At 40.4% G+C, this 114,097-nt stretch overlaps 3 protein-coding genes and 1 pseudogene across 3 annotated transcripts; all 4 read left to right on the top strand.

Moving 5' to 3' along the window:
* Positions 1-13,235: 13,235 nt before the first annotated feature.
* LOC116047762 lies at positions 13,236-14,748 on the top strand (annotated as a pseudogene).
* A 25,276-nt stretch (positions 14,749-40,024) lies between these two features.
* On the top strand, positions 40,025-79,137 carry si:ch211-195m9.3. Its single transcript, XM_031296686.2, has 21 exons — positions 40,025-40,144; positions 40,241-40,273; positions 47,415-47,451; positions 48,553-48,701; positions 49,427-49,558; positions 50,347-50,535; positions 56,810-56,908; positions 57,029-57,217; positions 64,564-64,662; positions 64,783-64,968; positions 65,892-65,990; positions 66,112-66,300; positions 69,143-69,156; positions 69,500-69,522; positions 71,184-71,284; positions 73,960-74,051; positions 74,845-74,924; positions 76,234-76,393; positions 76,753-76,915; positions 77,040-77,093; positions 77,201-79,137. The coding sequence occupies exons 1-21, from the start codon at positions 40,096-40,098 to the stop codon at positions 77,455-77,457; spliced, it is 2,394 nt and encodes a 797-aa protein (XP_031152546.1). The 5' UTR covers positions 40,025-40,095; the 3' UTR covers positions 77,458-79,137.
* An 8,022-nt stretch (positions 79,138-87,159) lies between these two features.
* On the top strand, positions 87,160-89,724 carry si:ch211-261a10.5 (potassium channel subfamily K member 13). The gene is made up of 2 exons (XM_036001530.1): positions 87,160-87,208; positions 88,865-89,724. The coding sequence occupies exons 1-2, from the start codon at positions 87,160-87,162 to the stop codon at positions 89,722-89,724; spliced, it is 909 nt and encodes a 302-aa protein (XP_035857423.1).
* Positions 89,725-100,325: 10,601 nt separating this feature from the next.
* calm3a (calmodulin 3a (phosphorylase kinase, delta)) lies at positions 100,326-107,703 on the top strand. Its single transcript, XM_031296687.2, has 6 exons — positions 100,326-100,585; positions 103,912-103,942; positions 104,987-105,130; positions 105,618-105,724; positions 107,216-107,351; positions 107,607-107,703. Exons 1-6 carry the CDS (start codon positions 100,583-100,585, stop codon positions 107,633-107,635), a joined length of 450 nt encoding a protein of 149 aa, XP_031152547.1. The 5' UTR covers positions 100,326-100,582; the 3' UTR covers positions 107,636-107,703.
* The last annotated feature ends 6,394 nt before the right edge of the window (positions 107,704-114,097 follow it).

The raw sequence follows: 114,097 nt of genomic DNA, 5'->3' as shown, positions 1-114,097 counted from the left end.
TGCAGTCTCATGGCTTTCTGTAGCAAAGACCAACAGACTCAAATATTTGGCAAACCTGATCTTACCCATTTCTTTCTCAATTACTTTCGTTAGTTTCAGCGGGTGAAAATGCCCCCCCCCCCCTCTTTTTTGAACGTTATCATCACTTTCCATTCAGTGTGTTCGTCCTCCTTTCTCACATTCATCATTGCAGACTTCACTTTTTTGGACATGTCGCCCACCTCCACATCACAGTTTGAACTTCCAGAACTATTGCACCTACCCTTCCTCTTATTATTTACATCCTGCCATGGCATACTATCACTATCTCCATCCGTACTTTTACCCATGATAATTACAGTCACGGTACAGTTGTTGCTAGTTCGCCAAAATCGACAAAAAAACTTGTGTGTCTGTTACTGCTAGTTAGTAAATAACAGCTTCTTCCTTCATTCCTCACCGCCATGTTCATAGCTTCTTCTTTCCAGTAGCCTCTGTTTAAAGGCCCTGAACACCCACGCAGGTGTTTTGAGTTAATCTGGCTGATTAGACCTTCCCAGGTCCAGGGGCCTGTTTCACAAAACCAAGATAAGGGATTAAGCCGGGATATATCAGCAGAAGACTGCTGTTCATATTGTTGTTAGAAGTATGATTAATATATTATGGCAGTTGTTGAGATAATTAGAAAAGGCTGATAACATTTCAAATGTGTTTTAAATGAAGTCTGTTACTAAGGGCAATACATACAATGCTGTACATTTCTATAGTTGACCAATGCACCTTGAATTATTTTAGTTGATTCATTTTTTTTTTATTCTTTAACAATAAGGATCACGTTTGTTCCGCTTCCATGTGCATGGTATTTGGCATTCTTAGCACACAAATTGTGTTGTCCAGTAAACTGGGACTATAATTTGGGAGGATTGTACAATTTAAAGAACATATCCTAATTGTACAATCCTCCTAAATTATAGTCTTAGTTCACTGGACCAGTAACTATCTAGTGATGTAGGCTACTGTACATGCATGTAACAACAGGGGGAGGACACCTCGTTGGTTTTTGACCTTATATTTTGCTGGGGATAACTGATGAATATGCTCTGTTCCATTCATCTTTACAGTGTGCATGGAATTTATCACTTAATTATCTTTATAGTTAGATTTTAGAGTCCAATTTCTTCAGTGTCTTTATTTTCTATGTCCATATATAAAAGGGAGCAAGGCATATAATATGTAGAGAAGGAAACTCGTCCTCTATAAAAAATAAAAAAAACACGAGAAAAAGCATGGCAGATGATAGCGGACCGACTGAATGATGGTCTAAAAATATACATTTATGAACTACTGCTCTTAACTGAAACCATTCAATGAGTCACTGTCATTTGCAAAAACGAACAGTTGTACACTTTGCATTAAAAGCGAGCAGTGGAAGTTAATATGACTTAGGAAATTTATATTTTAGCCCATGAGAGAGAGGGAGGAACAGAGTGAAAAAGACATTTACGCATCATACTTTAGATGAGCGTTGTAGAAAATTGATCTTCATGGTAAATTTCCTGAGTAACATTATCTTCTGCTTACTTTTAAGGCAAAGAGTACAACTGTTAATTTGTGCAAATGATTAGTAGCCTAATCCTTGAATGGAATGATTATGACGGTTTCAATTCAGAGCAGTGGTCAGTTAATGTATATATTTAGGCTGCTTACACATTCAGTCGGTCCGCGATCGTCTGCTACGCTTTCTCTCGCTGTTTCATTACAGCGCCGTGTTTCTTTTCTTTTTATACAAATAATGTGTTTCACGTCATCATACTTCCACAAGAAGCTGCTGCTCACTCTGTATAAAGTATGTACAATGCGTATTCTCCATTTTAGCATCAGTAAATCTGTGATCGACCTCGCGGTCTTTTGAGGAAAGCTGTGGACGCGCATCTATCTGAATTACTTCAGCCTGGCTCAACCTAGTCTCTCCTCCTCAGCCTGGCTTGGCCTTCGTGAAACGCAGCAAGCCAGGATGCACAGATTAGACTAGGTCAAGCCTCGCTTTATCAGTTATCCTGGATTTATATATTCTGCTTTTGTGAAACAGGCCCCAGGACTGTGTGTGTGTGTGTGTGTGTGTGTGTGTGAGAGAGAGAGAGTGAGTGTGTGTGTGTGTGTGTGTGTGTGAGAGAGAGAGAGAGTGAGTGTGTATGTGTGTGTGTGTGTGTGTGTGTGTGTGTGTGTGAGAGAGAGAGAGAGAGAGAGAGAGAGAGAGTGTGTGTGTGTGTGTGTGTGAGAGAGAGAGAGAGAGAGAGAGAGAGAGAGAGTGTGTGTGTGTGTGTGTGTGTGTGTGTGTGTGTGTGTGTGTCTAAAATCTACAAATTAAAAGCAATAAAACAGAATTTCTGTTTTAGTTTCACTCAGGATGTTCCCAGCTACAGAGGATTTTCCCAGCTACAGCCTTACTTGGTCAGGTGTACTGTACCAATACCTTATTGTGGCTAAGTTAAACTTTAGATAGATGAGTGTGTTAATTCACTCTTTCTACTTGGGTTTCTGTTACAATGTTAAGCATGTTGTTGATGATGTCTTTAAAGTACCTGATTCCAGAGGATCTTGGGAAATAAAGCAGATATCTGTATCTAGATGCACACCTGATGATTACATCTGGCGAAGCGCAATTTCCCTTGTTTCTAAAAATAGTAACAACTGCATTCCTTTTACAAAAAGTCCCTATTGCAGTATGTGTGCACAGGAGCCTATGTGTACTTTCCCAATCTGTTGATGTAACAACCCTGCCATGTCATCATCATTATGTAATCAAGGCTGTGATGTGACTATTAGATAAAGTAGCTATTGTGAGTCATTTCATTTTTCTACTACTTTGAGACTGCATATTATGAAAAATCACTTGAGATAGCTAAGGAGGGTTACACTTCACAGATTTTTTCCTTTGTTGAAAAAGACATACTGTATTGGTTCTAACCATTAACTTGTTGTCACCTGCTGGCTGGGTTGTTCTTTGTTGTTGTTGATACTACCACAAAAAATCAATTATTTTCTAATCGTTCACAACTGAGATTTAAACTGTTGTGCAAATGTATAACTTTGCTGTCACTGTAGCAAGTGTGTGTGTGTGTGTGTGTGTGTGTGTGTGTGTGTGTGTGTCTGTGTGTGTAGACTGATTGATTGGCAGTCTCTTGTTAGCTGTAAGGCCAGGACAAATGACAGTTTTACCATTCTCATTGGTAGAAAAGATTTGTGACCTATAAAATTCCCATCTAAGCTCCAGCCCACTTCAACCTGAGCAGAGGTCTAATCAGCCACAATAACTGGGTGTTCAGAGGCTTTGTGTGCATAATACAGTTTACATATTATTTTCATGATCCTGAGTTTGTTATATTTATGTGTTATGTCTTTGTTTTTACTTTCTTCCTTGTGTGTTTTCCTTTGCAATTGCCTGCCCTGCCTTGGCTTGTTCCTGTGCTTGATTTTTAAGTTTCATACAGTCTTAAGCACCCTATTCATACTCTTGTTTTGTCAATCAACCACTGAATTCATCCTGCTGCCTCTTCTAGGCCAAGCTGCATTTAGGTCCTTCCCCTGCTGCCTGCTCTCCTTACCATGACAATTCTAAAGATCTCTTCTTAAATCAATGGCTCAGTATTCTTCCCAAACTGTTTGAAGATGGCTTTTTCAGTCTGAGAATTATATGAAAGACTTCAAACAGAATATTTTGTCTACATGATGATTTCCCAGACTTCACACTTAAAAGTGCTGTAGACCACTATCACAGTGTTTTTCAACAAGTTTCAACAACTCCACCATGTTTGCTACAGTGACAGCATGCAGAAAGTTAAAACATTTGCACAACAGTTTAAAACTCAGTTGTGAACGATTAGAAAATAATTGACTTTTTGTGGTAGTATCAACAACAATTAAAAAGAACAACCCAACCAGCAGGTGACAACAAGTTAATGGTTAGAACCAATACAGTATGTACTGTATTTTTCAACAAAGGAAAAAATCTGTGTAACTCACAATAGCTACTTTATCTAATAGTCACAGCCTTGATTACATAATGATGATGACATGGCAGGGTTGTTACATCAACAGATTGGGAAAGTACACATAGGCTCCTGTGCACACATACTGCAATAGGGACTTTTTGTAAAAGGAATGCAGTTGTTAATATTTTTAGAAACAAGGGAAATTGTGCTTCGTCAGATGTAATCATCAGGTGTGCATCTAGATACAGATATCTTAGATATCTGCTTTATTTCCCAAGATCCTCTGGAATCAGGTGCTTTAAAGACATCATCAACAACATGCTTAACATTGTAACAGAAACACAAGTAGAAAGAGTGAATTAACACACTCATCTATCTAAAGTTTAACTTAGCCACAATAAGGTATTGGTACAGTACACCTGACCAAGTAAGGCTGTAGCTGGGAAAATCCTCTGTAGCTGGGAACATCCTGAGTGAAACTAAAACAGAAATTCTGTGTTTTATAGGGGTGTCATGATACCAAAAATTCAGTAGTCGGTGCCAATACCAGTAAAATAACACGATTCTCAATGCCAATTTCGATACCACGGTAAAAAAAGAAAAAGGCTTTCTAAGATTCCATGTACTTTAACTTGAAACATGAACTTCTTTATTAAAATATTTTAAAAATATCAAAATGTCATAACAAGACATACAAAACATGTGCAATAGAGCATAGAACAACATAATGAAGTGCAATTAATGGTCATAGTGTTGTAGTTATGGACATTTCTGTTGGGGTTGTTTATATTTCTGTTTCCTGTTTTATTTTGATAGTCTAGTTTTCTGTCTTTTCTTGTCTAGTTTTACTTCCTGTGTTTTCCCGCCCTGTTTTGATTACTCTGCCTCTCCTAATGTGTTTCACCTGTTGTATCACCTGTCCCTTATTTGCTCATCACCTCTTGTATTTAGCCTCTGTGTTCCCCTTGTCTCTTGTCAGGTCGTTTTGTGTCCTTGCCCGGTTAGTTTGTGTCTCCCAGTGTCAGCTTTCATCAGTTTCTGTGCTCCCTGGATGTCCTTTGTTCACAAGTTCCTGGTTTTTTGTTCTTCTCTGGCTTTTTGGAATTGTTTTTTTGCCTGCTTTCCCCAGGACTCCCTTGGTTCTTTTTTGTGTTTTGATTAATAAATCCTCAAGCTCAAACCTTCTCCTGCCTGCCTGCCTCTCCCTGCATTTGGGTCCTTTAATTCCCTACATCGTAACAGAACGATCTGACCAACATGGACCCAGCAGTGGTGAGGTTCGAACCGCGTTTCCATCCTTTGGACACTGATGGTGAGCTGGGTTTTTTTCGTGGGTTGCATGAGAAGAACCCCATTTTTGCCAAGCACCTCATGGAGGTTCGCTGGCAGGTGACTGCAAGAGAGTTTGGCCTTCCATACTCCGAGCCTGTCAATCCGCTAGAGCCTGTGCTGCCCAGCGTCCCCAAGCTCCCCAGTGTCCCCAGGCTCCCAGCATCCCCGTGCTGCCCAACATCCCGAGCTGCCCAGTGTCCCCGAGCTGACCAGTGTCCCCAGGCTCCCCAGTGTCCCCGAGCTGTCCAGTGTCCCCAAGCTGTCCAGTGTCCCTGAGCTTTCTAGTGTCCCCGAGCCTTCTAGTGTGTCCCAAGCAGGCAAGTGGGCCATGGCTGCAACGTGTAGCCTGTACAGCGGCCCTAGCCAACAACGGTGGGTTATTTGAAGCCAAGAGAGGGGGGCTGTAAATCAGGAAGAGAAGACCGTGAGTTTGCAGTGAACATGCCGTTTTTTAGGTCTGGTAGAGTTGACTCTCGGCCACTTCTTCATGACCTCCTTCTTCTGAATGTATCGACTGGAACACTCTTGAAGCGTATACCGCCCATAGACAGTATATAAAATGGACCAACAGATCCCGTTGCTCTGGGCGGAGACCAGTGCAGGATATTAGAAGCACTTTTCCGGTGAACGCTGAGCGTTATTACGCAGCCTCCAACTGAGAGAGACGACGTAAATGTGACGTGAGCAAGTTGTAAGTCTTCTGGTAGCTGTGCCAAGAGAAATCTCAATCATTCCCAATCTTGCAGAGACGGAGAGCGTAGGTATATGTAAGGAGATAACATAGGCACAGGCTAATTATTGCTAACTAAAATGCTAGTTAACATTAGTAATTAAACTTAAACAGCTAATGTAAGTCGAAACTGCCAGCAAGCTTCTCCTTTATCTATCTACTCTACGGTAAATCCTCTACTATGCGACAGTAAGTCGCGTGGTTATGACACAATCGTTAGTCTATTTTTATAAAAAACGTCTGCTACGTAGCCATAACGTGAGATACAAGGTAATGGAGCCTTTTATACATTGTCGTGTTTCTTGAAAAATAAACAATGGACAAAAAAAGTCTTTAAACGCTTCAGATGTAAAGTTATTCGCTGTCAAAGTGACGTCAAAATGAATGGCAGTCAATGGAATGCTAACATCGGGTGATCGTTTGGTAGCATCAAAATGGCGCCCTACGAGGTTTGAGTTCTGAAGCGAAGCTTACCCCCTTGATACTGCACCCATCAGTTCCGGAAGAGGCGCAGCACCGATGCTGCTAACACTGGCATCGTCGCTAACGGTGCCTACGGTGCTTCAAAAAATGGTCATCGTCGGAGTTTTGTCATTTTAGAACCGGAAGGTGTTGGTAGTATCAGTTCTCGTGACATCCCTAGTGTTTTATTGCTTTTAACTTTTAATTTGTAGATTTGTAGACACACACTTTTCTAATTTGTAGATTTGTAGACACACACACACACACACACACACACACACACACACACACACAATGAACAAATGGCTCGTAGCTTAACTGATTCATAGTCATGGGGCATAGCATATTACGTATTGCGTAATCATAGAGATGTAACAGGCCCAGGCACAAACAAAATCATATCGCAATTCTACAATGTAGAAGAGCATAGTTAAGATTTGATCAGATCAGGGGTTTGCTATAATGAGTCATACCAAGAGATTGTTTGCACAAAACAATACCATAACATCCTCCTCAGACCTTAATGGTGTTAAGATGAGGGCGGAAGACAATGTTTAGTTTGTGTGCCCCTGAAGGCGTTATTCTCAGCAGTGACTGCACATCCTGCAGGGCTGTGTCCAGGAAGTGGCCTAAAATCAGATTGGCAACCTCATGTCTAACTATCTGTCAGCTGGCAGGACCTTATTTTGTATTTTTTTGTTTACCGTAGATATGAAGTTTTGCACAATTTTCTCAAAAGCTTATTTATTTAAACGTTGTTGGTACTTTATACTCTGACTCTATATTTGAATGTGCATTGTTTTTTTTGTATGCAGCCTACTTTTGGAGAGTATGGAAGCTTTATGTTAAATTTGTATGGTACCACTCTGGTAGGGCTGGGCGTATCTATCTAAATATCGATAGTATCGATACCAAGATGAGTATTGGTATCGGATTGATACTGACGTGATGAGATCGATACTTTTGTTGCAGTTTTTCTCCGAGTTCTTGCGAGCACAGCGTCTCTCCAAGTCTGTGTGCTGTGTGCAAACAGCGCATCTCTCTCTCTCTCTCTCTCTCTCTCTCTCTCTCTCTGCCCCCTCCCCCTCCCTGCTCTGCCGGGAATGTGGCTTTTGTTTACTTATTGACTTTGTTTTTCACAGATATCTGCGTGTAATGGAAGGTATTTTTGGTTGTGTTGTTGACTTTGTTATATTTTGTTATATTATTTTATTTTTATATTGTTCTAGTTAGTAAATAAAAACATTTAGATTTGCCTAAAATCTTTGTCCTGTGTTAATCAACTAACTAAAGGCAAAATCACAAAATTAGTCAATGATCGTGACGTTACAAGTAAAAAGTATCAGTAATGGTATCGGTATCGGCGATACTAGCCCTGTATTTACTTGGTATCGGATCGATACCAAAATTCCCAGTATCGCCCACCCCTACACTCTGATACTGTTAGTATTTAAAGTACAAATGAGTCATCGAGACAGAATTAGTAAACTCATGTTATTTCGACATGTGTGCATACATGTATTTCATGCCACCCCCTGATAAGTCATTGCCACCCCAGTCAAAAAAGTCTGACATCCTGAGGAATATGGACTGTGTTGGGATAAACCAGCCTCAGAGTCGCTAGTGTGGCTGTAACAGTACAGATCCATTTGACCGTGCGACGCTTCTGTCGCGCTGCGCTCCACTCTATTCCTATGGGTGACGTCAAGCGACTTCAACGTGCACGCAAAGCATTCTGGGAAGGCGGCGCTGCATTTGAAAAAATGCTGCACGTCAAAAAGCTGGCCGATGCCCATCTTTATGCAAATTAATCCGTTGAACGCGACGCGACTATCCAGTAGAAGTAGACGAAAATCTTTTAAACTGACCTTTGTCGATCTGAAGTGAAGACAGATTCAGCAACTGCATGGCCTATTTCTCTCTTAAAATGTTTTCAGAAACACGTTTCGGTGAACAATTTTTGTAAAATACTAGATCGTATTCTCAACGAGCCGCCATGACACTCTGTTGAAATTCTGCAGAAGCCTAACCCACGTCAGGCGTTCGTCCAATCAGCTGCTGGTCAAGGGCGTGGAGCATCAACCATGGATGTATGACACGCGACACCACGCTTCAGTCGTGTCGGACAAATGGATCTGTACTGTAAGCCATCACCCCCCCCCGTTAACATTCCATTGACTGCCATTCATTTTGACGTCACTTTGACAGTGAATAACTTTATATCTGAAGCGTTTAAAGACTTTATTTGTCCATTGTTTATTTCTAAAGAAACATGACAATGTATAAAAAGCTCCATTACCTTGTACCTCACGTTATGGCTCCATAGCAGAGGTTTTTATAAAAATAGGCTAACGATTGGATCATAACCACGAGACTTACTGTCTCATAGTAGAGGAATTATCGTATAGTACAGGAGAAGCTCGCAGGCAGTTCCGACTTCCATTAGCTGTTTTAAGTTTAATTACTAATGTTAACTAGCATTTTAGTTAGCAATAATTAGCCTGTGCCTATGTTATCTCCTTACATATACCTACGCTCTCCGTCTCTGCAAGATTCGGAATGATTGAGATTTCTATTGGAACAACTACCAGAAGACTTCCAACTTTCAGACAGGTTGCTCACGTCACATCTGCGTCTTCAAGCTCAGTTTGCAGCTGCGCAGTAACGCTCAGCGCTCACCGGAAAAGTGCTTCTAATATACTTCACTGGTCTCCGTCCAGAGCAACGGGATCTGTTGGTCCATTTCTTTAACTGTATGACTTACATAGACACCCATTTGTCTGGCGTCCCTGCCCACGAAACCGCAGGAAACATATTGAAACATAGAACATAGTTAACTGATTAAAGCCAGTTTTTATTAAATGCTGAGGCTCTTACTACCAGCCGGCACATCGTAATTTATTTTTATTTCATTTTTATTTCATTTTTGTATACATATATATATCTGGAATTTTGATGGGGGCGCCGCCCCAGCACCCTCTATTGACAAGCCACCACTGGTATCAACTCAAACATCAACAGTGTCACCACCCTCAAACGGATTACCGCTTTCCCTAATCAGAAGCCATGGATGAACAGTGAGGTCAGACTCCTGCTGACCGTGGTAAAGTTGGTTTTATATTAGACATTGGATATTCGACACATTCGAAAAATCTATTACGCGGCTTGCCATTTTGACCTATTCATGTCAAAATACTTCTGATGACCTCAGCTAACCCCCCTACACATAACACAAAGCTTCTTTTTTCAAAAAAAAATCCTTTGATTTTTAAAATGTTTTAATATTAAAAAATGCTATAAATATATTATGCAGCTTTACCTTTTGACCTATTCATGTCAAACCACTTTTGGTGAACTCAGCTAATCCCCCTACACATAACACAAAGCTTCTTTTCTCAAAAAACCCATCCTTCAATTTTATAGAATTTTTTATTAGACAAAAATTACGCACAAACAATTTTTTTTGTAGGTAACTATGATAACGCCAACTTTGTCATATCTCAACCAAAATAAATACTACCAACATGAAACTTTAGGTCCTAGTTTTCCATGACCCTCTGGGGGTCCCCCACACATTTTAAGAAGATCGGCCATTAAGGGGCGCTGTAGCCAACGTAGACCATTTTCGCCCCTTCTACTCAATCAATGTTAATGGGATATTTGCAACGTACCAAAGACCTTGCGGCTCACACATGTCGATATTTACTGACGTTTGCCTCCTCACCGTTACTGCTTGCAGTTCTAGTTATTTATTGTTTTGCACACAGTGTACATTGAAACAATTCTTCTGGAACATGTACCATTCCGGTTGCTGGAGTGCAGAGATCTTCTGCATGAGTCAAATTGGGTCTACAAAGATAAAATAAAATAATAAAAATAATGAAAAAATATTTTAAAAAATCAAAGGATGTTTTTTTGAGAAAAGAAGCTTTGTGTTATGTGTAGGGGAGTTAGCTGAGTTCACCAAAAGTGGTTTGACATGAATAGGTCAAAAGGTCAAGCTGCATAATAGATTTATAGCATTTATTTACATTAAAAGTTTTTTTTAAAAATTAACGGATGGATTTTTTGAGAAAAGAAGCTTTGTGTTATGTGTAGGGGGGTTAGCTGAGTTCATCAGAAGTATTTTGACATGAATAGGTCAAAATGGCAAGCCGCATAATAGATTTTTCGAATGTGTCGAATAGCCAATGTCCAATATAAAACCAACTTTACCACGGTCTCCTGCTGAAAGCACGAGACACTGCATTCAGATCGGGTGACGCTCAAGCCTATCCAGGGCTAACCTGAATAGGGGCATCAAAAAGCCCAAGCACAACCACAAGCTAAGGATTGAGGATCACTTCAAGAACAACTCTGACCCCCAACGCATGTGGCAAGGCATCCAGGCCATCACAGACTACAAAGCTACTAACTCCCCCCCCGCCGTCACCGCCACCTCCTTGCCTAATGAGCTGAACCACTTCTATGGCCGCTTCGATAGAGACAACAAGGAAGTGGCCATCAAGGCTGTGGTCTCTGCAGATCACCAGCCCCTCACACTCTTCACCACCGATGTGTGTGTGTGTGGCACTGAGCAGGATTAATGCACGCAAGGCTGCTGGTCCTGATGGTATCCGCGGGCGTGTACTCAGGGCCTGTGCTGTGCAGCTGACTGAGGTTTGGACTGACATATTTAATCAGTGACTAATCATTTAGTCACTAGCCCAAGCAGCTGTTCCTGCATGCTTTAAAACCACCTCCATCGTGCCGGTGTCAAAACACTCCACTGCAACAAGCCTTAATGACTCCTGTCCAGTTGCACTTACCCCCATCATTGTGAAGTGCTTCGTGAGGCTGGTCCTGGCCCAACTCAAGACCTGTTTTAAACAGTGAGGGGCCCCAGATTTCTCCAAAGGCTGCATGCTTCCCTCTCACATTATATAATATATTTTCAGGTGTGCAGTAAGACACAAGCTCATTAATCCAATGTCTTACTGATTTTCAGATTTCCAGTTGATCAGAATACATTTTTTTACTGCAGTGTTCGCAAGTAAGATACAGTTTTTCTTGTAGTAGTTCACATTAATAGAGCTTGTGTCCACCAGGATCCATAGTTTTGGGTCCTGTTCAATTTGACTTCCTATTACCCTTGAGGTTAATTCAATGACACGTTTCCAAAATTCTTCTATCATTGGGCAACTCCATAGCATGTGTATAAGATCACCATCGGTCACTTTACATCTCTGACATTTGGAGGAAATGTTGCTGTCAATTTTATGTAACCTGTAAGGAGTGTAGTATGTCCTATGGAATATATTAAATTGAATTTGCCTGTGTTTTGTGGAGGTTAGTACAGTCTGTGCTTGTTCCAATAGATGACGCCAATCTGCCTCCTCATAAATACAGCCTAGGTCTTTTTCCCATTCCCCTTTTGTAGATGTTTTATCAGAAACAGGTAACTTTCCATTGATGATACCATATATAGAAGATATTAGTCCTTTTGTTGATCCGTGTAATTTGTTACATAGCTGGGTTTCAAGAGGAGTTTCTTTTGGGATATATGGGAATGTTTCTTTGGATTTCTCCTTAACCCAGTCTCTGATTTGTAGGAATTTGAAGAAACTATCTTTGGGAAGGTTGAATTTTTCATTTAGTTGTTGGAAGTTAGCAAATGTATCATTAATGTATAAGTCAGCAACTGTTTGGATTTCTCTTTCCCTCCACCCCCGCAACACTGAGTCAGCTATCTGGTGTGAGAGGTTGGGATTGCCTCACAAAGGTGCCCTTCTAGGAAAAGAAATATTTGTGTTGAGAAGTGAGTGAGATTCTTGCCAAGCAGCAAATGTGTTCAGTATTATTGAGTTGTTTGTGAGTATGACTAAACATTTTTTTGTGCCTATAAATGGAATATCCTTTAAAAGCATAGACTTCATCTCATGTTGTTCTATTGGGACCCATCTAACCTCACTGTCCTCTGCATGCAGCCAGCAAACATTTACAGAGCCGCATATTTTACATAAGAAGAGGAAACTAAAACTCCTAAAACAGGAAGGAAAGCTGGCAAAAAAATAGCCGACTCTGTTATGTGTATCACAACGCTTATCAATTTCACTTCCCCATCATTCAGGACCAAGATCTGACCATAATTACACTTGCGCTTTCCATAAACTGTCGTTGCTTTAGCCTATTATTTCAGTTGCAACCCTGGCAGTGGTAAGCGATCGTGAGAGAAAATAAAATATATAAAAACATAATTCAAACCAATGTGCGCATTGGCAACACACGGCTCAAGATGCTGATAGCCAATATGTAATTCACTCCCTAATTAAAATCTATATATTTCATAAAAATGCCCATCAGAGAATGTTAACGGGGTTGCCGGGGTATGAGCGCGTCCCTCTCTTCCCCTCTCTGTCTCCCTCTCTGTCTCCCTCTCTCTCTGTCTCTCCCCCTCTCCCTCCCTCTCTCCCTCCGCACCGAGCTCCACCTGATCTTCTAAGTACGGTGACGCCGTTATCAATCGAGTATTGATTGGTCAGTAGGCAGTGCTTTTACACCAGTTGATCTCTAATCTCTAACTTAACCTGCTCCCGACCAGGGGCCTATACCATGAAGCTGGTTTAGGTGGCTAGACAGCTATGTTTCAGTTTAGTTTCCACCAACCCTGGGTTTTAGGTACTATGAAAGTAGCTCGGCTTTAATCGGTGTTCGTTGCCATGGTATCTTACGCTGCACGGCTAACCTGCTCCGGGGAAGGTTATGTTCTGGATTCGAGATCTCAGTCAGAAGTTTGACCAATCAGCAGTGAGCAAAGAAACATATAGGTGACATAATTAATTCCCAGCTTCTGTTCTCTGTTGCAATCATTGCAATGGCTTCACCTTTTCTTCCAAATCTTGTGGACATCTCAGCGCAAATTGTTAGACGAGCACTTCGTAGAGAAAGAGTTTTTAGGGACAGACAAAATCCCCTGGACTTTCCTGATACTTACTTGTATGAAAGATAGATATTCCGCGGAACGAATAACTTATTTTTGCGAACTTCTTGAGCCGCACATAACAAATGTGACTCGTCGAAGCCATGCACTTACTGTACCGCAAATGGTATGTATTTCATTGCGTTTCTTCGCAAGTGGTACATACTTGTATGCGGTCGGTGATGCGGAGAACCTAGGGAAAAACACGGTTTGTCGAACCATTCGCAAGGTGGTCCTCGCACTGCAGGGGTACATAAATAGCTTCATTGTGTTCCCTGGACATTTATCGATCATGTCCATAAAAGAGGGATTTTATAAAATTGCCGGTAAGATATATTGATAGGGTGACATGAACAAATTTAACCCTTCACAATCATTTTTTTTTTTCCTTCAAAAAGCAGCTTGCACTTAGAGCACTTAAGTATTATACAATAGTCTACAGTAGCTACATGTTAAGAATGGTTTTTTATATATATATATATATATATATATATTTTTTTTTTCCCTATATGAAAGGATTCCCTAGAGTCATTGCACACATGTTGCAATCTCCACAGCTCTAGGAGAACATGAGGCAGATTATGTGAACAGAAAGTCCTTTCACAGCCTTAATGTTCAGGTAGGGCTACTATATATATGTGATGATTTTTATTTGCAATTTAAATAAATCTTTAAATGAATAGTAACTAACAGATTTCATCTGTAGATGACTTGTGATCATGAATGCATGATCACAAGCTTGGATTCCAAATGGCCTGGCTCAGTGCATGACTCACAAATTTTCCATAAGTCTATGTTGTGTCAGCACTTTGAGGAAGGCGAGTTAAATTTGGTACAGTACAAAACATGTTAAAGTGTTTATTTTAATTAATTAACAGCAAAACTTTTTTTTTTTTTTTCCCATTTTCTGTTCTATGACAGGGCTTTTTGATGGCCTGTTGGTAGGAGACAGGGGTTATGCATGCCAGAGGTTTTTGCTAACCCCCTATCCTGACCCTCAGACAGGGCCACAAAACCGCTTCAATGTGGCCCTCAGTAAAACCAGGGTCAAGATCGAGATGACCTTTGGCATCCTAAAGGCACGTTTCAACTGCCTTAGGCGCTTAAGAGTGTCACTAGAGCGGGCATCACAGATAGTGGCTGCATGTGCCATTCTGCACAATATAGCCACTATCAGAAAGGAGCGAGTACCACCACAAAACCAGCTTCTCCCAGATGAAATTGACCCTATCATACTTGACCACCCAGCTGGTGCAGCTGTCAGAGATGCAATCACAACACAATATTTTACTTAATAAAAACACATTCACACTGCAGATAGGTCTCAAACTGTTTTATTGGTCATGTGGCTATAGGGAGGAAAAAAAGAGCAAGAGAAAGTTATATTAATAAATATTCATGGTGTTCACACTAAAGGGTTACTTGATTAAATAAGTTAACATACTGAGATCTGTTTTTTTTCCAGCTGATTGATCTCCAATTTAATTTTTTTTATTTGGAGCCTCCTCAGCTCACAGTCCAGCTCCTTTAGTGAACAGTCTAGTTCGAGACTACTTGACTGAGTCTGTTTCCACCTGAAACAATTCCATCACAAACAATCATTACAAGTTTTCTGGAGGTTAATCAAATCACATAAAGTGGCATGACTTTTTACAAACATAGATCATTTTTGTCAAGGGTGTAAAGTATTACCTTGTTCACATTCCTTCTGTAGCCCATTGAGGTAGAGGCCTCAGTTTCTGGGTCAGGTTGTGAAAAATCCTACAATAAAAGAGATGTGTAAGGGCCAGTCACTTAATTATGTTAATTATGAAACATTCAAGTGTGTGCCATAATAAACCTCACCTCAGCAACTGTCTCAGAACACACAGACAGAGTGTCTTCATTTGCTTCACCCTAATAAGTAAAAGTAGGCCAATGTAAACCATAACTGTTATAAAGGTTATGTTCATGGTGTTCTGTCTGCTGCATACTGACCTCTGTGTGGGAGACTGTGTGCATGTGTGCTGGCTTCAACAGGGACACTGTAGAGTCAGCCATATTTAACCCTTTTTTAAAAATTACTAGTAATGCATTGAACACACATACCCAGTGTCACTTGCGTCGAGGAGCCAGCACCAGGGTCAGATTGCACAGCACCTGAAACCCCATCCATAATTGGCCTCCCCTTATTATTACTCAAAGCCAACTCCTCCGCCACAGTGTATTCTGCAGGAGGTGGCCCTCCCCCAGTTTCCCGGATTTCACATTTTTTTCTGTTTGCTGCAAAGAAGTGTTTGTGATAAAATGTTCACAAAAATAATAAAAGGTTGTGGTAAATACTCACCACTTTGAATTATATTTTTATATTTTGTCTTGATCTGCTGCCAAGAACGTTTGGAGTTGGGGCCCCCAGGAAGAGCGCCGAGTCTAAAAGCCACCATGGGCTTAGCGGATAACGGTGGTACTGCACCCCATGGCCCAGAAAGACTTTTCACATAGACTTTGCATGGCGAAAGAAACGTCTATATTTCAGCGGATAATTTGTTTCTGGGTATATCAACTTACCAGCCCGAACACTGAAAGGGTCCTTGTTTAAAACGTTAAGTTTTTAACATTTTTAACATTCACTAAAAGCAAATCCAGAATTATTAAATTTGGCATGATGAACGCACATAGTGGACGCGAGCAGAGCCGCGGGACTGCGCCCGCCCGCTCACATGACTGTTCTCCCGAGCTCATGTAGCTAGCTGTAATAGTGGATATAGCTAATGGTTGTAATTCACCATGTGTTCTATGAATACGTCCATGGTATTATCTTATGAAGTTATGATACATCCGAGGGATGTATGTAGCTATGCTGTAAAGCTTGTTAGCTACGTGGATGTAACGTCATTAGCGTTTCCCAAACTGGCGGGCTATCGGCTAGCTAGCTAGTTGCTAACATCAGGGGTAGCTAGCATGGCTGTATTAAGATCTATACATAGCTAGCTATATGCCTACATAACATTACTACAGACATAGTGATTACATTGCCATGGTTCTCTCTTATGATACATCCGAGGGCCGTATGCTATAAAGCTTGTAACGTGGATGAGAGCTGAAGCCATGGATGAGCTCTGTTCACGAAACTGCAGGCTAACTGCTAGCTAGTAGCACAACATAATTATTAAATCTCCTTGGTTGTCTAGCTAAATACATCTATCGTTTATTTAGCTAAGCATGTAAACGATAGGGAACAATGAAAACACAATGTTGTTTGTTTTTTTTTGTTTGTTTTTTGTTGGTACATATGGTTAGATTTTTTTTTTTTTATATATATATTTTTTATTTCAGGGACAAATGCTATTGTTTGTACAGAGATTGTATTTTTTACATTTTCAATCCCTCCCCGACCAACCCAGAACAGTCTGCCTTACATAATATTCATTAATAGTACAAAATATGAGAATAATAATAATAATAATACAATATTAAAATAAAGGTTGGACACCACAATCAAAAGTGTAACAATGATACAACAATAAACACAAGCCCTACATATGTACAAATGTAAACACCTGGAGAGACACCTGGAACACTGGTGCCGAAGCATCAAAGACCACGAGTTTGTCATATAGAGAGGTGTGTGTAAAAGGTACCAATGTAGATCCCACTGCTCCCCAGGAAGTACATTTATGGCAGAGAAATAGGATAATAAGGGTTGCCAGACATATGAAAATTTATGGGAGCGTCTAATTGAATATTTAATCTTTTATAAATGTAGGTATAACATCAGATCCTGAAGCCAATGCGATGCTTTAGGTGGGTTTGTAGATTTCCATTGTAGTAACACCCGTCTACGAGCCAAATATAGCAAATTCAGCACTTGGTTTCAGTTGTACGTTACATACTTGAGAGAGTGTATCAAATATAGTTGACCAGTAAACAGTAAGTGTAGGGCACGTCCAAAACATGTGAGTCAGATCAGCTTCTCCAGTGTGACATCTTATACAGGTCTTATCAAAAGTAGGATTAAAAGAAGCAATCCTTGTTCTGCTTAGGTGCACATGGTGCAAAACCTTAAACTGTATAAGACTCAATCGGGCACAAGAGGTACTACCATTCACTCTATGGAGGGCATTGCTCCAGAACTCCTCTGAAAATACTGTTCCAAGCTCTTTCTCCCATCTACTTTTAACTTTGTCTGTTCCTACGCTTTTTAAAGACATGAAAATTGTATATATCCTTGAGATAAAACCTTGTAGATGGAGGGGAGCTTCAAACAGAGAGTCTGCAGGAGACTTAGATGTAATATGCGGAAATGATGGGCTTTGGGCGTTCACAAAATGTCGTATTTGAAAATAACGAAAAAGGTCAGCTTGATTAAGATTGAATTTAGAACGCAAATCATTAAAACTAGCAAAAAGACCATCAATATAAAGATCACCAAATTGAGCGATGCCCTTATCTTGCCATTGTTTAAATGCAGAGTCTAGTTGGGCAGGGAGGAATACATGATTGGTGCATATTCGGCTCTGTAGCAAAAGCGCTTGTCTTAACTGCAAATGTTGGCGTAGCTGAGTCCAAATTTTAAGAGTAGAATGAACAACCGGATTTAGTGTATATTGTGCTATTTTAATAGGTAGGCTAGATGTTAATAGGGCTTGTAGAGAGGTTGCTGTGCAGGATTTAGATTCTGTTTCACACCAATCAGTGGTACCTGGTGAGTGCATCCAGTAGACTATCTTCTGAACTTGGGCTGCCCAATAATAATATAAAAAATTAGGGAGGGCTAAACCCCCATCACTCCTGTGCTTCTGGAGAAACTCTTTCCGAATCCTAGGGGTTTTTCCATCCCATATAAAACTGGAAATAAGTTTGTCTAATCTGTTGAAAAAAGCTTTGGATAGGAAGATGGGTAGGCATTGAAATAAATATAAGAATCTCGGGAGAACTGTCATTTTAACACAGTTCACCCTACCAGCCAGGGTTAGATGAAGAATCCTCCATTTTTGAAGATCGGATTTAAGTTTAATCAAAAGAGGAGTAAAATTATTTTCAAAAAGGCCTCCAAAGTTATGTGCAATATTGATGCCCAGATATTTAAACCCAGATCTTGCCAAGCGAAAGGGGAACGCAGAGTCAGGCATATGCCTGGCAAGTATGTTAACAGGCATGCATTCACTTTTAGAGATATTCAATTTATAGCCTGAGAAAGCCCCAAAATTGTGCAAGATTTATTATATATATATATAAGATATAAGATATATATATATAAATCCAGGATAACTGATAAAGCGAGGCTTGACCTAGTCTAATCTGTGCATCCTGGCTTGCTGCGTTTCACGAAGGCCAAGCCAGGCTGAGGAGGAGAGACTAGGTTGAGCCAGGCTGAAGTAATTCAGATAGATGCGCGTCCACAGCTTTCCTCAAAAGACCGCGAGGTCGATCACAGATTTACTGATGCCAAAATGGAGAATACGCATTGTACATACTTTATACAGAGTGAGCAGCAGCTTCTTGTGGAAGTATGATGACGTGAAACACATTATTTGTATAAAAAGAAAAGAAACACGGCCGCTGTAATGAAACAGCGAGAGAAAGCGTAGCAGACGATCACGGACCGACTGAATGTGTAAGCAGCCTAAATATATACATTAACTGACCACTGCTCTGAATTGAAACCGTCATAATCATTCCATTCAAGGATTAGGCTACTAATCATTTGCACAAATTAACAGTTGTACTCTTTGCCTTAAAAGTAAGCAGAAGATAATGTTACTCAGGAAATTTACCATGAAGATCAATTTTCTACAACGCTCATCTAAAGTATGATGCGTAAATGTCTTTTTCACTCTGTTCCTCCCTCTCTCTCATGGGCTAAAATATAAATGTCCTAAGTCATATTAACTTCCACTGCTCGCTTTTAATGCAAAGTGTACAACTGTTCGTTTTTGCAAATGACAGTGACTCATTGAATGGTTTCAGTTAAGAGCAGTAGTTCATAAATGTATATTTTTAGACTATCATTCAGTCGGTCCGCTATTATCTGCCACGCTTTTTCTCGTGTTTTTTTATTTTTTTATAGAGGACGAGTTTCCTTCTCTACATATTATATGCCTTGCTCCCTTTTATATATGGACATAGAAAATAAAGACACTGAAGAAATTGGACTCTAAAATCTAAAAACTATAGACTAAACTATCTAGAAACTATAAAGATAATTAAGTGATAAATTCCATGCACACTGTAAAGATGAATGGAACAGAGCATATTCATCAGTTATCAGCAAAATATAAGGTCAAAAACCAACGAGGTGTCCTCCCCCTGTTGTTACATGCATGTACAGTAGCCTACATCACTAGATAGTTACTGGTCCAGTGAACTAAGACTATAATTTAGGAGGATTGTACAATTAAGATATGTTCTTTAAATTGTACAATCCTCCCAAATTATAGTCCCAGTTTACTGGACAACACAAATTGTGTGCTAAGAATGCCAAATACCATGCACATGGAAGCGGAACAAACATTATCCTTATTGTTAAAGAATTAAAAAAAAAATGAATCAACTAAAATAATTCAAGGTGCATTGGTCAACTATAGAAATGTACAGCATTGTATGTATTGCCCTTAGTAACAGATTTAATTTAAAACACATTTGAAATGTTATCAGCCTTTTCTAATTATCTCAACAACTGCCATAATATATTAATCATACTTCTAACAACAATATGAACAGCAGTATTCATACAGCAATACAACAGTAACAATGACATCATGTCACATGAATAATTATTAAAAAAAAATAATGGTCACAACTTGAAAAAATAACAGTACTTAAAGGAACAGCAATATGCACCTGTTGTATTTTAATCCAGGCTGATAACAATAAGGTAAAACCACTGCTGGGTGAACAGAAAAGGATCCAGGATTAAATAAATCCTGGCTGTTAGCCTGGTCGGGAGCAGGCTAGCTGCACAGAATAAATCTCCATGGTGATTTATGTGTTCATCCAGGATAATGGGGAAATCACAACTTAATCTCTTATCTTGGTTCTGTGAAACAGGCCCCCGTTGTGTGCTTGGTGTGTTTTTGGTCTGCCTGTGTTTTTGTTTCCACCTGCATGTTTCACAGAGTGTGGACACGCTCCCCCTGCTGACTCTCCCCACACCTGGCACCAATCCCAATCAGCGCAGCTACAAAATTCTGCTCCGTCATCTGCCTTCAAATACCAGTCTGACTTTCCTCTCCTTGCCGGATTGTTGCTTAGGCCTACCACTGAGTATGCACATTCACCAGCCTTCGATATTTGTACTGTAGTTTCTTGTCTCTGTACTTACCTGTCTGTCCTGTTTCCTGACGTGACTAACTGGAAGATCTCTGTCCTCAGAAATAACCCACCTTCGGAATCATCAATCAATCAACATGTATTTATATAGCACTTTACAGCAACCAGCAGGTATCCAAAGTGCTTTACATCAGCAACCAAAATAAAACAACATATCATACAAAAAAAAAAGAATGAAACATAGAAAACAGTCAAATCAGAAAAGGTTACATAGAAACAGGAGGAGGAAAGGGAAATTGTCACACCACTACTACATGTTAAAAGCCATTCTAAACAAATAGGTGTTGAGTTTGGATCTAAAAAGAGCTACATCTGTAATAGTATGAATATCAGGAGGTAACTTGTTCCAGAGTCCGGGGCAACAACTGCAAAAGCCTGATCACGCCACCGTTTATACCTTGACCTTGGGACTTCTAATCATCAGCTACCAATAAGCCACGCCACGCACTGGATCCTCGAGTCTGCAGCCGCACTGAGGAACACAGCCCAGACCCCAAGTCATCTTTGGACCCAGCACCCCCAGTGCCAGCTCACTCTCACTGTTTCAATAAAATAAGATTCTTTACCACCGACTCCAGTCTGCGCCTGAGTTCTGGTCCTGAACCTGCAGAGACTTGAACGTCAGAATATAAATTTCTCCATATACTGAAACAAGCAGCTGCTTGGATCTTATGTGTCACCAGACCTCTCTTTTTTCATTCAACCTTTAGCCTATATAGCCTAGGCTATGTATGGTGGTTAAGAAATCAGGGGAGTGGAGAAAAGGCAACGCCTCGTAGATGTTTATGCTATACTTTTGGGGTAGCCTGCTTCCAATCGGTTCATTTAGGAAAATCAAATCTACATTGCACATATTACTGTTCCCTGTACACATTGATTACTTTATGAACATATAAGGCAACGTTTCTATAAAGCCTATAGCCTAATAACATTTCTTTGGAGGTTTTACATTTGTATGGCGGTCTATAGGCTAGTGTGTCACAGTGGCGGATCTAGAACATTTTACATAGGGTGGCAAAGGGGGAGCAAGAGGTCTTGGCAGGGTGGCATGGGTAGACGGTACGTGGTAATCCCTATATGTAAATGGCTTTAACAAAACAAACACAAAAATACTTTTAAACTAGGGTAGTTATTCTTTAATCATGCCCTTACACACTACAAGCATTTTTAATTCACAACAGGAATAAGCCCAGTGTTCAAACAAAACAAAACTGTGCATCTTTTAAAAAGTAAAAGTATAAAAAGCAAAATGAAAATATAAAATAAAAAGTACAATAATTGTGTCCAATATGCAGTGGACTACAAGTATAAAACAGCAGATAATACTCAAGTACTTATTATAATTAAAAACTTATAATTACAGTCCACAAATGACCCACGATCACCCATCTTTTTTAGGAAAGCTTAAGGCGAAGGTTGTTGTGCTTTGCAGCAAAACGTTTCACAAACTTATGTAAATATATTGCTTTTGCACGCTGTTTCACAATACTGAGAACAGCCAGATTTCTCAGACGGTCATCTGCCATGGTTGCGCACGTGTGGTTTTTTACAAGCTTCAAAGTTGAAAAGCTTCGCTCACACCCAGCAGTATTCACAAGTAAAACGATAGAGATCTTGCACAGGAAAAAAAGCTCAAAGGAAACCTCCTTAAAAAGTGCCAAGAATGTCACAAACTCATTCAGACTGGACGGGTTTACTTTGCCATTTGCTCTGTTTCTTTCAAGAAGTTTTTTTTGCCTGGTGTATCTCAGTTTCAGAGCCATATTCCTAAGCCACTAACAAAACCAATTCTTCCTTTTTAGAAGTCATTGTTTGATGGGTTTAACCCTTGTGTTGTCTCCCCGTCGACCATGCAACTTTGTGTTTTTCTGGGTCGAAATTTCAAACGTTTTGTTGTTCTTTTTTCTACACTTTTCTCGACGTTTTTGTCGAGTTTATTCCAATATTTTTGTCACTTTTTTCCAATTTTTTTGTCACTTTTTTTGGAAAAAAGATTCTTGCTTTTTTCAATGTTTTTTCCACTTTTTTGTAAAGTTTTTAACACTTTTTTGTCACTTTTTCCAATGTTTTTTCCACTTATTCCCAATTTTTTTTGTCACTTTTTTTTAACAAGTTTTTGTCACCTTTGGCGATGTTTTTGATATCACTTTTTCCCAATTTTTTGGTCACTTTTTTTCAGCGTTTAAAAAAAACGTTTTTGTCGATTTTTTTCCTGCATTTTTGTAGCTTTTTCCAGCATTTGTCACTTTTTTCAACGTTCTTTTGTCATAGTTCTGATATAGAACGTTTTTGTAAACGGGTCAAATTTGACCCGAGGACAACAGGGTGGTTAAAGCTTGTATACCCCTCATCTTGCTGCTAGAGTTTGAAAAGCACCTGTCCACCTCACTGATCATTGAGTCTATGATGGGAATGAATATACCTATTCTAAAGGCATCTTTGCTGTCAACATGTATTTGCTGTCCAAACGTAGATGTTACAAGAGTATCATGTAGTCTCTTAGATGTGTGTTTGGTTCTTTTTGATTTGACAATGGTAGAAATGTTGCAACCATTGCATGTCTCAATTGCTGTACTCCACAGCTCATTAAAGCTCACCTCTTTGCGATAATCTTCCAATGTCTGTCTGGGGTTGCAATTTTACACTACATGGACATAGCCAATGCATAAGTGACATTACATATTATCCTACTGTACAGCAATTTATATGGAAGAATAATTAAACATACCATGTGGTCCAGGGGGAATTGAAGGTCTACCCTCTTCCTCTCTGTCATCTTACTCATCCTGATCACTCCCTGCCTCTGTCCCTCTCTCTGAATCTGGACCCTCCTCTTCATCCCTCACTGATTCTTCTTTTTCCTCGTCTCCTTCACTTATTTCCTCTTCTCCGTCACTTATTTCCTCATCTCAATCTGTGGTCTTCTTCTGCTCTGACCCTCCTGGTTTCTCCAGTTTACTGCTTTCTCCTTCATATCCATCATTCTCTTCCTCCTGTGTACTTCTTTGAATTTTCTTAGCAAAAAACGCTGGCAATATCCCCACATTTAGCCTTCCTTTTCATGTTTAGGCTCCAGCTAATTTCTTCAGCTACTCTGGCCTGCAAAAGTCGATTTGTGAAAAGCTCTGGTTATTCTTGTATTACATTACACTGTAGGGCCCTGTAGCTAATACGTAGCCTATAACAAATTTAAAATCAGAAAAGATTTCTCACATGCATTAAATTGTTTGTGTTGAATTAAAAACCCAAAAGTGCAGCGGGTCCACCAGACCCAACGAACACTGGCTGAATAACAAAAATATGAACACCACACAAGGGTTTTAAAGAAATGCCAATAAACCAGAGCACGTTTTTCTCCCATCCCTAATTGCGTGGACTAGCCAGGCCCTCCTCAGCAGCGCTGTGGAGGAAGGTCTGACAATGCGAGACTACTGATACTTGAACTCAACTGCCAAAATAAATACAACCCCTCCCCTTCATATGCTCCGGCTCCCATAGTCACGGACCGATAACCATGATGCTGAAGCGCTGCGGAGGAGTAGTGTTGTTTTTGGCAGCCGTTTTTAGTTTTAGTTTTAGTCTAGTCTTTGTGTCAAGCTGTCATTTTAGTTTGTATTAGTTTTAGTCACGTTCATACTCTTTTTAGTCTAGTTAAGTTTCAGTCGACTAAAAGTCTGAGCATTTTAGTCTTATTTTAGTCAGAATTATCCATGACTATTTTTGTCTAGTTTTAGTCGACGAAAACTGATGACATTTTAGTCTAGTTTTAGTCGACGAAAACTACGACATTTAGTCTAGTTTTAGTCAATGAAAATTGTATTTTAGTCTCTTTTTAGTAATGCAATTCTATTTAACCCAGTCAACATAGTATATGAACCTAGTAGTATAGACAACACCAAGATTTTCTTTTAGCCAAACCCATTTCAATTAGGTTATCTTATTATATTATTGTTACCACTGTTATGTATGATGTATGATTCTGCTTTCCTGTTTTGTTTGTGTAGTATTCTGATGATGGTGTATGTTTCTGTTTCCTGTTTTATTTTGGTAGTCTGTTTTCTGTCTTGTCATGTCTTGTTTTACTTCCTGTCTTTTAGTTTTCCCGCCCGATTGTCTAATGTGTTCCACCTGTTCCCCAGCCCCAGTGTCACCTGTCTCGTGTTTGTTCATTACCTGAGGCCTGTACTACGAATCAAGATCAACATGTCCTGGATTTCTTTCAGTTATCCAGCTTCACCAAACCTAACAACCGCGGTCCCGCATAATCTGTATCACGACGCTGGTTAACAACTAGTTCAATCAACCCAGGGCTTCCCAATCCAGCGGCGTGCGCAGCATGACCAATCGCAAACATCTACCAGAGCCGCATATTTTACATAAGAAGAGCAAACTATAATTCTACATAAATATGAAGAACACAGACACGGTTTTACAGGCAAAATGCAGGAAGGAAAGATGGCATAAAAAGCCGACGCTGTTTTGCGTAAATCACAACGCTATCACTTCCAGTGGTGTAGTCTACGTGATAGCTCCACGATGTCTATATACCCACTTAAAAATGCCCAATGACACGTAACATACTTTCGATTATATTTTTGATAGATTTTGAATTGTTATCTGTGCTTTTTTCTAAGGTAGCCTATTTTTTATTTATTTTTTTTACCGTAAATTGGTGCATAAAAGTGTATCGGAATGCAGGAAATGAAGTCGTTGATGCTTAAAACTTCCCTGGGGGAGGACACCCAGACCCCCCACTATGATATGCCCCCCTCCTCCCCAAAGGCAGATTCTGGCCAATATACAGTACAGTACACCCACTATAATAGCCTACATTAGACTACACTGGTCACTTTCCCATCAGTCAGGCACAAGATCTGACCATAATTACACTTCTGCTTTCCATAAACTGTCGTTGCTTTAGCCTTTTATTTCAGTTGCAACCCCAGCAGTGGTAAGCTGTGAGAGAAAATAAAAAAATATCAAAACATAATTCTAACCGATGTGCGTATTGGCAACACACGGCTGAAGAAGCCGACAAATAGCCTATATGTAATTCCCTCCGCTTCAAATCTATATCTTTCATAAATATACCGAGTCGAGTATTGATTGGTCAGTAGGCGGTGCTTTTACACCGGTTGATCTCTAATCTCAAACATAACCTGCTCCCGACCAGGTTAGGCGTTCAGCATAAGTTACCACGGCAATTGAACCCGATAACAACTAATCCACCTTCGTAGTACAGAAAACCCTGGGTTGAACCTGAAGTTAGCTCGTTAACGCCAAATCTCGCTTCGTAGTACAGGCCTCAGGTGTATTTAGTCTTTGTGTTACCCTTGTCTTGTGTCAGATTATTCTTGTCTGTTGAACTTTGTTTTTTGTTAATAAATCCTCAACCTTAACCTACGCCTGCCTGCTCTCTGCTTTTGGGTTAAGGACCCAAAATTCCCTGAGTCGTAACAACCTTATAGACTCAAGAATACATCCATTCCAGACACGGAAGATGCTCTGATTTGAATTTACAACATATTTATTTTACCAACCAAACATGTTAGAAGTACACACATAAATTTAAATAAAATAAATAAAATAGCATCACATGACAATGCCAGAAAAAAAAAAATACATTCAAGTTGTACCTCCTTGTGGCAAAGAAATTCTGAGCACTAGTTGGCTTGTCCATCTTCTTGGGTGGGACTTGCTTCACTGGTGCCATTTCTGGAACCTAGCACAGGAATAGATACAATGTCAGGACAGATGCAGCCAAGAAAAAGAAAAAAGTCTACATAATCAAAACAGAAGTATTCTAAGCAGTAGTCTCGGGAGGCATGTTAATGCCAATAGGCTACTATTTGTTTAAATGTATGTATTGGTCTAGAATAAATGTTGTTGATGCCAAATTCAGTTCAGTGTGATTGCTATGTGAATGACAAAACTAGCTACAGTATTTGGCCAACAAGGGATGCTTTGTACACATGGAGTCAGTCAGTCAGGTAGGAACTAAGAACCCACTTTACACTCTCACGCTCAGGTGCCTTTCCATGGGCAGCTCCCTCACTCTGACGTCTCTCCATTAGTGCATGTATACCTCATTAAAAAATCGTCCACTCCCCCAATTGTTTTTTTTTTGGCTGAGATGATTTGATCATTTTGTGTCAAACTGGTGTTTAACACATTCCTTCCTAACCGATTTGCCTGGACTAAAAACAAGCAACTCTTTTTCTATCCACTCTTTGGTTACTCATCCTCCTCAGCCCACTTCCTTGAGGTCACACACACTTGTTTGGTCTTAGGCAGACCTGAAAGCTCCGAGGTTTTGTAGAGCAGACCTGGCGTGCCTGTAATGCCTCCACCGGGAAACATCCAGGAGAGAGCAGCTCAGTTCAAATGTCCACCCGATGCTCCTCGCACTGAACCCACACAAACTCTAAAAGTCTCATGTGATCAGGGTAAATGAGTGGAAAAGGGTGCAAGTCCCCAAATCCTGTTAAAAGCATTTTTCGCATCAGACATTTTGACTTGTCTTTTGAATGTAGGAACAAGTGTTACTGTTGTGGCAGTTTTGTAATCCCACTCTGACAATGAGGAACGAAACAAAAATCTCTTACAGTGATACATACAGTGTACAGTACTTACCCTGTAAAATCTGGGGCGCAGACTGGATTATGAATTTTTCACTGCTCTCTTGTACTTACTCACTTATTTACACATAAACAACAAGCTATGTGTTCTCCCATTCTTACGTGTACTTACAGTACATAAACAACAAGGCATTTGGTGTGGAATATAAAAAAGTTTCTATTATATTATTTACATTAAACTGTTATTTCTAAATGACTATTATTTATTTCCATTACAAATAACGACAAATGACTCTAAGACACATAAATTGTATCTAAGCAATTAAAAAGTGAAACTAATGTTACTTTGTTGCTTACCAAGCCAACTCCCTACAGACTGAGCTACTGCCACTCCCATTACTGTATGTGAAAATACAAAATATACACAAAAAAACCACAGACGAATAAAAAAAGAAAGAAAATTAAGTAATCTTATCTGCCCGGTCTTCTGTATTTGGCCACATGTACTCATTCACATCACACCTCATATCTTTTCTGGCAAGGCATTTTAGGAAGAATCTTTTGGCATGCCTTATCCACCCCTGGTAGCCTGTTCAGCCATGAAGTCTAGGCATCCATTGTTTGTCCTCATCCGGGCATTCCTCTCCCCAGTCCTGGTACTCATCTTCCTTTCCCTCCTGCTGGCATTTTCCATTTTACCTTCTTTGTGTTCATCTATATTGTTCCTTTTCCACACAAGATCCTATGAAGGTAAATATGGTGCAAAATGGGAGAGCTTGTAGAATACGATGTGAGAACTTGCAGAACAAAAAATCTGAACTTGTATGTTAAAATTTGCACTTGTAAAAATAAAATTTGCACTTGTAAAAAATATTCACACACATGTGATCTGAATTTGAAGTCATACAAAGAAATAAACATGAGAGTTTGTAAAAAAAATCTGAACTTGTAAATTGAAATTTGCACTTGTAGAAAATGTTCACACACCTGTATTCTGAATGTGAAGTTACAGAAAAAATATTCACAAATGTGTAGATTGATATTTACATGAACACAATGACAGCTGCAAACTTATAATGCAACATTTACTTGTATAGTTTTTTTTTTATTCTGGTTCATTTTACATCACAACCACAACTCAGTGATTACAACCTCTGGAATCTGTCACTGCAACTTCACATATGTGCTCTCTCGCATCACAAAGTGGCCAATCTGCGCACCTCGACTTTCACAACACTCTTGACGATACATTTGGTGCAAAACTAATTTGTACCTGTGGACTTAGGCTGTGGAGCTCTGAGCTAACAGAACGGGAAAAGCAGGGTTTCTATCGCCAGATGAGGGACAACTCTGTCTGGCTTATTTATGTAGCATGGAAACTTGGTGGAATAGCATGCTAGCGTTAGCTAACTAGCAGCCAGCCCGCTTCTAAATAAATACCTTTTAATTATCTAAACACTTTTTAACAGTCAAACTAAAACACTGGCGGTGAGCTCCACGCCTGCAGCCGCAGACGGACCGTCATCAGTGGGGATCGACCAGCGTAGTAACACTGCTTTTGCCAGAAAGCTTCGCTGCCGACCTCGACCTGCAGTCGGAGCTCCAGCGGGACACGGAGAGCCCCACATCCGGTAGCAGCGGCCCATCCCCCGGCCATGACCAGAGCTTGCTTTGCTGATGTTGTGCATCCCTGCTAAGAATTGCACCCGCTTGGGCAGAAACAATCATTTCTGCAGAATTCATTGCTGCCGAAAATTGCATCTAGGTAGCAAGGAAATGCTACTACAGAGTCTGATAAAACATTGATGTCTATAAACCTTCTAAAATCCTAATCATTATTGATGAACATGACAAAGAGATTTACTATTGCCTAGTTTTTAAACAGTACTTTGCCTTATAAAATCATTATTTTCCCTAGTGGATGCAATTCTCGGCAGGGATGCGAAACTTGGCACCTGTTACCCACTGATGACGGTCCGTCTGCGGCTGCAGGCCGTGGAGCTCACCGCCAGTGTTTTAGTTTGACTGTTAAAAAGTGTTTAGATAATTAAAAGGTATTTATTTAGAAGCGGGCTGGCTGCTAGTTAGCTAATGCTAGCATGCTATTCCACCAAGTTTCCATGCTACATAAATAAGCCAGACAGAGTTGTCCCTCATCTGGCGATAGAAACCCTGCTTTTCCCGTTCTGTTAGCTCAGAGCTCCACAGCCTAAGTCCACAGGTACAAATTAGTTTTGCACCAAATGTATCGTCAAGAGTGTTGTGAAAGTCGAGGTGCGCAGATTGGCCACTTTGTGATGCGAGAGAGCTCATATGTGAAGTTGCAGTGACAGATTCGAGAGGTTGTAATCACTGAGTTGTGGTTGTGATGGAAAATGAAGCAGAGTAAAAAAAAAAGTATACGAGTAAATGTTGCATTATAAGTTTGCAGCTGTCATTGTGTTCATGTAAATATCAATCTACACATTTGTGAATATTTTTTTCTGTAACTTCACATTTAGAATACAGGTGTGTGAACATTTTCTACAAGTGCAAATTTCAACTTACAAGTTCAGATTTTTTTTTACAAGCTCTCATGTTTTTTTTTCTTTGTATGACTTTAAATTCAGATCACATGTGTGTGAATATTTTTTACAAGTGCAAATTTTAACATACAAGTTCAGATTTTTTGTTCTGCAAGTTCTCACATTGTATTCTACAAGCTCTCCCGTTTTGCACCATATTTACCTTCATAAAGATCAGGCCAAATAGGTCCTCTTTTATGTAGCCTACTACCATATGGTCATGCGATTGACAGAATGAAAGAATGAGTTAGGTTTAGAAGATGATGTTATTTGTTCTGACATAGTGTGAACGCATTTGTAAATTTGGCAGTAAACATCCATTGTTTTGGCTTGTGTGTAAAAGAAGTTCAAGCTTTTTAAATTTGTGTTAACTGTATGCATTTTGTGTCAAAGCATGCAACAAGAAATGTGTTAATCGTATAGCCTACACAGACCAGGGCTCCAAACTAACTTTTTTCACTAGGAGCACAGTGGCCCCCAACTGAAAATTTTAGGGGCGCAACCAGAAAATTCAGGGGCACACACCGTAAAACAACATGCTAACCAAATATTCACATTTCTACTAATTTCCACTGTATTACTAATACTTTGATAATAGATGCAGAAATTACAATGTGCTGTTTCAAATCCAGTGTCACTTTTGAAGATGCAACATAGAAGGTTAACCAACAGCACCATCGTTGTCATGAAAAACAAAAAATATATATATATACCAGCTCTAGTCTACAATTACAATTAATTCAACTTAAAATTAAACATGCATTGTTTAGGCTACAACTGAACCAATATTGGTACAGATACCTGAAATTCGGTTCCATTACCCAACGGTACCTTTTTTTGGCACTTTCCCTCTATAATTACAAAATAGTTATTTCAGTTGTAAAAATGATTGTCAAACCTATTTATCCTATGTACTTAGAACATTATGTTATTTTATTAATTAAACAAAATCCTCCTCCTCCCAAACCCGTCCCTACAACCTATTAAATTGAATAATTATTCATTTCTTACTCACTGTAACTTTTATTCTTGTATTTGTATATTATTTTTTAGCCTGTTTTATTTTCATGACCGTTTTGAATATTTCTTTAATGTTTCATGTAAAGCACTTTGAATTGCCTTGTTGCTGAAAGCTGCTGTAGAAATAAAGTCACCTTGCCTTACAACCTCAGCCTGTCAGTCAGTCACCAGGGCACAGAACCACTGTTGTTCCCGCGACCGCTTTCGGCTCTCCATTACTATCATATCGCAGCAAACGCTGTCTGCGTGAAGTTTTGAAAAACTGTAACCACACTTGAAACCACTTTATCGGCATTTCCGTGACTCACTGTGACTTCAACAAAACTGCAGAGCCGACGTAGTTTGCGCTGTCCGCAGCTATGCGTTTATGTGCGAGTGTGTGTGTGTGTTTGTGTCAGAGCTCCGCTCTCTGTCAATTTTCAGAGAGGACAGATAAGCTTGAGCTTACGCATTCTCAGGTACCGAAATTTCGACGTTTAACGTGTAAAAAAGGGGGCAAATTTACTAGTCGCACATGTGCGACTGGATGTAAACTTCAGTCGCACACTCTCAAATTTTGGTCGCAAAATGCGACCATTTGGTCGCAGTCTGGAGCCCTGCAGACGGATGTTGTGCTAAGAGTTTAGGAAAGTTGTTAAAAGTATTGAAAAAAATGTCATTGCAGTCGTAGGCCTACTGTTTTAAACTGTGTTTCAAAATGGAATTTTTTTTTGTTTTGTTTGTTTTTTTATAGTTTCTGTTAGAAAGGCCGTGCCCGTGTGCATGAGTCACTGTGAACATTTCCAGCCGCAAGATAGATGTGCAGCCGAGCGAGACACCAGCTGTGTGTGATGTATGCATCATTGCTGAAAAAATGCGCTATCTCCTCTGCACTGGCGGGTTGGCCCTCCCTCAGCCTGATGCAAACACACAGGCCTGAGCTCCTTTTCCTTCCAGGGAAAGGCTCTCCTACCCAGGACCTGACTATAACAATTGACAACTCTGTGGTGGTCCCCACCCAGACTGCTAGAAACCTGGGTGTGACACTTGACGACCAACTAACCTTCACTGCCAACATTGCTGCAACTACCTGATCGTGTAGATACATGCATAACATCAGAAGGATACGTCCCCTTCTAAATCATCCTCTAGTCATCTCACGTCTAGACTACTGCAACTCCCTCCTGATTGGTCTGCCTGCCTACAAGTTCTCTCACACTACACCGCTCCTCCGCTCTCTTCACTGGTTACCAGTTGCTGTCTGCATCCGCTTCAAGACACTAGTACTTGCATAGAGGAGAAGGAGAAGTCATCAGTTGATCACTTATCAGCAATGGCAAATCTGGCTCTTTTAGAAGGCCTCTATTCGCCGGTACAACAGTGCACACATACGCGCACGGGCCACGGTGGAGCGCTCCATCGGATTGATTAAGGGCAGATGGCTCTGTTTTGCATCAGTGGGGGGGACCCTACTATACATCCACATACATACATACATACATCCACACCCCACCTCTGGCTCCTCATGCCACTGTACCTACTCTGCTGTAGCGTCCCTTTTCACTACACTGTAAAAAAAAAAATCGTAAAAAAACGGTAAAAAGTCTGGCAGCAAAGTTGCCAAACACTTACCGTCAAATTACAGTAAAAAACCTTACATTATTTTACAGAAAAATTCTTTTTTTAAATACAGAAATTTCCTGTAAATATTTTCTGTATTTTTACAGTCTAACTATTGTAGAATTAAAACAAATTCTTGTTATAAAACATTTCTAGAATGTTAAACAACTGTATAAATCTTTATCAAAACTAAGAAATATTGCAGAAATACCTTAAAATTACATAATTTAAATGAAAACTGCTGTTTTCATACGGTTTTCTTTGGTAAATTCACAAGATTATTCAATCCACAAGAACTCCCTGTTAAAGTACAGATTCTGGATGTAAAACACATAAAAATTATGTAAATGACTTTCAAATACCCTCCTTTAGGCGTTTATTTTATGATTATCCAATCTATTTACGGTAAATTCCTGTTTAATACTGTGTTTTTACTGTACAAAAAAGAGAAGATAATGGGATAATACCTTCCAGAAACATTGTAATAATAGTCATTACTTTATATAAACAATATTTGAGAGTATTTACAAGCAACTCTCCAATATATCTACATACTTTTACCATTAATGTATGTTGTTTACTTTAAAAAACATTCATTTATAGTTATAAAAGGCAACTCTCCAATATTTACATACCTTTACCATTAATATACGAGGTTTACTTTATATATACAAGCAATATCCAATATATACACATAGTTTTACCATTATTGTATGGGTGTTCACTTATATAAACATTATTTGCCCGTAATAACAAGCAACTATCCAGTATATCTACAGACTGTACCTCATTATTGTATGGGGGCTTACTTTATATAAACTGTTCTTTATAGTAATTACAAACAACTATCCAATATATATATACTTTTACCATTATTGTACGGGGTTTACTTTATATAAACATAGTTTTATAGTAATTTAGAAGCAACTCTCCAATATATCTACATACCTTTACTATTAATTATGAGGTATATAAACATGGTTTTATAGTAACTTAAAAGCAACTGTCTGGTATATCTACAGACCTTTCCTCATTGAAGTAGGGGGTTTACTTTATATAAACATTATTTGACAGTAATAACAAGCAACTCTCCATTATATGTACATACATGTTTATTTTATATAAACTTCATTTGACAGTAATAACAAGCAACACCAATATCTACAGACTTTTCTTATAAGTGCATGGGATTTACTTCATAAACATTATTTGACAGTAATTACTATTACTAACCAATATATGTTCACAACTTCCTCATTAGTAAATGGGGTTTTGAATGTACAAAAACCAAAAGGGCTATGTAAAAGTGCAATTGCATCAACTACTTTTACACGCAATAAATATATAATTTTTTCTGCTGACATTTTACAGCATTGTCCAATCCATTCACTGAAGATCCCTATTTGAGATGTATGATTTTAAGATGTATCATAACCAGAAAGTATTATAGAATGACCATTACTGCATGCTTTACAAAGAAATGCACTATTTAAACAGTGCTATCCTTAAAGTGCCCATATGAAAAGTCACTTTTTCTGGGATTTGGGGTGTTCTTTTGTGTCTTTGGTGCTTCCACACGCATACAAACTTTGAAAAAAATCCACCCATGCTGTTTAGAGTGAGCTACGGTTTCTGAATGTGTCCTGTCTTCATTCTCTGGGTGAGCTGTTCAAAATTGGCACGGCTTGTGACGTCACAAGCCGAAACGAGCAGGCTAACCGCAACCATTAGCTCGTAGCGTTAGCATGCTAACGCTAATGCTAACATGCTAACGCTAGCATGCTACCTCGTTTCAATAGCAAAGCTACACACACACAAGTTCACCCATAATCTACAAAAGAACTACTTACATGTGCGCCCTCATTTAGAAGTCTCCCAGCTAATCCTGCCTTGTAACTGACCAAAGTTGTAGAAACAGCCTTTCTTTTACTGTCTATGGAGCTAGCTAGCTGAATGATCTACATCTGAGCTACTGGGCATGTGCAAGTGCAATCAAAGATAGTACAGAAGAAGAAGAAGAAAAGAGGTCACTCTGTAGCTAAAACAGAGACCAAAAAGAGGGTCTGCAGCAGTGAGAGAGCGCAGCATACAACAATATGGTGTTTTTGAAAATTAAACCATGTACACCTATTCTGGTAAAATACAATTATGAACCTGAAAATGAGCATAATATGGCTGCTTTAAAGTTCACATTTGAATAAACTTATGGGAGCAAAAACTGTCTGGTACATTGAATTATAGCAAAAGGGGAACTTTTGAAAATTGGGGAAATTTGTGATGTCATGATATAATGTCTGGAGCTTTTCCAAAAACAATGATTGAGAAATATTTGAAAGATGACACTGAGATCACCCAGGGGATGTTCAGAGGTAACGGGTAGATTTTCTGTTTCAGAAATAAAATGCTAACATAGAATAAACCTCATTTGGGTTTTTTTTATTCTACAAAATTAGTTTCACATTCATTGTCTATGAAGCAGCTTAGTAACCTGATGACATCATAGTTTGAGTCTTACATTTCTGGTTTGTGGCTTCGCCAGAGAGTAGCTCTTAATCAAAATATCAGAGGTGAGATTAAAGACCATTGCACACCAGGGACGATTATTTCGCATGTCAATATATTTTTTCGAACTGTTGTTTTTGTCACAAGTAGTGTTACTTATGAGGATCACCAAACAACACGGAGGCTGCTGTCCCACTACAGACTGTACGTCAGCAAACTTTATTACTCCTTTCAACCTTTACAATGGCAGCATATGCCAGAAAATTCTTTCCGTTTTTACCTTTCACAATAAGCCCGAGACATATGCTACACTGTTTTGCAGAGGGAATTCAATTGAGTATTAACTGTATACTCAATTAGAGTTAGAGGAAACTCAATAAATCTTACAGTAGCTTAGTGTTACAGCTTTTCCTGGGACGTATCCGAAGCTAGCCCCCGTCCCTCACTCAGCAGCCTGGAAACCAGACAGGACACCTTTTGGTGCTTTTGAGGAGCTGCTGCATTTATTTGTTGTCAACTGCAGAATCTAGCTGCTGTACAATCACTTCATATCTTCACCACTAAACGTTAACTCTCCTCTGCTCCGATGCTCTCTCTCTTCTCGTCCGCTCACACCACATCTTCCGTCACTTTCTCTCTCTTCAGCATCTGTCCTACTGACATTGTAGATGAGCTGGCGTGTATATCCAAACCTTTTATTGAAAACTGTCACAAATTTGCATCGCTGCCGGTGTGAATAGTTTTGATGTGAAATATTCACAGGCGATAATTTTGCATATTGGGCGCTTATTCGTCACACCCCCAGTGTGTAACGGTCTTAAGTCACACATGTGCAAGTCACAAATCTTAACCTTCACCGTCTTGAACAAGTCCCAAGTCACTGTGTTTAGACTCAAGTAAGGCTGTATCACAAAAAGGGGTGTAACAATGTTACAAATCCAAATCCGGTTCGTTTTTATTTACAAGCACAGACCAGGTAAAGCAACCGTTAACAATGCAGGGGCCCATTTCAGGAAGGAGGTTTAACAAACTCTGAGTGTACCCTGATATCTGAGTTGATTTACCCTGAGATGGGAAACTCTGAGTTTTCAGTTTCAGGCAGCATGAATGGAGCCATGATACTACGATTCACCATGGTAACAACCACAAACAAACTGGTGGGTAGAATACTGCACATACAGCGAGTTTGAACATGTATTTAGTTAAAAAAGCAACACAGCGGCTGCTTTAAAAGAGAGAATTTGCGTGGGAGAAAATTGCTGCTAGAGTAAATGCGTTAGTTCCAATATAGTGTATATCATATTTAATCATAAGTATAATATTACTGGTGAAATGGTATTGAACCTATAATCTATAAAAGTCCTAGGCCTACTAATCCCATTCTGAGGCTGCAGCACCATCATCAACAGAACTATAATTCATAATCTTATATTTCAAAGGGTTTACATCATTCACCTGCAATACTGTGGAACTCTTTTTTAATGGCTCTTACGGTTGTGTCCAGGGAACACTACACAAACGTTTAAAAAAACGTTTCAGAGAGTCACACTCTTCTGACGGCGCTTTGCTACAGTAGCTTTACTAATATGCTCCGCATCACCAATGTTGTAAAGAAAACTGTTGTTTGCAAAGAAATGTAATGAGACAAATAATGTGCTGGGATGTAGAGCATGTCCACGATGGGTGACGTTAGTGATATGAGGATGATAAGGTTATATAGGCTACATAACTGATAGACTGGGAAGAAAAAAACGGTACCGCTCAAATAGGTATTTATCTGGAAATTAAAATGCGTCGGGGCCTCATATCATCTCCTGACGTATGTTTAACTCCCTGCAAGTAATACAGCTTCTACATCACCGGGATCGTCGACAAAAGGACATTGCATGTTTTGAGAAAAAAAAACGTTTATCAAATAAATATAAAAATTCATGTTTGCTTAAATATTAATAATTAGGGAAAGTTGTCAGTGTGAAAGTGTGATGAGATGGGGAGATGAGTTTTTATATTTTGTGTAGAATGTATTTTAGATCTATTGCTCAGATTAAATTAAAAAAATCAAACAAATGAACCTAAAAATACTCTCCCAGGCTAAAATGTTGGTTAACACAGTCTGATGGTTATAACTAATCAATGACACTTCCTAATCTTGTACAAATGCTGCCTGCAACGCTGCCTCTCTGACACAGTCAAAAACTGTTTGATTCCCCTCTCACATATCTGCCACTCATCACCTGTGTCTTACCTCAGTGCCTTTCCCCTAGAAGTAAGGGGATAATGCCCCTTACTTCTATCATACTTCTATCTCCTATTATGGCAGCCTGTGCCCTTTTGTAGTGTGTACATACTATTTCTCATTGAACTGTATTAAAATTCGGTATATATACGTCTGCCCCCGCCAAAATTCCTGCCCCCCTCTCGCCACCCCATAAATATTTTTCTAGATCCGCCCCTGTCTGGCTCTGATTCATGAAAAAAACATGAGTAAAATAAAAGACACTGCATAAACTCTGCTACTGTGTGTTTATTTAAATATAGGTAGGCTACACCATATGTAGGCCTATGAGATTACAATATAAGCCTGTATATAAGACTATAGCATACATATGTCAAGGATGTACATTAAATAAACTTCAGCTGGAGTCCGATTTCCCACGGCAACACTGTTGACAGCATCAGTGATCTCTTTCCATTCCGCATTCTTTCTACAGCCTTTAATACCAGTTTTCAGGCTGACAAATCTACACACGTTAGTGCAAGTGAACCTGAGATATCAGGGTTTCAATCTCCACCTCTGAAAAGTGCCCCTTCTTAGCCGGATTACGTCTCTCCATGTCGTAAATTGGAGGGGCGAGGCCTCAAAACCGAGAATATATTGGGGCGTGATATTTAAATATTATTATTATTATTATTATTATTATATATATATTTCTTGAAAATAAAGCCGCAATTAACGATCACTTGAAAACACACCTATTGTTTGTTTTCAAGTGATCGTTAATTGCGGCTACAAACAACAGGTGTGGTGTATATATATATATATATATATATATATATATATATATATATATATATATATATATAGGCCTAAGAGATAGAATTTTCAACTGAATCGCACATCCTAGTGCTGCTGCTAGTTATAAAACTGCATTCGCTTTTTTTTGTTTGTTGTTGCTGGGGTTTTTCCTGCCAGCCAACCATTTCCTAAATAGGCTATAGGAAATGATTCATTGCAGAACAAAATGTCAGAGGAAACAAACGAAATCTGTGATGTGGTTTCTATTTTCTTCAGTTTTCACACACTCATTTATTATTTGTTACCAAAAGCCTTCTATATACACCAAGAGTGCGCTTGTAGGCAAAATAGGCTATCGCTTAAACAATCCATGCAATTTTAATTTCAACTTTTAATTCGACTTTTTTTTAAGAGGAAAAAATGAGTTCGCACCGTTATGGGGCCAGGCCTTTTTCTTTGATTTATTTTTTATTTTCCTTGTGCAAACAAATAATCTTTGAATATACTACTGCTTGAAGGCTGGCATACTGTTCATTTGTGCAATAGGCTATATAATTTCGGTATAGCCTAGTTAGGCCTGATTATTTTATTTTTTATTTATTCAGGCCTTCCACTACGGACCTGCTTACAACCTCTTAAGGGAAGCAGTTCTAGAATGCCTTAATAAAGTTAGGCTATTTAGTTAACGTAAAACATATAGGCTATATCCTATACATAAATCAGAAATGTACAATCACAGTCAAAAGCTGTGTCATGAACATCTCTCTCATATTTGTCCGATAACCGCTGTCTCTCTCTGTTTACGCCCACAGCATGAGAGAGCGACCCAGTCTCACGGCAGTTCGTGATTGAAATAGGCCAACATTAGGCAGCGAAACATGACCCCATCACAACATTCTTCAAAATATCGTATCATGAGCGAATATATTTATTTTCGTGATGCCGTCACTAACTGCCGTGAGACTGGGTTGGAGACTGCGCTGTGGGCGTAAACAGCGACTGCATATTATGTGGTTTTAATTATTGGAAACTAACGTGTCATCATTAAACTCACGAACACATGAAATCATGTGTTCGTCAGTAGGGTTTTTGCTGCACCTGATTAGGCTACTGTACAAATGTGGACAGGATTTTCTGTAACTAATAGGCTACTGCATGTCCTAGTAGCTAGACCATACTGTTCAATTAAAAAGAAGAAGATCTAGGCAATAGGCTAGCCTACTTTATTAATCCCCGAAGGGAAATTCAGTTGATGCACTCTGTTCTTGTAGGCTACACAATACAGATGCAAATTATTATTATTTTTTTTTAACGTGGCTGCATGTTTCTCTTCCACCTGAGTTAATCAGTGTTGGTTGCATGAAAACAATGAAAAATTCCAAGACAGTGTGAGAAAAGTTATTAATCAGCACGATTGCCAAGGAGTCGGACATTCCCACAGGACCAGCCGAGCTTCGCGTCCGTCATCGATATGCTGATTTACAGGACTGCTTGGAACCCTCATTAACGAAGCCGGCAGTGTAATATTCCGAGAGTTGAACGTCAGAATTGAAAATATTCCAAAGAGGCTACTGAAACAAGCAGCTGCTTGGATCTTATGTGTCACCAGACCTCTCTTTTTTTCATTCAACCTTTAGCCTATATAGCCTAGGCTAGGGGAGTGGAGAAAGGGCAACGCCTCGTAGATGTTCATGCTATACTTTTGAGGTAGCCTGCTTCCAATCTGTTCATTTAGGCAAATCAAATCTACATTGCACATATTACTGTTCCCTGTACACATTGATTAGCTACTTTATGAACATATATAATAATAATAATAATATATAATAGGCTACATTTCTGTAAAGCCTATAATAACATTTCTTTGGAGGTTTTACATTTGTATGGTGTAGGCTAGTGTGTCACGCGATCTTGATTCCGATGGGTTTATAAGTGAAATATTTTTAGGTGCGTCTGACGTGGGAGGAGTGGCCCATTGGTAACCTATTATTTAGATGCAGGCCTTTCTCTCAGCATCTCTATCTCACTCTCTGGTGCAGCAGGTCAGCAGTCATGCCTCAAACAGGCTCCCAGATGCTCCCGCTATTGGCTCTCGGATTGGGTAGGCTATGTGCGCATCGTTGCCTACATACATTTGGATTTATGAGAGTAACAGTTTGCAAACAATGGAATCATGCTTGTGGTTATATTCTTTCAGTTTGGCTGATTTGCGACTCCACCACTATCTGTGGTAAGTAGTCTGGTGCTGATTAATTTCCCTTAATTGACGGACCTCAGGGCTTCTTCATCCCAGAGCGTATTGTTTGCTCTGATGTATTTGTTCAAGTTCCACACGTCCTCTCGTGTGCATGTATGTCTGTATGTATGTCTGTGTGTGTGTATGATTGGCAAGATTGTGCGTAATTCCGGTTGGGAATGAATGTATCTAGTTTAAGAATGTGATCTTGTCTCTTGTGGTTTAAGTGAGGAGCTGCTAATCAGTGCAATTCTGTTTGATGTGCGCAATGATTTAAAAACCGCCATGGAGATGCAGAGGAAGAGTGCTTAACCCTTGTGTTGTCTTCCCGTCAACCAAAAAAAACACTTTACCCGACGTTTTTGACGCCTTTTTTCACAGTTTGTTTTGGCTTTCTCCAACGTTTTAAATTGTTAATTTTTTCTTCTACACATTATCAGCGCTTATATCTACGTCCCATATTTTCTGATATAAAACAAAAATTGAAAACGGGTCAATTTCGAGATGTTCACAAGTCATTTTTTGGAAGTCCAAGTCGAGTCTCAAGTCTTTGAGCTCGAGTCCAAGTCAAGTCTCAAGTCTCTGGTCATCTGATCTGTCCCTAACACTGAAAATACTAAAATCTTATGAATTCAAAACATGTCCTGTAGCTACCATCCATACAGTACAGTATCAAAATCTGTTGTAGGATAACTTTATGGAGTCTATTTAAGACATCCCTCTAGCCCTCAGACCTGGTGAAATATGAACCCAAGTCTGTCACATCATATGGATACAACTATAAACATACAATGTGCCTGTTCCCAGCATTAGCACAACACTTTGCGATGGTTAGCTTGTTACCTGTGACGATATATGCTAAATGTAACGTCTCTTTCACTTTCACATTAGCGTGTGAATGACTGACCTATTTGGGTGCGTTTTGAGATGCCTGATGAAGTTTGACGTTGTTGATGCGACTTAAGTGCGACTCGAGTCCGAGTCTCAGACTCGAGTCCCAGTCTGGGGGGGGGGGGGGGGGCATTTTCAGGACTGGTCCAAAACTCTGCACCCTCAGCGGAGACAAAAATGGACACACTTCCACCACAGCGCTATAGCAGAAAAAACACGTTTGACCCTATAACTCCCAAACCGTACATCGCACATTCAAAAACCATATATCCTGGACCGTGCGACCGATCTGCACGAAACTTGGCACGTAGCATCTCCAGACCGACCTGATAAAAAGTCATCAAAAGAGTTTTTATAGGATAAAAATTGCACATATTATGCACAAACAAATTTGTGTAGTTAACTATGAAAACATCATATCTCGGCCAAATTAAATGTTATCAGCAAAGAACATCCAACTACGATGCTCTGTACCAAATTTTGCGAAGATCGGGGATTAGGGGGTGCTGTAATCAACGTTTATTTGTTTTGGCCAATAACAATGCATTTAAATGGGAAATTTGCAATTGCAATAACTCTGCCACAGTAAATGCTATCAACATGACACTTGTGATGCTTGTTCGGCATACCACTCTGAGGCCCTGTACCAAATTTGGTAAAGATTGGTCGTTAGGGGGCGCTATAGTCGTAGACCAGTTTGGGCCCTTTTACCCCTTCTGAGGTCGAGCGCGTCGATGCCAAACGGCACTTCTGTCATAAATCCTTTAGGGCTCTGGGATATTTGCAACGGCAATGTACCGCCGATCTTGCAGCTCACACCTCTCGATATTTCCTGATGTTTGCCTCCAACTGTTACGCTTCGGGTTCCGCTTTCGCTCGCTCCCCGGGTCGCTGGGGTCGACTCGCGTCGGGGCGACTGGCGCGATGAGGCTTGGACCCCAGCATAACTGCTTGCAGTTCTAATTTGAATGTTGCATTCGAAAGGGGAGGCTAAGAAAATACACACTGCTGGGTGTTAAAGTTGCTTTTTTGTTCTAAAAAGCCTTTTAAAATTTCAATCACATCATACACATCGTACGGCCAGAGATACTGCTTTACAGCAAGCTCTGAGTCACTTCCTTTTTTCTCTCGAGGCATCGACAACACAGCTGACAGGTTAGGCTCTCCCTGTCAATACACGTGCTAGAAAGAGGTTTGCTAATGTTTTAAAGACCATGCCGAAATATTCACTCTGACATTCTGGTTCCGCTTTGGATGCCGTCAAGCGGGATCTCTTGTAAGTATCAGCATCATTAGCAGAATGCTAGCGTGTTATGGGCAACAACAACTCAATAAGAAATCAAAAGGACATAAGTACTCGTTTGTTCAACTTAAGACCTATAATCCATGTTGAACTTGCAAAAACTACAATAAAATCTGAGATTTCTCAACGACAGTCAGGCGAAAGAGACAAATTTAGCCGTCTAGCTCTATAAACTCCCATTCATTTTGCAATCGCCCGCGATCACCCCCAGTGGAACTCTGATGGAACAGCAACCAAATTTGGTACAATGGGGCTAAAAGCAACACTGTTCACAAAAGTGAACTTTTCCCGCTTCAATGAGACAACCTGTAGGGGGACCGAAGCGGGAAAAGGTCTCTAGTGTTGCTTTAATAGAGAGTGAACAGGCTCTCTGTAGCTCTGGTGTGTAGCAGGCAGTGTGAGACAAGGAAAGGGGGCTCAAGATGTTTTAAAACTTAAAACGCAATTTTTGCCCCATTTGTATTGTTTTACTACTTACACAATTATTTTAATTATATATTGTTACATTATTTACAATACACAGCATGTTTTTTTTTTTTTTCTTTTGGGAGGGGGGCAACCCTCAGATGGGGTCCTGAGTTTGATTCTGAGTCAAAATGTTTTGCTTGTGAGTGAAAAAGTTTTGAGTCAAAAAGTATTGGTCAAAATGTTTTGAGTCAAAAAGTATTGGGTCAAAATGTTTTGAGTCAAAAAGTATTGGGTCAAAATGTTTTGCGAGGGGCGGCTTCTAGCTCACCCAGTAAGAGCGTTCGCCCCATGTTGGCTGAGTCCTGCAGCGTCCCGGGTTCAAATCTGACCTGCATCCCTTTTCTGCGTGTCATCCCCATCTCTCTCTCCCCCCTTTCATGTCTATCCACTGTCACTATAATAAAGGGAAAAGCGCCAAAAAAAATAATCTTAAAAAAAAAAAATGGCTTAGATAACAGTATCTATTGGTGGGTTTGACTGGGCATGGCCACACCCACATTCAAGCGCTGCAGCCAATAGATACATGGCAGCAGCTCTGGTAGGCGTCCAGTATCTTCACTTAAAGCTACATTTGACCTCCCGGCCGTGTTGGTGCTTTTCGGAGAATGTTTTATGAAGATATCCGACAAATGATGTGGCTTGCAGCATGTTTAATTGTGCTAACAGACCCTTCAAGAAGTCTACGCTCCAGTTCTTTCGGTGAGTGAAGTATTATTTTATTTTATTTTACGTTATCATTATTAACATGTTAACTAGCTTATTAGCTTTGGAGAAAGACGTCCAGCTAATGGAAGCCAAGTTAGCCACAGTTAGTAGCGTTAAACCGGCATGCACCAAAGTCAAAACGTAACTTACCTACACATAGACAAGTGCTTAAATGTAGCTTGATAATACTGTTGAACAAAAGGTGTTTGTGTAAGGGTTGGAAAATAAAGGTTCACCACATTATCTGGGAACGTGCTGGCTGTGGATCGTCAGCAGGAGGAACTAACTTAGCAGCGCTGCGGAGCTCTGCTCCTCCTATTAGGGGGGTGCAATATGTTTGCACAGACAAGTGCATTTAGTGGAAAAATATATGTTGCTTCAACTTCACGTCAGGTGCAGTCCTATCTTAGCAGGCAGTCGTTTTTCGTACAACACCTGTCAGCTAACTTCAATAAAATCATATTATGTGGCAAACACTGTCTAGTAGACGTCTGCAGGGGACTAAAGGCTTCTTTACAGGCGCCGTTCCCGACCCGTTGTGCAATAATGTGACGTCAAAATGACGTAGATCTCGCTGGCGTGCCAGGATTTAAAGTGCGCAACTCTGGTCGTGCACCACTCTATTTTTTTCAGCGGGGCACGACAAAGTGGAAACAGGAAGCATGAATGATTTCGAGGGCAACCGGATGCCAGGACTCTCAGAGTGACTGCAAGTCTCTCTTGTAAACTTACTGAGTTAAGATGAGTTATTTTATGGTGAATGAAAAGCTTGATCCGACCAAGTAGGTCATTGAATCGTTGTGCAGACATTCTGAAGTCAATGCGTCAATGCTGCTGCCAGTTCAGCCATTGTTCCCCTTTTTCTTCTTCTTCTAGTCCGTAGAAATAGCAAAGTCGTTAGCCTTTCCTCAGTTGCGACACCTCTGTTAAGGAGAAGACTGCAACTAGTGTCGCGACCACCACGCGTGAGTATAAATAGTTACGGCGCTCCCATGACGTCACACTGGCGGGGAATGGCGAGTATACTGAACGTTTAAGCTTTGTGTTACGTTACAGTAATCTACAGCGCTCTGTGTGATTATCTTAAATATGACTGTTAAGAAATGTGTCAAAAGATGTGACAAAAGCATTTGCATCAATATAAACATATCGATAACTTCATATTTTTCTTTACCTGAAACATTTATTACTCATTTATTTTTTCTCCCATAGTCAGTGTGATCCATCTCTCATCTTTTCCCCCTTTTTTTTGCCACTGCCTGCAGAAGAGCAACTCCGGGTGTCATCATCCCATATGGCGGTCAGAAGCATCGAGCTGATCCCTGTGATGGAGGTCCAGCACTAGCGTCAGACACCCTGGCATGAAAATAAATGTTTTTTTACTGACCTAAAGGTACCGGTGAAAGGCTGGTTTCAATCCAGCAAAGATAGCCAAGGCCAGGAAATGTATCAACAGTGTTATGGCTACATTTGTTCATACCTTAAAATGTGTTTATGTGTGTTAATTGTGGATTATAGTTAAATAACATCTGTAGCATACACAGTTACCACCTTTTCTTCATCCTCTTTTCCCTCTACAGCCTCTCAGAGCCTATGTTGGGTGTAGCTATTACCACATTAAAGACCCAATATGCTGTTAATGTAGCTGATGTGAGAATGTTTACTGTTGTATAGTTTTATATTAAATTCAATATATTTGCACTGCTTTTGTCTTTACTGACTGAAATGTTAGATTTCACATTCAAATCTGTCAATTCAAAGGACAAGCAAATCACACAGTTCAGATAAAACATTAACGCTCCTCTTTCGACAAGGAATAGAAGTCTAGGTTAAGTAGAAAGTGGAAATACTCCCACATGTTTCAGTCTTATGCAGTCTATTTCTGTTTAACTTTCTACATGAAGATTATACTCAGCACCAGAGTCCGAGAAGCTATAATAGCCATTAACACAGCTGCATATAGATCACTATATTTACAATTAACAGGCAACTCATAAATGACAGATGATCCTTTTATATACAAATGATTACCAATACACAAGCAGCAGTTTAACAAATAAAAGTCAAATCTTGCTTTCATGAAAACATCAATTTCACAGGTTACAAATTCAAAAGTTGTTTTTGATGCTTTAAGAACACTTAAATTAAAAGAAGTGTAACAGTGAAACAGTGATTATAATAGAACCTATAAATAACAACCCAGTGTCATAATTTGGCAAAAACGTAATGTCTTATGAGATGAGTAATGACTTCTAAAGTGTTTACTGCACAGACGAGAAGTCTTGATAGCAGACCTTTCTCATGTTGAGCAACTGGTCCAGCCTGTCTGGAAACAAAAAAAAAACCACGTAAATTAATTTCTCATTTGCAATGAGTGGCACCACATTAAAAAAAAACACCAGATGTGCCAGACAAGACATTCCCGAGGAAAGGGCTGCAAACATTCAAAGTTTAGTTGCATCTTATAACATCAATTACCAACTCCAGCCCAAACAGTAACATATTGCAACATCTAGGTTAAAGGTGGTCTTTGTTGGCGTTTGTGGAGCCTGGGCTGTCTACAGAGACCGTGTTTTTTTTTTACAGTGTGTTCAGGGGACAGGCAGCTCGCGGATAGTGAGGAGATGTTTGCTGTATGTGACAAAAAAATGTTGTAGCCTAAAAAAAACATGTGCCATCGCTTAGAACACCTGTAACATTATTTTTAAGTTACACACTGTAACTTTACACAGCTCGCCAAGTCTAGCGTGACATTAATGTTAAATTGGCCATATAAAGTCAAAGATCAGAGCCTGCTGTCTATAACGTCACATCTATGGCTATCACAGCGTAACGTTCTAGGAAAGTCGAAGCTTTGGTGCGAGCAAAGAGCTCCACAGCCAGCACGTTCCCAGATACCTAAACGTGGTGAACCTTTATTCCCAACCTCACACAAACACCTTTAAGTATTATCATGCTACATTTTAGCATTTGTCTATTAAGTTACGTTTTTACTTCGGTGCATGCCGGTTTAATGTTACTAACTGTGGCTAACTTGTATGACGTAAAGTAAAATAATATTTCAGTCACCGAAAGAACTGGAGCGTAGACTTCTTGAAGGGTCCGTTAGCACAATTAAACATGCAGCAAGCCACATCATGTGTCGGATGTCTTCATAAAACATTCTCCGAAAAGCACCAACACGGCCGGGAGGTCAAGTGTAGCTTTAAGTGAAGATACTGGACGCCTACCAGAGCTGCTGCGCTTGAATGTGGTCATGCCCAGTACCCACCGACAGAAACTCTTATCTAAGCCATTTTTGACTCGCAAAACCTTTTGACTCAAAACATTTTGATTTCAAAGCAAAACCTTTTCACTCAAGAAAAACTTTGATTTCTAAGCAAAACTGTTTGATTCAAAAGGAAAAAAATGTTGTGATGCAAAAAAACACTTGCTTTTTGATTGCAGTGATAAATACGCTCTTAAACCTTTTTTTGTTGTTGCTTGGGTTATGAAGAAACAATAACTCCAAACACGAACATAAAGGGCATTACAGTAGTCAAGCCTGGTTGAAATAACAGCATGTATAACCCTTTCAAAATTGCTAAACGATAAAAAGAGCTTGACCTTGGATAAGAGACTCAGTTGAAAAAAGCTTAAATTAATTCACAGTAGACCTCATATATGGTCCCAGGAAAAAGAGATTCATATGAATGGAAATTAGTATAATTAATTTTAGCCTAGAACTGTACTTCCAATGACTCATAACTTGGAATTTGTGTTTGACAGAGTCTGCCACAGGATCTACTGTAGCCTCTATAAACCAGTGAGTGTTCCCTCTGCGTGTGTGTGTGTGTGTGTGTGTGTGTGTGTGTGTCAGAGGATAAACATGCATCCTCCCTCATATTTAAGCAAAGTAAAAACATTTCAGCTGGTCTTCCAAGGTGCAAACTGTGCTGTGACAGAAGTATAGAGGGAGAGATAATTAAGATATGCTGTGGGATGCACTAATATGCTGTTTGGACAGTGAGGTCTGATGTTTTCCATATCAGACAATACTGATTACAATTAGAGTAGCAATCTAGCAACAATCAGATTACCAGACATGTCTTGCCAATGACTGTCAAACTGCCATGAACATGTTCCTATTACCCCTGACGTCCCACTGGTCAAAGTCTCGCCAACCGTTTGGGCATTCTATCTCAAAAGCTGATATTTCAATAAAATGGTAATAGTTTCCATGGATCGATCCTAAGGGATCTAGTGACCCTAGCGTTTCTCTAGTCACTGGATATTTTAACCTGATGATACACTATCATCAGGCTAAAATATCCACTTGGACAAAATAAATATCATACTGTAGTAGGTAACTTGTCATTTTATTTACTGAGCACATGGCCCCAAGATGGATAAGTAATGAATGAATATAAGTTAAATGATTAATACAACTTTGGCATTTCTGTAGTACCATACTCAATTTAGCATCTCTACTAGTAAGCCTTTTATGAATAGCAACTTGTTATAGTAACAATAGTTAGTTTTACAGCTAGAGCAACCCAACGGAAAACCAGTCATATTCCTTCTGATCTCCCACACTCTGTTCTCTTCATTGAACACAAGATTGTCCCTGTTGAAAAGCCCAAACCGCCCAACTGGACCCTTAAAATGTGATCTTTTACTGTAGGTCATTATTTTTTTCTGTGTAATATGTCTGCATGCACAGCAATAGTGGAAATGTTTGTATGTACCGATATGGATACCTATGCAACTGTTCTAGTTAAGTCCATCAGAGGGCAGTATTACTAAGGATAAGGGTGAAATGTGCATATACATGAAAGGAGGCTACGTTTATATACACAATATAAAATAACTCTATTTTCCACATATTTACTGTGATGTTGATGCAATTCTAATGACTGTCTTGCAGAAAAACCTGTTTGAAAATAGAGAATGACATGCGAGAGGCCATGTGCCGTAAGAATGACCTTCCAGGTGCAGGGTGGTCATGTTGTGGAGGGCAGGCTTTCAACCCTGAAGAAGCCACTTGTTGTAAAGATGGATACACCAACAACACAGGTAATGAACACACATTTGTGTCAAACTAGCAAGAAATTTAAATGTTGGATTAGTGATCATACAAAAAAAACAAAGGCAGACTATGTGGTAAGCAAATGTAATAATATAGATAAATACACTTATGGCACAGCGAACACTAAAAGGCTTCAAGTGGCAGCTACCCTGGATTGCAACTTATTTCAACATTGGTGCTTTTCCTCAAGCAGCATCAAGAAGTTTATGCTGACTTGTCTCTAGAAAAAGAGAAAAAGCATTTAGCGTGAACGTGATGATTGCGTCATAACTAGGGCTGTCAACACAATTAATTTTTTCTTCTAATCTTCGCGATTAACACGTTAATGCTGACAGCCCTAGTCATAACCAGTGGTCTATTCAGGTCTATCACACTGAAAATACTGCACTACAAGTAAAAGTCCTGCATTAAAAAGCCTTACTTAATAAAAGTAAGTTAATGTATACATTGTGCAGTAAAACTGTATTTTATTTATTTAGCCCTTTAAATGATACTCTAAGGCTTTTTACATCAAATCAAAAGACAGAAACAGCAATGAAAATATGCTAAATTACAACATAATGCTTTGTATTGTACTTTTGGCCTCTCTCTGAACCTGGCCTGTCTTTGAATGTGGGAACTTCCTGGCTTATGGACTTACTGTGACACAACACTTTTAAGCTGTTACTGTCATACTGGTGTCTGTATCTTGACTCAATCACAGTTCTTACAGCTGTTACAGAGGGTCTGAGCGAAAAGGTGTCGGCTTGCTGTGGACTAAAGGCCTATGACCAACTCAATGAAATGTGCTGTAACTCAACCATCATAGCCAAACCTGTGCCAAATGCCCAATGTTGTGATAATGGTGAGTAAAACTGGACACAATTGATGGATGTAAAGCATCATATTAACATACAGTATACACTTAGAAAATACAATTTCTTTCCGTTTCCTTATTGTAATCCCACTAAAAATTTGATTCCTCTTATTGGCTGGCAGCTGTCCATTAATATTTAGTAACCGGATGGTAAAACCAAATGGTGCAGATGTTTGTTTACAGAGTATTAGAGCTTTAGTGCGTAACAATTTGATATTAATGAACGTCCGTTACATTCTAGCCATTGCCAAATGAGTTGCTACAAAGCTGATTAAGACTATCAGCTCCACACAACTCTCTCTGTATTTCTCAGTATGGCTATGTTCAGAAGATTGTGTCGTCCAGCGACTTTCGCACGTAGAAACTTGAGTGAAAGTAATTACCTCTTCTGAAGAGTCCATCATGTTTTTTTAAACCCTCCGTATCCTCCTTGGCTACTAGCAACTGTGTTGAGGAGGGGTGGGGGCTGTGCACGATCACGGAAGACTTGTATCATGTGGACGCGGCGACAGTGTTGGGTCTTGTCGGGTTTTCCTTACATATTAAAATTATGATTTTCTGATACAAAAATTACAGAAGAATACAAAAAAATGATTCTGCTAATGTTGCAACTGGTTTACCTCAGTCTGACAATTGTATATGAAAATTATGCATATTCGGTTCTATTGTATTTTATTCAAACATTTGTGGTCTGCAGGATATTTAATAGCCAGTCATTTATGTTGTGGCTGAGATAAAAGTGATAGTTTTAAGAATTATCCTGATCTTTTCCACAGATGCTTATGATGTGGACAAGCAGATGTGTTGTGGTCCGATGGAGAACAAGATGATCCTGACGAGAAATTCCAGTGACCACCTGTGCTGTGGACGTGACCAGTTTGACCCTAAGACTGAGTCCTGCTGTTTCATAAACAACAGTCTTAAGATACAGCCAATCACATCCAGCTTCTGTGTGAACGAATCAGGTGCGTTTTAGTCTATATCCACAACATTCCATTTCGGGATTGCTCCTGTGCCGCATAATCAATCATAAGATATGAGTGGAAAATATTCAACAAATTTACAAATGAAGCAAGGTTTTTCATAACAATTGAGGTTTATGTATTTGAACTTCATAGAAATGTATCCCATTCAGGTCAGTTTCCACAACACAAGCTGAACACATGCACATGTCAGTCTAGACAACATATTGAACACATTGCCTTTTCATACCAGCCAACACATGAGGGGCAGAGTTTTATTGTGTGTGTTGCATATGTACTTCTTGTACTTGATACATGTAAATTGTGTTTTTCTGTCCATCTTGGGTCCACACAATTCGCCACTCTTCTTTTTGTTGCTGCTGGCTGCAACCTAGAATAATGAAAAGATCAGGAATTTTACTAACACCTCTCTCTCTCTCTCAAGACGTCTACTAGACAGTGTTTGCCACATATGATTTTATTGACGTTAGCTGACAGGTGTTGCGCAAAAAACGAATGTCTTCTTGAAAGAGGACTGCACACGACCTGAAGGTGAAGCAATATATACTTTCCACTAATGCACATGTCTGTGCAAACATATTGCACCCCCCTAATAGGAGGAGCAGAGAAGATCCAGAGCCAGCATGTTCCCAGATAATGTGGTGAACCTTTATTTTCCAACCCTTACACAAACACCTTTTGTTCAACAGTATTATCAAGCTACATTTAAGCACTTGTCTATGTGTACGTAAGTTACGTTTTGACTTCGGTGCATGCCGGTTTAATGCTACTAACTGTGGCTAACTTGGCTCCCATTAGCTGGACGTCTTTCTCCAAAGCTAATGAGTTAGTTAACATGCTAATAATGCTAACGTATAACGTAAAATAAAATAATACTTCACTCACCGAAAGAACTGGAGCGTAGACTTCTTGAAGGGTCTGTTAGCACAATTAAACATGCAGCAAGCCACATCATGTGTCGAATATCTTCATAAAACATTCTCCGAAAAGCACCAACACGGCCGGGAGGTCAAGTGTAGCTTTAAGTGAAGATACTGGACGCCTACCAGAGCTGCTGCCATGTATCTATTGGCTGCAGCGCTTGAATGTGGGTGTGGCCATGCCCAGTCAAACCCACCAATAGAAACTCTTATCTAAGCCATTTTTGACTTGCAAAACTTTCTGACTCAAAACTTTTTGACCCAAAACTTTTTGACTCAAAACTTTTTGACTCAAAACTTTTTGACTTGCAAGAAGAACTTTTTCATTCACAAGCAAAACTTTTTGATTCAAAAGGAAAATATTTTGTGATGCAAAAAAAGAAACTTGCTTTTTGATTGCAGTGAGAAAAATATGCTCTCAAACCTTTTTTTTTGCTTAGGTTAAAAAGAAACAAAAATAACTCCATATTATTCATGTAAACCAGGCTTCTCTCACCCTAGCAGTTGGTCCAGAACGCTGCAGCTCGTCTTTTGACAGGAACACGCAGGCGAGAGCACATCTCCCCTGTACTGCCTCCCTTCACTGTCTCCCTGTATGTTTCAGAATTGATTTCAAGATACAACTGTTTACGTACAAAGCACTTAATGGGCTAGCTCCAACTTATCTCTTCGACCTATTGTAACTAAACCTGTTTGAGTCGTGATTCACTCGGATCTTTAACCCAACTCTTTAAATTAACTCACGAGTCGCGAGTCTCTAGTATCATTAACTCGGATTAGTTGAGTCCTACTACAATTCAATCTAAAATGATAACAGCACCACACACAAACCTCTTGCAACATTAGCTACTACTGGTCCTAGCCATCTTAGCTGCCAAAAGCTTTATAACTTACAATTTCATAGGCAACAACTCGACACAAGTCAACTCAAGCGACTGAGTGAGCAGAGACAGTCTGAGACACAACTTCCCGACCAGCAGACTCAGAGCTCAAGCTTGCAGTTGCAGACCACTCGAGAAGTCACGAGCCCTCGACGACCCACAAGTCCTCGATGATCCGCGAGTCCTCGACGACCTGCGAGCTCCTGCGTGAGTCAGTCAGTTGTGCGAATCAGCCAGCTACGTTGTCATGAGTGGATCATTCTGTAGCAGACGAGCGAGTGAGCTTCACTCAAGCTCAGGGTAAAGCAAATCAACAACAAAAGCCATTCTTTCACTTCTGAAATAACATACAATGTTCGGCATGTAGCCTAGCTAGGCCTACTGTAGGTTTTGGTGTATAAATGTAGTATGTTAAAATGCAATTAGGTCGAGCAGACAGTATGAAACATTGCAAGCTCGCCTCGGCTTGCCTATAGATCAATACTGACTCAAGTGACTCGCACAACCCAGATCAGTTTGGTGAGTGACTCGGAATAACCCAAATCCTTAAAAGGAATCGAGTTTGCCAGGCCTAATTGCAACTGTATGTCCCCCCCAAGGTCACTCAGGTCAGCTGACCAGTTGCTCCTTGTGGTCCCAAGATCAAGGCTGAACATGGAAATCGTGTGTGTGAATGATTTAAAAACATGCTGTGTATTGTAAATAATGTACAATATATAATTAAAATAATTGTGTAAGTAGTAAAACAATACAAACAGGGCAAAAATTGCATTTTAACTTTAACATCCTGAGCCCCTTCCTTGTCTCACAGTGGTTTGGTCCACTGCCTGCTACACACTCAAGTCCGTCAGAGAGACGGCACTGTGTTTGGAGAGAACAAAGTTTGAATCACTTCAGTAACATTAGTTGTGGAATACTTTGAACCGATGTTCAAAGTGAATAAAATAGCCTTGCCAGCTGAGAAAGTGTTGACTCACTCCCGGTTCTGCGGCTTCAAAGCAGAGGCACAGGCAATACAACCACTCAATCAGTGATGTAGTCTAAAGTATTTCAGTGGGTATATAATGGGCCTTTGGGGGGGAGGTGTCAGGGTGCAGGCTTGGACCCAAATGCAAATGCTGTTTCTCCAAACGGAAAACATGAACCAACTAAATAAAGAAACTTGACACAGGGACTAGACGTGACAGGAGGTCAGCGGTATTGTGGTTGAGATAAAAGTGATATAGTTTTAAGAATTATCCTGATCTTTTCCACAGATTCTTATGATGTGGACAAGCAAATGTGTTGTGGTCCGATGGAGAACAAGACGATCCTACTATAATATTGTACTTTTGGCTTCTCTCTGAACCTGGCCTGTCTTTGAATGTGGGAACTTCCTGGCTTATGGACTTACTGTGACACAACACTTTTAAGCTGTTACTGTCATACTGGTGTCTGTATCTTGACTCAATCACAGTTCTTACAGCTGTTACAGAGGGTCTGAGCGAAAAGGTGTCGGCTTGCTGTGGACTAAAGGCCTATGACCAACTCAATGAAATGTGCTGTAACTCAACCATCATAGCCAAACCTGTGCCAAATGCCCAATGTTGTGATAATGGTGAGTAGAACTGGACACAATTGATGGATGTAAAGCATCATATTAACATACAGTATACACTTAGAAAATACAATTTCTTTCCATTTCCTTATTGTAATCCCACTAAAAATTTGATTTCCCTTATTGGCTGGCAGTTGTCCATTAATATTTAGTAACCGGATGGTAAAACCAAATGGTGCAGATGTTTGTTTACAGAGTATTAGAGCTTTAGTGCGTAACTTTTTGATATTAATGAACGTCCGTTACATTCTAGCCATTGCCAAATGAGTTTCTACAAAGCTGATTAAGACTATCAGCTCCACACAACTCTCTCTGTATTTCTCAGTATGGCTATGTTCAGAAGATTGTGTCGTCCAGCGACTTCTGTGCGCAGAAACTCGAGTGAAGATAATTACCTCCTCTGAAGAGTCCATCATGTTTTTTTTAACCCTCCATATCCTCCTTGGCTACTATCAACTGTGTGGAGGAGGGGTGGGGGCTGTGCACGATCACGGAAGACTCTTATCATGTGGACGCGGCGACAGTGTTGGGTCTTGTCGGGTTTTCCTTGCATATTAAAATTATGATTTTCTGATACAAAATTACAGAAGACTACAAAAAATGATTCTGCTAATGTTGCAACTGGTTTACCTCAGTCTGACACAATTGTACATGAAAATTATGCATATTCGGTTCTATTGTATTTTATTCAAACATTTGTGGTCTGCAGGATACTTAATAGCCAGTCATTTAAGTTGTGGCTGAGATAAAAGTGATACAGTTTTAAGAATTATCCTGATCTTTTCCACAGATGCTTATGATGTGGACAAGCAGATGTGTTGTGGTCCGATGGAGAACAAGATGATCCTGACGAGAAATTCCAGTGACCACCTGTGCTGTGGACGTGACCAGTTTGACCCTAAGACTGAGTGCTGCTGTGTGAAAGAAGGTCTTAAGACACAGCTCATCACATCCAGCTGCTGTGTGAACGAGTCAGGTGCGTTTTAGTCTATATCCACGACGTTCCACTTCCGGGATTGCTCACGTGCCGCAGGACATTCCGCCTGATGCATGTCTTTTCGCCGATGTCCGTTTCCTTCCGCTTTCTTTGTGTTGGAATATTAAACTCCGGTGGATTTATGAGGACTATGGTTAACTGCTCCTCAGATCTCTGCAGGGTAAATCCAGACAGCTAGCTAGATTATCTGTCCAATCTGAGTTTTCTCTCGCATGACTATTTTACAGTAGCTCCTTGTGGAGCTTAGTGCCGCCCAAGATGATCGTGATTGGTTTAAAGAAATGCCAATAAACCAGAGCCCGTTTTTCTCCCATCCGAATGCTGTGTGGACTAGTCAGACCTTCCTCCGCTCAGCAGTGTGTGGATGGTCTGGCAACGCGAGACTAGGTGCGTCTCAAAGTCATCCCTATACCTGCCTACCGCAATTCCATGCAAATCTTTGAAATCTTTTTAAGATTGTGAAATTGCAGGAAACAAGCTTTAGTTTTTGTGCTGGCGCTGTTTTTTTCTAACTTAATTCCAAAATGGTGCTTGGAATTAGGGCTGCACGATTATGGCCAAAATGATAATCACGATTATTTTGATCAATATATTGATCACGATTAATTATCACGATTATTTGTTGATTTTAACCAAAACAAATTGCATTGTCACATAGGCTAATTATAACTGCTTTCACATCCATATTGTGCTACATTCCTCCTTTGTTGAAGGATACTATGAAATGAAGTACACTATGAGTATGCCATTTCAGCTGTTGTGCGACCGCTTTCCAAACATGTGCGTTTGCCATGAAAAGATACAGGCAATGCAATTTTCTGTTCACGTTAACGGCGCATGTTAAAATCCGGTGCCAATAGGGCACCGGTGCCCGGTATCTACCGGATGAAATATCAACGCGGATTATGGCGCCACTTGTCTGCGTTGCGCTCTGATGCTCCAAAACAGACATTAGAGGCAACAGAAACATCGCTGCTTGTCACGCTAGTAAACACTAATAACACGTTACACAGCAGGTAACGTTAGCCTACCATTAGCTACAGTAGTAACTGGATTAAACATGGCTAAAATGCTGACAGCTAAACGGTGTAGTGTGACTGTATTTCACTGTAGAGGATTCCAACAGCGGGACGTACAACAGTCTGCCGCTAAAGATATGAGCTAAAAGACTCAAACTAGCACTGGTCACTGCTGTTGTCTGAAAAACAACACAGACGGGACAAAATATTGCGTTTACTGGTAAACTGGTAAACCTTGTGATGACTTATGACCGACGGCTTTCTGTTGTGGAATTTTCCTCACGTTACTCTGTCCTCGGTCCTCTGTGACTGTCTACATCTAAACTAAGCTGCGCGGTGCAGGGAACAACTCTGATTGGCTCATGGAGGCACGTGATCAGAGAGTGGTTTATGGAGTTTTTGAAAAAAAAAAACTTTGATACAGAGCGTTCTATGAACTGAATGAAGCATTTTAAATATCGCTCGATCACGTGATTTTGATCGTGGGAAGCCAAAATCGTGATCGTGATTAAAATTCGATTAATTGTGCAGCCCTACTTGGAATAGATATAATACTGTTTACACGTCCCAATGTGGTATTTGCATGTGTTTTATGATTGATATGTAAATAGCACATTGTCAGAATTTCTGATTTTCCATTTCTGATTGACAACCAAAGATTTTACCTCATTTTTCTCATGATCGTCAATTTTAATCTAACACGCGAAAATAGCACTGCTTTAGAGGCCTTCACACATCTCCCATTTTCATGGAAATCTTAGAAATACGATCAATGCTCAAGGAACTTCATGCCAATTAATGGTTGCGGTGCCTGCACGTTGACTTGATCTTTGTCTTTACAGCTGTCTGTGGAACGAAGGCCTACAACACATTCAATGAACTATGCTGTCAATCAACTGTTGTATCCAAACCTGCATCAAATGCCAAATGTTGTGAAAAAAGTGAGTAGAGCTGAATCTAAACACAGTATTTTGTTGAAACAAACTCTGGCTCATGTCAGCGGTGTTGTGGTTGAGATAAAAGTGATACAGTTTTAAGAATTATCCTGATCTTTTCCACAGATGCTTATGATGTGGACAAGCAGATGTGTTGTGGTCCGATGGAGAACAAGACGATCCTGACGAGAAATTCCAGTGACCACCTGTGCTGTGGACGTGACCAGTTTGACCCTAAGACTGAGTCCTGCTGTTTCATAAACAACAGTCTTAAGATACAGCCAATCACATCCAGCTTCTGTGTGAACGAATCAGGTGCGTTTTAGTCTATATCCACAACATTCCATTTCGGGATTGCTCCTGTGCCGCATAATCAATCATAAGATATGAGTGGAAAATATTCAACAAATTTACAAATGAAGCAAGGTTTTTCATAACAATTGAGGTTTATGTATTTGAACTTCATAGAAATGTATCCCATTCAGGTCAGTTTCCACAACACAAGCTGAACACATGCACATGTCAGTCTAGACAACATATTGAACACATTGCCTTTTCATACCAGCCAACACATGAGGGGCAGAGTTTTATTGTGCATCCATCCATCTTCTTCCGCTTATCCGGTAACGGGTCGCGGGGGTAGCAGCTCCAGCAGGGGACCCCAAACTTCCCTTTCCCGAGCCACATTAACCAGCTCCGACTGGGGGATCCCGAGGCGTTCCCAGGCCAAGTTGGAGATATAATCCCTCCACCTAGTCCTGGGTCTTCCCCGAGGCCTCCTCCCAGCTGGACGTGCCTGGAACACCTCCCTAGGGAGGCGCCCAGGGGGCATCCTTACCAGATGCCCGAACCACCTCAACTGGCTCCTTTCGACGCGAAGGAGCAGCGGCTCTACTCCGAGCTCCTCACGGATGACTGAGCTTCTCACCCTATCTCTAAGGGAGACGCCAGCCACCCTCCTGAGGAAACCCATTTCGGCCGCTTGTACCCTGGATCTCGTTCTTTCGGTCATGACCCAGCCTTCATGACCATAGGTGAGGGTAGGAACGAAAACTGACCGGTAGATTGAGAGCTTTGCCTTCTGGCTCAGCTCTCTTTTCGTCACAACGGTGCGATAAATTGAGTGTAATACCGCACCCGCTGCGCCGATTCTCCGACCAATCTCCCGCTCCATTGTTCCCTCACTCGCGAACAAGACTCCAAGGTACTTGAACTCCTTCACTTGGGGTAAAGACTCATTCCCTACCTGGAGAAGGCACTCCATCGGTTTCCTGCTGAGAACCATGGCCTCAGATTTAGAGGTGCTGATCCTCATCCCAGCCGCTTCACACTCGGCTGCGAACCGATCCAGTGAGTGCTGAAGGTCACAGGCCGACGATGCCATCAGGACCACATCATCTGCAAAAAGCAGCGATGAGATCCCCAGCTCACCAAACTGCAACCCCTCTCCACCCCGACTACGCCTCGATATCCTGTCCATAAATACTACAAACAGGATTGGTGACAAAGCGCAGCCCTGGCGGAGGCCAACTCTCACCTGAAACGAGTCCGACTTACTGCCGAGAACCCGGACACAGCTCTCGCTTTGGTCGTACAGAGATTGGATGGCCCTGAGAAGGGACCCCCTCACCCCATACTCCCGCAGCACCTCCCACAGTGTCTCCCGGGGGACCCGGTCATACGCCTTCTCCAGATCCACAAAGCACATGTAGACCGGTTGGGCATACTCCCAGGCTCCCTCCAGGATCCTTGCGAGAGTAAAGATCTGGTCCGTTGTTCCACGACCAGGACGGAATCCGCATTGTTCCTCTTCAACCTGAGGTTCGACTATCGACCGAACCCTCCTTTCCAGCACCTTGGAGTAGACTTTACCGGGGAGGCTGAGAAGTGTGATACCCCTGTAATTGGCACACACCCTCTGGTCCCCCTTTTTGAAAAGGGGAACCACCACCCCGGTCTGCCACTCCTTAGGCACCGTCCCCGACTTCCACGCAATGTTGAAGAGGCGTGTCAACCAAGACAACCCCTCCACACCCAGAGCTTTAAGCATTTCTGGACGGATCTCATCAATCCCTGGGGCTTTGCCACTGTGGAGTTGTTTAACTACCTCAGCAACTTCCACCAGGGAAATTGACGACAATCCCCCATCATCCTCCAGCTCTGCCTCTACCATAGAGGGCGTATTAGTCGGATTTAGGAGTTCCTCAAAGTGCTCCTTCCACCGCCCTATTACCTCCTCAGTTGAGGTCAGCAGCGTCCCATCCTTACTGTACACAGCTTGGATGGTTCCCCGCTTCCCCCTCCTGAGGTGGCGAACGGTTTTCCAGAAGCACCTTGGTGCCGACCGAAAGTCCTTCTCCATGTCTTCTCCGAACTTTTCCCACACCCGCTGCTTTGCCTCTTTCACAGCAGAGGCTGCAGCCCTTCGGGCCCTTCGGTACCTTGCAACTGCCTCCGGAGTCCCCTGGGATAACATATCCCAGAAAGACTCCTTCTTCAGTCGGACGGCTTCCCTGACCACCGGTGTCCACCACGGTGTTCGTGGGTTGCCGCCCCTTGAGGCACCTAAGACCCTAAGACCACAGCTCCCCGCCGCAGCTTCAGCAATGGAAACTTTGAACATTGTCCACTCGGGTTCAATGCCCCCAGCCTCCACAGGGATGCACGAAAAGCTCCGCCGGAGGTGTGAGTTGAAAGTCTGTCGGACAGGGGCCTCCTCCAGACGTTCCCAGTTCACCCGCACTACCCGTTTGGGTTTACCAGGTCTGTCCAGAGTCTTCCCCCACCCTCTGACCCAACTCACCACCAGATGGTGATCAGTTGACAGCTCTGCCCCTCTCTTCACCCGAGTGTCCAAAACATGCATACGCACAAACAACAGTCAGAGTTTTCCCCCCCACAACCCGCAGGCGTAGGGAGGCGACCCTCTCGTCCACCGGGGTAAACTCCAACGTAGCGGCGCTCAGCCGGGGACTTGTGAGTATCCCCACACCCGCCCGGTGCCTCACACCCTGGGCAACTCCGGAGAAGAAAAGAGTCCAACCCCTATCCAGGAGTATGGTTCCAGAACCGAGACTGTGCGTAGAGGTAAGCCCCACCAGATCCAACTGGTAGCGCTCCACCTCCCGCACAAGTTCCGGTTCCTTCCCCCACAGAGAGGTGACGTTCCACGTCCCCAGAGCCAGCGTCTGCTGCCCGGGTCTGGTCCGTCGAGGCCCCTGACCTTCACTGCCACCCATGTGGCAGCGCACCCGACCCCAGCGGTTCCTCCCACAGGTGGTGGGCCCATGGGTTGGAGAGAGAGGTGCCACGTAGCTTTTTCGGGCTGTGCCCGGCCGGGCTCCGTGGCAAACCCGGCCACCAGGCGCTCGCTGACGGGCCCTCCATCTGGGCCTGGCTCCAGACGGGGGCCCTGGGCTTCCTCCGGGCAGGGTCACATCATCTCTACCTCGTTTTTTCATAGGGTTTTTGAACCATTCTTTGTCTGGCCCCTCACCTGAGACCACTTTGCCTTGGGAGACCCTACCAGGAGCACAAAGCTCCAGACAACACAGCCCTCAGGTTCATAGGGACACACAAACCTCTCCACCACGATAAGGTGATGGTTCCCGGAGATTTATTGTGTGTGTTGCATATGTACTTCTTGCACTTGATGCATGTAAATTGTGTTTTTCTGTCCATCTTGGGTCCACACACTTCACCACTCTTCTTTTTGTTGCTGCTGGCTGCAACCTAGAATAATGAAAAGATCAGGAATTTTACTAACACCTCTCTCTCTCTCAAGACGTCTACTAGACAGTGTTTGCCACATATGATTTTATTGACGTTAGCTGACAGGTGTTGCGCAAAAAATGAATGCCTTCTTGAAAGAGGACTGCACACGACCTGAAGGTGAAGCAATATATATTTTCCACTAAATGCACTTGTCTGTGCAAACATATTGCACCCCCCTAATAGGAGGAGCAGAGCTCCGTGGGGCTGCTAAGTCGGTTCCTCCTGCTGACGATCCACAGCCAGCACGTTCCCAGATAATGTGGTGGACCTTTATTTTCCAACCCTTACACAAACACATTTTGTTCAACAATATTATCAAGCTACATTTAAGCACTTGTCTGTGTGTAGGTAAGTTACGTTTTGACTTCGGTGCATGCCGGTTTAACGCTACTAACTGCGGCTAACTTGGCTCCCATTAGCTGGACGTCTTTCTCCAAAGCTAATGAGTTAGTTAACATGCTAATAATGCTAACGTATAACGTAAAATAAAATAATACTTCACTCACCGAAAGAACTGGAGCGTAGACTTCTTGAAGGGTCTGTTAGCACAATTAAACATGCAGCAAGCCACATCATGTGTCGAATATCTTCATAAAACATTCTCCGAAAAGCACCAACACGGCCGGGAGGTCAAATGTAGCTTTAAGTGAAGATACTGGACGCCTACCAGAGCTGTTGCCATGTATCTATTGGCTGCAGCGCTTGAATGTGGGTGTGGCCATGCCCAGTCAAACCCACCAATAGAAACTCTTATCTAAGCCATTTTTGACTCGCAAAACTTTCTGACTCAAAACGTTTTGACCCAAAACTTTTTGACTCAAAACTTTTTGACTCAAAACTTTTTGACTTGCAAGAAGAACTTTTTCATTCACAAGCAAAACTTTTTGATTCAAAAGGAAAATATTTTGTGATGCAAAAAAAGAAACTTGCTTTTTGATTGCAGTGAGAAAAATATGCTCTCAAACCTTTTTTTTTGCTTAGGTTAAAAAGAAACAAAAATAACTCCATATTATTCATGTAAACCAGGCTTCTCTCACCCTAGCAGTTGGTCCAGAACGCTGCAGCTCGTCTTTTGACAGGAACACGCAGGCGAGAGCACATCTCCCCTGTACTGCCTCCCTTCACTGTCTCCCCGTATGTTTCAGAATTGATTTCAAGATACAACTGTTTACGTACAAAGCACTTAATGGGCTAGCTCCAACTTATCTCTTCGACCTATTGTAACTAAACCTGTTTGAGTCGTGATTCACTCGGATCTTTAACCCAACTCTTTAAATTAACTCACGAGTCGCGAGTCTCTAGTATCATTAACTCGGATTAGTTGAGTCCTACTACAATTCAATCTAAAATGATAACAGCACCACACACAAACCTCTTGCAACATTAGCTACTACTGGTCCTAGCCATCTTAGCTGCCAAAAGCTTTATAACTTACAATTTCATAGGCAACAACTCGACACAAGTCAACTCAAGCGACTGAGTGAGCAGAGACAGTCTGAGACACAACTTCCCGACCAGCAGACTCAGAGCTCAAGCTTGCAGTTGCAGACCACTCGAGAAGTCACGAGCCCTCGACGACCCACAAGTCCTCGATGATCCGCGAGTCCTCGACGACCTGCGAGCTCCTGCGTGAGTCAGTCAGTTGTGCGAATCAGCCAGCTACGTTGTCATGAGTGGATCATTCTGTAGCAGACGAGCGAGTGAGCTTCACTCAAGCTCAGGGTAAAGCAAATCAACAACAAAAGCCATTCTTTCACTTCTGAAATAACATACAATGTTCGGCATGTAGCCTAGCTAGGCCTACTGTAGGTTTTGGTGTATAAATGTAGTATGTTAAAATGCAATTAGGTCGAGCAGACAGTATGAAACATTGCAAGCTCGCCTCGGCTTGCCTATAGATCAATACTGACTCAAGTGACTCGCACAACCCAGATCAGTTTGGTGAGTGACTCGGAATAACCCAAATCCTTAAAAGGAATCGAGTTTGCCAGGCCTAATTGCAACTGTATGTCCCCCCCAAGGTCACTCAGGTCAGCTGACCAGTTGCTCCTTGTGGTCCCAAGATCAAGGCTGAACATGGAAATCGTGTGTGTGAATGATTTAAAAACATGCTGTGTATTGTAAATAATGTACAATATATAATTAAAATAATTGTGTAAGTAGTAAAACAATACAAACAGGGCAAAAATTGCGTTTTAACTTTAACATCCTGAGCCCCCCCCCCCCCCACCCCCCCTTTCCTTGTCTCACAGTGGTTTGGTCCACTGCCTGCTACACACTCAAGTCCGTCAGAGAGACGGCACTGTGTTTGGAGAGAACAAAGTTTGAATCACTTCAGTAACATTAGTTGTGGAATACTTTGAACCGATGTTCAAAGTGAATAAAATAGCCTTGCCAGTTGAGAAAGTGTTGACTCACTCCCGGTTCTGCGGCTTCAAAGCAGAGGCACAGGCAATACAACCACTCAATCAGTGATGTAGTCTAAAGTATTTCAGTGGGTATATAATGGGCCTTTTGGGGGGAGGTGTCAGGGTGCAGGCTTGGACCCAAATGCAAATGCTGTTTCTCCAAACGGAAAACATGAACCAACTAAATAAAGAAACTTGACACAGGGACTAGACGTGACAGGAGGTCAGCGGTATTGTGGTTAAGATAAAAGTGATATAGTTTTAAGAATTATCCTGATCTTTTCCACAGATGCTTATGATGTGGACAAGCAAATGTGTTGTGGTCCGATGGAGAACAAGACGATCCTGACGAGAAATTCCAGTGACCACCTGTGCTGTGGACGTGACCAGTTTGACCCTAAGACTGAGTGCTGCTGTAGCATGAACAACAGTCTTAAGATACAGCCAATCACATCCAGGTGCTGTGTGAATGAGTCAGGTGCGTTTTAGTCTATATCCACAACGTTCGTGCTCCCATGCTGCAGGACATTCCGCCTGATGCATGTCTTTTCACCGTTGCCCGTTTCCTTCCAATTTCTTTGTGTTGGAATTTTAAACTCTAGTGGATTTATGAGGACTATGGTTAACTCCATCTCAGATCTCTGCATGGTAAATTGAGACAGCTAGCTAGACTATTTGTCTAGTCTGAGTTTTCTCTCGCATGACTATTTTACAGTAGCTCCTTGGAGCTTAGTGCCGCCCAAGATGATCGTGATTGGTTTAAAGAAATGCCAAAAAACCAGAGCACGTTTTTCTCCCATCCGAATGCTGTGTGGACTAGTCAGACCTTCCTCCGCTCAGCAGCGTGTGGATGGTCTGGCAACGCGAGACTAGGTGCGTCTCAAAGTCATCCCTATACCTGCCTACCGCAATTCCATGCAAATCTTTGAAATCTTTTTAAGATTGTCCGGTTCATGTTTATTATTTAAAATATGATAAATAAATAGAAAAATCCAAGCAGAGACATGTCAATAAACTTGCACCGCTGTCATATTCAGAAAATGCTGCAGGAAACAAGCTTTAGTTTTTGTGCTGGCGCTGTTTTTTCTAACTTAATTCCAAAATGGTGCTTGGAATATAAATAATACTGTTTACACGTCCCAATGTGGAATTTGCATGTACATTGTACTTCTACAATTGCTTACAATGTCACATTGGTCACTGTATTTTATGTAATTTAATGCTGTTTTATGATTGATTTGTAAATAGCACATTGTGAGAACTTCAGAATTTCCATTTCTGATTGACAACCAAAGATTTTACCTCATTTTTCTCATGATCGTCAATTTTCATCTAACACACGAAAATAGCACTGCTTTAGGGGCCTTCACACATCTTCCATTTTCATGGAAATCTTAGAAATACGATCAATGCTCAAGGAACTTCATGCCAATTAATGGTTGCGGTGCCTGCACGTTGACTTGATCTTTGTCTTTACAGCTGTCTGTGGAACGAAGGCCTACAACACATTCAATGAACTATGCTGTCAATCAACTGTTGTATCCAAACCTGCATCAAATGCCAAATGTTGTGAAAGAAGTGAGTAGAGCTGAATCTAAACACAGTATTTTGGTGAAAAAAACTCTGGCTTGTGTCAGCGGTATTGTGGTTGAGATAAAAGTGATACAGTTTTAAGAATTATCCTGATCTTTTCCACAGATGCTTATGATGTGGACAAGCAGATGTGTTGTGGTCCGATGGAGAACAAGACGATCCTGACGAGAAATTCCAGTGACCACCTGTGCTGTGGACGTGACCAGTTTGACCCTAAGACTGAGTGCTGCTGTGTGAAGGAAGGTCTTAAGACACAGCTCATCACATCCAGCTGCTGTGTGAACGAGTCAGGTGCGTTTTAGTCTATATCCACGACGTTCCACTTCCGGGATTGCTCACGTGCCGCAGGACATTCCGCCTGATGCATGTCTTTTCACCGATGTCCGTTTCCTTCCGCTATCTTTGTGTTGGAATATTAAACTCCGGTGGATTTATGAGGACTATGGTTAACTGCTCCTCTGATCTCTGCATGGTAAATTGAGACAACTAACTAGACTATCTGTCCAATCTGAGTTTTCTCTCGCATGACTATTTTACAGTAGCTCCTTGTGGAGCTTAGCGCCGCCCAAGATGATCGTGATTGGTTTAAAGAAATGCCAATAAACCAGAGCACGTTTTTCTCCCATACGAATGCTGTGTGGACTAGTCAGACCTTCCTCCGCTCAGCAGCGTGTGGATGGTCTGGCAACGCGAGACTAGGTGCGTCTCAACGTCATCCCTATACCTGCCTACCGCAATTCCATGCAAATCTTTGAAATCGTTTTTTAAGATTGTCAGATTGCAGGAAACAAGCTTTAGTTTTTGTGCTGGCGCTGTTTTTTCTAACTTAATTCCAAAATGGTGCTTGGAATAGATATAATACTGTTTACACGTCCCAATGTGGAATTTGCATGTACATTGTACTTCTACAATTACTTACAATGTCACATTGGTCACTGTATTTTATGTAATTTAATGCTGTTTTATGATTGATTTGTAAATAGCACATTGTGAGAATTTCTGAATTTCCATTTCTGATTGACAACCAAAGATTTTACCTCATTTTTCTCATGATTGCCAATTTTAATCCAACACACGAAAATAGCACTGCTTTAGAGGCCTTCACACATCTTCCATTTTCATGGAAATCTTAGAAATACGATCAATGCTCAAGGAACTTCATGGCAATTAATGGTTGCGGTGCCTGCACGTTGACTTGATCTTTGTCTTTACAGCTGTCTGTGGAACGAAGGCCTACAACACATTCAATGAACTATGCTGTCAATCAACTGTTGTATCCAAACCTGCATCAAATGCCAAATGTTGTGAAAAAAGTGAGTAGAGCTGAATCTAAACACAGTATTTTGGTGAAAAAAACTCTGGCTCGTGTCAGCGATGTTGTGGCTGAGATAAAAAGTGATACAGTTTTAAGAATTATCCTGATCTTTTCCACAGATGCTTATGATGTGGACAAGCAGATGTGTTGTGGTCCGATGGAGAACAAGACGATCCTGAAGAGAAATTCCAGTGACCACCTGTGCTGTGGACGTGACCAGTTTGACCCTAAGACTGAGTGCTGCTGTAGCATGAACAACAGTCTTAAGATACAGCCAATCACATCCAGGTGCTGTGTGAATGAGTCAGGTGTGTTTTAGTTTATATCCACGACATTCCACTTCTGGGATTGCTCCCATGCTGCAGGACATTCCGCCTGATGCATGTCTTTTCGCCGATGTCCGTTTCCTTCCGCTTTCTTTGTGTTGGAATATTAAACTCCGGTGGATTTATGAGGACTATGGTTAACTGCTCCTCAGATCTCTGCAGGGTAAATCCAGACAGCTAGCTAGATTATCTGTCCAATCTGAGTTTTCTCTCGCATGACTATTTTACAGTAGCTCCTTGTGGAGCTTAGTGCCGCCCAAGATGATCGTGATTGGTTTAAAGAAATGCCAATAAACCAGAGCACGTTTTTCTCCCATACGAATGCTGTGTGGACTAGTCAGACCTTCCTCCGCTCAGCAGTGTGTGGATGGTCTGGCAACGCGAGACTAGGTGCGTCTCAACGTCATCCCTATACCTGCCTACCGCAATTCTATGCAAATCTTTGAAATCTTTTTAAGATTGTCCGGTTCATGTTTATTATTTAAAATATGATAAAATATGATAAATAAATAGAAAAATCCAAGCAGAGACATGTCAATAAACTTGCACCGCTGTCATATTCAGAAAATGCTGCAGGAAACAAGCTTTAGTTTTTGTGCTGGCGCTGTTTTTTCTAACTTAATTCCAAAATGGTGCTTGGAATAGATATAATACTGTTTACACGTCCCAATGTGGAATTTGCATGTACATTGTACTTCTACAATTACTTACAATGTCACATTGGTCACTGTATTTTATGTAATTTCATGCTGTTTTATGATTGATTTGTAAATAGCACATTGTGAGAATTTCTGATTTTCCATTTCTGATTGACAACCAAAGATTTTACCTCATTTTTCTCATGATTGCCAATTTTCATCTTACACACGAAAATAGCACTGCTTTAGAGGCCTTCACACATCTTCCATTTTCATGGAAATCTTAGAAATACGATCAATGCTCAAGGAACTTCATGCCAATTAATGGTTGCGGTGCCTGCACGTTGACTTGATCTTTGTCTTTACAGCTGTCTGTGGAACGAAGGCCTACAACACATTCAATGAACTATGCTGTCAATCAACTGTTGTATCCAAACCTGCATCAAATGCCAAATGTTGTGAAAAAAGTGAGTAGAGCTGAATCTAAACACAGTATTTTGGTGAAAAAAATTCTGGCTCGTGTCAGCGGTATTGTGGTTGAGCTAAAAGTAAAACAGTTTTAAGAATTATCCTGATCTTTTCCACAGATGCTTATGATGTGGACACGCAGATGTGTTGTGGTCCGATGGAGAACAAGATGATCCTGACGAGAAATTCCAGTGACCACCTGTGCTGTGGACGTGACCAGTTTGACCCTAAGACTGAGTGCTGCTGTGTCAAGGAAGGTCTTAAGACACAGCTCATCACATCCAGCTGCTGTGTGAACGAGTCAGGTGCGTTTTAGTCTATATCCACAACGTTCCACTTCCTGGATTGCTCTGTGGCCGCCGGAAATTCCGCCTGATTTCATTCTTTTCGGCCAAATGTCCGTTTCCTTCCGCTTTCTTTGTGTTGGAATTTCAAACTCCGGTCGATTTATGAGGACTATGGTAACTGCTCCTCAGATCTCTGCATGGTAAATTGAGACAGCTAGCTAGACTATCTGTCCAATCTGAGTTTTCTCTTTCACGACTAAAACAACTTTTGAACGTACACATGTTCCACCAAAACAAGTTCCTTCCCGAGGCTATTTTGCAGCAGCACCGTGGCTACGCTTTGCCGGACCCTCCTCCAGAGGGAGAAGGGTCTGGCAAAGTGAGACTCTCTTGACCCCATCAGAGGGTCAAGAGAGTGGAATTCAATCCCAAACCACATCAGACAGTTAAACACATATACGTCTTTTACTAAGCAGCTAAAACACTGGATGGTCAATACATATACATGTCAGCACTAAAATTATTTTTAATGCATGTATTCTGTTAGTTTGAAAAGTCAACATATATGAATTGTACTTATTGTTTCCTCCTAGTTCACTACTGCTTTTATTGTTCTTAACAGCTGTGTCTGTTCTAATCTTTTACCCTGTACTCTGTTGCTTTGCTTTGTTGTATATCTTTCTGCTTCTGGGTTGTGTCTTGTCTTGTGCTAAGTTCTGTATTGTGCTTTGTTATGTTGTTTTCTGCTTCTGTGGTGTTTTGTGCTAAGTTTTGTTTTGCTTGTGTTGTCTTCCTTTTTGCTTCTTTGTATTTTAAAAAGCCTTTTTTTTAACATCGAGGGCAGGGGACTACAGATAGCCTTTTGGCTAATTCACGATTTTAATCTTTAACCCATATAAAATCATGCGTTTTATTAATTTGCACTGTCCCCATTCATAAATAAACTGAATTGAATTGAACCTATACCTGCCTACCGCAATTCCATGCAAATCTTGGAAATCTTTTTGAGATTGTCATGTTCATGTTTATTATTTAACATATGATAAATAAATAGAAAAAGAAAAATCAGAGCAGAGACATGTCAGAGTTGAAGCAGCTGTGCTGTGTGTGTTTGACAAAACAGCAGCTGTCATCCCTGCAAACCCTTTCCAACGGTTGCTGCACAAAATTTCCTAGAACTAAATTTAGAGCCCCAACTGCTAGGAACCTTCCTCAGAGGTTCCTAGTTCAGGGGAAAATTTCCTGCGGTCGAACCACGGGTTTGTCTCCATCAGCCAAGAAAGTGCCTGAACATGCATGATGAGTCATTGACAGTGGCTCTTGAGTTCAATCTAGATGAGAGAACAAGATACCCCAATTTGTTGACATTTCTGCTTTTTTTTTTCATACATGCACACACTCAAAAAAACATTTTGTGCTTTATCTCCACAGGTGTGCAGCAACAGGTAAGAAACTATCTGCTATCTCCTTGATATAAGATACAACTAGTCAGCCATGTCAAAGCTGCCCAAAATTGCATGCACTGTAACAATAACATATATCTACTATCTGCAATATACCTGTATTATAAACAACAGAAACACCTGACAAATAGTGCAATCCACTACAGTAGTTTTGTAATAAAGCTGTGTTGATTCAGATGGATCATAATAATGTTTAAAGCCACAGTGATGTAATTGCATTGGATTGCCTGACATTGGTAGGGAGGAACAGGGACAGAGCAAGGAAGTAGTGGGTTGCCCTTTGAGATATTTACATTTTTGTGTTTTATTTTATGTTTTTTCTTAGAAACCCGCACCTCAACCCGACTGGTAAGTCGACCAAAGGTTTTAACTATCCTGCTGAGACCAGCAAAACTTTATTTTTACCGCACACTAACAATCATCAAATCATAATTTACAGTTTGTGTCACAATACTCCATTACGTGGTACCTGCTCGACTCACCTTGACTCTACTCGCCTTTTTTGGTTTTCCATTATGAAAAAAAGTCCCTGGTACCTGCCAACAGGTACTTTTTTTAGTCTCACCTCTGTTGAGGTTCCAAGCGAGCTGAGGCGATACCAAAAGGTGACGTGAAAACCTGCAGACTACTGATTGGTCGTAGAGAATCGTCACTAATCACTGCGTCATCATTGCTAGCGACAGACGAGGGTGTAGTGAACAAACCCGCCGTTTTTAAATAGTTTAGCCAGCGGTGGTTTTTTTTTGCTGCCTCCAGCTTCTTTTGAAACAAAATTTTTCTTCTGGCTGTGGCAACAACAACACACCTTCGACGTTCTATGTGTGTGTCGCGTTAGGTCACGGCAGTTTCCTGTAGCGGCGCTATGACGAACAGCCGCGCTCGCCTCACGCATGAAACGTGGGGTATACTCGCCGCAGCCGACCTGTCGAGTGCCAGTGTGACGTCATGGGAGCGCCGTAACTGTTTATACTCGCGCATGGTGGTCGCGACACTAGTTGCAGTCTTCTCCTGAACAGAGGTGGCGCTAATGAGGAAAGGCTACCGACTTTGCTATTTCTACGGACTAGAAGAAGAAGAAAAAGGTAAACAACGCCAGAACTGGCAGCAGCATTGACGTCAATGCTTCGATTTGATCCGATGACCTACTTCGTTGGATCAAGCCTTTCATTCGCCATAAAAGAAGTCCTCTTAACCCAGTAAGTTTACAAGAGAGACTTGCGGTCACTCTGAGAGTCCTGGCATCCGGTTGCTCTCGAGCTTGTTCATGCTTCCTGTATCCACTTTGTCGCGCGGCGCTGAAAAAAATAGAGTGGTGGGCGCCCTCTCACTCAAAATCCTGGCACGGCAGCGAGATCTACGCCATTTTAACGTCACATTGGCGCAGGCGAGCTCGGCTACGGCGACTGTAAAACGGCCTTGAGGCGGTACTAAATCTGCAATGGAAAAAGGAGGAAGGGGCACCGCGATGGAGCCGAGCCGAGTAGAGCTGCTACTAGCAGTGGGTAAGCGCCATTAGTTAACTTTACCCAGTACCGATGACCTGTTTTGACCCAGTTGTTAGACACGCCTAGTTTAAGTTTTACCCTTAAATTGTCACAGATGTATTGTTAGTTGTGCAAACAAAACATATGACATTTAAAACTGCAAAGGATACTTACTTATGTTTTTCATAATCACAAACACATATTGACATGTAAGTTTAGAGGTCAAAAACTCCACAGGGAGCCTTCAACCCAGTAATTGCAGTGGTGCAAATTTGACTTTAAATGGGTTAAATCGAGTTATGCACACTTTTAGTAATTTTGCTGTACAAAGAATTGTGTGTCCATGTTTTTTACATTACATTACATTCATTAGCTCAGTGGTTCCCAAACCAATCAAATTTCTTTGGGAACCAGTGATTAGTTTAGCAACTTACGATAAATGCATTAAACCTCGCTTTGTGTTATATGAAAGTGGGATGTGGAGTGGTTTTGTGTTTATTTTTGCTTATCTTTGCACATCTACAGCACTGAGCCAAACACACGTCGCTGTGGGTCAGCATGTTACAATCCAAGTTCCTTTCGCTGCTGTGAGAAAAAACAGGGAAAGTCACAGTGCCGCTTCCCAGGTATAAATGTGGGTGTGTCTGTTTTTGTTGTGTGGGTGTTGAATCTGTTAGTTGTTATACGGGGCATTATGTCATCATGGTGGATGTCATCCTCATGTGATTGCAATAACTGCTTACACCCACACATTTCCCCTAAAGCTCACAAAACAATAAGATTCTTGTGTTTCAGTGCTTTGATGCAGATTTCATTTCAATGGCGCACAAAAAAACCTCAGGGGAAACTGTGATGAGATAGACGTCAAGAAGGCAATTATCACCTATTCCTGCACTTGCTCAATGACAGTTTTGGCGCCCGTGATGATTTTAATTAAATTAATTAAATTTACAAAGATAAGATGAGAAAAGATATATTTATATTTTCCCGAAGGAAATTCGTCTCGATCAAACAAAAAGTATCTGCTGTTTAACAAACAACTCAACACAACATAGTGCATACATACAGAAACACAGACTATTGCATAACTCTGCATGGATATGCTCATGTTGCATGCAGAGACTGCCATTAGCCAACAAAATTGCACACTGCCCGTACAACACATAATAATAGTTGTCATAATATGTGCAGTAAGGGTAAGCAGCCTTATCAACATAAAATTGAAAACGGATTCATATGAGTGCTGATTGTTAAGGAAAACTCAGGAAAAGCACAACTGATAGTCACATACGTGAAGAAAGTTCGGGAGACTTTGATTACTTACACAGAAGCATTTAATATAATCTCAATTGAGGAGAATCTGGGACTACACAGTACAGCAGGGGTCACCAACCTTTTAGAAACTGAGAGCTACTTCATGGGTACTGAGTCATACGAAGGGCTACCAGTTTGATACACTCTTCTGAAATAACAAATTTGCTTAGTTTGCCTTTAGTTATATATGATTATTAATGATTAATGATACTCATCTATGTGAAGACACTGATCACGTTAATGATTTCTCACAATAGTTATTAACAATGACTTAACAAGGTGGGAAACAGATAATATCAATATTCAATTTTCATTTTTAGAACAGGCCTGAGGGCTACTCATGTGGTCCTTGGGGGCTACCTGGTGTCCGCGGGCACTGTGTTGGTGACCCCTGCAGTACAGTATAGTGCCATCCCAACTTCTGAAGTAACTGTCTCCCTGTAGGTGTATTTAAACTCATGCTGGAGGTGTTAAGATTAGTTGAACCTTCAATGTAAACAAAGATATTGCGAGCGCCGTAAACACAAATGCTTAGCTAAATCATTAACCCAAACCCCTCAGCACAGACAGAAGACAATGTCGGCCTGACCATACTGCAGTAGCGCCTATCCTAAGTGTGCGCGTATGAATGTGAAAATGTTTTATGTCAGGGATCTTCAACAGGGGGTCCTCAGAGTCAATGCAGGTGGGGCTCTAAATTATAGTTAATTTTTGAAAGTTTTTTCAAAAATGAGAAGGTCTTGTGGCCGGGTTGGCTCAGTAGGTAGAGCAGGCGCACATACATGGGGGTGTATGCCTCGACGCAGAAGGTCCAGGGTTCGAGTCCGATCTGGGACGATTTCCTGCATGTCATCCCCCCTCTCTCTCCCCTTTCATATCTATCTGTTATTTCCATTAACGCCTGAAATGCCCCCCCAAAAAAAAATAAAAAATAAAACAAAAAAAAATTCTTAAAATGAATCCAACATTACACATTATTAGCAAATACAAATCCCTACTGCTTAATGGCCTATAGGTAAGATAGCCATCCCCAGATACAGTTAATCCTAAGGATTCACTCTGCCACATGCATGTTTAACATTAAACATGATTTATAAAACCATGCCAACAATTATTAGGCTATTTGAATAGCTTAGTATTCTATGCAAAAAAAAAAAAAAGTATGTATAAAGCCGCCCTGTACTTTATTGTAGGACCAGTTTAATATGCAACTTCATTTTATACAATATGTAGTAGGGGGTCCCTGCTCCATCTGTCTTTTAGTTAAGGGGTCCTTGGCTTAAAAAATGTTGAAGACCCCTGTGTTATGTGATAACTTTCTGCAAGACCTTGGCAGGATGGGAGTGCTTGTGGCAGCACTGTCTTATCATCCAGGTGTTACGTCTCCCATTATCTGACAGAGTTGATATACTTGATATTCTGCCTGAGACAGGTTATGAGGTTATGTTGGACACTGACTTGAATCAGACCTGGGGTACTACTGTTTCAACATACATAGCAAGATTTCGTAAACTGGAAGTCCCACCACACTGATCTGTTACAGCTGTGTTTAAATTTGGCCAGGTTCAGGCACACGTGCTACTTGGTTAAAGATGGGGAAAGTCTAGCCAGTACAAACCGACCAACGCCTTAACTTTTCCTTGGGAAATAAAGTACTTTCCAGATCTTAAAAAAAAATTTGGTCATGGATAAAAAGATCATTTTCTATTTGCTCGATTTATCCCAGGGAAGATCACTGTGGAGACGGAGGGCGGGGTAAAGACAATTCTTTACTGTACGTCACGGGTACATGGCAATAGTACAGACTGCAGTGAACGCCCCAAAAAGATATGTGTGCTCAAGATTTCCCTTCCAACAATTCTATTTTCCTGTTTTTCTCATATTTTCTGAGTCACCCTTTCTTGGTATCAATGATCCCCACACCCTCTGTCTAATAAATCTCTTTTTCTCTCCCCCACCCTGCCCCCACCCCACCCTGCCTGTTTAGACCAATGTGATGATGCCTCAACTGTGTATAACCCACGTACACATGTCTGCTGGGATGGCTTTGTATCTGAGTGGACGTCTTGGATTGAACAAGTATGTACCACTGATATTTACAGTACTGTTTATTTGCTCAGCTGGGTAGAGTATTCTTCCTGTGACGGTCAACCCTCTTCATCTGTGTTTTTCTGTGGAAACGTAAATCACCCTTTCCCCTAAGCTTTGTGTGCTTGAAAACATTAAGTTCACATCACTTAGTTACTTTGTGTAAATGCCTTGTTTTCCAGTATGCCAGTGTTTCTTCTGACAACAGTTTAAATTAATAAAAATGCTGGTTTGAGCGGAATCAGCACATTTCTTTAATATAATATATGCATAGAATAATAATAATAATAATAATAAAACAATTTTAGGACTTACAGCACTGCATCCCTGCTATTACTGTAAAAAAAAAAAAAAACTCTGCTGCTTCGTGCAGGTTTGTTGAGAGGGCTCGGAGCTCCACCCAGCTCCTTATATACAGCAAGTGAGTGTGTTTTGTGTCTAATGGATAAAACGCACTGCTAACAGCGTTGTTTAGTTTTTGTGCATAATAAAAAGGTTTTTGTTTTGGGACTGTATTTTTGTCAGACATCACGCAAATGTATGTTCCTATGTGTGCATTTGAATGTGTGTAAGACTGTGCCTGTTTGTGTCTGTATTGCTGCAGACTTTACTTTTTCTTTTTCTGTGAATTTTGTGATTCTTTAAAGAGGCTTTATGGCTTGGCCCAACGCAGAGTTCTCTGTTTTAATAACAAGCCTTGTACAAGGACAGAGAAAATGGAGAGGAATGTTCAGAGATCAGTATTTCTTATAACCCAGCTAAAGGAATTGTGTGTTGTTTTCAGTCTCATGCCTCCCCCGGACAACACTGCTGCGGAACAGAAGTCTTTCGGCCTCTCACTGAGATCTGCTGCGATGGACACAGGTGATTATGTGTGCATGTGTGTGTTTACATTTATCCATGGACGTGCTGATGAAATTCAGTGAGTCGGTAAAGCATTTATTTTTAATCAGCTTGGTATGTTGCACTGTGGTTTGTGTGATGTTTGTTTATAGTGTGTTTTCCATTGCTAAGAAATGAGGCAGTGTGGGAAACAGTTAATGTTTTATCTTGGAGCTTGTGAGGATACTACCCCAGACAGGAGTGGCGAGAAATAAATGTCTACGGCTGGTTTTGTGCTGTCTACCGAGACAAAAAGGCATTCCAGCTACACTGGCCCTGTGCGTCCTTGGAATTTTTCCTGGTAACCTTCAAAACATGCCAAGCTACTGAGCCAAGGAATTTCTGTCTGTCTGGGTTTTAAGCGTATGAACTTAATCTGCCCGTCTGTGCAGGCTGACTGTGTGTGTGTGTGTGTGTTTTCATATGCTTGAGCATGTTATGACTGTTTCACAGTTATGCTATTCCATCTTTCAGGGGATTACAATATTTTAATAAGGATCTCATTTTTAAGAGGACCAGTATTTTTTTAGTTTGGCATTTTGGTTAAAGCTGAATTAATCAGTAAGTCTCTAAATGAAATGACAGTGTAATATTAAAGCTTTCGTTGGTAGTGATGAATCCAGAGAGAAGTATCACCCAACTCTGCAGCTCTTTGTGCTCCGTTTCCAGCTGAGCAGCTAGTCGTTGTTTGGTAATTGTACGCTACCAAACAGCAGAAAGACAAAGTTAATAACAATTAGCTGGTGAAAAAAATATGGCATACAGAGCTGAAAGGAGAGTGAAAGTTGGATTCACTTTTGTCACATGGCAAGAAACTCATGCATGCTGTTGCTCTTTCTGCTAAACGTGTCTAGTCAGAATGTCTGCTGACATTAACTCATGCAGGCTGTTGCTCTGTCTGCTAAATGTGTCTAGTCAGAATGTCTGCTGACATGTTGGCCAACCTCAATTACATTTAAAAGCTTTTTCAGTCATCTGTCTCATGCATGACTGATGGAACACATACTCTTCCATTTCAATCAATACTACATACATTTTTTTTTCTTCTTATTTATTCTGCACTGCTGACATGCTGCTTTAACCTTACACTCTGTGTAGACACTGTGTTGAAAAAGTTATCTTCCAATCGTACTTAATGCTCACAGAAAGCATATTCTAACTCACCCTCTTTTGAACATTAAATGATCTGTCTTTATAACATAATAATAATAATAATAATAATAATAATAATTACTTCTTTATCTCACACTCGTGATTTGATATTAAGTACAAGCACTGTTTCTCCACGCAGACATGCCAAAAAAGAAAACACTCACTGCTGTGGGGGTAAAGCCTACAACATTAAAGACCCTCAGATGAAGTGCTGCGCCGGGACACTGCACAACCTGACCCTGTTATGCAGGCCTGGACATGACGCGCAGTGCTGTGGATCCATTCTGCAAACCTCACAGGTAGGTTTTAAATAAAAATAATACTAATAATGTTTAAAGTTTGACGTGTTTTAAATCATCAATGCATCAAGCCTTTTGTTCCGTTTTGAAAGGCAGGCAAAGCAGGGAAAGTATGCTTTTTTGTCTTTTATGGACCTCTCCATAGTGAGACAGATGTTGTCCTGCACAGATTCTTACACCAAAAAGAACAAAACATCTCTAATCTGAACCTAATAACCCTGGTGAGATCCATAACTGTGTCCTGGATCCGTTTACTGTATATATTGTATATCTTGGACACATATAATGATCAGTAAGATGGCAAGCAAGCATATATTTACGGACCATCAATGTGTGCATTATATCTACTTTATAACCAGAATGTTTGCTGCTCGAGTGAGGACAAGGAGGTGCTTTACTCTGCCAAGACAGGATTCGGATGCTGTGGTCACCTCTACTACAACACCTCTCTGTGGTCATGCTGTGCAGGGAAGCTGAGTCCAGTACACAAAGTAGGACAGCATCAGAGCATCATGATTAAAGGTCAGTTGTGTGAGGCTTAGACATTGCTCCACAAAAAGCATTTGATCATTGTCATTTTAACTTGGTGTATATTTCAGTTTCTAACATCTTAGCAATGATGTGTGTGTATACTGTTTGTTTTCAGAATCCAGACTTCTGTCAGTAAACAATCTGAATGAAACAGATCTTTGCAATGAAAGTAAGATATCAGTTTTGACTTTTTTGAGTGTGAATTTGGGAGCAAATACTGTTTATGAAGATATGTGGATTTGTAAATCTTATGTGTTTGTGTATGTCCCTGTTTAGTGCAAATCGGTACTATGGAAAGCGTGTCTCCAGACAGCATCGTGTTCAGCAATGTGCTAAGAATCCATGGAAGAAATGCCACGGTGAAACCTCTGTCCTCGCCTCACATCCTGGAAACACCTGATCGCTGCAGCTCCCCTAAACTGATCCCTGGGAATAGCTACTTCTTTGATAAAGTTAAAGTCTTCACAGATTTCAACCATAACTCTATTCTCCAGTCGCTCTATTTCATTATTTCCAAGTGTTATCGTCCTTAGGTCACCACTGTTACCTGTTACTACCATCAGTTAATCTGTTATTGTATACATGGTCTGACTCACCGGATGTTAAGCCTGCCATTGCCCCCCTATTTCAGAGGGCATTCTCCTCCCCTTTAGCTATCTCCGCTATTTATTTTGCAAGGGCACTGCAATCGCTGCATCTCGGACTTAGCCCCACCCAAGACGATTGTGATTGATTTAAAGAAATACAAACAAGCCATGAAATTGTTTCCCCTATCCTTGAATGATAAGCGGCGCAGCCAGACTTTTCATTATTTTCATTGCTCACTATATATGGTGCTTTACCAAACACATTTGCAGTCAAATTACCAGAAACACATTGCCACCTGTACACAGTGGACTATATCACTAAGATTTTAGATTAAGGTTTTTAAAGCGGTGCTCTTTGCAGAAAAGCTGACTTCTTTCCTGTCTGGTAGCGGTTAGCGTGCAAGAATTAATGTGTAATTAAGCCATTAACATTAAGCTGAACAGCTATCAGCTAATATGTTTTGTTTTTCAGAATATTATGATAGTCTTTGTTATTTTTTTCACTCATGCACCCTTGCGTTATATTTTATTATTATGTTTTATTCTTGCACTAAACTACATTATAAACGGCAACTATTTGCACATATTTCATTTAAAAAGTTGTAAATGACATGTCAATTTTTACCATTCCGCACCGGCGATAGCCTTGGCCGGTCGATATCTCTGAACACCTCAGGGGAATCTCTTTAAATTTGGCACTAACGTTTACATGGACTCAAGGGTGAACTGATTAGATTTTAGTGTCCAAAGGGCAAGGTTAGAGTGGCCTCACAAAGCACATTTTTGGCCCCTCAAGAATTCCTACACTACTTATACATAACATATTTCACACAAATGTCTAGTATGATTAAATGATGAAGTGATGACACTTTATATCAAAAAGGTCAAAGGTCAATTTAACTGTGACATCATAATGTTCTGCAAAAATGCTGTTCTTGCCATTATTCAGTGCCATAACTCAGGAACAGAAGGGGAGATTTTGACCATATTTCATATTTTGTTGGATACTGAATTGGTGACACTAATCTTGGGTGCCCACCCTGAAACTGTGGTGATTGTATAGATCTTCTGTGCTGCCAGGTTGAAGATTGTGTGAAGCATCCATGTTTTCGCCAAAAAATACAATAATACCTTTTATTAAATTGCTCCTAAGTCTTCACTACACATTATATGAGTCTAGACAGATATGGATGTAAACTTGACTGGTTGGAGGAGGCATACAACCACAGGGCAGTAATTCTAGTTTATCATGGCATTATTTATGAAGCTAGTAATTGATAAGCATGTCTTCAAAAATATCAGGGATAAAAGAACTAAACCTCCAATAATCCAAAGATTTAGCTGTGCTGCATTAAAGCTATGTTTCTCAATACTGCAGTTTTTTGTTGTACTGTACATTTCTGTATTGTATGTGAATGCCATGAATTTAAGCTTAAAAACCTATTTTCATTTTACCAAAAAATGTCTATGTCTATAAATCTTCTATTTCTTATCTAATTTTAAGAAACAGAAATATATATAACTCATATTAACTCCTATATTGCATGTTTATTTTTTATACATGACAAGCTACTTTGAGGGCTTTATGTTTTATATATTTTATCTCAATAAAAAAAATATTACCTATAAACCTGTTGTGTCTTATCTTACTTAAAGGTGCTTTAAGCGATGTCACACATTTTTTAGGCTACAACATTTTTTGTCACATACAGCAAACATCTCCTCACTATCCGCTAGCTGCCTGTCCCCTGAACACACTGTAAAAAAAACACAGTCTCTGTAGACAGTCCAGGCTCCACAAACGGCAACAAAAACAAACTGCGCCAACCTGCACCACCAAACATAACAACAACAAAGTGTTTTTCCCAAAAGGATTTGGGGGTGGGGGTTGGGGGGTCAGTGCGCGGAAGCACGGAAGGGAGGGAGAGGGGACGGGATGAGGAGGAGGGAGGGACAAGCTAGCCTCCGTTTTGTTTGACAATACTTTGAACGTCAACAAGAAGTGATGTCACCCAACATCGCTTAGAGCACCTTTAATGTTGGGCCGTTAGTGAAAGCTTTGAGTGAATATTATGACATTGCAGCATGTGTATTTTATTCTTAACATTGACCTGTTTCTTTTGTGTGAGTCAACGTAAGAACCCCCCCCCCCTCCCCTAAGACAAGTTAGCAGTGATCTTCCCCTTTTCAGTATTTACTCACTCTCTCCCACTCCTTACACAGTCTGATGCAAGAGAGATGCAAGATTGGTGTTTATGAAATCCCCAATCTCTCTCTACTAAATGTTGCAGTTATGGAAGCCAACATTCACAAAGGCATCTAGTGTTCGAGACCTCAGGATGGTGTGACTCCCCACAGCAAAAACAAAATAATGCATCAGCCTTTACCTCTTATCAAAGCCAGTCTCAGTTGTGATAAAAAGCAGTGACTTCCTACTTGTAAAACTTTTTATTTGCTCTATATTAAATGCAGGTTGGTGTGTGGGGGGAACAACTCATTTGTTCAGGGGTGCATGGCCTATGAATGCCCCTGTCGGCCTGTTACATGCCTGTTGCACCTTCTGCTAGTTGGACTCTTGATGCATGCAAGCTATTTACAATAATAATCAATGAAATCATGAATGAATATGAATGAATAAAAATCAATGAAATCACCTACTTTCTCCTCAACTGTCTGCATTGACTCAAATCTGTGTTATCCAGCTTACTCCAGTTGTGACAGTATTGCACACTTAGTGTACCATTGAACACACCCATTGGCTCCAATCTGAATGGACAACTTTCGCACAACACACATCTATCTTCCAGTAACTCCAACTTGGTGCGGAACTAAGAGGATTGTTTAAATATTTCATGGGAAAGTAAGAGGAAGGATGACGATAGGGAGGGGTGCCATATAAACTCTCGTTCATTGTTTGGTGTTTGTTTGTGGACTTTGATGAAAAGCCAACATACAGGATATTGAACAAGCATATGTAGTACATTCTACTTAGTGTTTAATCATGACTTGTTTTAACACTGAGATGGCCATACTTTGTTTTCCTTTTAATAGTGTATATTGTAATGATATACTGTACTGTACAATTAAACCAGAGTAAGTAGTACATGCCGGAGCTTTCACCCACATTGTCAATGCTCATAAATTATGGTGGTGTGCTGTCTCTCTGTCACTGTAAGGTATTGAAGATCATTACCTAAGCTGGAATCACGTATGCATGCTTTTTATGAATAAATAAAAAAGATGTTTATAATACAATTTTTCTGTAAAGAAATAAATGAAAATACATGTTTTTCATTAAGTTCTTTAATGAGGAGTTCAAGTGTATAACAATGAGTTGTCACCCCACAAAAAAATATTATGCAAATAAGTACATAGGTAAATAAAAAATAAAATAAAAAATGTACTGCATTCATTGAATCAATTAATTTATTGATCATGCCTCTCAATTACATCTAGCCAGAGAATTTCATCAACATCACAGCAAATATTTTCACGAGTCATGCATCGTGGGAAAAAACGCCTTGAATGCTGTATCCATCCTTGTGCCCCAATATCTCCACAGGCCACTTCCATCGCTTGAAGAAGACTTACTTGGTTGTCGATCATGTACTTTCCATCTCCAAGAGGAGAAGAATTCCTCAATTGGCTTCAGGAAAGGAGAATATGGTGGAAGGAACACCATTCTGAAATGTGGGTGATTCTCAAACCACTCTCGCATTAGTGCTGAATGGTGGAATTGGACATTGTTCCAAACAACTACAAAATTCCACACCATTTTCTCCTGATCACCCTGCAGAAAGAGGATTTCATTGAGGAGGTTTAAAAAATGTAGGAGCCTTGCTGTGTTGTATGGTCCCAAGACAGCATTGTGTGCCACAACACCAGTTGTAGAAATTGTGGTACAGAGAGTGATGTTGCCTCCTCGTTGTCCAGGGACATTGACTGTAGCACGACGGCCAATCACATTTCTCCCTCTTCTCCTTTTTTTGTGAAGATTGAAGCCTGCTTCATCAATATACAGGTACTCATACTGAGTTGCACTGCTATCCAACTCCAACATTCTCTAGAGTAAAAAGAACACAAGGTACAATACAGTAAGTTAGTGTTTTATAGTAATGGCATTGATTGCAGTCAATACTACTGTGAAACTGTTGCTGAAGTTTGAGTTCACACTTTGAAGCAGCAGTATACATAGGTATGCCTAAATCTTTTCACTTAGAGTAGCATGGAATAGTTTATGGACACATACTTAAAATTCAGGAAAAATATATCTTTGGGTTGACAGTAAAAGTGCAGTAATTGGGTTGCACATACTTGAACAAACTGGAATCGCAACTCCTTCACTCTAACGGAGTTCCTCTCAAAGGGCACTTTGTATACTTGCTTCATTCGGATTGCATTTCTCCTTAGAACACGATCAATTGTGGAGAGACTGCATTGGTGGATATTGTGGAACAGTTGATTGTCCTGTGTTATTCTTTGCTGAATTTCTTTGAGGCGGAGGGTGTTGTTCTGGACCACCATGTCAACAATGGCATGCTCTTGTTCAATTGAAAATTGTTCGTCCACCTGAATGTTCTCTAACTTCAATTCTGAAACATGTTTGGACAAGCAGGAACATTTACTGTAGAAATCTAGACTTATGTCAAACAAGACTACATGGACTCTCATTGTAGAAGTAGAATGATATAGTTACTTTTCCCTCTGAAATGTGCGGATAATTGAAGCCACTGTGAATCTGTTTATATTGGGCTGAACTCTCTGGCCAGCTTCTCTCAGTGAGAGACCGTGATTTATAACATGGTCAATAAGTGTGGCTCTGATTTCATTTGAAATACCCTATCCTTCTACCTCTCCTCCCTCCTCTTACACCTTGCCCTGCTCTTCCTCTCTGTCCATCTCTTCTTATATTGTATACTCTCTCTTTCCACTATACCATTGCCCTCCAATCTATCCATCTCTTCTCCCTCTACTCTATCTTCTTCTCTTCCTACAAAATTAAGCTACAATTTGCACAAGCTCACCAAAATTGGACAGTTGAAGACTGGAAAAATGTTGCCTGGTCTGATGAGTCTCGATTTCTGTTGAGACATTCAGATGGTAGAGTCAGAATTTGGCATAAACAGAATGAGAACATGGATCCGTCATGCCTTGTTACCACTGGGCAAGCTGGTGGTGGTGGTGGTGTAATGGTGTGGGGAATGTTTTCTTGACACACTTTAGGCCCCTTAGTACCAATTGGGCATCGTTTAAATGCCACAGCCTACCTGAGGATTGTTCTGACCATGTCCATCCCTTTATGACCACCATGTACCCATCCTCTGATGGCTACTTCCAGCAGGATAATGCATCATGTCACAAAGCTTGAATCATTTCAAATTGGTTTCTTGAACATGACAATGAGTTCACTTAGTACTTAAATGGCCCCCACAGTCACCAGATCTCAACCCAATAGAGCATCTTTGGGATGTGGTGGAACGGGAGCTTCGTGCCCTGGATGTGCATCCCACAAATCTCCATCAACTGCAAGATGCTATCCTATCAATATGGGCCAGCATTTCTAGAGAATGCTTCCAGCACCTTGTTGAATCAATGCCACGAAGAATTAAGGCAGTTCTGAAGGTGAAAGGGGGTCAAACACGGTATTAGTAGGGTGTTCCTAATAATCCTTTAGGTGAGTGTATGTTTTTATGTGTGAACCATCAACCAATGTCAAATTCCGAGTAAGTGCTACTTACCTGGCAATAAATCTTTTTCTGATTCTGATTCTGATAGTTGTCTTGTTATAGGTACCCAGTACATATGTAATTATTGCCCCGTATATGCTAAAGAATTACACTGTTAGTGTAACCTGGAACACCTGGGTTATCCCAGGTTGTTTAAGCCTGCTGTGTCATCGCTCTCTCTTCTTGCATGTTGGTTTCATCACCCAGTCATCCACAACCCATATTTCTTTAATTTGGTCTAATTTGGTGTGATTTGGTTTACTAAAGTATGCTTTTGTAAAACTTTATCATGGTGTGTCTTCTAGTTGTTGTGGCCTAAAATCCGTTTCATGACAAATCAAAGAAGAATCAGAATCAGCTTTATTGGCCAGGTTTGCGTAAACAAACAAGGAATTTGACTCTGGTTAATCTTTGCTCTCAAAGTACAACACTCACTTAAAGCAACACTATGTAACTTTTCCCGCTTCGGTCCCCCTACAGGTTGGAAGCGGAATTGTCTCTTACATTACATTTTCCAGTTCATTTGAACTATAGATCCGAGGCGACCCCATCTGGCAAATTTGCACAATGTAATGTAATGGACAATTCCGCTTCCAACCTGTAGGGGGACCGAAGCGAGAAAACTTACATAGTGTTGTATTTAACATATAAAGAATAAAAACAGAAAGGACAGTAAGAAATATAAAAAAAATATACTGTGAAGTATACAGTATAACAATACAATAGAATTTATAAATTTACAAAAAATATACAATAACAATTGAAGAGAGGGAAGGAAAAGTTCAATATCAGTATAGTCTGAGATTTAAGATTTAAATATAAATATAGTGCAAGGCAGTTCAGTGCAATGGTCATATATTAATAACAATACTGTAATTGTAAGATTGAAATATACATGAGGTAGATGAGCAGAACAGTGTTTATTGACTTTGTTCAGTGTAAGGGTGGGAGCTATTTCTGAGCATTCAACAGTGACTGCTTGGGGAAAGAAACTGTCTTTGTGTTGGCCGGTTTTGGTGAACAGTGTCCTGTATCGCCTACCAGAGGGAAGGAGGTTGAACAGTTTGTGACCAGGATGTGAGGGGGCTGCAGAGATGTTTGCTGAAGGTCAACTCCAAGCCTTTCTCCCACGTTTTCTTTTTTTTTTCTTGTACTTTGTAGAAATATCAGAGGATAGCATTCAAGCATGGAACTGTGTGGGAGTGATAGATTACTTACAGAATGTGTTCAATGGGCGGTGTAAGGAAGGAGACAAATATCACATTCTAAAAAAATTACATTTTCATGTTGCCGACTGGATTGTCTAAATGCATGATGATACAAGAGGAAATGTCAGACATACTTAACAACTAGGTCATTTAACCACAACAACTTTGGTGGCCCACATATTTTGTGTTTGTTGTTGCCAACTGAGTTCTTTACTAGGAATAAATGAAATCCTTTACAATGTGACATTTATTAACTCCAATCAGACAAACATGCCCAAAACAAGACATAAGACTGCTCAGTGTAAATAAGTAAGTAAGTAAACTTTATTTATATAGCACCTATCACAGACAGAGTCACAAAGTGCTTTACATGCAGCAAGTTTAACAATTTAAAAAACATCATACAAACATAAAAACAACACAGATGGAGTAGTGTTTCAATAGGAATACAGTTTTAAGGAACTGTTCAGTTTTGTGTTACTAGGTTTGAGGTTCACATTTCCAAACACAGATGCAGGATGCTAGAAAAAATCTGATCAACTGAAAACCTTGACATTTTGCACATAAACACATTCTAAAATATATTATTTGATAAGAAATACAAGTGATAACTTAACATCACAATGATATTGAGTGTGGACCTGAAAGCATAAGGATCAGTATCTCTGGAACAAACTCAGGCAGGATACTCTCTGTTTTATTAAGACTAAAGGAGAGCAGGAGTGCATATGATTGTGTATGTTTGTAGCTCATAAAAGGAGAGTAAAGATTGATTATTGAGCTGGTGATAAGCAGTAGCCATACACAGATCATTAAAGCCACCTGCTGAACCAGAAGCAACAGGTAACAACACCCTTCACATTGGGAAACTGTTGTTGTGTAAGTGTTCATTGCATTGATTAGAATGCAGGGAGTAAGTGGATAAAGTGAGACAGAGGGAAGAACAAACTGGACTATCAATGTTTTCTTCTGTTCCACCTGTATACTGATGGTGTCAAACAGCTGAGCAAATATCATCCATCTTAATGCTGTTGCTTAGCACATGACTTTAAAGCACACCAAGAAGAGAAAGCGTCTGCAGTCTTTACAAGTGACAATGAAGAAAGATTTCACCTGCTGCTGCCCATCTCTGATCCCTAGCAGGGAAACTGCTTGTTTCTACCTGCTCTGTGTGCTCATTGCTCTTTACATGCTGGCTGGCGCTGCCATATTTTCCTCCTTGGAGAGACCAGCGGAGCTAAAGGCCCACCAGCTCTGGGAAAAGAGGCTAAGAGACTTCAGTCATGAGCATAACGTAAGTTATGAAGACCTGAAATCTCTGTTGCGCCACTATGAGGAGGCTAGGACCGCAGGCATCCGGACAGAACGAGGCAGAGCTCTATGGGACATTCCAGGTGCCTTCTACTTTGTGGGAACTGTTGTTTCCACCATTGGTGAGTCAAGATGTTATGGGAATTCTGTATTAAAAATTCTAACATCCGCTAAGGGACCGCTCTGTATTTATGGAATCAACCCCTGGAGGAAAATAGTTGAGGGTCATGTCTTTTTATTCTTTGTTGAGTGGAGAGTCACCCAACATTTTTTAGTCTTGGTTAGTCATGTTGGGGGGGTCACACAACTTTTTTATTCATGAAAAGAGCAAAATTTCTAAAAAAAAGTAGCTCTCAGTCTCGGCTCCCTAGCAGATGGGTCTGACCGCATATGCAGAGATGGCTGAGGGGGCAGGAGGAGCACTGGCCCTCTGGTGGCTCAAACAGGTAATTGCATTGTTTAAAAAATGAGTGGAATAATTACGTCTGGCATGACCAGATATTTTATAAATATTTTAAATAACACAAAACAACTAAATGGTGGTAGGTAATACATCAGATTTCATATACTGCTCTAGTATCTCAACAGACTGTAGGTCGAACACTGATTATTCACTGATTATTCAGCTTTGGCACCTTTACCTATGTGCTAAAATATACAATGACTGAGGAAGCCTAGTGACAAGTCCATAGCAACCAGTGTTGAATTATTATTTCCCAGTGTCCTTTGCTGAATGGTCTCAATGTTTTATTGTTTTATTTCATATGAATACTAGTTTACTAGAGGAGTAACTTAGTATTTGAAGTAATGCAGTAATGCATGAAGTGTGCATTTAGTTTCCATGCTTATTGTGTTTCCACAACAATGTTAGTGAGTAAATCTACTGAAATGGCCACCACACCATAACAGAGGAGTGGGATGTGTAAGATGAGAATACAGAGGTTAACTCCTGTACAGCATGGCTGTAAAACTCAAATGGCATCTGTACTTCTTTGTTAAATGCAAACTTGCATGTAAGGGGGGGGGGGTCGTTCCTCTTTTTCAAACCATGTTGGAAGGTCATAGAAAAATTATTGCTGAGGCAGGGGAGGGTCAAGTCTCTTTAGCTTAGAGGCCACAACACTCGTCTGGTGGCCCCTTAATTAAATAACGAACAGTCCCTTATTCATTCGTTTCCCAGGTTGTTCCGCACAACGTCATAGTTATGTTAGGGTTGTTTTTCTTTAAATCACCCCACAATCATATGTGGATTAGAAGATTTCTTTTCTTTTAAATATTTTTTTGGGGCTTTTTTGGCCTTTATTCTGTAGGACAGCTGAAGACAGGAAAGGTGGGAGAGAGAGTGGGATGACATGCAGCAAGGGTCTGTGGGTCGGATTCAAACCCAGGCCACTGCATTAAGGATGGAGCCTCTGTACATGGTGCTCAGGTTCTACCAGGTGAGCTACCAGGGTGCCCCTTCTTTTCTTTTTTTAATGATCAATCACTTTGTCAGTTTTACACTTATATGTAAAACTGAAAGTTACATTTTAAAAGACACACTATGTAAGGCATGCCCCATTGGTGAAGGCTGTATCATTCTGATAGATAAACATATCAAAGAGGCCAATTGTTCATCATGTCCTGATACAGAGGGGATCCCTTGACAACCAATCAATACCATGTCCAAGTAACACAAATCTATCACAAGGAGAGGTGTTTGAAACTTCACTAAAATCCATTGAAATCCATATATAACATACACCTATAGAGGACAAACATGTCTCCAAGATAGAAATGTAACCAGCCTTGTCTCTGAGAATAAATGTACAGCCTTCCATTTGTATCCACTATCTTTAGACACTCTCTATCACTGTGGAAACTGAGGGACAGAGGGCACTGAGCAGTGAGCCCTGATCAAGTTCCGTTTGCATTAAAGGATGTTTTTGTTTCCCAAGACCAAACATGTCATTTTCAATATGACTGACGACTAATGGCTCTCACATTTGTATTTCCTCACTAATTAACTGCCTTTCCTTTCCTTCCTTTTAGAACAATGTCCAAAACCATAAAACAAAGTAAAGAAATATGTGGCTGTCCTGGTCAATGTGAGCAGGCAGGATTTATTTCATCAGTATTTATCAGTTATTTGCTTCTGTAACATTTGTATGTGTGTATATATATATTTTCTTTCTTTTTAATGACACTGGAGTTCATAATTTTAATGATTTTTTTATTATGTATTTTCGGGTTTACATGACAGACAGTTGAATTCCTGAATAAAAATAATAATTTTGGTGCAGAGTTTTGGAATTCATGTAACTTTGAAATTTTTTCACTCCTAATTTTTCTGATAATGAAATAGGCTGGGGTAATAAAAACAAGACTAAGAGTCTACAGCTGAGACAGCTTGGCAGCTGAGTGGTTACAACACACAACCGCAACGTCGGCAGTTTGATTCTTGTAGTCATTCCCTGTCTACCCCTTTACTGTAAAACTGGGACAGGATACAGTGGGTGTCTGTCAGTCTGGAGGGAAGCCACGACCTCCGCTACTTGGCGGAAGTCATTACCGTTCTGTAGACTGCTGACCCAAGAGTGAAGCAATAATTCATGGAAACTTGGAAACAGAACCATTTAAACATAGACTGAGTCTTTGTGTTTTAATGCACAACAGTTCTACACATTACTTTGATAGGAAATCAGTGAAGTTGTAATTTGACTGGCACACTACTTGTGTTGCTAAGCACACTAACTAAATCATATATAGGCCAGAATATACAAAAATAAATTAGCAGGGAATGGATGGCCATTTGTCTTGATAACACATTGGTCTATTATAGCTTTCTGATAACTTTTTCATTTATGTTTGATAGCTTTTCTTAATATTTCATAAATATGTTTTGCATCTGTTTTCCATATCTTCTTCTTGCTTATCAACTCAAAATGCAGACTATTTTTAGATTTAAAAAGTACACAGTTAAACTTCTAACATCCTTAAAAGGAAAACAAAAATATGTTCACTTGTCATACACTAAGCTAGTGTATGACAACACATTTCACAGTGGTAGCAATACAATCCTCTGTGCAAGGACACTAATATAATGATAACCTTAAGTGTTTCTCTTAGGTTTTGGAGTGACGGCCCCATCCACTGTGACGGGGAAGGTCTTGCTTGTTTTCTATGGGTTGCTGGGCTGCTCGGCTACCATACTCTTCTTCAATCTCTTCCTGGAGAGAGTCATAACATTACTGAGCTTGCTGATCTTCTGGTGCCACAGAAAAAGAATGGGACACAGTGGACAGGAGGGCCGAGACAGTGAAGATGAAAGAAATGGAGAATGGAAACCATCCGTATACCAAGTCACACTCATCCTTTTTGTTGCTGTCCTGCTGGTTGCATGTGGTGCTGCCTCTCTCTATTCAGCCATGGAGGGCTGGACTTACATGGAGTCCCTCTACTTCTGCTTTGTGGCGTTCAGCACAGTGGGCTTTGGGGACTTTGTTAGTTGCCAGAGAGAGCACCATGAAGGCACCTGGGCGTACCAGGTTGCAAACTGTCTCCTGATGCTCTTGGGAGTATGCTGCACTTATTCCCTCTTTAACATCATCTCTGTGATCATTAAACAGGGACTGAACTTGATGCTGAAGACACTGGCCTGGATGTATAGTGGTATCAACCACAATAGGCTGCAACTCCGACCACTGTTTAAACTCTGTTTTACTGCTTCTGAGCCACCTATATTTTATTGTGAAGATGACACTTTGCGTGGACAGCAGGTGCAAGCAGTTTCCAGTTCAGGCCACGGTATGATGTGGCACTCCTGTGTTCCCAATGCTATTGGTAAATGCCTTTGTGATGAGGCTCAAGTGGAAACAGTGTGCCAAAGAGAGATAGGCAGTGGGATCTCTGCAAAACAGGAGCAGGATAATTGTTCACATGAAAAAAATACAGTCTATGCTAGACCACTGCCAACTTGGCTAAATTAAAGATATTTCTGAAAATATTGTCAACAAACACAGCAATAGTAATCTGTAGTTTTCTTTAGTGGTCAAGGGTTAAAATGTTGTCATTATGTTGTCTATCTCAGATGACTCAGCTTCAAGATGTGACATACTTTGCTTTGTGTTTTCTTCAATAGTCTAGATTTAGATTAAAATGTCTAGAATGTATTCCATTTCCAACCATGTTGGTGCCTAGAGGAGATTTATCATATTCACCAATAGGACAACTTCAACTTTAACTATTATCCTGCAGGTCACAGGAACACACTGATGACAATGAACCGCAAAAGTCTATAGTCAAAGACATAAAGAGAATAAATACAAGTGAGTCAGCCTTTGCAATGTCTTCATTTTAAGCCCCTTATAGATAGTAAGGAAGGAGTCAATAAAACACTGATAAAAAGTAATTACACCAAGACATTCAATCATTAACAACTGGTCAACATGAGTCATCAGGAAGTTTCTAAACATGCCTGTCATATAATTGTGTTTGCAAGTATTTATGTACAAGATAAAACTGGACATTACAGCCATGGGGAGATTGTGTGGAGTAGTAATTTGATTGAACTTCCAACAAGAACTGTTAACAATCACTTAAAACACAGGTTCTGGCTTAAGGCCCTAGCCCTGTATACCCGATCAGTAATCTCTCCATGACCCAAGAGTGAAGTTATAATTCATGGAAACTTGGAAACAGAAACATTTAAACATAGACTGAGTCTTTGTGTTTTAATGCACAACAGTTCTACACATTACTTTGATAGGAAATCAGTGAAGTTGTAATTTGACTGGCACACTACTTGTGTTGTTAAGCACACTAATTAAATCATATATAGGCCAGAATATACAAAAATAAATTAGCAGGGAATGGATGGCCATTTGTCTTGATAACACATTGGTCTATTATAGCTTTCTGATAACTTTTTAATTTATGTTTGATAGCTTTTCTTAATAGGGAGGCTGAAAGAAAGTGTGTGTGAGAATTTACTTATTTACTTATTGTAAAATAAGTGACAAGCAACATTGTCTACTTCAACCTCATGGGCATGCAGGTTTCTTTTGTCTCTTGTTTTATTTTTTTATTTTATTTATTTATTTAACCTTTATTTAACCAAGTAGGCCATTTAGAACAGATTCTCATTTGCAACGGCGACCTGGCCAAGAATAAAGCATTAACGTGCAAGACAACATACAGTTTTACATTCAATACAGTACAAAAATACAAAATACAATAAGCTACATAAAATACAGATTAGGTAGGCATTACAAAGCCGGCAGAAAGTGCGGTATAAGTCAGTCGATGGATATGCGAAAGTGATATGGTAATAACACAATATAAATAGATAGTCTATATAAATGTTGAAATGTAGTAAATAGTCAATATACAGTTAGTGCAAGTTGTGGTCTAGTTAGTGAGGTAATCAATAGATGTGCAAAAATTGTACGACAACAATGGTGGGAAGAATAACAGTTGGGCATGCCAGGGCAGATGGAAAAGTGTAAAAGAGCGTAAAAAGATATGACAGCAGTGCAGGTGAAGATGTGCAACTATGCAACTATGCAAAGGGGCATGACAGAGAATAATGGAATAAGTGTGTGCAAAACAGTGCATGAATGATAGAGAACAGTGCTAACTGTTCTCTATCATTCATGCGTTCACGTACAGTGATTGGACAGGAGCCCAGACAGAAGTACTTTAAAAGGCAGTTATGGCGTTTTTCCATTACGTGGTACCTGCTCGACTCGCCTCAACTCGACTCGCCTCACTGTGCGTCTGTTTTCCATTGCAGATTTTAGTACCGTCTCAGCTTGGCTGGCTAAACTATTAAAAATGGCGGGTTTGTTCAGGACACCCCCGTCTGTCGCTTTCACGTCACCTTTTGGTATCGGCTCAGCTCGCTTGAAACCTCAACTGAGGTGGTACTAAAAAAAGTACCTGTTAGCAGGTACCAGGTACTTTTTTTCGTAATGGAAAACCAAAAAAGGCGAGTAGAGTCGAGGCGAGTCGAGCAGGTACCACGTAATGGAAAAGCGCCATTAGTGGGATACGGGTTTTGAGTTTCAGGTTTTTTTTAAGTTCATTCCAGTCATTTGCAGCTGAGAACTGGAAGGAGTGATGGCCAAAGGAGGTGTGGGCTTTTGGGGTGACCAAAGAGATGTATCTGTTTGAGCGAAGGCTAAAGGGTAAAGCTATTGTGACCAGTGAGCTTAGGTACAGGGGGGCTTTGCCAAGCAGGGACTTGTAACTATGGTAAACAACATCCAGTTTTTTCAGGAGAGTTTAAGGCAGTTCTATAAATGACATCACTGAAATCGAGAATTGGTACAATTGTCATTTTCACCAAAGCGAGTTTGGCAGCATGAGTGAAGGAGGCCCTGTTGTTCCTTTGTTTCACTCAACTATACATGATCCTGCATGGAATTCTCATCATTGTAATGCATCTTTGTAAGAAAGAAATCCTTAAAAAAATCAACCAAACTGTGCACAGATGATAGTAGAGTTGCCAATAAAATGTTTATATGCTTAATTGTTTCTGTGAAATCCTGTGTCGATCTATCTGTAGTTTATACCTGGAGATGTACACAAAAAGCTGAATGTTTGTTGTCTGAGCAGGAATCACGCTATCACCTATGTTTCAAATTCCTAAATTTGTTTCCCGCATTCATTCATTTGTTCTTGTTCCTCGACTAAACATTCTCTTACTCATTTCTGATGCACAGCATTGTGCCACTGTAGCACTTTTGGCTGCTTGGTAGGCAATACTAGAGCAACGTCTCCCTCTGTTGGACAGCCTTAACTCACATGAAAAAACAAGTATACTGTACTGAAGTGTAACAGTATACTGAAATGTTAACCTGCACAAATAAAGATCTTGTCCCAAGTATGTAGAGGGCTTTACTCAGTGTAATGCTCTTGTGTTTTAATAGGAAATTGCTTCTGGTTCAAGAGATTATCTGATCTTCATATGACCTTGTTTAAAAGCAGAAGGTAGCATTACAATACACTGTATTGCTGGTTTCCAATGCAAATTGATTAATAACAATAGCCATCCAATTATCATTATCATCATTATTGTAACTGTACAGAAATGTATATGATTTAAAAGTGGCAGCGGAGTAGTCATAGCAAATTATGGGGTGATTATAATGGACAAAAGGTGAGTTTTTAGTAGGTGCTTTTAAGCCTTGATGTTGGTGCCCTTAGATCTAGAGGCATACATTCCATTCTACAGTTTGGGTTAGGGACTTCTAACTAACTAACTAACTAACTACCAACCAACTGCAGATGGCAGCTTCACCGTAGGTAGGTCTTTGTCCTAGTTTTTGGTAGAGTTAGTAGTAATGGATCTGTGGATTTGAGGGCTCTACCAGCAACATTTGCATAATAATTTGCCATTTTAAACTAAATAGTCAGGGACAAGCCCATGAATACAGTTAGAGAAAAAGTACTATCATCTTAACATGTATCTCAACTGAAGCCAGCGCAGAGACTTAAGAACATAAGTGATGTGAGCTATTTTCTTTTCTTTTCTCTCCAATTAATCACTTTCAGCAGCATTCTGCATGAGCGTCAATTGACTCTCTCCGCCCTGTCTGCCTCTTGTGTTGGAGCTTTCCCTGCAGGTACTGCAGGTGGGCGTGGCAGAGGGTCATCAGTAAAGTGGCAGCTCCTGGGTTCATTAGCAACACTGGCAACACCTGGGTCCTGTGTGGCCAGAAAACCCTCTTGAGCTCAGTTGCTGGCTCTCTCCTTCCTGTGACATTGTGGTATATTGACATCCTATAACATTCTATACACTTTGACTTAAGAGTTGGTATAAGGAGGATGCATGAACTTTACTCTACATTCACTGAGAACATCTGGAAATTGTTAACATGAGCAGAGGTCCCCCCAAGACAGAAGATACCTTTTTTGGAGTTGTGCCAGATAACAGGCATCGATTGGTCAGTTACCCATCCAATGGTATACTCACACATATCACGTTCTATGTTCAATCACGTACAATGCATTATGCACGTTGTTCACACAAAGAAAAGACAGAACGACTTTTTGGAAGAATTTGGGTTGGTCGTTCTCCAAGCTCTCTGCAGGAGTTTGTAAAATTGATGCTGAATCTTTGCTTGTAATAAACCTTTTTATAATCAAGAACAGTGTCGGCGGATTCCTCTTCATACAGCATCACAGCATTACTATTAAAGACACCACAATTTTGGCGACGAGGATGGGATCGGTTGCATCTCCCAGGTCATTGTTTCATCATGGGCACCCAGGGACTGACTCCAGCTTCACTGGTCGACTATAAGGTGAGCTTTCTCACAGCTTTGGGCGCTGGTCAGTTCGTGTGTGACTCTGTGTGTGCGTTGAGGGATTGCACCGTGTCGAACCTGTGTGTGTTTTGTGTAGTGAATTGCTGTGTGATGGGGTTCTGTCTTAAATTTATTTGCGTTAAAATCAACGCAGACAGGGGGAAGTGTGAGTTAACATATGAGAAATAAGAAGAAAACAAAAGTTAGAGAAACAGAGGAAAAGGAAATTTAAGTGAAGAAATAGAGAAAAAGAAAAAAGTAAGGGATTAAGGAATATTCACATAGACAATGTGAAAAGGCTTTAAGGAATAGGCAAATTGGATTAAAGAAACAGTTGATAACCCTGGCCAGGGAAATTTGGCTTAAACAACAAAGAAAAAGGAAACAAGAGAAAATAAAAACAAGAAGTAATAAGGAGAAGATAAAAGGAAATAAGAGAAAATAAAAGGAATACAGAAAATAACAGGAAGAATAAAGAGAAAATAACAGGAACAAAGAATAAAGGATAACGCCGTTAATCTGATAAAAAGCCCTTTGAAAAAAGGCGATCTTAGGATGGGCCGTAGTCTTGAACTTTTATTAGATGAAAAGTAATGTGATTCATATTATCATATTATTTTTGATATTATTTTTATTCTTATTTGATGTTTTTAATTTTCATGTGTTGTTTTGCAAAAGATACTGGTCAGTGTTTTCTTTTCTTCCAGAGCATATGGGGTAATGTGCAGAGGGAGATTCAGATACAAATATGGACAATGTGAAGGAACTAGGAGACTTCTGAACCAGGATGGTGTGGATCTGTTCAGATTTCACCACATCAACATTGCTGAGAAGCTGCGATGTAGTGGACTACATTCCTGTGGTTGTCTGATATATATACACATGTTTGCAGAGTAATACATACTTTGTATAATATTCTTGCATTGATTGTTTGAAGAATGATGTTTTCTGTCATGGAGTGCATATATGGAGACCTCAGATGTTTTTCTTTTTTTGTTGACGCTTAGGGAAATGGGGTCTAGGAAATGGAAGTCCTTTTTCAGATCCGAAGGGTCGACCTGCCTGAATTTGGACATTGTTTTGATTTTATTTCATTTTCTGAGGTTTTCACATGTATTTGCTTAAACCATAATTCTACATAAATTGATAAAGATTTATTTTCTAATTGATCTGGAGTACTAAGGTGGTCGCCTAAGGCAGAGGGACCGTGAGAGAGTTTTCCTATCTTGATTGATTGATGGCTATTTGGAAAGGAAGCTGCCAGATGGGTTTTTCGCTCTCACACTCCAACGATTTCATTTTGTTACACTCTAAAAGTTTGTTTACACCCCGAAAGTTATATTATAAGGAACATGTTATAATGAGAAATGTTATTCCTACTCTTCTTGTTTTTCGAGACTTTATTAAGTCTCGAAGGGGGGAAATGTGGTATATTGACATCCTATAACATTCTATACACTTTGACTTAAGAGTTGGTATAAGGAGGATGCATGAACTTTACTCTACATTCACTGAGAACATCTGGAAATTGTTAACATGAGCAGAGGTCCCCCCAAGACAGAAGATACCTTTTTTGGAGTTGTGCCAGATAACAGGCATCGATTGGTCAACTACCCATCCAATGGTATACTCACACATATCACGTTCTATGTTGATACAATGCATAGGATATATACGTTGTTCACACAAAGAAAAGACAGAACGACTTTTTGGAAGAATTTGGGTTGGTCGTTCTCCAAGCTCTCTGCAGGAGTTTGTAAAATTGATGCTGAATCTTTGCTTGTAATAAACCTTTTTATAATCAAGAACAGTGTCGGCGGATTCCTCTTCATACAGCATCACAGCATTACTATTAAAGACACCACAACATCAACCTGCTTTTTGATTGCTGCTTTGGTTTGTGTTGCTGCACCATAGCCTACACACTTCACATACGCATTCTTCACTCATGCACCCACGTACACTACTGAACTTACTGATTACACATGCCACTGTCAGTATATTTTTTTGTCTTGTGTTATTCTTTAACTAATAAGTAATTTAATTGGCTTGGTTGTGTGTATCTCCCTCTTTTGTCAAGGCCGTTATGCCACGGTGAGGACATTTTCCCATCGGTTAATAAACTAGCGACAACATGGGCGTTATATATTACACTGGACATTTTACAGAAAAAGATATTTGTAGATGACGCTCAATATCAGTAGAGTTCCTACTTTGATCTCCCGTTGCGGAGCCTAGGCGAGCTGCACCGCGTTCTGGCTGCAAGGCAGCCACCGGAGTTTACAGTTTACAGAGCCTCATTAACCTTATCAGGTTCCATATAAAAATTGTATTTAAATCCAAAATATTGCCAAATAGACGCTTTTGCTTTTTGCTTTAAAACCAAATCGTCTGCCATTGTCCTGTTGGTTAACGCTCCTCTTCACTCATGCTTCTCTGTGCTGTGAATCCGCTGCTGCTGCCGTACAGAGCATATACTTCCAGTTTATAATGAGAGCGTCCATTGTCCGACATAAGTAGGCCTATTGATAACACCCTTAGTATTTCATCAGTTTTATTTTATTTAATGAATGTGGGTGCTAATATGCTAAATTAAATGAGTTTTATTTTTGTAAAAACTAAATGACGATGCAGGCGGTGGGAAAGCAATGTATTCGGTGTATGCCTTACCACTGTGTAGTCTCGCATTACCAGACCTACGGTCTGGCGAGTCCACACAGCATTCCAGGATGGGAGAAAAACGTTCTCTGGTTTATTGGCATTTGTTGAAACCAATCACAATCGTCTAGGGCAGCGCCAAGTGCCGTACGGAGCAACGACACCTCTGCAAAATAGCCTCGGAAAGGAACTTTTGGTGGAACGTGTACATTCAAAGGTTGTTTTAGTCGTGCAAAAGAAAACTTAGATTGGACAGATAGTCTAGGTAGCTGTCTGGATTTACCCTGCAGAGATCTGAGAAAAGGTTAACCGTAGTCCTCGTAAATCGACCAGAGTTTAAAATGTCAACACAAAGGAAGTCCAAGGCAACGGATATCCGGCCTAAATGAGTGAAATCCGGCGGAATTTCCGTCGGCAACGGAGCAATCCCGAAGGTGGATTGTTGTGGATATAGACGTGTAACACTGGAAACACTGACTACCGCGGCAAGCCAAATGGCTGTTTGGCCAGTTTGTGACAGAGACCTGTGAACAATGCTGTGCAGTAGTTGAGCGTACTCTCAAATAAAAAGTATGCACATGCTCCTCTTTATCACTGGGAGAAAGAAAAGGCCTGGCCATGGAAATATTCTTTAAATGATAGAACTCTGTTTTAGTTCTGTTGCTTGTATGCAGCTGGAAAGTTAGGCTGCAAAATTGGGTGAGATTACGGTTTTTTTCAACTGCTCACACACAAAATCTTTTCATGTCACACGATTTTTGAAACCAATCACTCAAAACACTACACACAGTTATCTACCTAAGACCAACAGGTTCTCACACTCATCTCGTAAAATACGGACACTTGGTCAGGTGCCTTTGTCGTTCTTATTGACGCTAAAAGTCTCCTTTAGCGCTATAAGTAAACGTACTTGGTCGGGACTATTGCCGTCCCTTTAGCGCCGTCCCTTTAGCACTATAAGTAAAGTACTTGGTCGGGACTAGTGCCGTCCCTTTAGCGCTATAAGTAAACGTGCTTGGTCGGGACTATTGCCGTCCCTTTTGACGCAGTTATGTTAAGGAAAAGGTCGCGGGTGGGCGTACGGTTCCGTGACACGCGGGAGGAAAATAAAAAGCGACTATAGCAAGCGTGACCCATCCACCACCCCAACCAACCGCCATACGCAGAAATTCGCCCTTACATACTACTCGCTAAATCCTATCTAGCTGCTGCTCTCCCAGTGCGTTACACAAATACGCTGAAAGACGCCTTTTTCGTCACATCAGACGCTGACAGCCACTGTCCAAACGTCCTTATTTTACGAGTTCGGAATGAGAACGGGTTGCAACATAGACTGTATATAAGAATGGACCAACAGATCCCGTTGCTCTGGACGGAGACCAGTGAAGGCCTTTAGAAGCACTTTTCCGGTGAGCGCTGAGCGTTACTGCGCAGCCTCCAACTGAGAGAAACAACGTAAATGTGACGTGAGCAACGTGTCTGAAAGTTGGAAGTCTTCTGGTAGCTGTGCCAAGAGAAATCTCAATCATTCCCAATCTTGCAGAGACGGAGAGCGTAGGTATATGTAAGGAGATAACATAGGCACAGGCTAATTATTGATCACTAATATGCTAGTTAACATAAGTAATTAAACTTAAACAGCTAATGTAAGTCCAAACTGCCTGCAAGCTTCTCCTGTACTATATGGTAATTCCTCTACTGTGCGACAGTAAGTCGCATGGTTATGACACAATCGTTAGCCTATTTTTATAAAAACGTCTGCTACGGAGCCATAACGTGAGGTACAAGGTAATGGAGCCTTTTATACATTGTCGTGTTTCTTTAGAAATAAACAATGGACAAATAAAGTCTTTAAACGCTTCAGATGTAAAGTTATTCGCTGTCAAAGTGACGTCAAAATGAATGGCAGTCAATGGAATGCTAACAGGAGGTGGTGGCTTTGTAGCATCAAAATGGCGCCATAGGAGATTTGAGCTCTGAAGCGAAGCTTACCCCCTTGGTTGCTAAGACACAAAAATCTAACAGGAAGTGACTTGCTTTCCTTTTCTAAACACAACCAATCAAAATGCTACACTTATTTACCAGGACACACACACACTCCTCACATGTGCAAACACATTATGTCATAACTGAACACTAACCAATCACTGCTTTAGTATAGGCCTATACAGAGGTCAAAGGTCAGATTACCTGTTTCGAACAATGGATGCCAACAATAGACAGAGAGCAAGGGGGGGAGGAGGAGGGACAGACTTGGGACGACAACGAGGAGGAGGAAGAGGGAAGAAGAGGAAGGAGAGCCATCTCTGATGAGATCAGGGCCACACTTATTCATCATGTGATCAACCACAGATTGACCATGAGAAAAGCCCATCTTGAGTAGCTTTACAATGGCGTCCATATTGCATGCAACTATCTAATGACTATTTCAGCATTACAAATCAATCAGACTTTGTTTGTGCATACAATCCCCTTTTCAACCATTTTCATCAGATTACTTTCACTCTAGAACATTGTAAATGTAGATATAGGCCTATGAAAGACAAAAGAGCTTTAGATTTAGAACAACAGTGTGTACATGGTATATCCAAAAATGTACTATTATGAAAAAAGTGTTTGCCATTTGATGCAAATGCTTCATTTTGAGATGTGTTTATGGTATTTTGAATGCAGTGTTTCATTTTACAGGAGATGTGAGGCATTTTGCATTTTGTGTGTGCAGTTTTGGGAATTGTGTGTAGAGTTTTGAAAAAAGGAGACATAGTTGTGAAAACGTGTTTAAGCAGTTGGAAAAAACTGTAACAGGGTAGACAGCTACAGTGTCATCTGCATATCAGTGAAAGTTTTTTTTATGGGCCAAGGTGAGGTTTCAGTCTGTGATGGAAGATGTGTAAAGCAGTGATTTTCAATGCGGGTTCTGGCCATCTGGGGACTCCCAGGGGTCAGTGGCCCTCTGCCAGGTGGTCTGTAAGTTTCAGGTTCATTTATTTAAATTGTCATGATATAATTTTTTATTTTACATTAGGCTTCATGGTTCAACTAATATTTAATTTCTAAACTTATAATAGTTCATAGAATACTTTTTTTAATCTAACAAATATATAACTCTTAGAATGTGCAAATATGTTTAATATATCTGATATGTCTAATATTGTTCTATCACCCTTCTCTTATGGTGTAAAAGTGTAAAAAATAAGCTACATCAAATTATTCCAAGGGCCATACACAATTCTATATATTTAAGCGTCCTTGGCTCTAAAAAATATATCACATATAATTCGAATAGTAAAAAAAAAAAAGTCATTAGCCTACTAATCGAATGCTAAAATTACTATTCAAATGTGTAATGAGGAAATTATTGAAAGAAAATAATGAAATGGGAATACAGAAAGGAGAATAACATTACCGGAACCAGCAACCCTGACAACTGACATTGTTAATCTTCCATTGAGACGTGGGGTATCTTTGCAGGCTTCGTTTATATAGAGCAAAACAAATTGTGGTATTGCACTTTGTTATGTATCAAATGGACATTTAGTAATGTAGTTAATGTATATTGCAATTAAAACACTTTCACATGGGAAGTGTTCAGTATTTTGGCAATGCGTTGAGTGGGAGGGCCAAAGCTGTACCGGCGGAGGGATACACTACTCAAATTGAGGCATTGCACACCGGCGTCGCTGGATTGAGGTTTCCGGGGCTGCTCTAGTGCAACATAAGGATACAGTCTTCACAGATATACCGAACCATATGTTGTAATAAAGTGTGATATCATTTAAGTACTTCATCAGAGTAACTGTCTTCGAAGTAAGGTCAATACAAAACCTTACATTGGGCGTTTTGTCATCTTCACGGAGCTTGAAACTTCAAAGGGACAATGGTGAGTAACGTTAACGTTACGGGCTAACCATTAGCAACGGTAGCTTGATCGTTAACATTCATTAACGTTACACTGCTTTGCGACGGTTTTGAAATAACGACCACCAAGTAATCGTTATTGCATTCAAGAATATCCTTCGCTAGTTATATAGCTAGTAACCCAGTTTAAAACTCCACCCAAGCTAACGATAGATTTTTAATGTTTAATGCTAGCTAGGTAACTGCAGTAAACCATGCAGTGTATGGGCACATAATGATACCGAGAATCACTTTCTTGTCAATTAATCACGATGTTGGTCAGTGTATTTTTTGTAACGTTACTCAGCAGTTGATGAAAGAAAACTATTGTCTTTAATGTTATCTGTCATCTGCGCAATATTATGTGCACGTCGTTTTGCGAGAGGAAGGAGACAGCCCGTTTCCTGCTGTAACCGTAATGTTATATTAATCATTTAACGTTAGCTGATTTGCTCAAGTGTTTGCAAATTCTGTGGCGTAACCTCCATGCTCGGATCAAGGTTTTTATCGTTTGCTTTCAGTCGAGAGTAGGCGTGGTGGTGGTGAGGAGGTGCTGGGTAAAAATAGACCGTCCACAGTTAATCTTGCAAGTCACAGATATCAAAACTCTGCCTAACTGTCTTGCTAACTAGCTACCATTTTGACATCCCACATAACAAGTTGCTGCCACATGCATAGTACCCTCTTGCAGGTACATCGGCAAGAGTACTTTTAATACAGTGAGACATGCGCAACAAGCGAAAAAGGTTTTACATCGCAACCAATTGCGGTTACGTAATAACACAGCTCACAGGTTGTAGTTTGCAGCTCACCGTTAGCAACAATTGTTTGTCATATTGCATGGAGATTATGTTGCAACATTTTGGACTGTATTCTCGAAACACCACCATGACAGCATCTCCTCCGTTACGTATTGCGCCATAACGTTGAACCGCATTCTGCTCCTGCTGAATGATCCTCTTTGCAACCCCTCCTTCCGCGCCTCCCTTCCCCCCGCATTGAACCAAACCATGCTTGGTGCAGTAGGCTGTCAGGACCTGCAGTGCACCCTCCAAAATGGGTACTAAAAATATAATAAGCCATATTGTGGCACTATAAACGAATCCCTGCCCCTGTGTCTTACCCTTAATCTTTCACTACTCTTTTTAATCCTTACTGTGCATGAACAGACACATTGTCTTTAATAGATGTTAAGGAAACTAAAATATCCTATTCAGTCACATACTGCCTAAACAGAATGTGCGTGCCTTGACTGTATGATTTTTTTTAATAAAAAAAAAATAAATAAAAAAATTCACCTGCAGCCTTTGTAGTTTACTGTACTGGACATGAGAAAATATATGATCTCTTGTTTACTGATGAGTTGAAAAGCAACAATTCTGTTTTGCTAAGCACCTTTCACAGCAGCTGAACAAATCCTCTTAATGGTGCCATGCCCTGATCCAGACACGGCTTGCTTCAGAATCAGCACCTCCGAATTGGTTGGCAGTGGACAGAGTGAATACTCTGCAGTCTTGCTCCTTCCTTTTTATTCCCCCCAACCAACGCGGTGACTCATTGAAATCGACTCAAGCTACAGAAATGTTAGCTTTAATCTCTTTTTTGGTTTTGAACAAGCAAGGGGTGGTTAGAAACTAATTTCTTGTACTGTGGTGCAGTCATGGACACAATGGAAACAAGATGTTTGTTTATATCATGCACTAGCTCTGCTATATGAGTTCAATTGATTGCTTAATTACAACTTTTGGTTATACTCAAGTATGAGCACTAATACTATATTGTTGTAGGATTTATTGTATGCAGCAGTTAAGTTCTTGTAATGCCTGATCATGCCAGTTGTGTCTAAGTCATCTGAGCATAATTCCATGACAGCATGAAGGACTACACACAGACACAAAACAGCAAGCACTGTCAAGCAACAGTTAGCACAGGGGTTAGTCTATGATGATAAACCGAGCCTCACATCTGTTCAGTAAAAAAGATACAAAGAGGTGGCTAGTTGCGGTGATATTCAGTGTGCTACTTTGGCGACCCTGTTCGTGTCTCACTAATTATAGCAGGCGTGTGTATTTCGGGCTGTGCAGTATTTATACCCGTCCCTCATCACACTTTCTCAGCCTGAAGTGGGCATGTTGACTGACTTAGACAGGCCTGGTAAGCCCTCACGAGGATGGCAGAGTGACGTATCGGATGAAGTTGAAAAACCAATTGTAAGAATGCAAAAGTAAAACCTATTTTAAGAGATTTGGCTAACATTGGCACACATATATTATCACTGTAGGTTTGTGTAAAACAGTAATGTGTGTTTCTCATGATAATAAAAAATAAACCGATAAACTAATGTGTATGGGGTTCCACTTTCTGCAAGCAATATGACTGTATCTATTCAATTACTTTACTCCAGTAATGCAACAAGTTTTACATTTGAGATTAAATAGAATACAGGTGTCCAAATCTTGTATTGCATAAAATACTAGCTTTAATATAGTATAAGGCCCAGCAATTAGTTTGTCCTTTTATTAGTCACCCTCCTGATAAAGGACATAATTATGAAACACTATTTTAGCTGTTTTATTGCCTTGCATCTGTAAGGATAGTCTTAAGCTACGTCATAGGCAATGACTGGGCCCAGATGTCAGGTAATATCACAGTCTGTTTTGAATTAGTTTGTTTAGAGTGCATTTGCATTCACATAGATCTGCATACTGATTAAACAGTAAAGTCTGCTGCAGGTGTTCCTCCAAAGCTTTCATTTCTATAATCATAGTACTGGAAGATTAACCCGAAATAAAGGCGTGAAAGGTGACTTGAAAAGTCTGTAGTTTCCTTCTTCACAAAGAACCGCAGCTGTGTCAGTATGTGAGTTTGCAGTGATAGGAAAAAAAGAAATCACTCAGACACTCACTTAACAACTTACTCATGTAGCTTTATACATATTGTTTGGAATCAGTTGAGTTATTTATTTAGGATTCCATAACATCTGTTGCATTATGGTTTCAAGGAAATGGACAAGGGCTATTACGTCGGATGGAAAAAACAATTTAGTGTCGGCAATCTTTCGCCCAATTTTGGTAATGTTACACCTCTGTCTCTGGATATAGCCAAATAGTCATTACTCGTTCTATGTCTGCCCTAGCGTTATGATTTTAAAATGTCAACTAACCAGCTCAGTTTAACATTTGACTGCTTTTTCAACACACAAAAAAATTGCATCTGTCTACAGAACAAAAAACATTATATGATGATGAAATGATTATTTTCATGATGGATTATCAGTGTTTTATCAATGTCTTATTCTTTTGTTAACAGGCTGATCAGCTGACTGAGGAGCAGATTGCTGGTGAGAGCCTACCTTAACCATGTTTGGTTTGTTTTAGGCTTAGCAGCTCCTTACGTCTCCACCACACCTAAGAAACTAGGGTGTTTTAAGATATATAAGTAACCAGAGGTGTGTGAGGACATAGAGACACGAGTGCATTTAAGTCCCGCCCACACCAGAGGGGGAAACAGATCATTGATCTCCCATGACTTTGTATTGCGTGAAGGTTCCTCCTTGTCAATTTTGTTTAACAATAGGGTAAAGAACCCAGAACTAAGTTTTTATAAGCTGCCTAACTGAAAAATGACAGAAGTGGATACAGGCAATAAGACTTGAGGGATCAGCAGAATAGGAAAACTGGGATCCTGACACTCAGTATGCCTAACGTTATGTGTGCACATTTTTCATAACATATGTCAGTTTTAGGCTAACCATATTTCAGTTTTTTGTTATTTCTTAGGTTAAACTAAAGCACTTTAACAGTATGGAACTTTTGCTGTAGTGAAATGTGGATAAATCAGAAAGTTATGCAAGTGCCTTAGCTAGCTAACAATTAGCTAACATTAGCTTACAAACAGCTAACTTGTCCTCTCTGGTAGACAGGTTGCTAAAACAATCATTTGACATGATTAAATGTAATGGTTTTAGCCATAGCTACAGGCATTTTGTTATTGTTTCAGCCCTTGGTTACATATTGCGTTCCCCATGCTTACAAAGTATGACGTGTTGCGCTCTGTCTCTAAGCTGGCGGTTGACGTGGCTAAAATGAAAATACTCGCAGGATGAAACTCTACATTGGAAAGCCCAAAATATGCACATTCATTTTTGAAATTGTGCAACAGATGCACCAGTGTTTTTTACTTTTGTATAGATCAGGGGGTCATCAGTCCAGCACCCCACATGTTTTGTTCCTTCCTAGCATTAAATTGCTTGTGTCTGTGTCATGCACAGACTCTGTTAATGCTTAGCATGTGTTTTCTGTTCAGGCCGCTTGAAAGACCGCAAGCAAAGTGTCTGCATAAATGCTTGTGGCATACTCACTGTGTTACTCCTGTAAATGTACAGAGTTCAAGGAGGCGTTCTCGCTGTTTGACAAGGATGGCGATGGTACAATCACTACCAAGGAGCTTGGGACTGTGATGCGCTCTCTGGGACAGAACCCCACTGAGGCTGAGCTGCAGGACATGATCAATGAGGTGGATGCAGATGGTGAGGAAAAGCGAAACGAGCGAGAAAATTATACTTGTTGAAACTTATAATTACTACAATTTTATGGGTAATCTTCATGTCAAATGTTCCTCTTTGCCGGAAATAAAATTACTGGAAAGTCTCACCAGTATATGCGGTGTGAAGCTGTTCAGGGTATCAGTAGAAGCACTTGGCTTTTTAATTACTATCATGACATTTGTGTCATGCTTAAGAAATGTGACAATTTCCGCTGGTGGCTGTCGTTGTCTACCACATTACCCCTCCCTGTTAGTTTAGTGATAATGCTGTATGCTTTAAACCTTATATGCATATACGCAGATACAGATTCCTTGGATAAGCTCAAATTGGCCAGTAGTATCTGCAATGCAGATGTATTTTGGTTGGAGTGTAAGTCCTCTTGGATTTATATGCTTAGTTTATGAGTACTTACTTGCTGACCAAAGTAACACAATAACCCTCACTTCTTTCTGTTTGTATGACTGTGTAGGTAATGGTACAATTGACTTTCCTGAGTTCCTGACTATGATGGCCAGGAAGATGAAAGATACAGACAGTGAGGAGGAGATCAGGGAAGCGTTCAGAGTCTTTGACAAGGTATGTTAGGACGAGAATATTTACTAACACCACTCAACAAAATTAGGAACTCGGATTTTGCCACAGAGATGTATATCCTCGGGATGGCAAGCTACCCACGTTTCGAAAAGACAAAACCTGTTCAAACCCCTTCATGCAATAAATTCTTGTTTGGAGATTCATTTGTACATGGTATTGAGCTGTAACAAAGGTCCCTGTTTTATTTTTCTTTGACTAGCACTTTGGTCCATTAAAAGGCTTTTCATTGATGTTCCTCTGCTAGCTGAATGATAATGTTAAGCATGCTTACATGCAAATGTTTAGCATTCAGCTGTAAGTACAGGTAAGGCTAAAGAAGTACAGTTTTCATAAATAAAACTGGAGTTGAAGAGAACGGTAAACTCTTGTACTGAGAATACTGTAGAGATAATGAAGTAATACTGGCTTAGCCGATGTAGAACACCATAGTAGTAGGGTTGGGTACCGAAACCCATTCCATTGTGGAACCGGTTCCTACGCAAACGGTAGTATTCGGACCGGATTAGAACGCAACTTTTGGTTCCGACTGAAATATTTTCCCTCTGTCGCTCCAGACAGCGGCAGACTTTTTTTTATTTATTTTTTTCTTTCTCCCTTTTCTGCTGAGTGGCGAACGTGCCCGCTCGTGGTGTGAATCGCGTGTCCGCGCTATTCTCCGACATGCAATCACTGCTGATAGACGGCTTTTTGTACACGCTCCGAAACGGACGTAAAAATATCACACTTTCTCTGTAGTCTACCGTTAGCTAGCTATCGTAAATGTAGGCTACTTTTAAAATGCCATATTTCCCCTCTGGGCTCACCAAAACGGACGTAAAAGCATATTAACCATTCACTGCACGTGATCACTAGTAAACATATTACACTTGCTCTGCCGACCCTGTAGCCTGGTGGTGGGGGAGGCGGGACAGCCTCCCCAAATTGTCTGCCCTTTCAAACTCATACCTGTGTGTCCAGGCCTCTTGGACACCATCTGAGAGAGTTTTCTCCTGTGCAGGACATGCCATACGTCAGGAGAGGTGTCTTATCTTGCCAGAGAAGGCAAATATGGTCATTTTTCTGCAAAAGAACTGCTAAAGTTTGAAGCTGGTTGCCATACCAACTCAACATTTATTTTGTTGTTACTTGTTAATAGTGCAACTGTTATTTGTTAAATTATTGTAGTTATGCGTTAGGTGACTTAGGTTTACTTATTGTATATTTAAGTACTTTAAAATGTTAATATATTGTTAAATTTAAATCATTTTCAATTAAAAAAAAGAGCCTTTCTTTGATGTCATTTTTCAGTTTTTCAAGAATCCGTTTAGGAATCGGAATCGTTTTAAAAGTACCGGTTCGGAATCGTAAAAGTCCAAACGGTACCCAACCCTAGTAGAGACACTGAAACTAACTTCAGCGGTATTCAGCTTTTAGCTGCTATGTAAAATAGTAAATAGAGACAATAACCATAGTACCTCTGTTGGCCATCGGCAGGATGGGAACGGCTACATCAGTGCAGCCGAGCTACGGCACGTCATGACCAACTTAGGGGAGAAGCTCACTGACGAGGAGGTGGATGAGATGATCCGCGAGGCTGACATTGATGGCGATGGTCAAGTCAACTATGAGGGTGAGATGTTCTTTTTTGGTTGTCATGCCTTTTTTAGTGTTGCAGATGATAAAATTAACATTAATTACAACCCTGCAGCTGCTTGTGCATTTTTCTTTTTGCCACTTGACTTGTTTTCACTACAACATAATCTGTGTGTTTTGTGACATCAGTTTAACCGTTTCCTGTACCAAAAGCCTTAACAGCTGCAAAAAAAAATAAATAAATCACTATTTGCATCTGTCATTTAAACATTGTTTCCTGTGCTCTTCACAGAGTTTGTCCAAATGATGACTGCCAAGTGAAGAGAACCCTGAAATTTCTCTCAAAGTTGCTTGTCCTCCTAAGATTACTGTCTTTAAGAACCAAAAAAGGAACGATTATCAAACGATAAACAACCCCCCTCCCCCAAAAAAAAAAATCATTTATTTGTGGAAATCAACAATTTGTGCTTCAGTACATCCAAATACTTCTACGGTATCTGTTTAGCAAACACCAACAGAGTAATCCCTAGAGAAGTGAATGGACCAAGCTTTAAGAGGGCCGAAGCCCCGACTTCAGACCAAGATTCTGCTGAGTCACTCAGCTCCCGATTTTTAATTTAGAGGAAAGAGCAACACTGAAAAGGCAGAGGGATAGGACCCATGACCTATCGCTGCAGTTGGTATAGAGAAGTTGGCTATTTAATGATTTCCAATATTCAACAAAGAACTCTAAATACTGAATTGAGTACTCTTCTTGCATGCATCCTTTCTGTGGCGGTCTCCTGTCACAACAAGGAGGCTCTGATCCCATCAGAGGTAGTGGTCAGGCTGTGTACACACTGGAGGTATATACATTACTCTATAGCTATATATCCGTAAAATTTGTGTCACTATTGATTATTGCAAGAGCATATAGTTGCGATGTCGGGCGTTCACTGGTGCTCGGTTGCAGTCCTTATACCTTGAAGACTTCAGACAAGAACGAGAGACTGAAAAGTGCTGATCGTGTTTTCCTCTTGGGGATGATATTGTCTTCTTTTGAGTCGGGGGCTTTACATTGCCTGCAGCCCTGTTTGGAGACAGTAGTATGTTGTATTGCTCCAGGTGGATTATTGTGAAAACAACACTGGAGGACTGCAGTTAATATATTTGTTCTGCAATCGGATATCCTGATGATACAATATTGATGTAATGCTTTATAAATGTGTTCTCAAATATTAATGTATTAATGACAAACTTTGGTCACCAAATATATATCGTAAAGTTTGCATTGCCTATTGATGTAGTAAATGACCTGTGACATGTTTTCTCTTTGGTTTTGAAATGTGCCATAATACTCTAAAACGCCTCAACCTTCTTGCAAGACTTGTAGTTCATTAGAATATAATAAATCTACTTAATATAATAACAAATAAAAATACAAGCAGTTGAACATATTTGCACTTTGGTATAAACCATATGAATATTAAAAAGGTTTTGTTTTAAAAGAAGAAAAAGAAACCAAATGTCACTGTTGCTGCTGCTGTAACAACTGCTACACACTCGTTTCTCGTCCTTATTGGTATCTGATCTTTGATTTCTAGTCCGGTGATTCAAACTTCAATCTGCTTGCTGTTTTACGCCACACAATACATGTATATTCACAAAAACTACTAGTGGTAGGGGTGGTGTGTTTTAATTTGGGTTTTTAGAATGGGACTTTCAGATAGGGATGAAATGAGGTTGTAGCAAAGAATTCAACTTTTTCAATTCAAGAAGAAGTTGTTCAGGTTTTTGAACAGTTGGCTAAATTTGAGAAGCGGAGGTATCTTGTGATTTCCTCAAAGCACGAAACTTAAATCCTGCTCTGCTTGAGGCGTTTTAATTCGGATGTCGGGAAGTAAATGGACTGTAAACTTCTGAAGGTATCTCAAAAATGTAAAGATGTGATATATTTTCCATAAATCAATAAATTGAGCTTTACTTCACCTGCATTTCACTGTGATGCTTAATCTGACATGAACCTATTTTACATGCATCCTGTTTCTATTGGTTTAAAGCCAATGCCGTTCATAAATGCCATTCTGCAGTATCGCACTATATCCTTTCCCTGCCAGTGTCCCTGTGCCAGAAAGGAACACTAATCCCTTCCAGACAATCTTAGATTGGGTGAGGGCAAGTCACACTATCCCAGGCACAGGCTATAATTAGAGGCTCATGAGATTGCTACAGGAGCCTGTGGTAATCCAGGTCAGCTAGGGTCATGACCTCTCACACACACACTTAATGCACACAAGGAGCCCCGCGCCTTCATGGTGACCGGCAACAGCCAATGGGACGGGGTGTTATCTAGGGCAGGTAGATGTGTGTCCACATGCAAATCATTTTGCTAAGTAGATAAGGAAAATGAATTAAGAAACAGGAGCACTCTCAGCAGAACTGTAGCATCAAAGGCAAGCGATTATCTCTCTATGGTTGTGCAATGGCAGGCTGGAGATGCTCAATGCTGTAGCGCCTGGCCGCTGTGCATTAATATTGTCATATTCATTATAGATAATTTTTTTAACGTTATGCTTGTTTCATCAAATGCACTTTAATTATAAATCATAGATGTAAGGAGCGCTAATAGTTGGGTGTTACAGAAGTTATTTGGGCATCAGTTATTTTAGAGAAAGCCTCAAATCTCCATTTTCTCCAGGGGTGGAAAGCAACTAAGTAGATTTACTCAAGTACTTTACTTTAGTAGGTATTTGGTGTTTGTACTTTTTTTGAGTAATTTCATTTTGTGCCACTTTATAAGCTCTAAAAGTTTATTTATACTCTATAAAATGTTTCTACTTTTAACTCCACTACTATTTGACAGCTATAGTTCTACAGTGGTGCATACAAAATATATGATGACTCTATACAGTTAGATGCAATATTATAGATTAAACTACCCAACAGTATATACAGCGGTCCACCTCAGCCAATGAATGTACCACTTAAATGATAATGCAACAATACTTTGGTCCTCTCATATGTTTTGTTGCTAATACTGTGCTTTTAAATTTTGAATGCAGGACTTTCACTTGTAATAGAATAATTTTACAGTGTGGTATTGCTACTTTTACAAAAGTAAAGGATCTGAATCTGAATACTTCTTCCACCGCTGATAGAAGTGGTGGAAGAAGTATTGTAAAGTACAAGTACTACACAATTGTACTATCCACTACAGTTGGCCGCAAAACCACACATCTCTAATCAAATATCTTTGACATATTAAATGTATAAAGGTCAAGTTTTAGGCACCGTACACACTGTGGCCCATAAAAATGTAATGAAACCACAAACATGAGCATATAGTAGTAACAAAGGATTTGACCATGACTTCAACACTAGGTGGTGGTGGTGTTCCAATGTCCTCTAACTCAACTGCAGTCTAATTTATGACAAGTGCAACACATACAGTGGCAAGAAAAAGTATGTGAACCTTTTGGAATTCCATCGTTTTCTGAATAAATTTGTCATAAAATGTGATCTGATCTTCATCTAAGTCAACTGTATTGACAAACATAATGTGTCTAAACTAATAACACAAACAAATTCTGACCTTTCATGTCTTTATTGAACACACTCATTCAACATTCAAAATGGCAGTGGAAAAAGTAAGTGAACCCTTAGAATTAATAACTGGTTGACCCCCCCCCCCCCTTAGCAGTAGTAACTTCAACCAGGTGCTTCCTGTGGCTGTGGATCAGACCTGCACATAGTTGAGGAGGAATCTTAGCCCATTCTTCCTGGCAGACCTGCTTTAGCTCTGTCATATTCTTTGGAAGTCTCACGTGTATGGCCCTCTTCAAGTCAATCCATAGCATCTTTATTGGGTTGAGGTCTGGGCTCTGACTTGGCCACTCCAAAATGCGGATTTTATTTTTCTGAAGCCATTCTGTTGTGGACTTGTGTTGTGTGTTTTGGGTCGTTGTCCTGTTGCATCACCCACCTTCTCCACGGTTTCAGCTGACATACAGACATTCTCACATTATCCTGAAGAATTGTCTGATATGTTTGGGAATTCATCTTCCCCTCAATGATTCCAAGCTGGCCAGGCCCTGATGCAGCAAAGCAGGCCCAAATCATCATGTTTCCTCCACCGTACTTTACGGTTGGGATGATGTTTTCATGATGATATGCCGTGCCGTTTCTACGCCAGATGTAGTGCTGTGTGGTATTTCCAAATAGTTCAATCTTAGTTTCATCAGTCCACAAAACATTTTGCCAATACCGCTGTGGAGTGTCAATGTGCTCTTTTGAAAACTTTTGGCGTGCAGCAATGTTCTTTTTAGTAAGCAGCGACTTCCTTCGTGGTGTCCTGCCGTAGATACCCTGCTTGTTCAATGTTTTACGTATTGTAGACTCATGAACAGAAATGTTAGCCAGTTCCAATGATGCCTTCAAATCTTTGGCTGTCATTCGGGATTGTTTCTTGACCTCACTGATGAGTCTTCGTTGTGCTCTTGGTGTCATTTTGACTGGGCGTCCACTTCTTGGTAGAGTAGCAACAGTCCCAAAGTGTCTCCATTTGTAGATTGTTTGCCTAACTGTAGACTGGTGAAGTCTTAACTAAAAGTAAATAACTTTGTAACCCTTACCAGCTTTATGTAAATCAACAATTCTTGATAGGTAGATCGTCTGAAAGCTCTTCTTTATGACAAATTTATTCAGAAAACCCAAAATTGAAATTCCAAAAAGGTTCATACTTTTTCTTGCCACTGTACAGGGAGGCTGAGACAGGAAGGAGACAAGACCCTATAACTGAAAACAGCTGAATGAACAAATTATTTTAAAACTAGTTACATTTCCAATGAATTAAATGCAGCTTTGAAGCAGCCAGTTCTTCTTAAAATGCAGGTGGGTGTGTGTGTGTGTGTGCGTGTGTGTGCACACACAAATTGCATTGTAACTTATTCATGTGTTTGCTTAAGTGAACCACACCCACTACCCATAACTGTGTACACTTTGCAATGTAACCTAACTACACCTTTGAGTTTTCCTTCTCATTCTCATTATACCTGGGGGAGTGTGTTGTGGAGTATTATGTAAACTCTACTGCACAATTCGGACTCCTGAACAATGTAACTATTTTTGTAATAACATGTTTGTGCAGTTCATGCACAATCCCTCCTTTTCCAAGAACAGAATCTCCCTCTTCCTCATTGTCTTACATCTGCTGTTGGGACGTGATTCACTATGGCCTGCTTCTTGCCACCCTTCCTCACTTTGCATGTAACCAAACCAGCATTGTTAACACATTTGCCTTCTTCTGCACCCTGCGTTGTCTGCCTTCTTGTCTCTTTAAAATCACACAGCGTCCTTCAACAACTATTATACCATTGTTGGCTCATCCAGCCAGCTTTGACTTAAACAGACAGAGTAGTTTTTAGGGTGTGGGTATGTCTTGTTTCAGCGGTTCAGTGCTGGTTCTGGAACACAGATAAAGTGTCTCTGCTTAAACTTGATCCCCTCTCACAATTCAGCTGTGATATTTGTCCAGCATGTTCACATACCTTCAACAAAACTGAGCTGTTCTTTAAAATGATGTCCTCTACAACAGTAGTTCACATTTTGTTCCCATCTCCCATCAAAGCTATGCAGCAGAAATACTGTATGTGCTTTCCTTTTAATCATTTCACAACTCGTCCAGTCGTCCTGACCCCCAGTTTAGGAACCACTGCTCTACAAGACCTTTTGTCCAGACAGTCATCTACTTCAGCTGCCGATACTCCAGGGACGAGGAGGCTAATAAATGACCACACTATACATTGTATAATGTTTCCTTTGCATTTGATGGATGTGTCAAAGGGGGAAAACCTACATATCCACGGTTAGAACATGCCTAAATCTTATCTTTGAATTGTTTCTTTTATTTAATGGTCCAATGTGTAGGACTTTCTCCCATCTAGCGTTGAGATCATATATCGCAATCAACTCTCTCGCACCACGCAGTTCAAAGTACGTATTACAGCTACGGTAGCCTTCACGCTTCAAAAAGACGGTCTTTTGCTCTTTTCAATATCCTTTTTATTTTTCTGGGCGAAGAAGACTGCTGTTACTGAAATTTGGATTTTGAATACGTGTGGTCCTCCATGTTTCCTTCTTCAAACTTGCCGGGGCCGGGAAGCTACGATACCCATTAGCAGCACTTTATCATGTGACAGCGAAAACGCAAAAGGCAGAGCAGTATGTCCCTTACTGGCTAACGTATTTCAAGATGGCACGTGAATATTGAGCGCCTACCTCAGTTTATGCAAATACAAATGTAAAATTTCAAGAAAAAAGGAATACTTGGAATTGATGGTGGTGGTAAATCTAGAAAAAGGACAAGTTTGTGAACGGGCAACACAGATTTTGATAATGAACAACTAAACACATAACACACTGGACCTTTAAGATATTTTTTGCCATTACCGTCAGTATTGGACAGTTAAGAGGATGGAGAAAGACAGTGGTATGACATAGCAACGTAGCCGCCAGTTATCTGGTATGTAGTCTATATCCACGATGTTCCACTTCTGGGATTGCTCCGTTGCCGATGTAAATTCCGCCGGATTTCACCCATTTAGGTCGGATATCCGTTGCCTTGGACTTTGTGTTGGCAGTTTAAACTCTGGTCGAATTATGAGGACTATGGTTAACCTTTTCAGATCTCAGCATGATAAATCCAGACAGCTAGCTAGACTATCTGTCCAATCTGAGTTTTCTGTTGCACGACTAAAACTACTTTTGAACGTACCTATGTTCCACCCAAACAAGTTCCCCTACCTG

The sequence above is a fragment of the Sander lucioperca genome, chromosome 5, assembly GCF_008315115.2.
Source record: "Sander lucioperca isolate FBNREF2018 chromosome 5, SLUC_FBN_1.2, whole genome shotgun sequence".
Classification (NCBI taxonomy): domain Eukaryota; kingdom Metazoa; phylum Chordata; class Actinopteri; order Perciformes; family Percidae; genus Sander; species Sander lucioperca.
This window is presented reverse-complemented; position numbering and strand designations above follow the sequence as displayed.

Excerpts from the sequence above, each read along its gene's own strand:
- si:ch211-261a10.5 (XM_036001530.1), top strand. The coding sequence starts at position 87,160 with ATGGAGCCTCTGTACATGGTGCTCAGGTTCTACCAGGTGAGCTACCAG. Across the intron at positions 87,209-88,864 it reads CTACCAGGTGAGCTACCAGG|GTTTTGGAGTGACGGCCCCA; the intron begins GTGCCCCTTCTT and ends TGTTTCTCTTAG.
- calm3a (XM_031296687.2), top strand. Across the intron at positions 105,131-105,617 it reads CAATGAGGTGGATGCAGATG|GTAATGGTACAATTGACTTT; the intron begins GTGAGGAAAAGC and ends ATGACTGTGTAG. Across the intron at positions 105,725-107,215 it reads CGTTCAGAGTCTTTGACAAG|GATGGGAACGGCTACATCAG; the intron begins GTATGTTAGGAC and ends GGCCATCGGCAG.
- si:ch211-195m9.3 (XM_031296686.2), top strand. The coding sequence starts at position 40,096 with ATGCCTCAAACAGGCTCCCAGATGCTCCCGCTATTGGCTCTCGGATTG. Across the intron at positions 40,145-40,240 it reads GCTATTGGCTCTCGGATTGG|TTTGGCTGATTTGCGACTCC; the intron begins GTAGGCTATGTG and ends ATATTCTTTCAG. Across the intron at positions 76,394-76,752 it reads CCATTCTGCAAACCTCACAG|AATGTTTGCTGCTCGAGTGA; the intron begins GTAGGTTTTAAA and ends CTTTATAACCAG.